This window comes from Dermacentor albipictus, chromosome 1 (assembly GCF_038994185.2).
Source record: "Dermacentor albipictus isolate Rhodes 1998 colony chromosome 1, USDA_Dalb.pri_finalv2, whole genome shotgun sequence".
NCBI classification, from domain to species: Eukaryota; Metazoa; Arthropoda; class Arachnida; order Ixodida; family Ixodidae; genus Dermacentor; species Dermacentor albipictus.
Window position 1 is genome coordinate 225,177,931 of NC_091821.1, and position 124,068 is coordinate 225,301,998.

At 48.5% G+C, this 124,068-nt stretch overlaps 1 protein-coding gene across 2 annotated transcripts; it reads left to right on the forward strand.

Annotated features, from left to right (window-relative positions):
• The first annotated feature begins 35,067 nt into the window (after positions 1-35,067).
• LOC135912074 (low-density lipoprotein receptor class A domain-containing protein 4-like) lies at positions 35,068-108,398 on the forward strand. 2 transcript variants are annotated; one of them, XM_065444457.1, is made up of 3 exons: positions 35,068-35,294; positions 104,157-104,332; positions 104,901-108,398. In XM_065444457.1, exons 1-3 carry the CDS (start codon positions 35,282-35,284, stop codon positions 105,258-105,260), a joined length of 549 nt encoding a protein of 182 aa, XP_065300529.1. In that variant the 5' UTR covers positions 35,068-35,281; the 3' UTR covers positions 105,261-108,398. The 2 variants fall into 2 exon arrangements, with proteins under 2 accessions (XP_065300529.1, XP_065300528.1); XM_065444456.1 differs by lacking the exon at positions 35,068-35,294 and adding an exon at positions 80,510-80,643.
• The last annotated feature ends 15,670 nt before the right edge of the window (positions 108,399-124,068 follow it).

Genomic DNA, 124,068 nt, shown 5'->3' on the forward strand with positions numbered 1-124,068 from the left:
GCCACTTTCGCCATCCTGTCCGGCCTTTCATTCCGAAGCCTCTGCAGTGCCTCAACTGCATGAAACTAGGACACGTGAGCAGCCTCTGTGAGAACGAAACAGTATGCCCCCGCTGTGCTGAGCCACACGCCGCGGATAAATGTGTAGCCACTGTCATGAAATGTTCAAACCGCCACGGATTTCATGAGGCTTCGCCAAAGGACTGCCCAAAAATTAAGAAAGAAATGGCTATCTCAAAAGAAATGGCGAGAGATCATTCCTCTCATCGAGTAGCCGCCACTAAAATCAGGAAGCTATGCTCCCGTTGACGACGTTCTTCAAGGAAATCTGTGCCGACGGTGACGCGTGTGTCCCGTCCACTGCCACCTCCTCTACTGCAACCTAGGCCACGCACATCAGAAAGGCCTACAAAGAACAAGGGGACTGAGAAGAATGTCGGCACCGAAGCCTAGCCTGCGTTGCCAAAGCGGCAACCACCTGCAGATTCACTGCACGCCGACGGAAGTAATCTACCCTGAGCATATCCTGCCGGTGGATTGACTGAATTGGATCGGTAAGTGGTTGTGATGGTGCGATCACTAACGAATACGATTTGCATGCTGCTGAACAAGCTGCAGACACCGATAGCTCAAAGCGTATTGCAAATACTGGACGCACTGAATCCAGTACTTGCAAGTCTATTATAAGTATCATGGCTCACCCAAACCTTTCTTTTCGCACTGAAGTTAGAAGTGCGACCATTTTTCAATGGAATGCCATAGGCTTGAAGTCCCGCATTTCGGATTTGCGCCAATTTGTCTTGAAAAACCGGTTTCCTATACTTGTTATTTGCGCGTCGGACGTACGTATCAACTCCTTACAGATTATCTGGTTACGAAGTTTTTGCTTCTTCCACATGCGAGGAATGAAGTAACGTTCTCATTTAAATCCGCACGGACTTGACCTATGTTTCGCATACGGTTAAGCCTCATGACTACAGCCAATACGTATGCCTCCGCGTCAGAAAGAACAAAGTTTCTTTCACTCTTATGGGTTGTTACATCTCCTCATCAAGGCAGTTTGACTGTGAAAGACTGACATATATATTACAGGAAACTGATGGCCCCTGGGTCCGCACTGGGAATTTCAATGCGCATCACTTGCTTTGGGGAATCACCATGATCAACTCAAGGGGAAATAATGTTGTGTCGCTGGCTACCTTTCTGACCTCTGCATCATGAACGACAGTAGCCGGATGTATCTGCGCGGTCGGTGTATAGCAGCTGCCTCGATTTGACCTTAGTGTCACGGAGCTTCATGTCATATGTCAAATGGTTTATCGACATCGAGACTCACGGGAGTGATCACATTCCCACCAGCCTAAATATTAATGGACTCACTCGGTCTTTCTCGCATAGTGTCTCAAAGAGCACTGACTGTACTATATTCACCTCGCTTATGGAAGAAGCGCGTCGGGGAGATTTCACCGGTAACGTCGACGACACCATTGTAGATGCAATGAAAGCTGCCAAGTGTTTATTATCAATCTCGTCAAACCATACGGATTTCGACATTGAACTTGAGACTTCGTGCGATTCGACGGCGTGCAGCGACGATACAGACGCACTAAATCAATTTATGATCTCAGAGACGCACGACGCATTCAAAAAAAAAAGAAAATTCCGCGTCACATAGGCAAACTAGAGAGTGAGCGATGGAAGAGATTCTGTGGGTCACTGGACCCTCGGAAGCCGCTTTCACATATCTGGAGGACAATCCGCAGTCTTCGTTCATCATCGCAAGAACGACACCCATTCGCAGCTTTGGCCCTCCATCTTGGCCAAACTGAGCTTGGTGTGGCAGAGGAATTCTGCGCGAAGGTCACTGGCGAGCCTGTCAACACCAACGTTGATGTGAGTTACCTCTCTGTGGCTCGGGTACCAGAAATGAACGTGTCCTTTTCCATGGAAGAACTCGAAGCTGCCCTGGGTATTTCCAAACGATCATCCTCTCCAGACCCTGACGGCGTCACCTTTGCTGCGCTGGGACACCGTAGGCAAGATGCACGAAGAGCGCTTCTGAGCAGTTTTGACAACTCATGGCATTGAGGTACAGTTCCCCTGCAATGGAAGTTAAGTCGGCTGGTACCTTTGCTAAAGCCGGGAAAATCTCCGCTGGATTTGGCAGCATATCGCCCTATCGCTCTGGCCAGCTTCATCGGAAAGGTGATGGAAAGGATGGTCCTTGCACGTCTAGAATAGTATCTCGAGCGTTACAATATATACCGTGCTTTCATGGCAGGCTTTCGTCTGGGTCGTTCCTCGAGTGATAGCGTCATTGGCCTGACAACATTTGTACAACAGGAGAAAAGCCGTAAGAACATATCAGTTGCGCTCTTTCTGGACGTGAAAGGCGCGTACGACAACGTTGCACATGACGCCGTCATCAACTACCTCGAGACTATTGGAATTGGCGCCCGCATGCTTCACTGGTTATCCGACTGTATAACTCGCCGGCCGTTTTTTGTACAAACAGAAGATGGCCCCACAGCTGAATATTACGCTTAATACGGCGTGCCTCAAGGATGAGTATTCATTGCGACGTTGTTCAATGTGACACTCATTGGACTAGCTGAAGTTTTACCTAAAACAATCTACCCCTCAATATACGCAGATGACATCTGCCTTTGGACGTCTGCGGTAACTCGCCTTCAGGTTCGCTCGCGATTGCAGCGGGCAGGAACTTTGACATCAGCGTACCTTCAAAGACAAGGCTTGACTGTATCGACCGAGAAATGTGCATTGATTGCATTCACACGTGAACCTATGACACCATACCCAGTCTCCATTAATAGACACACTATCACCTAAGGAAAGACCCATCGATTCTTGGGTGTAAAAATCGATCGAAATCTTTCCTGGAGTCCTCATTGCGCGTACCTGAAGAAAAAACTGTTGTCGATTGCTCAGGTACTGAGATTCATGTGCGGGAAAACATGGGGCACATCTGTACGCTCGATACTTCAGTTGCACAGAGCTCTATTCCTAGGCTATTTACACCATAGCCTTCCAGCGCTGTCCAGTACGTGCAAATCAAATATTCGCTCATTGGAGAGCTTACAGGGCCAACCATTGCGCACATGTTTAGGACTTCCTCGTTGTGCATCAACAGCTGCAAAAATCGTGCTCGCCAAAGACCATTCCATCCAAACATACGTTGCTGCGCATTGTCTCAGGACGCATTCCCGTCATCTTTCCCGCGTTCCTGATGATCACTTGGCCTTCTTGCCATCGCAGAGACCACGTGCAACGTTTTCTGAAGTTATACTCACCCATACAGATTGTCTTCCATTAGGATACATACCAGTAGCAAGGCATTCATTACCCTTGTAGTGTCTCCAACAGCCTCATGTGCGCCTAAGTATTCCGGGTGTAAAGAAGAAGGCTAATGACCCAACAATAGCTCTGAAACAGATGACGCTGCTATTAATCAATGAGGCATACGGAGACCGAATGCACATCTATACTGACCTCACCTACCACCTACCTACCACCTACCAGCTCTTCAGGTGCCGTTGTCATTCCGGCTACGAAAACCACAATCAAATACCAACTGTCCCACATGACAACATCAACGGCGGCAGAGCCTGCTGCCCTGCGTGCTGCTGTCATATATCTCCTGCAAGAGACACCTCAGAAATTGGTTATTTCTTGCGACTCTAAGGCAGCAATTCAGAGTCTGCATTTTGCCATATATCATAGGAATCATGAGCAGCTCACACATGAAATAAGAGAAGAACACCATCAAGCTATCGCTAAAGGGCACGCAATTATATTCCAGTGGCTACCTGGACATACCGGTATCGCTGGTAATGACCTCGCCGACGAAGCCGCCCGGTCTGCCCATCCGGATGCCCGACCAGTTTCAATCCCCTCATCAAGAACCGACGCTGCAAGAAAGCTTCATATTGTGGCTAAAGCTATGACCCACAAATACTGGTCTTTTCCCAACGTCCGGAAGTGTCGTCATAGGCTGGATCCATCATTAAAGCTACAAGTGCCATGAAAAATTTCCCGCTCTGAGGCGACAGTATTGGGCCGCCTCTGGCTCGGGGTGGCATTTACGAAGGCCTACTCGTTCCGCATTGGAATGGGGGATACACCCATGTGCGACTCTTGCGGAACCACAAAAACGATTGAACACATCCTATGTATCTGTTCCCAATACGACGTCGAGCGCGAAGTTCTCCGGACAGCACTGAACCAGATGGACTCTAGACCATTTTCCGTAATGAAGATCCTTGGACCCTGGCCGTTCGCGTCGATGGCACGGAACGTCACGAAAGCGCTCTTGAAATACCTCAAGTTGACAGGTCTTGGCAACCGTGTGTAGACTCGATGTGAACCTTCCACTGTGCGCGAAACTGTGCTCTCTCTCTCTCTTCGTCCCTATACCCCCTTTCCTCAGTGCAGGGTAGCAAACCAGACGTGCGTCTGGTTAAACTCCCTGCCTTTCTTGTCTTTTATTTCTCTCTCTCTCTCTCTCTCTCTCTGTATCTCTCTCTCCACACACATACACAACAGTTACACACTTACACTTTTTTCCCACTTTACACTCCTAATGCTAACGCGTAAAAATATACCGCGAGATCGCAGAGCTGGACGAGTATGCTGCTTTCTTCGTCTGGCCCTGTTTCTTGCCACTGTTCCCCGAAAACGTAAAACGAATGGTCCCTTCGCTTCACGCAGTCTCCAATAATAACGTAATGCCCAAGTGCTGACATTGCGTTGGTAAATTTCCTCGCCTGGACTAGATATCTCAAGCCAATGACAGATAAAAAGAAAGAAAATACATCGTTTACAAGAAAAAAGTAATACACTGGTTACACAAAAAGTTGTGATTGAATGAAAGTATGTGCTTTCTTACTGTACGCCATTGTCACTGAAGGAAGCGCGAAGTTACGACTTGCTTTTGTCATTTCTGTTTTCTAGAAAAAAAGAACGCAGAAAAAAAAAGAGGAAATGTTGACGCGACAGAACTGTAGCAATGGCAGATAGAGGGAGTAAGTAAGTGCAAAACGTATCTGGTCTCCGCTCTCAAAGTTTAGTCTCTACGCGCTTTGTACACATCAAGAAGGACTCAGTCAGAGTATTTTCCGTACATATACATATAGGTTGGTTCGGGCGGAAATCCCGATAAGGGGCACCGGAAAGTAATAACCCCAACAAAGCGTTCGGTTTTTGAGCGGGCGGCTATTTTCAACCCCATCGCAATAAGCGGCTGCCATCTCGTCTGGCTTCGTTTCATGCGTACTTTTAGCGAGGAGGGGAATAAACTCTATTCAGAAGGCCCCATAGTCTGTTGCAAAATATCCGGTGCAAAAGTTTACATCAGTGCTGTGCGTACTGTCGTGTAACGATAGAGTGTGTTTGAAAACCTTCCCTGTGCTTGGTTTTATGGAATCACCTTAGAGAAACAATTTTCTTTACGAACAAAGTTTCTCTTTTCTCTCTCTCTATCTTTTTTTTTACAAGTGTTGTTTATTATTGGTATCGGTTTTATCCTATACCGCCATTTACAAGGAAGACATGACGGAGCTTATGTGTGTTTTATTCACCGCAGCTCTGTTTGCCAATGTGAAAATAAATTGAATGAACGAGTGCTCTCTGTGCCGCTATTCGATGCCCCGATGCGAGAACCGTGTATAGGGAGCCGCGTAAACATATAATGCAGAGAAGGCAATCCTTCATACTAAACGAAATAATGTTTCTTTAGCAGCGCCCATACAGGGGACGTGTATGGTCACGCGAGCTTCAACCCTCTGTGCTCGTTCCAGTGCAAAAACACCTACATTTATCTGCGAAGCTGTGCTGTGCCTGTAGCCCCCTTGCGGCCGCTGTTTCCTAAACCATTCAAAGAAGTTCACTATAGTGATGTTAAAAATATTAAAAGAAGATTGTGATGATGGTCAATAAATTTTTCCGTTGTGAAATACAGCCATGGTACCGCATTTTCGTATAAATCCTATAATATCTGAAATACGGTAACTGGCACAATACTTGCGAGTTTGGAGTTGACAGAAAAACTGCGAGATATGGCCTTGATGTGCAGTGAGATTAGCAGTTTCTGTCGTTTTCCTCTTGTAGCTTTGTCCAGGTACCTTTCTTCGCAGTCGTGCGTCTTTCCACGGACACCATAGACCACCTTCAGTTTAGTTTAGTTTTGTGATGTCAAAGTTCATCATCATCATCATCAGCCTAGTTACGCCCATTGCAGGGCAAAGGCCTCTCCCAGTTACTGAAGATGAAAGGAAAAAATCCCTACCCAACTGAAAGTATAGCATGACGTTACTGAGAAAACCGATTTGGGCTTTCCATAAAGAAAACTTCGCAGCTGAAAAAAAAGAAAAAGAAAAATGGTCCCAGGTCCGGGGAACGAACCCGAGACCTTCGCCTTTCCAGGTCCACCGCTCTACCATCCCAGCTGAACAGGAGGTTAGGAGACAAGGTTTTCTCCCGTAATTTTTACGACAGTTTATGTGAAATGAAACGCTTACAGTTGGTTCCCTTTATTTACTCCATTCCGCGTATGCGGCCGCAACTGCGTAGAAATTTTCCGTGGGTGGAAATGTTACTCTCCGGCGACCAGCGTTTGCTCTTAAAAGATTTCACCATGGCTCCATCTCCTCGCAGTTGATTTCATCACCAACCGACTGTGTGTGTGTGTGTGTGTGTGTGTGTGTGTGTGTGTGTGTGTGTGTGTGTGTGTGTGTGTGTGTGCGTGTGCGTGTGCATGTGCGTGCGTTCGTGCGTGCGTGTGTGTGTGCGCGTTGCGTGCGTGCGTGCGTGCGTGTGTGTGTGTGTGTGTGTGTGTGTGTGTGTGTGCGTGTGTGTGTGTGTGTGCGTGTGTGTGGGCGTGTGCAAGGGCGCACTGCCACAGTCACTCTCATTCCCCTCCTTGTTTGACGAGAGTGTGTATACCAATGTAACCACCTCGGGACCAGTCGTGCGCCGCTTTTAGCAGTTAACCAATAATAAAGAACACTTAAGAATGAAAGGCCTTGTGAATTCGGCCGGGGTTCTTTTGCCGCCATGTCGCAGCTTACGCATTTTGTTCTTCACATGTTTTGTCAGAGGGATATTGGGGATGATGTGAGAATGCAGCAGCAGAGGGTCTCACCACACGCACACCTGAATTACATTGCTCTCCGCTGGCCTAGAAATATCTCAAGTCTTCAGGTTCCTTCGCCACAGATAGTCAGCGCACATTGGTCTCTGCTTTAGTGACTTGGACAGCGCACGCAATATACGTGCTACCATCCGTGAACATAGGGGTTTCATCCGAAGTCGCAGCTGGCTACGCACAGGCGCCGTTCCAGCTTTTCGTAATCGACCCCTGTGTTCCACTGTTTGGTGATAAGGCCCTCAACGGAGAATGCGCTTCGTGACTTGCACTGGAGAACGAGTGAAGAAGAGAGCGGAAAGGGACAAAGCAGGCCACGCTCTCCCGCTCGCTCGATCGTTTGTTCATTCGTCTCCTCGCTCGTCCGTTCCGGCTATTCGCCTGCATTGACAAACATCGCCTACGGTTTCTGCGCGCTCTTCTGGTTAATACTACGCTGCTTGACGGAAAAAAAAAATCATTTTCTAAATGCTGTTCGGTTAGCAGCAGATGTGTTTCGAGGCTATTGTGCTGATTTCTTTCTGCTTCTTCCGTTTCCTTCTTTTTTCTCCGTGCATATTTATTGCAGGTATGAATGCGCATGAGACCCTCTCACAATTCACAAAGAGGCGCCTCGCGATGCTTGCTTTGAGCAGACGAACAAACATGCTTGATATGAAAGTGCTGTTAGAGATCTCAAAATAGCGGTAAATACACAAGGACATATATAAGAACGACAACACACAGCGCTCGTTCTCATGTCTGTCCTTGTCTTTTTAGCGCTGCTGAGTGTTGTGTTAGTGCGTGTGCGGCAGTGCGCGTGTGTGCGTGGCGTGACCTGACGTCACATATATCGCGGTTTCGTGCCGCTATAAAAGGCAGCCTACGCTTGTGTTCTTTCTTTACCTTTTCTTACTACCGATAAACCTTGTTCTGGCACAAACCTGGACGTTCTTCCGCGCAGTCCTCTGAGGTCACAACACTCAGGATCCCGGCATGACAGAACAACTAGTCCGATACACCGTGGTGAAGTTTCACGATTTCCCAGTTAACTGGCAACTGGTCCTGGGATCCATGCCGAAGGGCTGACTGCGGGCATTATATATACATCCGACTCTGATTCGCAAAATGGGCTCATTTTCTCGATGGCTCTTTGTCGACGAACTGAAGCACTTCCAACAAAGCTCCTAGTTCTGCAGTTGCCGACGTCGTAACAAGCGAAGTCTTTAGCCGAATAGTTTTAGCGCCGGCGGAGACGGTGGATGTAGCCGGGTCGTCAAAGTAGACGTTGCAGAGCGCTCAACATGTAATTTACCACACCACATTAACGTAATATTTTGCAGCGCCGTAAATATTAAGCGCGTGTTGTTGCTACAAGCAGGAAATGAAAATGTTACAGGAATAATAGCCAAGAGACCTACGCAGGGTAAAATACCCTTATTTGCCCTTGACACGCCTTCTTGCCGCTGATAAATTTAAATGGGAATTCTGTGCAGTGGAGAAAAGAATTAATGCGGAACGACCTTCGTACATCTCCTAGGCACTTTACACTCCGTCCGAATGGCATGCACACTCAGTGCACCGCCTGTGAAGACAGAGTAACGAAAACGTCGTGTGGGGCGTCACTAAAAGCACCCTGGTGCTTTTAGTGACGCTTTTTCCGTAAGCTATTATGGATCTTACGGGGTCGTTTACCCCGTAATTGCTGCTTGAAACGGTGATATTTGAAAGTGTAGTGTTCAGTTCCTGAGAGCCGGCTGACGGAAATAATACCCGAAAAGGAAAATAGCCTTCTGAATGCTGCGCACTGTCTTTAACTTATCAAATTTTTCTTCCGCAGTGAATGTGCCTGCATGATTCCTGTGAACCAAGAAAGAAAGAAAAGAAAAAGAAAAAAGAACAGAAAAAGAAAAGAAAAGCAGCTTTGGTCATTTATCATTTCGGACGTGGATAGCTAGCTCCATTGGAGTACGTATGGTGCAGTAGATGTAGGACGGCTTGCTTCAAGGGACAGGTCGGCAAGTTGGATTTCTTTCTAACACCTGGAATTGAGAGGCGCATTTGCGCTTGCAGGGGACGTCACAGAGGACACGTGACCTCGCTGCAGGCGTGAAATCGGACGGAAAAGAGGAACGGTAGAAGACTAGAATTCTCTAAAATGTTTCTAGTCTGCTTTCAGGAAATGAAGCAAGGCGTTGAGACTGGAGCTGCGAAAGGTACCGAAGGAGTTCCAAGCGTGATAGTGGCGATATACGTACCGTTAGGATGATCCCTGGCGATTGCAATTGTTGCGGCTGTTGAGGCTCATAAGCAGGAGACCAAGACAGGTTCTAAGCGCCTGGGTTTAGTGTTCTCAAGCACTCTGAGATCTGACTTCTGGGTGCTTGACAGCAACCGAATGCTTTAGCACAAGAGGCCTATGAAGAGCGCTCTGCACAGTTGGAGCATTGAACACATTACCTTCCGCACAAGGAGATATTTCTTTGGGCTGAGCATGGATTGGCGAACCGCTGACCATTGTATCAGAATGGGCATCCCGTGGGGCGTGGTTTCCAGCCGCAGTTTCTTCAATCTCACAACCATCAGACTTGCCGAGGCTCTGCAGCAGACAGTCAACCTCTCTCTGTACGCTAATAACATATGCATATGGGCCTCAGCACTGACACGTTCGCAGGTGCGTGCATGAATCCAGAGAGCCGAAACCATGATATAAACGTACATGCGCACTCAGACCAGAAGTGCACGCTAGCGGCTTTTACGAATCTATGATTGGGTACCCTGTTTCAATAAACCACCAATTGATTTTGTAAACAAAACCTCTCCGAATCCTTGGTGTTATTTTCGACAGAGACCTTTCATAGAGCCTCCACATTTGTTTACTTGAAGAAGAAGCTTACCTTTGTAGCCCACATAGCTGAGTTTATCTGTGGTAGAATGTGGGGTACATTCGTGGCATCCATGCTTCAATTATGGAGAATGCTCTTCGTGTGTTTTCGATTATGGTAAAGCTAACCTAATTGTCCTTCAGACTAATAGGGCTAGGCCTTTTGCACTTGTTTGGGGCAACATCGGTGCACTTTGACCACCTCAATGATTTCCATCGTCAGACAAAGGCCACTACTAACACGATAGAATAGAATAGGGCCCCAGAACCAGGTCAAGCTACTTACTGTAGCTTCTTGTCTGGGATAGCTCCCAAATCATGGGAGACCAAAATCAGATTCAGGTTCTGAAAAGGCTGTGGACACGGTCCGGGTGCATATTTGCCATATATCCCGGATTCCTGCTCACTTTGCTGGTTTGCCAGGTGAGACTCCAGGCTGGATTTTCAATAGCAGTCGTGACTAACCTGACATGCAAGTTATTAAGCGTTTCAGCCTCGGCAAAATTAGTGTCCGGCGCGTGAAAACCTCCGGTATACCCCACAGCTGTAAGAATTGCGAGGAAGGCCAGCCCGTCCTCAGCACCATTCTAAACAGGTCACATTAGCGCTCTTACACGCATGGTATGCTTAAGGAATCTAGGTTTATACAGACGGTTCCTCATAAGAAGTTCTACGAGCGTCCTTTCTGTCCCAGCTTCATTGGTCGTCATCAAGTTGAGAACCTCACACGTCGCCGTTACATCGAATAAGTGTGTTACGTCAAGTATAAGCTAGGAGAATGCCAGCAAACTTTAGAGTAGGAAAAAATCGAGAGGCAGACATAGACAAAGAGACAGGAAGGTGGCACCAGCCACCTTCCTGTCTCTTTGTCTATGTCTGCCTCTCGATTTTTTCCTACTCTAAAGTTTGCTGGCATTCTCCTAGCATAACCATGTACCAACTAGCCCAACAAGCCACTCTCATGAAGTCAAGTATAAGGTCCATCTTGTGCAAGCTTTTCGTTGTTCAATACGAACTGTATTACTGTGGGGACATCACGGGGTGCGCAAAGAGCTGTCATGTTGCAGCGGCCACCTGTTGCACTGAGCGCCAGAGCTCCGAATAGTTATAACCAGGCGTTTATTCGGGATTGTGGTTTTGGGAGCGAGAGAGATAGAGAGCGAGAGAGAGGTTATTATGCAAGTCTTTACCTGTGCATTGTCACCAGCCGTATGTGTTTCCTCTTAATCGCCTATGTGTGTGATCATCATCATCGTGTGATGCGCTGTGTCTTTGACGGCTATATCGGTGAGAATAAGTAAGAATGTCAGCACTACTGCGTCAATTTATATATTGCGCTAGAAACGGCTATATGGGGTTAATTAATGTGAAAGGTAGTTATTCATTTTTAGGCGGAAACAGCGCTATAGACATGAACAAAGCTGAAGGCAACATGGTAAACGACACGCTGCGCTGTCTATTAGCTGATTTATTATTACGACAGATAAAGATTGAAATATGCTATAGCGAGCACTCAGAAGCATGAAATACATAAAGAACATAAATAAGAGGCAGGAGTCGGTCAGCCTTGGACAATGGTGGATGCGCGGTAAATGCATCTGGTTAGAAGATAAATGTGCCTTATCCTTGTCGATGGCAATACAGATGACACATTTCTCTTTCAATATTGATATTCTGCAGGCGCCGATTATTTCGAGTTCATTTGGTTGGCTGTTTGGTTGCTCACACTTTCAATTTTTCGAATTCAGGCCGGCAACCGCATTTCTTACAATTTAAGATGGCCACTGACTGGTTTTCTTACGTTGTAATCACATCGCAGGTGTGTGTGTGTGTGTGTGTGTGTGTGTGTGTGTGTGTGTGTGTGTGTGTGTGTGTGTGTGTGTGTGTGTGTGTGTGTGTGTGTGTGTGCGCGTGTGTGTGTGTGTGTGCGTGTTTGTGTGTGTGTTTGTGCGTGTGTGTGCGTGCGTGCGTGTGTGTGTGTGTGTGTGTGTGTGTGTGTGTGTGTGTGTGTGTGTTCATATAACGTATACATAACCATTCGCTTCAGAACAGTTGCATTATTCCATTCTTCACGTACGTAGACGTCAACTTCAAGTGCAGTTCAGACTGACAATTTCTTTGTCTGTCCTTATGTCCGTTGCCGCCGTTCCGGCATTTCACAATACCTCTTGCGCAAGAGAAAGGAGGAGAGGGGAGCGAGAATGTCTGGCTGTATATATATATATATATATATATATATATATATATATCAACCAAGAAACAAGTGCCAGCTACTGCCAGTTATAATGGAAACTCATTTGGGTTCGCGAATAATAATAACAAAGCTGCTTGTCAGGAAGGGAAGACTATTTCTCAACCGACCATTCATCTGCGGCATTCAGGTTATCTCAGGCAAACAGCATTCGCAACGATCAACGTTTTCCAGCTAGAGGTACAAGAACATAGAGAAAACGCGCCGTCAGGAGTCGCGCAATCGGCGAAAACAATTCGGAATCGAAATAAGGCAAAGTTTTCCAGACGGCGGGCAAGCGTTTCGACAGCGCGGATCTGTCTCCCATCGGAGGGCACCCGTGCTTTGTCGTATACAGAAAGCGACGAGAAAGCTGACTTCGTCTCAAGATGTGCCCAATGAGACTTTGCCAGGCGTGGTAGACTTCGCTGCGCGATGTTGTGTGCCCACGCAGCTTAAAACACTCCACTCTGTAGAATTTCTTTTGCGGCTCCCACCACCACTACTTGTTTCGAGAGGAAGGGGGCCGCTAACAACTCTCGTACGCAACGCCCCTGTCAAGTGCGGCGGGCCTGCGAAACGTTCGGAGTCGTCACCGAAGTTATTGGCTCTCCTAAGGGGCTTCTTTGCCTTGGCTGATCGCTAAACTTACAATCTGGGCTTGCAAGCTTCGTCTGATGGCGCACAGTCGTCGATCAGGGACTAAGCATGAGCACGGCGTCCTGTCCTGTTCCCAACTGCTGTCGGACTTGAATGCTTTGGCGTTTGAGACAAAACAGTGTTTTTCGGCAGCGACTGCCGGGTATTCTCCTGTGGACGTTTAATTAATGTTTCGTCACTGTAAAAATTTGCAGTGTCTGCAGAAATGTCGCCATATTTTCTAATGTGCTGAGCACTTATAAGCTGGGCAGCCGGCCATATCTGCAACACCGCCTAACATCAAGCTAGAACTCCACCACCACCACCACCACCACCACCATCATCATCATCATCATCATCATCATCATCATCATAGACCTATTTTATGTCCACTGCAGGACGAACGCCTCGCCCTGCGATCTCCAATTACCTCTGTACTAGAGCCCGCGAATTTCCTAATTTCATCGCTCCACCTAGTCTTCTGCCGTTCTCGACTGCGCTTCCCTAGAAATCCGCGGCAACGTAAATAAAATAAAAACTTATCGGCATTCAGTATGTTCGAGTCAATAACTTCCCGGCCGTGATTAGGGCGCTTTGCCAGTACTTACGACACCATTCAGTTGCTATAAACTGCGCGACACAGGACACAGAAAAATAGGTGCAGGACAGAGCACTGTTTAAAGCTACTATTTACACGATTTACCAGCCAGCTCAAATGAACACGTTGTTAACACCGCAGTTGCCCGCAAGAATAAATAAATAAATAAATACTATGTTAGAACCTCACTCTAACACGTCACAATATTACTTGAACGGGTCACATTCCTCCATGGACTATGGCCATCATTATGATGATGATAACAACGGCGATGATGATTATCGTTAATGGCATTCCTTTTGAATTGGAGTGATGAAAATAGTCACTCTGTGCGACTATACTGAAATCCAATATTCTCGTTAGTTTCACACTATCTTGTAAGGACAGTGTGAAGTAATCCTTGCATCTGACAACCTCGTCCTAATCTCTTCCATATTATTTTATTTTTGGAAACAAGACTGCAATAATCTGTTTCTAATATTCACCGCTGATCAGTTATTACTCCTATTAGCTTGGAACCTCATCGACTCTGGAAGGTGGACGTTCCGTCCAGTTGTTACTGACGTTCACCTTCGATTGCAATGTGCTGAGTCGTCTTCGCTCTTTCTTTTTTTTTCTTTTTTGCTGCAGACAAAGGCATCCGGATGTTGCGAGTGTTTGCTCCTGTATGTCCTTGTTCTCAGGCAACCACCTCGAGCCTCAAATAGCAAGGCTTCTTGTGTTGTACAATTTATCTGATTTCCAATTTCCTGGAACCCGCCGTGGTTGCTCAGTGCCTATGGTGTTAGGCTGCTGAGCACGAGGTCGCAGGATCAAATCCCGGCCACGGCGACCGCATTTCGGTGGGGGCGAAATGCGAAAACACCCGTGTACTTAGATTTAGGTGCACGTTAAAGAACCCCAGGTGGTGGAAATTTTCGGAGTCCCCCACTACGGCGTGCCTCAGAAAGTGGTTTTGGCACGTAAAACCCCATAATTCAATTTCCTGGCCTATTAAAGCTCGGTGGACATTTTTTTTTTATTTCCATCCTATACATCCAATTTACCATCTGTATTTCTCTTGCTCTATAACACCTGGTGTTCCGCAAGGCGCTGTCCTGGGCACCTTACTGCTCCTTATAGTCATAAATAAATAAATAAATAAATAAATAAATAAATAAATAAATAAATAAATAAATAAATAAATAAATAAATAAATAAATAAATAAATAAATAAATAAATAAATAAATAGTACAAGGCATTACGTTAGCGACGCCTCAGATACTAGAAAGAAAAGAAAAGTCAATTCACTTGAGGGGAAAACCGCGGGAAAACCGCGGGAAAACTGTCTATACGTTCGCCCAGTAGAACGCGCACTGCATTTGAGCGCCGAGTATGCGGCCCACAATCCCGTTTGCTGACTTGGCCCTTGAGGGCGGAACTTTTCATCTGCACTTCAAGTGTCACCTGTACCTCAATAATAAAATTAAATTAAATTATGGGGTTTTACGTGCCAAAACCACTTTCTGATTATGAGGCACGCCGTAGTGGAGGACTCCGGAAATTTCGACCACCTGGGGTTCTTTAACGTGCACCTAAATCTAAGCACACGGGTGTTTTCGCATTTCGCCTCCATCGAAATGCAGCCGCCGTGGCCGGGATTCGATCCCGCAACCTCGTGCTCAGCAGCCCAACACCATAGCCCCTGAGCAACCATGGCGGGTCGTACCTCAATAATAGTAGTCTGACCATTGTCACATCATTTTTCTGTCATACATTTACACAAAGAATGAGAAAAGCATGCGCGCTTAAGTATACGGACTTGATAAGCCTCGCAGCCCCGTCCTCTGAGCAAGCCGGTCTTCCCTGCAGTGCCGTAGCCCATTATCATAGCTGGTTACGCCGATAACAGACACCGTAACACAATCCTTACACGCCGCGTTGTTTCAGTGGCTACGCCGTTCTTCTGCTTAACGCAAGGTCTCGCGGGCTCCTTTCCGCACCACATTCCGACGGGAATGGAATGCAGAAACACTCGTGTACCGTGCTCTGGGTTGCACGTTACCAAGGATCCCAAGTGCTCGAAATTAATCCGCAGTTGACTACAACGGCGCCGCGACGCAGCTGGATAACTATGCTTTTCATTGTCATGCCTCTAGCCTCATTGCATATGCGAAAGTAATATTGTTTCTTATCTTTGCCTTTGCTAGAATAATTAAACGCCCCCGTGAAGTTAACTAGCAAACTTGTTGAGAAAGCATGCGTCCCCTCATCTTCATTGAAAGGCTTTACGAATAAGCGACCGCGTTGCACTGTGTTACAAGGAGCGTGCAGGCACTCGGCGGTTAGATCTCTTCGCTGTCGAAAACAGGCAAAAATAATTCTCAATTTCCCCAGCAGAGTTCTCCGCACTACGTTTTGTTCTCGAAGGGCATGCGGGGGAGGCGAATGAAGCTAACAAAGTGACATCGTTAAGGGGGCGCAGTTCTTCCGAAACTACAGCTCTCCGCTGCAATGATGCATAGAACGCTTAATCCAGTTAGTGCCTTGGCAGTCCTCAGAGTTTGTAAATTGGAACAATTTACGGAACAATTAGTAAGCTTCAAGTTAGTCAGAGTGCGGGAATAATTATTCGCCAAGGGAGGGTTGTCTGAATTGATCCAGATTACCAAAAAGGTGCGCGTGGATGAAGTGTTCTTTATTTTGCGTATTTGTTCTTCACAAAGAGCTTTTAATGAAGTTGGCCACTGAATCTCTTACATTTTCTATCAATATTTACCCACGGTGAGGTGTAGTACACTGGCTAACGTGTTTTAATGAGGGTGGTCTTCTTGGATGTATAGGCGGCACACGGGAGGCGGCAGTGTTGTGATGGGGATGTGGTTATGCAACAACGGAGCCGTGTTAACATTCTGGCACGAGCTAAGAATTCAGGTAAGGTGTAATTTGACCAGGATCATACATTCTCCTTTATTATGTTTTGTTGGCGGGTTCGCTTCTTCTTCATCATCGTCATCATTGTTCATTTCTGTATACTGCAAGATGATGGCCCTTTCCCAGCGTTATCCAACTGGCGCTTTCTGGAATCGGCGGGCTTCGACACCTATATGCCCCTGCACATGCCCTAATCTCAACCCACCACCGAGTCTTCCGCCCCCCTCGGCTAAGCTTTCGTTCCCTTGGACCCCACTTTGTTATTAACCAAAGGTTATCTTCCCTGCGCATCTCGTGAACTGCCCAATATCACTTTCTCCTGTTTATATTGCAGCACGCTGCTCGCAAGTAGGTTATTTTTCGTAATCCGCGAACGGCTCTGCAAAGCCTGAAGTCACTCCGCATGAAAGACCAGCTAATCCCTGACATTAACTGCTTACACGCAATGGCCATGCAGGTGAAGCCATTGTTGAGTTTCAGTGGTGGCCCGCCTACTGGGGCATAGCAGGCAACATCAGAGCTGACCGTGTGGTCCTAGTGGACACATTGACTCATCCAAGCTCGTTATGAAAACGTTTTCAAGAAGTGAGGCTGTGGCACTTGTGTCAGCCATTGCGCAGCATGTGGTGTGACGCAGAGCAGCAATACGAACCGCGCAGTTCTTCCGACCGGAAGTGCAACATCCGTATACGGCACGTCTTGATAGGCGTGATCGAACGTGCCTTCATCACATTCGCCCAGAATGTCGCTTACACAAGATATTGTTTATTTAAAATTCAGTTGTCCAGCACCTTACTGGGTGCCACCTGTGCTGTTGGCAAGGGCTTAGATAATTTAACTTGTATTTGCAGTCGCTGCACAACCTCAAGGCCTGTTTTTGAGGGGCGCTTCACACATGCAACACGACGCGCGCGACTTCTGCTACGACGTTCCTGGATCGTGGCAATGTCTGGAACCTCAACGGCGCCCACTAAAGCGATTATAGCGTTGCTTCGTAATAGAGGTCTCAGTGAGACACTGTAAATAAGGCTTGTGTTGATGCATTTGCATTAGCATACGTGTTAAAGTGTGTGCGCTTTGTTTTTGCTTTTTCATGTCGCTCCCTTCCTTTCATCCTTCACCATCTCACCTGGAGTAGCATGCCAGGCCTCTCCAGATATCATCAAACTATTTCCCTCTCTCTATCTTCATCCTGTTAATCTCTGCCGGTATATCAGCCACACCCCTAGCCTGTGCTCCAAAAGATACCACCGTTTTGCTGTCTCCTCCCATCATTCCTCACCGTCGACGTCGTCGTCCTCGTTTTCGCTGTTTCTTAAGCTCCTTCGTTATCCTCCATATTTCAGCCCCATTAGTACTGCTAGAATACATGGATTGTATTTTTTTTTCTTTCAAGTGTACCGGTAAGCTGCTGGTCATAAATTGGGAGTGCTTGCCATACGGCCTGCAAATCATTTTTATTTGTCTAGAAATTTCGTTCTATGATCCGGGCCCCCTGTGTCTGCTCGGCCTAAATAAATGTTTCAAGAGGCTCGCTTCAAGAGGCTCGCTACCAATAATAAGCACTTGCGTTCTGGCTTGGTTGTTGAACATTCCCTTATTTTTTCTGAGTAACGGGATCAGCCAGCTCAATGTGCATAATTCTTCCGAAGCGTGCGCCCCTTGTGGCGTATAGACCACCCTTTTAATCATACTTGTTGCATGTAGACGAGCCATAGTTGCTATACACGAACCATTGCCGAATCATAAACCATAGCCATACGCTTCACCTTCACCTGCCACCCTGAAAACGCTGTTAATAACGGAACCATTTTCTGACTGTCGCATGCAGTGGTGTTAAGTTACTGACCGCGCAAAGTTCCAGACACGTCTGTACACGACTTTGTAAACCAGCACCATCAGACCATCAGTCACCTTCTGTGCCACTGTTCTCGCTTCGATAATCAACTTGAGACTCTCCAGTGTGCCTTAAATAGACTGGATGACAGGCCATTTACGGAAGCGAAGTTCTTGGGAGCCTGGCCTCACAGCTCATTGGCCCAGAAAGCTGTTCGAGCGCTTTTTCGCTACCTGAAGGCAACAGACTTGAGTGCCCGACTATAGACATCCTACACTTAAGTTCTCTCTCTTTCTCTTTCACTCCCCATTCCCCTCCCCACGTGTAGGGTAGCAAACTGGACTCAGTCTGGTTAACCTCCCTGCCTTTCCGTCTTCCCTTCTCTCTCTCTCTCTCTCTCTCTCTGTAAACCAGCTCATGCTGTTTCAGTGACACAGACGGACAAAATCAGCGTAAGACTGCGCGTTGCGATGTTTTTCCGCTTCCGGTAAAATCGCGTCCTCACGCGGTCGCCTTCGCTGTATTGCAGCGATGATGATTTCTTTAGCGTCCCGAAGCTAAACTTGTAATATGCGACAATAGAAGGCTCCTGATTAATTCCGAACACGTGAGGTACGTTACCATCCACCGCATTCCAAACTCGACTGGGTTTGGAACACAGCGCTTTTCTGCTCGTTTGGACTCCGTTCTCTCACCTCAGAGTCGAGCTCAGATGAATACTCCTTGCACTGCGGCGTCAAAATAAACGAGCTGAATCTTTAATAATGTTTCGAGTTTTACTATGAGCAGACACGAGTTAAGCCTTATTTCAGGATACATTTTCTTAAGGCTAAATGAATGGCTCATTACATCATGTATATGAGGCCTGTGTATAATAGTTCATTTTTCTTTTTCTTTCTTCTGTAGAACTTTTCGAATAGTTTTTGAAAGGCGAGACGACCGTCGTGCTGACTTCAAGATTACCCTACCGCGGCGGGTTATGGCGTTGTGCTGCTGAGAACAAGGTTGCGCGTTCGAATCCTGGCTGTGGCGGTCTCATTCCCATCGGGCCAAGTGCAAAAAAAAAAAATGCTGGTCTACCGTGCTTTGGGTGGACGTTAAAGAACGCCACGCGGTCAGTATTAATGCAGGGGGAGCTGCGTTTATATTACATTAACAAAACATTTTTTTAGGATTTCCCTACGATTGCAGAATGCTGCTCGACTACGCTTTTATGCGAAGCATGAAAGCGCGCTTGCCAAGTGCAGACTATTGCATGCAGGAAGATTCGCAGCAATGTAGGCAACGTTTGAAATTAAAACGGAAAAGAAAATTATAGTACTAAATATACAATAATGGAAAAAAAAACTATCCATGGTAGATACACGCTGCGGTGCCTGAGCGACTGTAGCGTTCTGCTGCTGAAAGGGATGTTGCGAGTTCGATTCCCTACCGCGGCGTCGCATTTCGGTGAGGATGGAACGCAAGAACGCTCGTGTACCGCTGTTTTGGGCACACTGTAAACGACCGCAGGAGCATAAAACAAGATCGGAGCCCGGCGCTACGGGGTGGTACGGTTCACTTTGTGTGACGGGATTATGCGCGGAATGTGCAAAGCCTACTCTCCTCGGTCATCCGTTGAACCTCTCAACGCCAAGGAGTGGTTTCCATGCCATGGCCCTCTGTGTGCGTTACCCAACGAGGCCTACGTTCACCCCCTCTACACCTAGGAGTGGTTTCCCTCCGTGTTCCTCTGTGTGTGTCAACCTAGTTCGAGCTCCAAGCAGACGCTGTTGAAGGCCGCAAAACTCCATCCCCGTAACAACTGGTGGGAGCCTTTACAGGGGTCTTTCTCATAGCTGCTACGTTCTTCGGGACATTAACTGCTATCAATTCATGTTATTACAGATGAAACAGACGTTGCAACACTGGGCTTCAGATTTAATTGGCCTAGCAGTCTGAAAAAAAAAAATATTGGACACGATAAATATTTCAGCACGTGCGTGCGCCTTCGAAGGCACAAACATTGCCTCATGGAGAAGCAATTGCAAGTTCAGCTTGGTTCATTAGTGCGGAGTTGCCATCACTAATGAGGAAATACTTCAATGAAGATGGAAGTTTAAAGGTAAACAAGAACACCGACCAAGGCAGAATGAGACGTAAAAGCAAATCTGCCAGTGTATAATAATCCGCACGCGCCGGACTGCACTCGTACATTTTTACGCTGGCTGCTCACTACTTTTGTCTTTGAATTTAAAAAGAAAAGCTAATGAAACTGCCACTGAAACTACAGCTTCGTTGGAGAGGCAACTTGACTGTACACGGAAAAAGAAGCTTTCAGTTATTGTCTCAGTAACTGCTACTCGCAAGAAACTCTTTTACTACAGCTTCATCTTCATGCTTTACTTGTTACTTGCTACAATGATTCATCGTATGTGACTCAAGGCTTATAGCGCTCCATAGTTCCACATTTTAGAGCAGTGAAAACCCGCGAAGTTCTCCATATTGTCTGGAATTTGCAACAAACTTACTGACAGCAAAAGCACTAAGAATAGCTGAGGCTGTATTTATTATGATCATGTCGGTTATTTAGTGTGCATTGACCGTTTTATTGAGGGCGCCGCCATTTTGCGATCGCAGCGACGTCAATCGTGCGTCGCCATGCTGGTATGTGGGATCGCGCTGTAGGGTGCACGGCTAACGTGCTGTTGAAGACGAGTGGCAAGTTTTAGCGTTTTCCCGAGAGGTGTCAGCAAGTTGTTTGGATTGGAAAACTTGTTAGCGTGTCATCACTAAGCGTTTAGCTTCGATATTGCCGCAATATCGAACGGCGACGTGCCTAGAGGCGCTCCTGCAGCTCTCGATCCGCACGATCTTAATAGGAGGCGAGCGAAGCCTGAACATCGTCGATACGCAACGTATACATGTAACGCGTTAATATTGTATGTTTAGCCTTGAACTCTATTAAGGTATCACTGAGGCGACAACAATCAGAGATGTATCCACGTGTCATGCGGTGTGCAGCACCAGCCTACACCCCAATCCAGGTAACTACCAAGCTCCCAGGAAACACGTTTTGCTAGCTTTCGTGGTCCTAAAATTTTCGCGGTACGATTTTCTAAACATCTTTACCTGGCACCCAGGGAGCAAGCTCTACAGAATAAAGAACTTTAAAATAACCCGATCGAAAGGGCTCTTAACATGGATAAAATGAGCTGATGGTGTGAATATGATGATATGTAGTGTTTATTGGCGCAAGGGATGGTGTGAATATGCCAAGATCAACCAGACGCACGCGACACGTTGAAAGATTATGCGCACTCTTAGGTCTCGAATGGTGCCTGTGCGTGCAAGGGCACCTCGCCTACTCGAGAGAGCTGAAAGACGAACAACTACTCTTTGCAACAGCAATTTTATTTTCTGCAGTAATACAGCGCGCGATGAGCGGCGTCGACATCTTGCCGGCGAGATTCGGAAGCACGGGAGAGCCCGTGTGAACTAGGGCCGGCCGGTACACGGTACGCATGGCTTTGGGTACAGAATGGAAAAGAACACACCTTCATTTCTTAGTCGGCACGCACTGTTTTTATAATACGTCGTCGGTCAACTTCCGCAAGAACTTTGGTTGCCAAGCATGATAATATCAGAACACGTTTGAGCAGAATAAGTTTAATGTGCGTGCACGAAGAAATTGTTAGCTTCATCAGTTCGCAATAGTTAACCGACTCGAATACGCAACTTTCTTTTATATCCCAGTTTGATCATGGGTGCCCAGTTCCGAGTTCGTCGCCGAGCGCTCACTGGGAACAAAACCTTCCGAACATATACGCGATGGCATAAAGTCCTTTCTGTTTACGCTGGCGATACAAAGCGGACGCTTCTCTGCTGTCGCAGCGGCGGTGCCCACGAAGTCGCCGCGGCTGAAGATGCACTTCACGCTTGCTTCCTAAAGTTATTTTTGCAGCCGAATACAGCAGAGCGGTAGCCCGTCGAGCTCGAGTCATCTCACATAGCAGAAATCTCAGACAGTACCCGTTAGAATCACACTAATTCGCAATTAAACCGCTATCTTTCCGAGCTGTCACTGGAAGAAAATGGAATCCGCACATACCAGTGCGAGCAGGAGAGCGGCGCGGCGCGCTGATTCGAGGCTACGTTCCCCCTCGCCGGTAAAACGCTTTATACACTGGTTAATATCTGTTACGGAAAGGGATCGCATAATACAAAAAGTGAAAAACTGATGTGATTGAAACTGTGAACGGGAGAACCATAAACCACACAAACTAAGAGTACAAACAGTGTTTACAAAATGTGAAAAGCTGATGTGATTGAAACTATGAACGGGAGAACCATAAACCACACAAACTAAGAGTAAAAACAGTGTTTACAAACTGTGAAAAGCTGATGTGATTGAAACTATGAATGGGAGAGCCATAAACCACACAAACTAGGAGTACAAACAGTGTTTAAAAAATGTGGAAATGATTGTGCGCATTTTTCAATCCTGTCTGCGGAAAGCATAAAATCTGGGCCGCTGACTATTCCATTCTGGTTTGATTTCAATCCTATCTCCTGAGGCCAAACTTACGTAACCGTAGGCGCAGCGCAGGGGAAGCTACCCGCAATACTTTTTTTTTTTTTGACAACCCAATCAAACCCTTTCCTCGTTTACAGGACTTCCTTTTGTATGGTTTTATAGCTTTCACTTGACTGATTTCAAGACGCTTTGCTGCGTGCACACACAATGTTCCCTCTATCCCACTTTCCTCATTCTGTTCCCCCTTTCTGTTCCCACAGTGTAGAGTGGCAGATCGGACGCTCGTCTGGTTGACCTCCCTGCCTCTTCTCTCTTTGCTATATTTCTCTCTCTCACAGCGAATATCATTGCCTACCATTGCAGGTTTTCTTTATTTAACTGGCTGACGACAAGAGAGGAGCGCGCAGAGGTGGAGGGGGTTTCGGTGAGGCCCAAGCAGCGCAGTGAAAGCAGGTAAACGGGAAAGGATAGTGGTCCGAGGGGCGCTTACGTTACGCCGGCGCCACACAGGAGAGGCTAGTTCGGTTCGGTTAGTGGTGCCGGCGAGCTTTCGGTGGCTCCTAGATTATCGCGGTGAGTGTGACTGGGCACTAAAAACACCACCCCAAAACAGATCCGCAGCGAAGAATAGTTGTTAAAGTGACGTCGTCTGCGGGCGTTATATATAACGTAAAGCTATTCCAAACATTTTTATTCCATTTCTGAAATCAGCCCTCCGCGATTGGCCAAAAAATTTTCCAGCCACTACCACTTCGCTTGTCTGTCACGTGACGTCAGGAAAGCCGCGAAAACTCCTCATCTAATCTGACGTGACACTGATAATGCATGACTAGCATGACTTTCCGTTATTAGCCCTCCGCTGTTGGCGAAAATTTTTCGGGCTGCGCCCAGTTCGCCTGTCTGTCACGCAACGTCACAAAACCGTGAAAACTCATCGCGTCAAAGCGATATGCACGTGCTGAAGATGCATTAACATGCCGAACAAAACTGAAATTTTTTTCGGGTACATAGACGGGAGACTGCCCCGTGTCGAAATGAATAAAAGATGGCTGCCTGCCGATTGCTCTGGCACTGGCTACTTGGAGCTGCCAGGTAGAATGGATTTAGTTGCGTATAACAAACATCTTTGCGCGGCAGCATAACGTTGTCGAGCTCTTTCAGTACGTACAAGGCATCACTTTGCCAACTTTTCTTCGCTGAGGATCCGTTCGAAAATATTGACGTATATCAGGTATGTGAGTTGTTACAAAGTGACACATTAAAAAAAGCTCTGACACAGTAATTCATTCAACTAACAAGCACTAAACGAACAAATACATTATATAAACGCAAACTTGACGTCAGGAGATTGGAACAGTTTTACGTTATACAGCCCCTGAACGCCACAACCTGCAGCCTGACTCCATGGTGGGCTTTTGACGAGCAGGTCCTCAATAGACAATGCTACTGACCTCACAACGTTTGTCCAGCAACAAAAATGCCTCGAGAGCATATCAGTGGCGCTATTTCTTGGTGTGAAAGAGGCATACGATAATATCACACATGAAGCGAACCTCGAGTCGTTGGCGGCTGTCGAAATCAATGGTCGAATGTTTCAGGAGATGCGTAACTATTTCACGGGCAGGTCCATCTTTATGCAGACCAAATATTAACGTACTGCCAACTATTAAACATAAGGTGATGTCCCACAGTGCGGGCTATTGAGCCATACTCTATTTAACGTTACTCAGGTCGGCTTTCCTGAACATTTACCCAAGACAGTTCACTTGTCAATATACGCTGACGATATTTGTCATTGGCTTTTTGCGGTAATCCGTCTTCAATTGCGCGCAAGGATCCAGCGGGCAGCCAGCTTAACTTTTTAATATTTCCGCAAACAAGAACTTAATGCTTCGCCTAAAGATGCGCGTTAATTGCATTCATGCGCAAGCCCATCGAACCTTACCTTGTTTCTATCAAGGGCCTGGCTGTCTCAAACCAGAAGTCTCATTGCTTCTTATGTGTGATTATCGACAGAGACTTTCCAGACCTTTCACTGTATCTTCCTGAAGAGGAGAATAATTCGATTATTCACATATAATTATGTTTCTCCGCGGAAAACCTGGGGCACATCGGAACTGTCCATCCTGCAGCTGTACAGAACACTGTTTCTAGGCTTTTACAGTGCAGCTTGCCGGTTTTGGCGAATACATTCAAAATGAATGTTTGCACCCTCGAAGTTTGCACGGCAAAGCACTGCGCGCGTATCTTGGACCAACGCGATGCACCTTGGCTCATGCAACAATTATGATCGCTAGAGACGATCTGATTCCTACCTACGTCACAGTTGACAACCTCAGAGCGAACATTCGACATCTCTGTCAAGTCTCCAGCCACTATATTGCTGCTTTGCCGGCGCACAGACTTCAAGCCACATATTCAAACTTGTTGCGACTCATCAAGGCTGCCTTGCGTCGGGCTTTACACCCGCAGAAAGACCACTGTCACGCCTGTATTACCTATGACAGCCACAACTACGCCTCGCGATTCCGGGAATTACGAAGACCCGTCATTCAACAGTGGCTCTACGACAGTTCACATTGTTATTATTGAACGAGGCATATGGACAAAGAACGTACATTTATGCCGAATGATTCGTGTCCCCTGCCAGCTCCACAGGCGCTGTTGTCATCCCTGCCTTGCAAGTCAGAATGAAGTATAAAGTGACGACCAGTACCTCGACATAATTTACCCTCCTGCGTGCTGCCGTTAACTACATCGGGCAAGCACAACCTCGCAAGTGGGTAGTTTTTGTCACTCCAAGGCAGCCTTTCATCTGCCTTGGAGTCTGCGTTGGAGTCTTGCGTCCTTAGAATGCAAGACCCATGACCAACCAGTATTTGAGGCTCTCCATGTTCTCCATCAAGTTATCCACCAAACCTTCACGAAGGAACATGACATCATATTCCAATGGCTGCCGGGGATATGTGGCATCGTCGCTATCGACCATGCTGATGTTGCCGCGCGGTCAGTCCATGAAGGAACCTCGACATATTCCATACCCTTGTCAAGAACAGACACTGCGAGAGGTCTTCGTCTGCTTGTTCGCACCAAGACGCAAACTTCGTGGAACACTCCGATTGGCGCAAACTGTCGTCTCCATAGACTTGATCCTTCGTTGTAGCTCCAGATTCCATCGCACTTCCCCCACCGTGATGCAACTTTGCTGCGCCGCCTCTGGTTAGGGGTGGCTTTTACGAAAGCTTACTCATTCATTATTATGTCAGACACACCTACCCGTGACTCATGTAACTGTGAAGAGACGATCGAACGTATGTTGTGTTTTTCTGATTGTTATGACACCGAACGCAACGTTCTTCCAAGTGCGTTAAACCGGGTAGATAATAGACCATTCTCAGAGACACAGATCCTCGCACCATGTCTCCACGCGTTTTAGGCTGAAGAAGCGACGCGGGCATTGCTGCGGTTTCTGAAAGCGACTGGCCCGGCAGTGACCGATCGCAGGCGTGATGGACAACCGCGCGCGTTCGCATTGCTAGTACCTCCCTCCTTCCCTCCCTCTCCTTTCTCTCTTTTCATCCCTTAGCCCCCTTCAACCTGCGTAGGCTAGCAAATCGGACGTGTGTCTGGTTGGCCTCCCAGTCTTTCCTTCCATCTTTTCCTTTCTTTATATCATATCGAGCATCCACACTTAGAATCGGATGGCCAAGCACCTCTTCTGCTTCAGCTGAGGGCCACGACTTTCTTTAGCGAGGAACGAGATGGCAGCATTGATTAATGCCATCGTTAACGGTTCTGAAGTCGGAACTTCACTTGCGCGTCTGAGAGATTCCAGCACGTAGACATTCACCATTTGGCTCTCCATTTCAGAAATACAACTCCCTCTTCTGTTGCTATTCCAACTGGCTCAGTAAGATTTGTTTTAACGATTTCGTGGCTACCTTCAAGTGCCCACACGCATTTACTGCGCAGAGTGACGACCAAGACGCCATTGAAGCTTTCATTTGCCCTTCGACCTAAATCCGACTGGTTTTTCCCGTACCGCATGCAACCTAATCAAAAACTATGGCGCTGGCAGCCATTGACGTTGCACTCAAGTGCGTAAAGTAGGAGCTAACCGAACAAAAAAAAATTATTCTTACTGACTTTCGTGCTAACCTCAGCAGACTACGGGGAAGTGACGCTGACAGCGTAATTTTGCGTTGCATTAACGCCGTTCGCAGCAAGAATATATCTCGTGAGGTATACTTCACTGGTCAGTGGTCATCTTCGCTCAGGTATCACCGGAAATTAAGAGGCTTTATCGACCGGCCTCTATACTTGTGATCACAATAGCTGTCACTGCCCGGAGGCTCGGTGATTTGTTGATGGCACTTTTTTGACTCATCGCTATTTGCACGGGCAGCACCTCGGCCAACGTGTTACTGCTGGATCGTTTCCTTCCCGTGTTCGTGGCCGAGGCTTACCTCGTTGAGCTATACGGCACTCCTACTCAAGCTACGAGATTGTTGTGTACTGGCATCCGAGCGTTTCTACAAACAAGGACGTGAGGGCAGTCTATCGCATCCGTCCTGTGGGACATTTGAATATTTGGTATTGGAGTGTCCTGCTTTTCTTGCACATCGCATGCAACTCCTGAGAAACTATTGTCTTTAAAGGCGACACTACACCTGCAACGGGACTCGAGCTTGGAACTGTAGCACATTCTCGGCTCGTGGCAAAGCACCACCTGCGCATTGCATGCCACGAAAGCGCTGCTGATGTTCTTGCGGGCCACAAGCCTTAAGAAATGTTTGTAAATATCTGAATAATGTATATGTACGTGTGCATGACTGTAGGTTATGTTTATGTGTCTATCACTATGTATATAATAATCATCACCCAGCACGTGGAGTCGCATGTCAGGCGATCAGTCATGCTAACATCTCCCGCATATCATTAAAGCTTGTACACATCTCCCTCTCTGTTGTCTTCTTCCTTTTCCGGGTACTACCCTTGATGAATGCCTGCATCCTTTCTAGTATATAGCCGTGCGGGTCGACGCGCAACGTTCACTGCGTCCTCCTCTCTGTTCTAGAACCAACGGACTTGACTGTTTGTGGCGTTTTAGCTTTTTGTTTCCTAATTGTTTCTACGCTTATGCAGTATCTGCCGTGAGCGACGAGACCTCAAGCTATTTCTATCGCGCGCGTGTGTGTGTGTCCCTTGATTTTGTGCTACCTATAAACCTACTTAACTTGTAAAAAAAATAAATTCTGGGGTTTTACGTGCCAATAAAACCACCATCTGATTATGAGGCACGCCTTACTGGGGGACTCCGGCTTAATTTGGACCACCTGGTGTTCGTTAACGTGCACCTAAGCACACTAGAGTTTTTCTCTTGTTGTTATTTCTTTTGTTTTTTTTTCCATTTCCTCTCCATCGAAATGCTCCCGCCGCGGTTGAATTCACACCCGCGACTTCATGCTTTGCAGCGAAACGCCATAGCCGCTAATGAGAGACTTTGTATTGTTCTTCTTCCCAGTGCCATGTTTAGTTTAGCCTGTGACGTGGTTTATATTTATGCTCTCCGTGAGTCCATTGCTTCTATCTTCTCCTTTCTGTGTCTCTATCCCCTTGTTCCTGAAGAGCAGGCAGCCGTGTTGCCTTTTCCGGTGGCAGTTGGTAGCCTTTTGCCTTTTTGCCCTCCTTTCTGTCTGATTGGCATGCTTCTGTCTCTCCGAAATAATAATAATAATAATAATAATAATAATAATAATAATAATAATAATAATAATAATAATAATAATAGGAACTAAAAGGTATTCAAACGGCGCTCGATCTGACGAGACGGCTGTCAGCAATTAAGCGCAACGTAATTTTCTTGTGCTTCACGCCATGCTATAAAGAACCTTACTTGCTCTTGCCTTCCATTCCTGCTTTGGTCTAAGTGCCGGTAGTCGATTTCACGATGTTCCTTGTTGAAGTTGAAGCTGAATTTGAAATTTATTTGCATCATCACAATGCGGGAAGGCTCGAGCAAAAAGTGAACATCAATTCACTTGAGAAGCGCCCGAGCCCCCTATATACAAGCCGTACAAAAAGCGCGACAATTAACAAAGCATTTTAACAGTTTACCATTGCAGGTTAACCTCTAGTGTTATACAATGTAATGTAATACGAACAGCTTGACAGTAACTATAAATACATAAAAAATACTAACACCAGTGGAAAAAGAATACCGACATCATGGAATGAAGAACTCTCGTATGTTACGTATGCTGCACATTTCTACATGAATGTCCTGGAAAATTAGTTTGTACAACAGAACTGCAAGTGCATGACGCAACATTTGCCGCCCATGCTCAGTACGACAAAATGGCACGTGCCAACAGACAGACAGACAGACAGACAGACAGACAGACAGACAGACAGACAGACAGACAGACAGACAGACAGACAGACAGACAGACAGACAGACAGACGGACGGACGGACGGACGGACGGACGGACGGACGGACGGACGGACGGACGGACGGACAGACAGACAGACAGACAGACAGACAGACAGACAGACAGACAGACAGACAGACAGACAGACAGACAGACAGACAGACAGACAGACAGACAGACAGACGGACGGACGGACGGACGGACGGACGGACGGACGGACAGACAGACAGACAGACAGACAGACAGACAGACAGACAGACAGACAGACAGACAGACAGACAGACAGACAGACAGACAGACAGACAGACAGACAGACAGACAGACAGACAGACAGACAGACAGACAGACAGACACACGGACGGACGGACAGACAGACACACGGACGGACGGACGGACGGACGGACGGACGGACGGACGGACGGACGGACGGACGGACGGACGGACAGACAGACAGACAGACAGACAGACAGACAGACAGACAGACAGACAGACAGACAGACAGACAGACAGACAGACAGACAGACAGACAGACAGACACACGGACGGACGGACGGACGGACGGACGGACGGACAGACAGACAGACAGACAGACAGACAGACAGACAGACAGACAGACAGACAGACAGACAGACAGACAGACAGACAGACACACGGACGGACGGACAGACAGACACACGGACGGACGGACGGACGGACGGACGGACGGACGGACGGACGGACGGACGGACAGACAGACAGACAGACAGACAGACAGACAGACAGACAGACAGACAGACAGACAGACAGACAGACAGACAGACAGACAGACACACGGACGGACGGACAGACAGACACACGGACGGACGGACGGACGGACAGACAGACAGACAGACAGACAGACAGACAGACAGACAGACAGACAGACAGACAGACAGACAGACAGACAGACAGACACAGACAGACAGACAGAGAGAGAGAGAGAGAGAACTTTATTGAGATCTTGAGAAGCGCCGCCCTTACACAGCAGCACCGCGGGCCGCTCCCACGTGGGGACGGGGAGGCCTAGCCTCAGCGCCGCATCGTGGGCTCTCTGGACAGCACGGAGTTGTGGGAGAAGATCGGAACTCTTGATGGCAGAGCTCCACTCCTCCTCGGTGACTTGACTGGGCCCCCGTAACGAGGGACACCGCCAGAGCATGTGAGGGGCGCCAACGAGCCACTTCGCGGGTTGTTCGCCGACGACGAAATGCCCTAGCCATATACAGCTCCACCGTAATAAAATTTCTATTAAACTTTGCAACTGTACGCAATTGCAGTATTGCACACAATAGTTGAGCAAGTTTGAGTGTGTATTTGAGTAACTGCAGAGGTAATCAGAAAATTTCATTAAGTTACTGTGTCGAAATAATTAATTACATAACGTTTAAAGCAAAACTTAAATACAGTATTTTTTCCCCCCAACTGAATGATGCCACGTCTCACGCAAGCACACAAACGCACACATAGTTGACGCGCACGACAGTATTTTAGTGTGCCAGTCAATTACTTCATTTTAACTGATTGACTTTTAGCTTATAAAGACAGAACGCGTTTAATTACGATAATCATGCGGCTATGGAAGAATGGCGAGGCATATACGCGTATTACGTGCACGAAATAAGCTTTTCACAGCTCCTACCAGGGTAGCTGCTGTTTTACTTTTTCCCTCTTTTCTCTTTTCCCTCTCTCTATCCTTTCATTCTTTCTCTCTCTCTTCCTTTTTTCTTCTTTTTTTTTAGATCTTTGAGTACCATATTCAAGAAATTGGTTTCGCGTTTGGCTAGATTTAAAATCCCAGATTTTGGAGCTGCAAAAGATGCTAACAAAATTCACTCGATCAAATAATGCGATACGCTACTGGAACTTTCCTATAGCTTATGTGCCAGTAAAGAAGGAAACAAAAATCGGCTATAGGAAGCGCTGGTCGAGAGATTCATTAATTAACATGTCACCGTGCATCCGTGTCCTTTCAACCGTTTGCCGAGTATGCGGTGCGACCCTATAGGCGGGCTGGGCAAGGAATCGCCATGGGCTGCATTTGGAGTCGCGGTCCGTCTCGCAGAATTGATCTCCGTTTGGCCTCCGGTCTTCTGTCAGTCTGTTCGCGCCAGAGAGTGCACCGCGTATCGATTGATTCTGAAGCGTCTCGAGACACCTCGGGGGCTGGCCGACGCGCTGTGCTGGGGCAAGCGTGAAGGAACTGGCGCCAGACAGAAAAAAGAAGTGAGAACGAAAAGAAAGGAAAGATCGATAATCGAAGCAAAGCTGACTTAGCGCACTGTCCCAGTGCTTGACTGTTGGTCGGACTCACATTCCAGCCCCCCAAAAACATCGTAGATCTAATGGAGAGTGTCTGGTGAACGAGTTGTGAAACACGGCGGTCGGCTGCTCACAATGTATCAAATCCCACCTCAACGTTCGACAGACAATTACCCACCATGCACGTAACAGCATTATTTTTTCTTCTGCACTATTATTATTCCACTTCTGCATAGCCCCGCGCAGGTGTTCACGTTTGCGCAAGGATGAAAGATGCAACATTACACTGGAAGCATTGCGCAGAACGTAATTCGCTAGAGAGCCATAAATTATGCGAAATACAAGCGATTGAAATGGGCGGCTGGCACTATACTGGCGGTTTCCATCTTCAATTAAAAGAAAGAAACAAAAAGATGGGGAGGAGGGGAAGGGCTTACAATATTGAAGATACAGGTCTCTATGCGATTATGAGTTGGAGTTAGCACTCTTGTAAAGGCCTCCTAGGCGATAAATACGCCAAGGCGCGTTAGAAATCAACGTCTCCTCGGGAATGGATACTTCAAGGTTAAGATATTTTGTTTCAAGGAGAAATGATCATATCTGGAAAATTTACGAAAGAAAATGCTACACTTAGGTTTTTAAAATGTAATTTTCCCCTAATACAACTAATATGTGGAACGAACTACCCCAGGATGTTATTTCTTGTAAGTCTGAGACGCAATTTGGCAGTTCTTTTACGGATCTATAATGTGCAAAGCTCAGCGATTGAAACACAATACTCGGATAGCATGGCGGCCGGTGATTCTTGCACCACCGGTGAGCGCTGGGTGATCGCTGAGGGGGGCCCATTGCGTCACGATGCGTCGAAAAGACTCTCGTTTTCACATGACAGAAAAGTGCATCAGCTCAACGTCCGCAGCGTTCAACGGTGGCGCGAAAAGTGCCGGCCGCCATGCTGTCTGAGTATCGCGTTTCAATCGCTTAGCACTGTACATATACGTGTACCTATCGCATTGACATGAATTGTTTTGTTTTTAGTATTATTGATGCTGTTCTTTCTTACCTTTAATTTTGTATATTTCATTTTCGTTCTTTGCTGTAATGCCTTAATGGCGCTGCAAATATTGGAAAAAGAAAGAAAGAAAATAAAAAGATGAAGCTTCTCGCATGCTGAACTTATTCGTATGCTTTCCCGTCAGGTGCCACTGCAGTGCATAAACTACCGTGTTCCCACTCACAAAACTTAAGCTTTTCTTACGGAAGAGCTTTTCGTGATTAGCCGACTCTTAGCCACCCACCAATCATGATAGCTGTTGACGTGATAACGACATGATCGCCGCGGCATGGTCAAGCGCAACCCGCAGGTACGTAAGATAACTTTTGTAGATACGGGCCAAGGAGTGTTCGTGCACGAAAGCGGTTGGCAATATCAGGCACCGGTCAGGCCGTAACAGCGAACTTCCGTATTTACACAAAGCTCTTACGCTAGCATTGTTCGTAATAGTAAATTACAACCAATACGCGCTTACAACCAGTACGCGCTTTGTTCGTGCTTGTCTCCCTTAACAGGCCGTAACAGCGAACTTCCGTATTTACACAAAGCTCTTACGCTAGCATTGTTCGTAATAGTAAATTACAACCAATACGCGCTTACAACCAGGACGCGCTTTGTTCGTGCTTGTCTCCCTTAACAGGCCGTAACAGCGAACTTCCGTATTTACACAAAGCTCTTACGCTAGCATTGTTCGTAATAGTAAATTACAACCAATACGCGCTTACAACCAGTACGCGCTTTGTTCGTGCTTGTCTCAATTTCTTTCTATCTCCCCCTTCCACTCTGTTTCTCTTTTTATCCCTCTTAACCCTTCCCCCTGTGCAGGGTAGCCAACCGGAACTACCTCTGGTTAACCTCCCTGCCTTTCTCTGCATTATTTTCTCTCTCTCTATCTACAACCAATACTGACGCTGGACATACTATTAGCGAAGGCGGCTCGTCAATGGCAAATGGCATTCACGAACGAAAAGCTTTGCGAATTTGAGCAGAGGGCCTATGTTCACGAAACTTATCGGGTCTAATACACAAAGCTTTTCATTTGTGAATGACAGTTGCTATTGGCAGCCCGCCTCCGCTAATAATATGTCCAACATTACCATAGGTGGGGACCACCACTCGCGAACAGGTGCAGCGAGGAACATTTTTGTGAATACTCTTTCGTATGTGGCGATCGTCTCGTTATCACGCCGATCGCTATTATGCGTAGCAGGCGCCCGGATGGCGGTCAGTCAGGAAACGCTTTTACGCAAGAGAAGTTTTGCGGATACGGGCACAGGTTAATTTGAAGGAGTCGAACAATAAAAGAGAAATCTTAGGAACGAAAAGCCTTGTGAATACAGCCCCTGGAACTCAAAATGCCGCAAGTGGTTGTAAATGGGATCGAGCTGCAACTGCTTACCACAGATGATTCAGGGCTGCTTTCCTGTAGCGATGCTTTTTCCGAGGCTAATGTCTTTTCGCGCTTTTCGCTCTTCGCCAGTGGTTAGAGCAATGTTCCGTACGCGTTATCTACGGGACCAGCCGGCCGGGAGCGGTGGATGGTAAGACTGGCATAGAACCGAGCAGAAGGCATCACTATAAAATAGCGTCCCAAGGGGGTATTCTGTAAGGGCCCACTTAGGGGACTGACCATTTCGTCTGCTGGTGAAGTGCTGACTGACGCTGGAGTAGGAACGAGGAGGCAGATGTGCCCCAGGCAGTCGCTTTCTCACTCGTACTGCTCCAGCCAATCAGCCGCGGCCGAAATTGACAGTCCACCTGGTGGACACTTGCGGTATACCCCTCTCGCCCAGCAACGGCACCGTGAATGAATGCAGTATTTAACTTTGTTTTTATTAAGGGACTATTTTAGCAGCCATTGCGATACGTGCGTTTCACTTCTTTATGATTGGGCTCCTATCCAACACAGCAGCGCTTCGTAAGAGTAGGCGCTGCCCAGATGTGTTCACAAAAAGCTCTAGCAGTAGAATTCTATGTAGGAACAAATTCCAACCAATCCTGATGCCGGACACGTTATTAGAGAAGGTGGCCAGCCAATGGCAGAGAGCGCTTATGAGCGAAAAGTTTCGTGAATGCGGCCGCAACTCCTGGCGATCCGGGTTCTCGCGCTCTCTTTCACTCTGCGCCTTTGTCGTCATCTCGGATAGTGCGACGTGCCGGTTCGCACTCTGCTGCGCTAGAGCCGCTACAGCGGTCACGACCGGCGCCGCCGCGTGTCCTCGTGCGGCTCGGGGCCAGAGCGGTGGCGAAGCCGACCGTCGTAGACGACGTCCGCGCCAGCATTGCTTCACGCGGGGCCAGGATGGCCAGGAGGCGGCGGCGGCGGCGGCCGAAAAAGCAAAGCTCTTTCCGAGAATCGCCAGTTATCGGGGGGAGGGTGGCTGGGGGAAAGCGTGCGCCGCCAGTGGGCCCCACGTAAGCGGAGCGAGGAGGAGGCTGTAGCGGCAGCGGTAAACATTGGGCCAGCGAAATTGCGTTCGTCTGGCGACCTTGCGTCTGCGCGCCCGTCTGTGACGTCGGCGCCGGGTCACGTGGGCTATGACGTCGCCGGCGTTCAGAGGGCGTCACGCGCCGCCCTGGCAGCAGCGGGCAGCGGCTTGGCGGCTGCGCTGCTGCTGCTGCATTTGCGTGTCGAGTGTTAGCCCTGCTGGATGGCCTGCCGAGCGCCGAGCTCGGCTTAGCCTGGCCGCTCTGCTCTAGGCCCACCCGGATAATGCCCACAACGGCCGGCGCCGCCGGCCCCTCTGCGTTGCGGCTGACATGCTGGCGAGCTGTGAGTACTACACTGCTTTTAACGGTTGGCCGCATTGGGGGCGTGCGTTTTGCACCGCGCCAGCCCATCTGGGTAAAGCGCCCAAAGGCTTGCGACTTGGCCACCCGCACAGGGACGAGTCGCGATCCTTTTGGCCTTGCTAGCGCTTCTGCAGCTGCGATCTGCACGCTCCCGCGGTCTCCCCTAGAGCTCCGTCGGCTCGAGCCCTCTTTCGAGCCCGATCGAAGCGCTCTGGGACGCCTGCACAGTCGGCCGATTGAGTCGGCGCCTTCGCGTGCTGCATTGGGCAGCAGCCTGGGGTTCGCAGGGTCGAGGCCTAGGCGCCTGAGCGCTCCGGACAGCTCGCCGGCCCCCGTGCGCCGGCATCCGCTTCGCAAAAGCGGTCCCGCAGCCCAAATGGGGCCTCTCCCCGAGCGCCGGGTGCCGGCGACGATGCACGTTCGGGTAGGCCTTTTGTGTCGCACAGCGGTTCGCTCTTTTCTGGGAGGCTGTGCAGGCTGTGCACTGACTTACGAGGAGAGAAGGGAAAAAAAAAAGGGGGGGGGGGTACAGGCTCCGCGTCTTTGCCCTTGCCTCTCGCGATCACATGTGCCTCATCTTCTTGAGTGTGAAACTCTCCACGGCGACTATTGATGCCACCAAGTTTTTGAAGACCTCTAAAGTTAGCGGTCATCGTAGCTGCCTCTCGCCCTTCAACATATTTTCGGTTTTCGTGTAACCTCTAACGATGGATTACTTTAACCTGATGATTTCATTTAAATCATTATAACCACATAAATGTGTGCAGAGACGTGTACAAAAGAGCTGTGTGCCCGCTCATGGGCGACTAACTTCTGCACCAGGTCCCGTTCACGAACGTTCGGTATAGTTTGCATGCGTGCGAGCCAAGTGAATTGTGCATCTTGCGTAACTATATTTAGTTATATGCAGGCATATTTCAAGCGCGCAAAGCTTACGTACATACGTCATATGTAACGATACGTCAAGGCCTCCCGAGCGTGAAAAAAAACCTAACAATCAAGTTGTACCACTGCATGTACATAAATGCACACCAGGCGCATGCCCTTTTCATATTCCACACAATCTGTAAAGCACTGATGTTTGACACCTTCGACCTCAGTCAAGCCGTTGTGCAGGAATTGGCTATTAATGTCTACAACCCGTGTTTCAACTGGCTGAGCTGCACGGCGCAGAATATCCTTGCGAAAAGACGACATCCAGAATTTGTTTAGGTGGGGCTAATAATAATTAGCGTTTTCACCTTTGCTGATGAGTATGAGAACTAATTTGACGAGAAGCACATCAAAAAAAGAAAGGGAGAACGATAGAGTATAGGCGGCGTTCGCTGTTGCCAACTGAAATTGCCCTGTTGCCTGCGTCGGGTCGCTGATGCCAGCGGCGGCCTTATTCGGGTGGCACAGTATATATACGAGGTACATACAACACACTGTCACACACTGTGTTTCGTTCCAACGTGCGCCTGGACGCGGGTCGGGTAGCCTACTTAATATTATTACTTTCTTTTCGTTTGCTTTGCCCTTCTTTCTTGCTGCCGCATCCGCCCGTGGAAACATTTTCTGCGCCTCTCTGGGCTGGCGTGTAGCCCCTCCCCTCCTTTTCCTGGACTCGTCCGGAGAAAACTGGATTCGGCTTCCTCCTTCGCAGCCCGAGTGAAAGCGCTGCTGCTGCGCCGCCGCCGCTACGCCGACGAGTCGTCGCCGTCGTCTGCTGCTGTTGCTTCTTCGCGCGTAGCTTTTTCGAGCGCTCTGCCGCGGCTGCAGGCAGCAGGCTCGCTCAGCATCTCGGCGTCGTCTCTCCTCCGCCGCGAGACGTCGCATTTCCGTTTTTCTTTTATGTTTTTTTTTGCGTTTTTATTTTTTTCTTTGCGCCTTTTCCTTTTGCGGCATGTGCCTAGATCGAGCGTGCGACGGGTCGGCCTTCACATTCCCTGTGTTCTCTCTCTCCTTCCCTCCTTGACGTTGTGTCATCGATTCCAGTTTTAGAGGAAGTTGCTAGCCGGCAGGCGGTCAACAAAATGTCCCCGCCGCCGTCTCGCTTCCGTAAACACTGCCGGTGACCACTGCGCGGCTTTTGCTCATATTCATAATGACACGTTTGTCATTTTCTCCCTAAAAGAGGTGGCGTGTGTCTGTGATATGTTGGATCAATAAAGAACACTTGAGCCGGTTATGTATGTACTGTGTTGCATCTCGTTAAATGAGCGAATGTGCAGGTATCTCCTCAGAATGCTCGCTCATCGGTGGCATGCCATTTCTCCATCCATCAGATGAATCAATTGGTTATAATGCTGTAAAATGTTGAGCACGTTATCCTTGCTGTATAAAACATGCGCCTTTACTAAAACGCTTGGGGATTCCACGGCACACCGTTACCAGCACTTTCCATTTATACGCATGTAGTTTAGGGATGAGTGTAAGACCAGTTAGCAAGTAACGATGATGTGTGCCGTTGGCTATCTAATGTTTCTCACTGCTATACTGCAATAACGGCAAGATATAAAAGCTAGCAACTTATATACACTAAATGTCGTCCAGTTAAAGTTAGATCAACTATAAGAATGTATTTTGCTCCCCACGCTATCTATTATTTATTTAGTGTGTCTTGCATAGAATCTTAGTGCTGTACCTTTCCAACCGAGGCCTGACCATGGTCTTCTAAGCGCACCATTGCACAGCTAGCTGGCCTTGTCCAGTGCTGGTATGTAGAATGTGCGAACTGTCAAACTGAAGACAGCCTGGCGTATCTGAATCGTGTAAGGTTAGATATCAGTGTGCGTCCTACTGTGCGTGGTCTTCGAATGCTACTTAGGTATCGCAAAATGTAATCACATTTCGGCGAGCATCCCTATCCGTTGTTTGTTCTCCGCTATTTCGTTTATTATTATTATTATTATTATTACTATTATTATTATTATTATTATTAGTAGTAGTAGTAAAAAGAGCGTTCACGTCTGCTGAGGTAGATTGCGTCTACTTCATTTCTGTTCCCCTAATTAGTTATAGGGATATTAGAAGACTTTTGAACCATGCAGTGACGCTAGCTACTCCTAGTCTCGGGGAGGGGGGAGGAAAAAAAGGAAGCACTGAATAGTACTAAAGAATGTTGTAGTTGCCTTTCACAACAAGAAATATACGGTGGTCTGGTAACCATGGAGGGTTTACACAAACAAGTTATATCAAACAGTACTTTAAAGCGCTGCCATAATTCAGTCGGACACACTAGAGGGGCCGCCATGTCCACTGAGCGGAGTTTGAAGCTACGTTGCCAATAACTTTCCACTCCTGTTATCGCGGTAGTTTGATTGAGCCGTCCGTAATACCTGGCCAGTCCCATGCCTTCAACTTCAAGGTGTGTATTAATAAATATGGTGGGCATCTAGAACGCGAACTGAATGAATTGTAGCTACATACGAAGAGGACAGTTAGAACGACACCTCAATGTCCAGATCTGCTGTACTGCACAACAACCAGCACATGCGATCTTTGCTTGTCCTTTACCATTTGTTTGGTCTGTTTTGCTGACGTAATTTTTTTAGGATTTGCCTTTCACATCGTTTTCTCACGAATTCGTAACGTTGGCCTCGACCGCTTGAGGTCTCCGTAGAAGCTATACCGGAGGGATTTTGCTGCAAACCGTGGCATTTCAAGGTCACGTGATCACAGTGCTGTGGTCTCGGCAGCGCGAAGCGGCAGTGGCGATCAGGTCTTCAGTGGATTGGTCGTTGTTCAGTGCACTCTGTTCGCGTGGTCGTCAACACACGAGCGCAGGACAGTACATATGATGTGTGCTGGTCTAATTATTTTCGTATCACCGTTAGATAGAGAATTTGGCCGAAATGCGGTGCCGGGCGGCCTTGCAGTGTGTGTATGTCTGCGCTGTTCTTGTTTTCTTGTTAGGTGCGCGTTAAATGTGTAAGTTGGGGAAATCGAGGCAGTCGAAATTAACTCGGAGCTCCCCACTATATACGGCTTCTTCATAGGGTCCGTGTTGCCATGGTACGTTATACTCAATCAATCAACCAATCACGTCAGTTCTACCTCCGCAGTAGTGCGCAGCAAGTGGACGGACGTGGTTGTGACATGATTGTCACAGAATAGCGACAGAGCTGACACCATACCGCAAAAGTGATTTTTTTTTATGTCGAAAGGTAATCGATCAACCCTGTCTGCCACTTTTGTCTCAGCATCCTGTTACTCCCGGTATGTAAATTGGTTCGCTGAGTTCGACTGCGGTGCCCCCCTTCTATGTCGAACGTGCAAAATATACCTTCTTTCCCTGTTTTTTTCTTTAAGATGGGAGGCCACAAGCACACGCACACACACGCACACACGCACACCCACACGCGCGCGCGCGCAGAGAGACACAGAGACGAGACAGACAAACACACACAAAATGTTTAAGTCAGAAACCACGGTTGAAATAGCTTGTTTTTCCCCTAAATAGGCATGTCTTATTTAACTTAGCCAACTAGTTGTCGGCCCACATTCCACCCGCCGCTGCTTTACACGACAAAGGACCGTATACGCGCGAGCGCACCGCGATTCGATTGGTTTCAGTTGAATTCCCGCAGGCCTTGTGGAAGCGAAGTGAAAAAAAAAATATGGTTAATTTTTTGGTTTGTAATCTGTCATAAAATCTGTTAAAAGTGCTAGTCGCGCCAGCAATGATAAGTAACTATTGCATTGCTGAATTGAATAAAACTTTGGCATTTATGTAGCTAAATGTCGGACCTATGCAATTAACTAGGATAAATGTAATGTGATAAATGTTAAGGAAGTAACGTTTGAAAAACTAAGCAATGTGAAGAAAATGGCCATTTGGACCAAGTTTATTTGCAAAATGAGCTGTAAATGCAAAAATATTGTATTGCATCAGTTTCATTTGTCCTAGTTCGTTGCACACATCTCTGTGAGGAAAGTGTGTGCAAAACTCCATTTTAATCTACTCATTCAGAAAAAGTTATCAAAAGCTTGCGTGGCATGAGGTGGAGTAAAATCTTGATTTGAGAAAAACGTCAACAAATGTTTCAAACCATGTGAAAAAATGTCAAAAACAACACAGAGGCCATATAGCCCTTGTGGCCGATTGTATTGATTTCTAAACAATAACACATGCACAACTAAATACAAGAATGCCCGGTAATATTACACACAACATAAGATGAGAAAAGTATTTTGGATAATATTAATATACAAAGAATACTACTGATTTTCGAAACCAATGCAATGTGGTGTCATTTTCGCAATACGACAGTAGGGGTTGGAAAACTCGCTGTAATTCGCAAACTAAGGAGGATCGGAAGATAATTTCTTTTGCAACATGTTCGGGAATTTGGGCATACGGAAAATGTTTGAAAATAAAAATCACTCTTCTGCAAGAAAATTTGCTTTTGAATGTGGCCTCTCACCGTAAATGAAAAGGTAAATTATAGGGAGCGTGCTAACTCTATTCAGCGGCACCGTGCATTTTCATATTTCCGCGCACAAAAGGCAGGGACGCTCTGTCTGTTGAAATTTCACGATGATTCAAGACTCGTTAGGTTTTTTTTTCGCACGCGCAATTTGCCGTTGGCCGGCTGCCTTCGCCAATAATATGTCGAACATCACGATTGGCTCACATCTGTTACGAATAGTTACAGCGTAAGTACGTTTCTGTGAATGCGGGCCCAGGGTCGGTAGTAAGAAAACTTTTCGTTCGTAGATGCCATTTGCCATTGACCGGCCTACTTCGCGACTAATGTCTAGCATTAGGATTGGCTGGAACTCGCTGTTACGGATAGTCATAAACTAGGAGCTTTCTTCTTGTGCATACGGGCCTAGGGGGCCGAATGCACAAAACTCGTTCGTAAGTGCTCTTTGCCATTGGCCGGTAGCCTTCGCTAATACTATGTCCATCTTTAAGATAGGATGGAATTTTCTCTTACGAACAGTTTTACCGTAATGGGTTTTTATGAATATGGGCCCAGTAATTTAACCACGCATCAACTAGTATTTAACAGGATCATATTACAACTGAGCTTACCACACTGGGAGTTACTGGAAATGGGAGTCACTCCGCTTACATCCGCTGCTGAGCGCAAGGGTCGTGGCTTCGATTCCCTGCCGTGGTGATTGCGTTTCATTAGAAGCGGGATGAAAAAAAAAAGCGCTCGTGTTCAAGCACCACAGGTGGTCAGAATGAATGGGAAAGTATACTACCGGCGTCTGTTTGGGACATTAAACACAACTAATTAGTTACTGTTCTTCCCCTCCTTTTTCTAATAAGGAAAGCGTGGGAGCTATTATACATTGTCCACTTAAGCCTATAGCGACAATACTTTGGCCTTTCTTGCGCTATTACTCTTGCCTTGCGAGTGGCGAAGCAGTACGCAGTGTCGCTACTGGAGTGTTCGGGATTCTCTGAATGCGTGAGGATCCCTTAGCAAGAGGTTTAAGCATAATGGAGAAGTCTCGGCTCTAGTTATAGGGCAGCAGGCTGTCTGTTTTCTGCGTGTGCAAACTCATCCAGGTACTTCCGTCAAGAGCACGCGCAGCTCGGAAAGCACGTCCGCAGACTTCTCATTAGTGACTAAGACGCGGCTCGCAGAAGTCCGTGCCCTGGATCCAAACCTGGGCGTCCCGTTAGCGAATGGGGAATGAGCACCGGCTGTACGTGTATCACATAAAGATGAATGGAACGCCAAGTTCCTCATGGGTGTTCTCTCGTACGCCAATTTTGGGCCGCTGCCGTCGCGGAGGGAACAATGGACGAGCCCACCTTCGGGTTGCCGCCGCGAATTCCCTGAAGCGACTCGTAGCCCTCGCTGTGCTGCACGAAATCTGCTGAGCGCCCGAAGTGACAGCGGCCGGGGATGTGCCGTTGTGACTAGTACTTGCAAATATGAAGCTGCAAGCGCGTTCGTCGCCCGATAACATTTCGGGGATGAAGGGGAGGGGTGCGTTGCCACGCACGTAACACGTAAGGGCTTCCACTCCCCTCTCCTGTGCGCCCCCTCTCAGCTTATTCTGCGCTCAGTTTAGGAGCTGCGCACTTTCGTGGCGAGTCTCTTGCCAGCACGTGTCGGCAGCTCGAGCGTCTGTTATCCAATTCCGCACTTAACTCGAGAGGCCTCCGTGTGACGACAGTAGTGGGCATCTGTTCACTTGTTGCATTTTAAGCACCGAGCTCTCTTCAGTCTCGAACGCAGCACCGTTACCATCTGCAAACGATATTCGGGCGACTATGCGGGCTGTGAATAGCCTTTGGGAGGGTGCACGTTGTAATGGCGCTTTGCACCCAATGTGTGTTGAGATTTGGGCTTGTTGGGTACATCCTTACAATTTGTCAGAATACACGCTGATGAAGGGCAAAATAAATAAATAAATAAATAAATGAATAAATAAATAAATAAATAAATAAATAAATAAATAAATAAATAAATAAATAAATGCGCTACACCGAAAGACGTGACATCAGTTGTGGAGGAAAGTCTTTGTTAGCCGTCAGTTCGCTTTCACCGCTACAGGACACTGGTACTTTTTGATCCATGGAGAGGCTCGGCCTCTCTGTCCCGACGTGGGAGCGGCCCGCTGCGCGCTAGGGCGCGCCCTAAAGGACCCTAATAAAGTTTTTCATCCATCCATCCATCCATCTTGACGAATGACTGTTGCGTATTCAAGGTGGTTAATTTTTTCTTTATAGGTTATTTATTTATTTATTATTGTGCGCAGTTTTTTCAACGAGCGCTCACTGTTCTGCAACTACCGCGATCGGTACGCATTTGTGTGTTCTGATGCACACGCGCCATTAAATGCGCCCTCCGCGTAACCCGTTATTTGAATGCGCTCAAACCACTATGGGATCTTTCATGCACTTGATTTGCCTATCATATGCTAGTGCCTGATCTCGAGAAGCAGTCACAACTAGGAGCGCTTGGGAGTGCACATTAAATTCAAGCAACACACGTGAGACGCTACATCTGATTTCCGGATATTTCTTTTTCTTTTCTTTTTACAATGAACCTGTGATTCGTTTGGCTATCTGTATTCACGCCTTCTTCATGCCATTTTTTCGTATTACTGTACGGCGGTGGCCACGCGCTGTAAAGAAGAGAGAGAGAGATGGGGGGGAGGGGGGGGAAACAAGCAGTTCTATTTTGTTGGGTGTACTGACCGGTGAAAGGAACTTAGGTATGGCCATTGTCGTCGTTATCAAGTGTCGATACGAACCTGCCGCATTGCGTCTTTCGCAGTAAACTTCACGCTGCGGGCGACACCCGCCGAGCGGAAGCGCTCTACCCTTTGACAGTCTCTCATTGTCAAACCGTGAGGAACCTCGTTCACGAACGTATGGCGCTGGTATCGTGAACTTCACGTTGCCGCATGAATGCAATTCGGGGATATATGCGCCCCTATTCACGAAAATATCTTGCTCTAGAATTGTTCCTATGAAATTCCATATAATCCTGGTGCTGGACGTATTATTAGCGGAGGCGGCTGGCCAACGGCTAAGAGGACTTACTAACGGAACATTTTGTGGATACGGCACCTGCGCAACTCGTCGACGCACATCACAGACAGTGAACAGTTACCAGTATCGCTTCATTCGCTTGATTTCTTATACGACTCCGCCTCGGGCATTGTGGCTCGGCGCCGCCAGAGGCAAGAACTGTGCTGTACTTGAAAGGACCATGGCCCATGTTAATAATAATAAAAAAAAGGTTCTTACGCTAGAAACATCCTTCAAAGAAGATGTCCGTCATTTGTAATGATGGACATGTTATTAGCTAAGGGTGCTGGCAAATGGGAATGACAAATACGAAGAAAAAGTTATTAATTCGGCCCATGGGCCCGTATTCACAAAAACTTCTTAGACTAGAATTGTTCGTAAGAGAAAATATGAACCAATCCTGATGCTGGATCTATCATTAGCGAAGCCGACTGGCCCCTGGCAGAGAGCACTTACCAACGAAAAGCTTTGTGAATTAGAGAGATTCTAAAGGAAGGAGGTGAAAGTGGGATAAAGTGCAGCGCAGTAAGTGTCCCTCATGAGAGGACACCTCAACCGCGCTGAACAAGGGGGGAGGGAATGAAAGGGGTAGAGATAATGAGAGGGAGTCAACAGCATCAAAACGCCACGGACGCGAAAAGTGACATGGTTACAGGCGATCGGTAAAGCCGACGGCCTGAATTCGGCCCTTGGTGAGCATGGGCGGTGTTAGGGTAGGTGTTAGGGGGCTGGAGGGGGAGATTGGGTGAAGGAATAACTTCTCTCCCAGTAGATGAGTTGTCGGTGGAACAGTTGACTTCCGCCGATATTTTTTGTTTAGAGGCGTGGTATAATTCTCCATTTTTGTTGGGAGTGCAGGTTGGTAGTATTGGATATCATATTTTGTACTTCACATGTTATCAAAGTAGACGAAATATTTCAGATCTGGATGGTTAGTGTGTTCAAATCGAACCCGCGGGAGGTGAACTGCGCACTTTCGGAACGCAGACGAACAAATGGTCAACACTTGGTCAACAATGGTGGTGTAACTAACGCGTGGATATTCAGACCAATTATTAGTCTGCTGCCCAAACGGAGATGAGCTGGAGGTGCTTGGAGGCGAGTTGCAAGTGCAGACACAATGCCCCCTAAAGGCTCTCGCCTTCACCGTATACCACAATGCATCAGCTCAATGTCCCCAAGCGCCCGCCGGGTGGCGCAAAAAGCACCGACCACCATGCGTCCCGATTATCCTGATGCTGGTTGGCACTGTACGCCGTGACGCTTCCGAAGTGTATACAATCGGCAAGTCCCGAAATCTTCACTCATGCATTGCTGCGCTGAACGCGCCAGAGATTGTCGAGGAGGAAGGACAGTGTGTGTAGACTCCTCGGTGATGGGAGAGGGGCGATGGATGGGCAGGTTGCGGGTCGGCAGGCCCCTCAGAGCCCGCCCCTGCATGAGAAGGGGAAGGCATTCGCGGCATATACAGGAAGCAGGCAACATCGACGAAGACAGTTGGTCGCTATGAAATTTACATGTTGTGGTCACTGTTGTGTCGTCTGTGGTCATCTAATTAAGAAACGGAATGTAAAGGCAAAGTTGCCGGTTGTAGAGGTATATTGCCAATCGCGCCCAGACCGAACCTGGAGTCTGCCCCACTCGGGTCGGCGAAGGCCGTCTCCCGTCTCCCGTTCAACAGCCACTTAGTTCTTGCCTGCAACGTAATGATTGTTCATCAATTAAAGTTAAAAGCGGTCGGCTTATGGAGTCTGGTATTCGCTTCTCTAAGACGTCTCAGTCCTGTCAGCATTGCCAATTTCTCATTGCTCGTTCACCTTGGGGAGAGCGAGACCGAACATCAGGGCGTCCTTATACGTAATAATTGGCCGCAAAGGGCAATCTACAAGTTCATTCCGTTCTGTCATCTGCTTGCGACTTCACAATTTACGACGTTAAACCTGACATCATGTCAAGTAAATCAAACAGCTGGTCTGAAGCATCACCCTCATATATCTTGCTTTACGAGTTCATCGATTCCGCTTGTGCAGCTGCCACAGTACGTCATCGGAAAATGGCAGCATTCACGCTTCCAGTGAAATTAAGAGTAAAGAGGTACAGGTGGATTCTATTTATTCGATAGAAAGCGTGATGAAACCCTAACAAGAGTGCTCTATTAATGCAGCACGTTTTTACTATGTGAAAAGCTATCGGGGGTGTTTTCTTGCCGTTTGCGCCCACTTTTCGTGCACCCGCATTGTGAACTAAGGTTTTGACGGTGCACTTCCTTTGATGCAAATATACGGAGACACATCAAAGCTTTGAAGAATGCTGCAACAGATTTGCCGATCTCTCGGCTCAGGTGCGCTTTCCCACGCGGTGATGTCAAGCGCTCATGCTGTTCTGCGCGCCAGCCCAAACGGCCATAGACTAGGCACGATATCTACGAGTAGCTCGGCGTTTGAATCCCGGTAAATGCAACCATTATCTCAACTTACCTTCCTGCCGCTTTTATCCAAAAACACCAGATTCTATGTTCTGCAAAGTGCGATGGATGTCTAAGTTGCTGCTCAAAGGAATGCCACATTGAATATACTGCACACAACCTAACATCAAAAATATTACACAAGCTGGATGAAATTATGTGTGGCATGAATATTTATGCTCTTAAAGTGACACCAATGCCAATGCGGCTCATTGCGTTAGTTAAATTTTGCCCGTTTTTTTCCCGCTTTTTATAGCCAAAAATATTTTTAAATAATGTTTGTTTGTTTGTTTGCTTGTTTGTTTTATTCAGCCGTGGTACCTCTAGTTCCAACTCACGGAATGTTCATTCATGGCTCTATTTTCTTCTATTTTGCTGATAGAATGTTGTTTACTAATAAGGAAGAGGTAGTTTAATGTTTATTTTTCTGCATTTAGCGGATAAACTGCAAGGCCAGCGCGTCAGTGTGGCATCATTGATTTTAAAGTATTGTTGCTTGTATGGGTCGTTTCTTTGCAGAAAAAAAGTTAAGCAGACTTGCTAGCTTTAGTCTTTAGTTCTTACGGAATCCAATGTAACCTTTGTTTATCGATGGACTGTTCACTCGCCTGAGCAGACGTTAATGTACATGAAGTCACGGAAAGCCAATGCGGGAACTTCAACTTCGCCACCTGTCTTTCATTTTGCGTATTACTCACAGGCGCCACAACATCGCAACAAAATTATACCTCCAGCAACATCGGCATGCCGCAAGTGTTGCCAACAGCTTGCTAGTAACTTGCAGTAGCATGTGTCACATTGCTTTGCGATACCACACAAAAAAACATCAAATAGATCATCAAAACCTAACAAACACACGTAGACAAAAAAGCATTTGCAAGGATTCAAAAGAAAGAACAATCCTAATTGAAAAGAACTAGTATATAAAGAAGTACCAAAGAAAGGAACTAAAAGGAAAACAAATAAATATAATTGGGCTAATGCCTCTATGTTGTGAATAATTCACACTAGGTTATTGTCTCTTAGGAATGCTAGTTAAACAACCTTCAAAGCCGCTTGTAGTGCTGACGGTATTCTACGATCAAAGAAGTTTTCCTGTATTAAAGGGGCAGTCATGAAGTCTGCTCATTGCTGTTCTCGAAACACCTTAAGAAAAAATTAAATTCGGGAGTTTTATGTACCGAAACCACGATATAATTGTGAGGCATGCTTTAGCAGGGGACCCTGAATAATTTCGACCAGGTTCCTTAACGTCCACCTTAAGCCAAGTGCACGAGCGTTTTCGCATTTCGCCCCCATCGAAATGCGGCCGCGATCGAACCCGTGAACTCGAGGTCAGCGGCGTATGTCAGTGGGTCTTAAAGGGAAGAGTACAGCGCCGTAACAGCCTCTCGTGCGAGGGCACCTAACAGCGCTGTACGGGAATGTGCGAGGGATCAATAGTAAGAGAGAGGGATCAATAGTAAGTGGGGGAGATAGGAAAAAAAAAAAAACACCATAGCTGCTAAGCCACCGCGGCGGGTCTCGGAGCGCAGAAAGGAGGAACACTATCATTGGGTGAAGCGAGCACTGACGTCACTGCCGGAGCCCCCGAAATGCGCGGAAAGGGCCCCACGACGCCACCACGGAGACCTCCCACTGAGTCTATCCGGCGAGAAGGTCTTTGTCTTTTAAATGTTCTTCGTGCTTCCCTCTCCACGCCAGTTCTGTGTCTACGTTCACTCGGCGAAACACCGACTCCAAACTCGGAGGAAGCGGCCGGAGAAGCTAGGTCCACGTGCTACACCTGAGCGAGTCTAAAGCGATAGCGTTATCAGGACAATCAGGGTTGTACTGTCTGCCGGATCGGCTTGCTTTAAAAATCACAATAAACCTTATACGAGGACGCATGTCGTGCACTGTGGTGTAAGGGTCGACCCACCAAGTCACCACCTTTGATTACACACACTCCGGGTTCGACCATGTTTACTGCTGGACTGTCTCTGTGATCGGTGCGGTTTTTACCTCATCTCCGGTATCGGTCAAGTTCGTACCATTTTGCTATTACACTTTTCGTGTTCTGCTCGCTTTACTCGACGAGAAACCGACCGACGGACAGGCGGAAACCAGGGGGTGTAGGCAGAGAAGGCAAGAGAAAGCAAGCCATTTAGCGCATGAGATTGGCTGAAAGTATCGGAAGTGCGTTTACCGTCTAGGGACACTGCTATTGTGAGTTATAGCGTTCGACCGCCTTTGTTCTTGTTTACAGGTTGCAAGCCTTTATTAGTGCATGTGACAGGGTCAAAACCTGAGTAAACGTATGTTGGATGACACACGATCAATCGACTTACAGCAACAGCAATCGGCCTAAACAAAAAGAACATATTGGCAGCTCTGTCTGTGCCTTTGAAGTACGGGTACGGTCGTATGTGGCAACAAATAACAGCCCCCTCCTTTCCCTTTCTCGCCTGAATTTTCGCAATTTTCTACTTCAGAATGTTCTTGAGGCGTATAGTACGACTTGAATAAGAATTAACGCGGCAACTTTCCGTCAGGTGATGCTCAGTTGCGGTTTGAAAAATTCTGAGGGGGGCTGTTTGTTCTGCGCGCGCCTGTGCATGTTTGCCTACAGTCGTTGCTGATAGTGTGGTGCTGACAGGTAACCGTAGGTAAACATATACACGTTCCCGCGCTGCATGTCGTGCAAACCGCCAGCGCTTGTCGTTCGCCTACCGCTCCTTTTGTTGATACCGAGGTCGCGGTTGTTTAACGGCGGCTGCGCTTGTCCATTGAGCCCAAACGCAAAAGCTGCAGCGTGTACTGACGTTATAGGCGCGCTTGTAAAGCATACGACGTTGTCGAGGGAGCCCCTCAGGCAAACGTTTAGTCCCGCATCTTATGTCATGTTGCCTTGATAGAGGGTTAGTTAGTTACAGACAGACAGAGAGTTAGTTATTAGGATACTTTTTCAAACATTGTCGTCCACGTCTGCCCTATCGTAAAGTCATTGATACTGAAGGTCCAGTATGTTGTACGCGTACGTCTATTATGTAGAAACATTATAAAAGGCACCACGAGTTCACGAATTGATCTTGTTAGTAATGTTTGTACCGTGCCCTAAAGGACATCAGCATTTTTCTCAATGATGCAGCTCTTAAGCAAGCAGCTGTCCGTGCGTACACATTCATGGCCCCTCTGAATATAACTTGGGCCCTTAGTGCTTCGTGTTGGCGTTTTATCAAAGCCCTATTGTTCTGAATGGAGTACATATGTTATCTTTATCAGCAGGTTGCGTTGGAAAGGAAATTATCAGCGGCAACAATTAACCCCGTCTGGCTGACGCAGACGTCTAGCGAATTAAGGAAAAATATTTAAAAAAAGGAGGAAAAGGGGATGGGGGTGTAGCAACGCGATTATTTCTGGCACGCGTGAATGAGGCATGCCATGTCGTTCAAGTTCCAAGTTCTGCACAGAGCTTCTGAAGAGCGTTAGACACGGTACGAGTAGTGTAGTCGAGCCGCTTTATTCACTTACGGGAATATAAATATGAAAGCTAAAGCCGACATCCATCCACTTGAATGCGAAGGAAGCTTCAGCTGACTGTGGCTATGTGCCGCATTGAGGCCTATATGTATGCCAACTGGTTTCTTTCGTGCATCCCCCTCCGGCTTCCTAATTGCCGCACAACTCATCTGGACAATGAAGACATTGTGTTGACGCCTGCCAGTGGCGCCAGCTGCTAATTTCTACACGAGATAAGGAAAGGCAAATAATATCGGCGCCGCTCGGCAAATAACTTACCCGGTAAGTCATTCATAGGCGCAGGTAGAAACAATAATTCAGCTGGCAACTCGCTATTCCATGTAAACACTAGCACCCGCCGTGCCATATAGCTACACAGTGTTGAGAAACCAGACGTGGAGCTTGCGAGCAAAACGCTACGCCATGATTCAGTCACACCAGCACGCGAGGTATTGTTCCCGCCGCCCAATGTCGGATCCATTTAGCGCAGTGCGCGTGCTACCATTGAGCGTGTCAGCAGGGAGCAATTAGCTCCTCTTCAAGAGCAGCTGTAGTGTCGTGGCGCCTTCTCGGCTCTTTGTTTGACGATATCGGATTCCAAGAGCCAATGATAATGATGCGCTTCGCAAGCGACGCACTATCGGAGAGAACAGTTGCGTAGTCTTGCGCTGCATGAGCCGCCGCAGAGACAAAAATGGGTTTCGCATCATCCCGCCCGCTCTATTTGCAGCCGGCGACGCGGTCTGTTGTGTCGGTTTCGCTGGAGGGCGCTCCGTCGCTAGCGCTGAGATGGCTCTGTGACGTAATGCGCTTTCTCTGTCTAGGCCAATCTTGCCCGTCTCGAGACGTCTGCGGCCGGTCTTGCATAAGAATTAGTTCACGCTGCGGCGCGTCAGCTCGCTTTCTCAACGTTCAACAGTATGCTCATCTTGAGGATTGTCTGTCTTGTTATTTTTTTTTTTTATATGTAGAAGCATGAAAACTTGGACGTGTTCTGCGCTGCTGCTAACTCTTCACTTTAATCTGCTTCTTTAATGGAACCTTGAAGCCGTCTGCGCATAATGCAGTGATACCGCCTGGGAGCTTTTAGCGTGTCTGCCTATAGGCTAGCTATTCCGTTAAGTCCGCCCCTCTATTACTTCTACTTACTTGTACCGAGCTGCGTAGGAAGGATCTAACTTGACTCTCACTTAGAAGTTCGCCGGCGTCACGGAGGTAAGATTGCCTCATTCTTTGACACAGTGAAACTGGCTCTACAGGGTGTTTCAGCGAATGCTTTCAAAATTTTTTAAAGGCTGCTTGTGGCAGATAGCTCAATTAGATGGCTCGAAGCGGCGGACACTACTTGCACGAAAAATTGAAGTGCAAAATCTACTAATTAAAAAGAATTCACTAATTAACTTTTAGCTAATTATCTTATGACCCATATTGCAATTTACGAATTCTAGCAGTGGACTTCGCAAGGCGGATCCACTTGGAACGAATTCTCAGGACGACACCAATTTCGAGATATAAATTCCCGAACTTTGCAGAGAAATGCATTGGCGTTCCAGTTACTTGTGTGCTTCAGTGCATGAAACGACGTTTTGTTAACAAATTAACTGGAACTCCAATGGATTTCTCCGCGAAGTTCGGGAATTAGTATCTCGAAACTGGTGGCATATTTAAAATTCGTTCCAAGTGGATCCGCCTTGCGAACTTCACGGCTAGAATTTGTAAATTGCAATATGTGCCATAATGTCATTATTATTTCAGTCTCATGATCCGGATCTGCAGTCACTACCTGTCCTAAACAGATGGTAAGGGAATACATCTTTTTAGGACAGGTAGTGACTGCAGATCCGGATCATGAGACTGAAATAATCAGAAGAATAAGAATGGGCTGGGGTGCGTTTGGCAGGCATTCTCAGATCATGAACATCAGGTTACCACTATCCCTACAGGAAAAATGTATAACGGCTGTGTCTTACCAGTACTCAGGTACGGGGCAGAAACCTAGTCTTACGAAAAGGGTTCTACTTAAATTGAGGACGATGCAACGAGCTATGGAAAGAACAATTATGGGTGTAACATTAAGGGATAAGAAGAGAGCAGATTGGGTTAGGGAACAAACGCGAGTTAATGACATCTTAGTTGAAATCAAGAAAAAAAAATGGGCATGGGCAGGACATGCAATGAGGAGGGAAGATAACCGATGGTCATTAAGGGTTACGGAATGGATTCCAAGGGAAGGGAAGCGTAGCAGGGGGCGGCCGAAAGTTAGGTGGACGGATGAGATTAAGAAGTTTGCAGGGACGACATGGCCACAATTAGTACATGACCGGCGTATTTGGAGAAGTATGGGAGAGGCCTTTGCCCTGCAGTGGGCGTAACCGGACTGATGATGATGATGATGATGTTAGTTAAAAACTTAATTCGTAAATTTTTATTAGTCGAGTTTGCATCTCAATATTTTGTTCAAGTATACCTGCGACAGGCAACTCCAAACATTTTTGAAAGTGTTTGCTGAAACATCCTGTATATCACTACTGTGTTGGATGCGTTTATAAGTACTATGTTCTTGATGCAGATCCAAGTACGTTCCTTTATTTACTTATTTTTCGCAAGATGATGCGCAGGCTGAATTAAACACGGGACATTTCATGTCCGCCTCTCCTCCCCCCTCCTCTTATTTATTTATTTATTTATTTATTTATTTAGTTAGTTATTATAAATTTTTTGTCAAGAAACTTCTCGTGGCGATTAAAACGCCCAGGGTAGAAACAATAAGAGGCTTCAGAAAGCCTTTCCTGCTCGCACATTTTACGACGCCTAATGTTCTGAAAAATGCTCAGTGGCCATTATTTTATTGTCAGCCAAGAGAATAGGTTAGCTATAAATCGACGCTTGAGCATCTGCTGCAGGAGGCCTCTGTTCAAAAAGAAATTGTCGAAAAGATAGTTTAATGGCGTGAAATTAACCTCGTCATTTACCTGTCCTGACTTGCCCAATCTTTATATATATATATATATATATATATATAGAAATTAGCAAAGCGCACATGCGTATTCGCTATACGGGAAGTCTCTGGCCGCTGCGTTGTATAGCCGGGCGCCGTATTGATTTATGCGCAAATATTAAGGAAATGATCGGCCCTGCGAGGTTAAATCCACGTACTTAATATTGCCCGTCTATTTACGTGATTCTTTGAGAAAGTAGTTAGACAATACGTCTGAACGATGTTCATCTGCACTCCTGAAATATTCAATGATATATCGCCTAGCATAGTTGTTTTGACTGCTGGTAAGGGACGAGATCTAATTTCGACAATGATGGGCCATTTATTTGCTGACGATCGCATTATGCGCCTGCGCGATGGACGCGAGTCTGTATGACTAGTAATGTGGCATTGTTTTCTCGCGTTGCAAATAACGTAATAATTTTGCGTATATACTCTCCGACCTGCTGTCTCCCAGTATGCGCAATCAGCTGGACTGCGATGAGCGTCGGTTCCATATTGCGAACAGATTCCTTTTCACCGGGACGCAAGCGCTGCAGCCTTCTTTAACCGTGCAGCACGCTGGCTTTTGCTGCGCGCCGTGCCCTGCGATACCCGGGCTTCATCACAGGATTTCGCTGGCTTTTCCTGGGAGCCACCACTGCACACGCAGTAGTTAGCTCGATTTCATATGTTCCGTCAGACGCATCGTCGCTTTGATCTGTCCTGCGGCCATGTCCGCGAAGGTTTCTTCGCGACTGGAAATCTGTAGGCTTCATTGCATCTCAATCCTTTGATGGATTCGAGATAGATTGCTTAAATTAACTGGCTGACTTGTTATGGTTGACCTGCCATTTTCGTGATTTATGGAACAATTTTATGTGTAAGAGAACTGAATACGCTATTTAAGCCAGGACTCTTCAAAATTTTTCGTAATTATCCGCTTCGAAGCGCGTTCATTCCATTGAACCCACTTGTCACAATCGACCAGCTTGCTTATATGTAACCGAAACCTTGCAGCCTACTCTGAAGATCTCGAGTTTTGTGCCGCAAACCTGCGGCTAAGAAACGTTTATTTCTGGATGCCTCTCATTGGCTGGCCAGGATTGAGATATAATTTTATCAGCAACCGCACTTTGTGATGAGACAATCTGACATCGAAAGGCAGTTATTAGCCCCTGAGTCCCACACTTGCAGCGGCGCCTGTGCGTGTATCGCGGACCTAAGGAACCTAATGTAAGAAAAGAACGATTGTGGCACAGCAATATGCGTCTTTTTATTTCATCTTTTTTTTATGAAGCGTCAATAAGAAACAAGTAGTTTGTGTAAGAATTCACGGCGTCGTGCACGGTATTGCTCTGGTAAACTTGCATGTGTATACCGTACATTGAACTGATCACTAGCATTCACTGTGTGGCATTACGTCGTCACTTAATTTTTCCATCTTCCTTTCTCTATGTCCCCCTAACCCTCTATCCCAGTTGTATGTAGCACGCTATAGAGAGAAGCTTTTCCGGTCGACCTTTCCGCCTTTGTCAAATTTTCTTTCTCTCTCTTGCATGTTGGCTGTAAGCAAAATACGCAGGCGTCCGCACTTCCCATGTTGCTGGCCATACTTATGGTGCATTCTAGTATAGGAGTCATCTTTTCTCTGTCAATGTGTCCACACCGTGAAAACTTTTTTCTCTCTTACATGTCAATCAAGATGCATTGGTTACAACGGCGGTAACCTGCCCTGCTCTAAAGTTACTGTTCGTCGTGGCTTCGTTAGCCTTTCGTGTACGGACTACCTAAATGCATTCAAAGATTGTTACGATGATCATGAGTCAGTCAGATTGATCGAAGTTCACCGTTGAAGCCTAGACTAGAATTCTCAAGAGAGCGGGCGAAGCGCAAATAACCAAAGAAAGGAACGACAGTTGACAGGTTGTGACTGCCATTACGGAATTCGTGTTTTATGTTCGTACTTGTGAGTGTCTCGCGTTGTTTCTCCTTTCGAACTTTTTTTTTTTTGTTAAGATGAAGTGTGGTCGGTCGCTATTGGTAGGCACGAATTACGCATTTGGGCGCAGCAACGACAAGCGGCGCTTCTAATAGCGTTCAGTACTGTACGGGATGCCGATTACTGGTCTCCATTTATCAATCGCAAGTGTAATCGAAGGTGGGGGCCACATTTAGGGTGACAGACGCCTTTTTAGCGTCCTTTTCGTCACTCTGTAGTTGGCGTCATACAATGGGCGTCATGTCGGGACGAAGGGGGGGAGGAGGAGGAGCTCTTGCATTCCGCAATTTTCTATTTGCAGCTAGTAATTAGTAAGTGGTTATACCGTCATACAACAATTACTCCAGGATGAATAGAAGTTCAGGGGGGGAGAGGGAATATTGTCATAAGGACACACGATTTACTTACCACTATATATAATTCTATATCAACACGTCGAAGAAGGCGATGCAAAATGAGGGGTTAATCCTTTTCTCGTGGTCTTTTCTGAGGGGGTGCTGAATACAGAGTGTTTTTATAAGGGGTGCTTTCCTTGTCTGTTCTGAGGCCGTGTAGTTTTAACGAGACGCAGTGTCTGAAAACTTGGTTCGTTGTCTGTACTTATGACTGCGCCTGAGTCGTCTACACAAGCTTCGTTTAGTTGGCTACGCTGGAACAGTCACAGCAAGGTAACCACGTTTTAAGGTGGACGGGTCGAACTGTAACAAAATACGCTAGTTAAGGCCACCACGCTGTGCGCAAAGAGCCCACTGCTTGCACAGAACAAATTACGGGGACAGGATGTGGTCATCAATGATCTGTTTTCGCGCAGTCGTCCATAATCATGGACATCCTCGGCTGCACTAGCGCATAGACTGTTTTTTTTTTTTCGGCCGCTCTGTTTTGTCCGACGGTTTTTTGAGGTCTGCCTGCAGTGCCGTGCAGAAGGGCAGGGTGGAGCCAAGAATCGATGACTACAGGATGTGCCTGGATTCCAATCGGAGTCTCGCCTGACTGTCGTGTAGCCAGTCTGCATGCACCTCTGTCTGCAGTCCAGCTATGCCGCCACTTTCCGGCACGGGTTCTCCCTCGTTTCACCTCCGCTCACGCGACATTTCTTTTTTCTGGATTTCCCCCACGCGAATGCGCCAGTATTCGTGCCCATTTTCGCTTGCGTGCATTGACGCCTGTCAGCGACATACTGCGGTGTCACATGTGCTTGCCGCTGCATTGTTTGCCACTTGCAGATGCCTTCGCGGAGACGCTCGCGTCATTTTCCGCCCGCAATATGCTCCCCAGTTGGCGGGTTTGCAAGATTACCTCATCAGTGAATTGCCCGTGCCACGTTGTGTGATGTGCTCGAAAGTGGGTATTAACTTCAGCCACAGTGTCAGCGATTCCCTCAGCGTTTGAGTCGGAAGCTTATCGCTTACTCCCGTAGCGCTCAAATCAGATACGGGGATTTGTGACAAACTCGAATAACAAATTGTAGGCTTGTTCTTTTATTTTTTTTTTTTTGTAGATGTACGGTTGCTTGCTCCGCACGGGGCACTGGGTGCATGTTAAAGTACACCAGGTGGTCATAAAATCCGGAGTCCCCCACTGTGGTGTGCATCATAATCATATCGTGCTTTTGACACGTAAAACATCAGAATTTAAGTCAAGCGCTGTGAAGCGCAAAAATTTGCGAGTGCTGAGAATGCAGTCTTGTGGGAAAAAAAGTCATATAGAACTGGGGAACAGAATGGTTCTCCCTAAAGCACTGAGGGAAATCGAACGGCTGCAGCCGCTTTTGGTCTCGTAATTGTTGTTGCAAATACCGAACGTTGATTTCAACAAGTGTAAGAATTTGTCGTTCGAAACGAAGCAACGAGAGTATGAGATTCAGTGCGATGTTTCAAGCTGTTGCGCTTTGTCGAAACCATGTCGACAGACCAGAGCTGCCGCAGTGAGCGTTTTTGAAGAAGCGTGAGACGGTCTACTGGGCCACAAAAGAGACAAGGGCCTCGCAGCTGCGCTGATTAAATGTGTGAAGTGTACCGACAATTATTTCTATAAGGCCTGGTTTTACCCTGGACAACATACGGTCAAGGCGGGGTTCTAAGCGAGCTTTCCTATCTATCTATCTATCTATCTATCTATCTATCTATCTATCTATCTATCTATCTATCTATCTATCTATCTATCTATCTATCTATCTATCTATCTGTCTGTCTGTCTGTGTCTGTCTGTCTGTCTGTCTGTCTGTCTGTCTGTCTGTCTGTCTGTCTGTCTGTCTGTCTGTCTGTCTGTCTGTCTGTCTGTCTGTCTGTCTGTCTGTCTGTCTGTCTGTCTGTCTGTCTGTCTGTCTGTCTGTCTGTCTGTCTGTCTGTCTGTCTGTCTGTCTGTCTGTCTGTCTGTCTGTCTGTCTGTCTGTCTGTCTGTCTGTCTGTCTGTCTGTCTGTCTGTCTGTCTGTCTGTCTGTCTGTCTGTCTGTCTGTCTGTCTGTCTGTCTGTCTGTCTGTCTGTCTGTCTGTCTGTCTGTCTGTCTGTCTGTCTGTCTGTCTGTCTGTCTGTCTGTCTGTCTGTCTGTCTGTCTGTCTGTCTGTCTGTCTGTCTGTCTGTCTGTCTGTCTGTCTGTCTGTCTGTCTGTCTGTCTGTCTGTCTGTCTGTCTGTCTGTCTGTCTGTCTGTCTGTCTGTCTGTCTGTCTGTCTGTCTGTCTGTCTGTCTGTCTGTCTGTCTGTCTGTCTGTCTGTCTGTCTGTCTGTCTGTCTGTCTGTCTGTCTGTCTGTCTGTCTGTCTGTCTGTCTGTCTGTCTGTCTGTCTGTCTGTCTGTCTGTCTGTCTGTCTGTCTGTCTGTCTGTCTGTCTGTCTGTCTGTCTGTCTGTCTGTCTGTCTGTCTGTCTGTCTGTCTGTCTGTCTGTCTGTCTGTCTGTCTGTCTGTCTGTCTGTCTGTCTGTCTGTCTGTCTGTCTGTCTGTCTGTCTGTCTGTCTGTCTGTCTGTCTGTCTGTCTGTCTGTCTGTCTGTCTGTCTGTCTGTCTGTCTGTCTGTCTGTCTGTCTGTCTGTCTGTCTGTCTGTCTGTCTGTCTGTCTGTCTGTCTGTCTGTCTGTCTGTCTGTCTGTCTGTCTGTCTGTCTGTCTGTCTGTCTGTCTGTCTGTCTGTCTGTCTGTCTGTCTGTCTGTCTGTCTGTCTGTCTGTCTGTCTGTCTGTCTGTCTGTCTGTCTGTCTATCTAATCTCCTACTTTCCTTCACTCTTTCTTACTTTTCTTCACTCTTTCTTACTTTTCTTCACTCTTTCTTACTTTTCTTCACTCTCTCTTTCTCTCTTTATTTCTCTTTCTTTATTTATTCGGCATCTTCTCAAACAGAAATCAGCACTGAAAACACGATCAATCAAGTACCTACGCCACAGTAGTACAACAGGCTAAATCTTCTGAGAGAGCACACAACTTCGGCACCCAAAACTGTTTTCCGTCCTGCCAAGCCATTTACAGTTGGTAGTAGCTGCCGACTGCCGACAATCCCGCCACCGGCCATAGGGGGTTTGGGTTGTAGTCCCAATTCAGAGATAATCGGTTTCAACGATCTTATTTTCTTATTTCTTCTGGTATCGTTATATGGGGATTACATTCTATGTTCAGTTTGTCTTGAGCGGGTTGCCCTTATCCTGGAGAGATCTGTCCTTAGAACAGAATGTGCGTCATGAGCGAGGAGCCGAGATAAGCGACTTGTTGACCTTGGTTTAGCGAGCTATATTCGTCCCAACCTCCTTTCAAGTCGAGGTCTCCAGTCTGGCAGACAAGACTGGCGGCCTCTTTGTTTTCCAGTATCGACCGTGCAGTTGAATCTTCCATACGTTTCTTTCGCCCGTTGTGCCCCCTTATGCTTCTCGTGCTTACAGTCTTGCTTGTCTTCTCATCGTGTCTCCATATTTAATTACACCTTGTGTTTCTGTGCTGTTGCCAGCTTCAGCAGTCTATTAGGTCAGGGTCACAAAGAATTTAGGAAGGCTCGGCTCAGAGCTGTAATGAGTTCGCCCACATCAAAACAGAATCTCCTTCCGTCTCGTTATATTATTACTAAATTAGCCATAATTGCATCCTACAGCGTGGACCGATTTGGACCTGCCTGCAACTATTAACATGAGAAAGGGCGAGTTCTCTTTCATTTATTGTTTTTCTTATTTCGTGACCCGAGTTTTAGCGGAGTTAAGACTCTCACTCGGTGCCCCTGCTGTGTCAAGTCGTCTATGTCTGCACTTTGTGCACCGATGACATAGCCAGAAAATTCTTCCGCGTGCGATGGGGTTGACGTGGTTGACGTGGGAGTATGAACCTTTATTATAGAGATGACATTCGTGCCCGTCACCCCTGGCTGCGCCCCAGGTATGTACGAAAGTGGCGGCGTACGACTTGGTGTTCTGTGAAGTGCGCCTTACGCCGTCTAGAACAGAGACGGCGCGAGAAGAGCGGGTTGACTGGCCAGAAAAGCTTGCCCTGGCCTTCCGCTGCGCGCTGGGCTCGAGAAGCTGGGGAAGGGAGTGAAAAGTCTAGGGGTTGTGCAAAAGTGGTACAGCTAGCTCATCATACAGTGTGCGTGCGTGCGTGTGTGTGTGTGTGTGTGTGTGTGTGTGTGTATGTGCGTGCGTGCGTGCGTGTGTGTGTGTGCGTGCGTGTGTGTGTGTGTGCGTGTGTGCGTGTGCCTGTGTGTGTGCGCGCACCAAATTGTTTAAAGATTGTCTATGGCAGATAGCACAATTCTAACCCTTGATCTGAATTACTCATTGAGGCGGCCATTAGTTGTACGAGAATTCAGAATGTTCAATTGAATAATTAACGTAATTACGCTAATTAGTTTTTTAATAAAATACTCTACTCCACATATTTCGATCTACGAATTAGAGCCGCTGAGTTCGCACGGCGTAACAACTTGGAGCGAATTCTCTGAACAGCACCAGTTCTGATATATTAGTTTTCAAAGTGTCCGTCGAAATGCATGGTGTTCCAGTTACTTTTGAGCTTCAATACATAAAAGAGCGGGTTCTGATAAAAATAACTGGAACGCCAGTGCATGTCGTCGGACACTTTGAAAATTATCTCGGAACTGGTGCCGTCCAGAGAATTCGTTCCAAGTGGATACGCCGTGCGAACTCAGCGGCTATAATTCGTACCTTGAAATATGTGGCGTAAAGTAGTTAACTAAAAAATTAATTAGCGTAATTACGTCAATTATTCAAATGAACATTCTGATTTCCCGCAGATGTAATGGCCGCTAGATCGAGTAATTTAGATCAAGGATTACAACTGCCATAGGGAATCTTTAAACAATTTGGTGCAGATAAAAAAAAAAGCACCCTGTATATGCACGTGCCAGAAACAAGTCTCTATACAGCATAAGACGAAGATACAGAAAACACAAACCGCAGCAAAGGCGCTCTGGCGCTGTTTCGGCTTACAGGGAAGACGAAGCCAACCAGTGCCCTCACCGAGATATCGTCGCTACAAATTTATGCAGTGAACGCCGCGTTCTCCCAGCAGGGCGACATTGTTCTCAAGGCGTCCACCTCTGTCTGTGTCGCTCGCTGCCGCGACCCGCGCTCGCACGGCCTGCCCGAGCTCTGCTGAGCGGGCTTTTCGGCCGAGGTGGCGGTGCGGCTGTCGTCTCGCCGGTGACGCTGGTCGTTTTGTTGTCTCGGCCGCTGGGTCGGCCGTCTGTCAATACGCACCAGCGGGCGTTCGCCCGCGTGTGTGTCTCGTTTATCATCGCCGCTCCCAACAAAAGGAGGCGCGTACGCCGAACCGGAGATTCCTCCCCTCGTTATTTCCTCCTCCGCGGGTGTCACACCTGCGCGCATGGCCGGCGACGTCGTGCATCGACCCTGAGCGCGCGCTGCAGCTGCGGCCGTCCGCCGCCGCGACTGTGGCGACCCCAGCAGCAAGTGATGCGGCGGCACGCTCATTGTTCCCTTTAAGGCCGACGCGGCCCGCTGAGGCTTGTCGTCGTCCGAGCGTTCCATCTTCTTCCGTGCATCTATAGGAATATATAGTTTGGGGCCGGCCTCTCTTCGGCAGCCCAACAATGGGGCGTCGAAGACGGAGCGCCGGGTCGCCGCGGCGGCAGTCACTCCTGCTTTGGCGCGCGTAAGTCATCGCGGTCTCGCGCCTATAAAAACTCTCTCCGGCGGCGGTGCACCGCGTCGGGTCCTGCAGCGGTCGACCGTCCGCATTCGGCGCCAGAGGTGGTTTCTCGCGATGGCGTCACGCCTAGCAGCACTTTCGAGTCGTCCTTGCAGTTTGAGTACGCGCACTATCCCTTGTGTCGTGTTGAAGCAGGCCAAGAAGCGGAATGGAGGAAATCCAGAAAACGCGGTGCGAAAGCCTACTCGAAAAACGACTCGGTTCACCCCAATGCACCGTGGATAACCATGAGAATTAAAGGCCATTCCATTGCAGTGTATTTATCCGGTCAGACATGAAAGCAAAGCGGTAATGAACTGAAAGTACCCTTTCTTTTCGTTTTGTATCGGACAGACGCTAACTGCGTCGCGACAATAATGAAGCGACGTTCAACAAGCGTTCAACAAAAGGTTTCTTTGAACTCCTTTCAAGTCACCTCATTAGCAAATTTCGTCACACACTGCAGCCAAGTGCGTCGATTGCTGGTTTTAATCGGCCGGGCACTGAATAATTGCCTAGCGCGGAGCATGCATAATTCTGCTAGCTTTCTGCTAGCAGGCTTTGCTTTCTTCAGGCTTTGCTTAGGAGCCGCCGCTTTACTTATACTGCGTTCGAAGGAACTCGAAACTTCACTTGGGAACGAATTCATTCCTGTATATGCAGATTTTAAGTGCAGCAATGATACCTCTTTTTTTTTCATGGTGTTTATGGCAGGGTATAAATGATTGTTGCGGGAAGCATAAAAGACAAACAAACTAATGATAGCCTCCTTCAGTGGCGCGGTCACACCAAACACATGGAGCTCCATAAAAGCTCATGTTCATTTTTGGGACAGGCTGCTCAAGCAACGGTCAAGCTTTGCAGGAAACCTGAAATGGTGGTAAGGATAAACACCTTACCAAAGTAGAACACCACGCTGAACTAAACTAAGTCCACTGTGTATACATTATTCAGTTGGAGAATCATTTGGCTGAAATGTATCGCTTAGGAAATTATATAGGTTAGGCGTTTCGGCTCTGCATTCCTGTCGTACAAAGTCTGAATTCCAATAAGTTTCAGTTTATCATCCATTCAACAAGCAATGATTAGACACATGTAGTATGCAGACGTCGAGTCCCAAAGCAAAGAAATCAAATAATACATCGTCACAACTAGTTAAAAACCGCCACATGTCGCACGGAATGAAGGTTTAGATCAGTCTTTTTGATGAGTTCGTTGAAGTGCACATACCAAAACAAAATCGCATCTCTGCAGCTTGTAAACGAGTTTTCAGTAGTTTCGGGTACATCGCACAGGCTACTTACTATCCATGGATGACGGTGGATGGGTGGATGAGAGAAAGGGAAAGCAAAGAGGTGAAAGGCAGATATTGGCTTAAATGTCAGTTATGATAGCGCTGGCCCGGTGGCGTCGGTTTGGTCTCCGCCTTGAACGTGGACGGACCAAGACGAAGCGCACTTTCGGAAAGGTGGGCTGCGGCCGGCTCTCGGCGAAGGCTGATGTCTGCTCCAGTTCTATAGCTTTGAGGGCACAGATGAAAGCTTGACGCCCAAAGAAAACGTGCAAGTCTGGTTTAGGTTCACATTGATAGCTTAATTCAACAAGTGGACCAAGTTGCGGTTTGCATCAACAGGCCGTCCTATGCGCTGCTCAATTTCGGAGGCCCCGTTAGAAGCCGGCCGATTCGGTCGTTTGCCGCCCGAGTGGCGCTGTGATTATTTATTTTATTTCAATATAGCGCGATCCATTGATTTGGGCCAAGTAGGAGGGGCTCCAATAGTACACAGTAAAGTAAACGACGGAAGAACGAAATTTACCTACGCTTGAAGCTAAGGGGGCTTACAGCTTTGAATCAAGTAAGTAATAAATAAAAGCGGTGCAGGAGGCCTTTGCCCCTGCACGTTGAACTACCGAGGGGACTATACACGTATTCCCATATGTACTTATCGACAGCCTTAACACAGTGCACCTTTCCCATGCTCCACTCAATGACATTAAGATTCGTCAGCGATTGCACTTAGTGTTGCTTTGCGAGCACTATTCAACTAGTTACAGTTCGTCCTTCTCCTTCAGCCGTGCGGGGAGCCCGAATTCCCGGCGATTGCGCTGAGCTCGTATAGCGTTAAACGTCAATCTTCTCGCGCGGCGTTATGTAGTTTCCGAGTGCTTGTTCATTTCGTTTTATCTCTCTTCGCCAGGGCTGTTCGCTCGATTTCGGAGAAGGGTCGAGAGGCGACATGGCCCTAACACCCACACAACCCGAGTCACTGTCTGACAGCGTGATTTCGAAACTGGTGGTGCTGCGCTGCCTGTGCCTCCTTGCCGGCGTTGCCTAACCGGTGACATTAGGCGTTCGCACTGGGGGAGCCGCGATAAAGCAGTCAACAAAGGCAGCTGTGTCGCGACAGTGTGGAAAGACGCAATGGTATTTCATCGTTGATGCGTGCTGCCGGCTGGCTGGCGGCCGTCGCGTTTTGAAATCGCGCGGCGTGGCTGGCGGTCAGGATTGCTCTATTTTTGCCGCACTCGCGAATCATGTCGTCTGTGCGTTTTTTAAAAGTTATTTATTTGTCACTTGACGATGTTGCGTGTGTTGTAAAAATGAATATGTTGGAACTTCGTTCGACGCTGTGATTACATGCCAGAATAGTTCAGACCACGGAACGGTTCAGACGTACAAAAAATAATAATAAATAAGTTTTTTATTTTTTTTATTTTGCCATGGACGCTTTAGTTTAAAACGAATTTCGTCTAATTGCCTTTTCCATGGAAACTTATTATGCACCGACTTCGGCTGCGTCCGGACACGAAGTATCGCGGATTCGCTGCCAACTATAGTCCTCTTTGGTGAATGGTTGACTCGCTGGAGGCATCTCCATACTTTTCTCTACACGTGTGAATAAATTAATGCACCCTCTCTTCGTCAATCCAATCGCAAATGTACATGCATTACTCGCAGACAGTGTCTCTGTGCGCTTTTCCATTAGTCATAACTTACCGGGGACGCCAGCCTGCCGCGAGTGCGCATCCACATCCGCAACTGCAGCTTGTAATTTAAATGCTCGGTATATTCATATTTATCTCTGCTCGTCTAGTGCAATCCGGCCTTTGCTGTCGTAGATGCAGTCTCGCTGTCGGTCGTTGAACGTCTCACGTCCCACGTGATGGTCTGCTACCGTCATGGTATAGCGACTACGAGCAAATGCATCGTCGTACAGGAGTGCTCACTCTTCGCACAGCAGTGTTTCTTCGCCCGCTGCCGTGTACTGATGCTCGCGCGCGAGTCAGAGATAAGCGTTAATGATATGCTGGCGATGTTAGCCAGGCTGATCGCATGCCATGCTACTCCAGGTTGATTTGCATTAAAGTGTGCTTCTTTGCGTTGGGCGCTCCGTGTCAGAGCATAGTGGCACAGCCACTTCACATGGTGGTATTGTGAGATTATATTGAAATGTGGGAAAGGACTTGTGTTTAATGTTTACTTTTGTTCAATGGCGCGAGTTGCATAACTTTGTGGTTTCGAAGGTTCAAGTTATACGTTGCAACAACAAGTACACAGACGGGATTAACCGTTAGCGATACTAAAAAAAAAATTAAGAAAGAAAGCAGGTTCATAGCATCTCAAGAGGTGATCTCGCTTTTATCCAATTTCGTGATTGTTGCAGAATCAATCACGAAGTGAACCTCATATCATTACGTGCGCACTGACTCGAGATTCATTTGTTTCTCCAGTTGCAGCGAGCTTAGTCGTAGTTATCGCAATGCTCGCGATAGCGATGGCGTTTCCCCCTCCTTAATATACATTGTTTATTCCTTCCACCTTGGCACATGCTGATTGTTGTCGCCTTTTAACTTTGGCAACGTACCCCCGAGGACGCACACGCACATACATACATACATACATACATACATACATACATACATACATACATACATACATACATACATACATACATACATACATACATACATACATACATACATACATACATACATACATACATACATACATACATACATACATACATACTGTTTCCTTTCTTCTTTGCCTTCCATCATCTCTCTAAGCTTCAGAGATTTGGAATATTTGTCGCACCACAAATCACAATTGGGGAAGGAGCAGAATGAGAGTGAGGAGGGTGGATGTCTAGTGCCAACACTTCTGTTGGCTGCTTCATATTTTAAGGCCGCCGTATATGTCGTTAGATTGTCGGGTAGCAGAACGCATTGCTCTTAGCGCGTGTGGCAGCTTCGCTCAGCTAGTCTTCATTAAAATTGCCACACGTAAGGTATCCGTCGGTCCCCGAACGTCGAACTGGGCGTGAACATCTGCGTAGCGCGTCTCGCTTAGGTATGTTCTTCTCCAGTTTCACCAGTAAGCTGAGCTGCCGGAGCAAATAATTTCGTCCTCTGCCGAGAGTCGACTGTCTGCTATCCTTTAACACTGCTGTGTACCCTCGTATTGAGATTCTCTAGATGGTAGTTTGTCTTTGAGGGGATCCGATTTCTCCTGCTATTTTGCTTTGTGACCGCCCACTGATGCGAGCACGCGCAAAAAAAAAAAGAAAAGAAAAGAAAAGAAAAAAGCGAAATACAAGCGCCGACATTTACGGAGGGGGTGGTCACCGTGGCTTTCTTCACGTCTGGCGGCGCGGCCTGCCGGAGATTGGATCTGTTTCTATTTCGGGAGTAGCTAATTGCCGGCAGTGGGACGCCCGAAAGCGTGCACCGCACACAGGTGCGCTTCGACAGCCCCCTCTCTCGCTGAGCCTGAGCACCGCGGCGGCAAGCTCCACCTGCGCGCTGCGCGGCCGTAATCCCGCTGCTGAGGGAGGAGGGCAGACGCGCCCGCGTTTGTCGGCGCGCGCGCTCCTGTGACCTTCTTGGAAAACAAGGTGGCCAGCCCGGACGTAACTTAGTTGCGCTGATCGGCGGTGTCTCTCACGTATCTCGCTGGCTGCTGCTTGTTGCTGCCAGCGGCAGCTCGGCGGGCACCGATTTGGTTGCGTCCTTGCGTGCGCGAGCCGTTCCCCGCATTTTTTTTTTTTAACTCGCTGCAGCAACGCGCATAAAAGCGAACTCCGTCAATGCCGCGTTAGTCGGCGCCAAAAACTGTGCCGCGATAGGGTTGCCCCCCCCCCCCCCTTGCTCTCTCTGGATCATTGCCACGTTTGTCTGTCCTTCTTCTTGCTGGGCTGTGCATGGCATATGCGGGGGGAATCGCGTATGGTCTTTGCTACGTGCGGCTGCTCTACGTCGTGTTATTTAGTCGGCGCAACCATTAAAAGTAAATTGCGGGCCCACACTCTTCGCTTCCTCTTTCTTTGTCCTTGCAATCTCCCCTCCCGGCGCGGCTATCTGGGTAGTGAAATCAGACACGCATGTTAGCATGCGCTTTATGGCGCAATTCCAGACCACGTCCGGAATATTTGTGCCGCACGAAAACCGACCCTGAAACGCCGCCTCTGACGGCTTTCGTCTCACGGAACTGTCGCCACTGAAATAGGACGCGTTATTTGATCGCAGTGGTTTTGCGATCTCCTCGTGGTTTTCTATTATCATAAATGATCTCCGAAAGGGTGCCTATGGCTTGGAGTAGCTTTTACCAATGCGTACTCTTACTTCATCGGAATGGCCACAAGTCCATATTGTGAAATTTGCCGGTGCAAAGAGACGATAGCGCACCTTCTGTGTGGTTGTCGTCGTTTTAGTGCACAAAGACAGGTCCTCAGCACCACGCTCGACAGGATTGACAGCCGTCCCCTTACCGAAGGCAGAATTCTTGGACCCCGGTCCCTTCCCTGACGTCGGCAGGAACTGCTTTAAAAGAGCTAGTGTGCTTTTCAGAGGAAACAGGGTTCATTGAAAAACTATGGAACGTGCGAACGAATGCTTTCTTTTTATTATTTTTTAATCCTCTGGTGTTTTCTTATTCTTTTCTGCCCCTTACCCCATCCCCCTCTGCAGAGTAGCCAACCGGACACTTAATCTGGTCAAGCTCTCTGCCTTTCATCTCTTGTTCTCCTTCCTTCGTACGCGCAGATTTCGCACGCATTCAATATGTGCGCACTTTCGGCACTTTTGATTGTATAGTACGCTGTTAGTATTGACTTCAATCCCCGCAGGAGTCGGCATAAAAATGTAGTAACCACTGAGAAAAGCCAACGGTAGAAACCCCAAGCACGACGAAGAAAAAAAAAATGCAGATCCCACGAACTGTGGGAATCGAAGCATTCTGTGCTGCTTGCCTTGATTGACGATAATTAACGCCGATTCTTGTGGTGAATGCTTAAGTTGATCAGCGTTTAGTGCAATACTAGAGTCGTGAGTTGGTGTTAAACGTTACTTGCGTGAACCACTTGTATTTTGTCTACGTAGCACACAGAACAGACGCGTTTGCTTGAGGCGTTGTTGTGCACCATTGTTGAGAGCCTGCGAGAAGGCTAGCACTTTCATCGCCTCACGTGGAGCGACGCATCGCGACAATAGTCGCGACAATTACACTATGGGGCTCTGCGTGCCAATCCCGCACTCTGATTGTAAAGCACGCGTCATTTGGGGACTCCGTATTAATATTGATCGCCTGGGATTCTGTACCGTGCACTTAAATCTAAGTACACGAGCTTTTTTGCAATTCGCCTCCGTCGAAATGTGACTGCCGCGGTCGGTAGCGAACCCGCGACCTCAAGCAACGCCGTTGCCAGAAAACTACTGCGACGGGTGCAGAAGTGTTTATTTCATGGACGGCCGCTTTTGTAAGGTCGGCTAGACGCTGCGGTGGTTTAATGCAGGTTAGCGTCTACACTCGCTGCGTCAGTTCTCCGCTTGGTAAATTTGCGCAGGCTTGCTTTTTTTGAAATAGTAGAGACGTACCGTACCGTAAATTTATCCAGCATGTCCACAACGGCTGTCGTGTGTAATAGTAGTGTTTCCTTGCCTTCTTACGTCGCGTTCTCCCTCTACCCCCCCCATGTATGGTAGCTGCGAACGAAGAGTGGCAAGGCCGTTATTCACTCGTTTTGTGACTGCGTCGGTTCTACCTACTGATCTCCACTACAGGGTGCAATTTTAGTAGAGGTCACTATGTATATCATACCTCAGTAAACCACGCACTAGGTACTATAGGTGATTACCTGTCACCACCCCGTTTCAAAGAGGATGGCAATAAGTCATTATCATCATCAGTGGTCCTACCCACCTACTATCTTCCTCATCTCTGTCATTCTAACTCCCATCTGGACTGTTGTAGGTTAGTATAAAGGTAAGCGCTGCAGTTTCTGCAATGCTTTTTGCGGGTGTACACGGATAATTACAGCCGTCAACAGGGTACTGTGGAGACGCCCAGTGAGTTCGAGTGCATTGTGGGGATGCCATGGAAAGGTTCAAATGGGTTTCTCGCGTCGCCTTTCCTCTCTGCCGCGCTCCTGCCATGTATATACACAGTCTGAGTCACCTCCCGATTCGGCGTGCAAGACAGGAGAGCAGTGACAAAGTCGAAGAAAGAGGCAAAGAAAGCTTCGCTTTAAATAAGTAAATCGCGACAAGGACAAAAACGTCTATAAAGGACGTGTTCATGTTGTAGCTACGGAACTACACCTTCGCACGTCATCCTCAGTACTTATTTATTATGTCTGAAAGCCCTTTTTGCCAAGGAAGAAGCTGCAACGACTGTAACAAAATAACCAAAGTACATGTCATTCTAAAATTCACTAAGACTGTCAAGCTTTACCAGCCATGCTCTTTGTTATTGTGGCGTAAAACCACCGATGAGTACACTATACTCGCGGACAACTTTCTGTGGCTATGAAGGGAATGCTACGGGAGCGTGGCTGCTGCACATGTTACCGCGTCAAGTGGTCCGGCAGCATTGACCGTGCTTTTTGTTGCTCGGCACAGACGCTGAATTGACGCAGCTTCCACGTGCGATAGTTTTGCGTATGCTCAAACGCGGAAGGAGAAAGCCGCAAAGTAAGTGAACTTTTACACTCAGTGGTGTGTTCTGTCTTATTTAACTGTCGCTAATAACGTGCTTACGTTTTCTCTTCCCCATACTAACCTAACATGTATTAAAACACGGGACTTGTAGCGCTCTCACTTGTGCGCGCTTTGCCTCCGTAGATTTCCCTTCATAGCCACAGAAAGTTGTCCGCGAGTATAGTCGGATATCGGTCTGTGTTTTGCTGTTGCCTTTTCTCTTCTTTTTTTTTCATTTGTAAATTACCGGACGTATCTATCGCGAACGACATTCATGTAAACTACGCCATGTTTTCCGTCAGATGGACTCATGTTGAAGTTATATAGGTGTACACATAGATACATAAATGGCAGAAGTTACCCGCTGCGGTGGCTGTGGCATTCCGCTGTTGAGCCGGAAGTCGCATGTTCGATACCTTGGGACGGCTGCCGTATTCAGATGGGGTCAGAGCGCGAAAAAAAAAAAATCGTGCTTTTTGGGTGCATGTTAAAAATGCCAGATGGTCAAAATAATCCAAGGCCCACACTGCAGCGTCTCCCATAGCCCGTGGGATGTTGAACCTCATCAATAAATGAGTGGCCGCGATTGTGAGCGGATAAATTGTAGTCGCCTCATTTTATGGAAGGCTGGGGGTGGGAACAGTCTTTTTATGGAAGAGTGGTGGACAGACTGCCTGCCTCCGCCGTCTTTCTGCATTGCCTTGCTGCACGTACATAGCTCCTTGCGCGCTGTCCGTTCTTCTGTTCAACGTATCGAGACTAGCTGTAAAGATACTGCTTCAGGTTAGGCCGACACCTAAAGTACTGCCAGGTTTAATGTCATTCTGTTCAGCCGTTCGTGTGGGATGCACTTAAAAAAAATGTAAAACACGCACGCAGAAAAAAGGACGTTTTGATATCCACACAGTACAAAGCGAGATGCTTCAGTATTCATCTACATAGACACTTCAGGTGCACAAGTCCCCTTGTCGAAACGCTGGCTCTAGCGACCCTTGTTGGACCACTCTTGATCATTTCAACATCTTCCTGGGAGTCATTTGTCTTGTTTTGCTTAGAGATAAGCTGTCATTGGTTATATTCGCATCATTTTCAAGCGAGGATAATCATGTTAAGCGGAACAAGCAGAGATCTGTTTCAGAAGGCGAGTTGGCTAGGATTCCACCCTTAGGAATACATGCTGCGTGTGGCTTTTTCTCATTTCTTAATTTTTTTTTTCAATTTGTGTGAGTGTGTGGAACGGGGGCGGGTTTGGTTGTACTATCTGCGCCAAAAGTTTACTAGACGCGCGATCTTCAAGAGACCTGCATATTTCCGTAGATTGAGCAGGAAGCGCGAAACTCGGAACTACAGCCGACCTAGAACTACAACCGACCTACAGCCGACCTAGTACTTATATGCGGCAGGCATGGTGATGTGCTGTTATATTGACTGCAGGCACCAAATGTGGCGCAATTACGAATTTGCGCGGAAACCGCGCCCCGAAGACTTCTGGTGCCAGCTGTACATACTACGGGGATAAACTGTTGCAGACACGATCAGTTCAGCACTGCGCACAGCTAGCATACAGAGCAAAAATGGGAGAGCCTGCGTCAGGAAATGACACTCCTTCCTTTCTTGTTGGATCATCCAGTCGTCTGGAGCGTCGTCGCCCGTCGTTGCAGCTTTGATGTCTGCAAAATATGTGACCAGGCCAGTTGGTGATCCATGATGCAAATTCACAGCGCGGAAAACAAGGACGAAAAGAACGTAAACGAGGATACGCTCAGTTTTTAGGGCACTATGATGCTTCGTTCTGAATGTTCGCCTTCACCCCTTTCGGTATGTTGTCGGGTGTGCGTTTCAATCCATCCATTGTGGCCAATCCCCTTCGTGGGTACGAGCCATGTTGCAAGGCAACAACTAAAAATAAGATGTAGCGACGTATGTGACAGGGCTAGTTGGTGATCCACGATGCAAATTCTGTAGGCCCCTGATGCCTGCATGTTCCTTCTGCCGTCTATGTGATTTTCTGAGGGACTAGTTCATTTGTACGAAGGCCTTTCATAAGCACGTCCCGGAATATGAGATGCGCGCGCGCTTCGTTCCCTCCAGAATTTCGTAACGCGTTGCGCAAGGGCTCGCGCTCCCGGATCAGTTGAACACTGCTGGCCGCCGGCGCGTTCGTGTCGGATTACTGCAGCGGAGGGCGCGCGCTTCGGCGGAGCTGTTGTGGATTACACGGAAGCCCTAATTGTGTGACTGCCGAAGTTAATCGAACTCGCGACCGGCTCCCTGCGGCACATCTGCCAAGGCTATTACGGGCGTGTGTCGCGGCGCCAATGAGTTGACGTTCTGCGGTCACTGCGGGGCCGGCGCGACCGCTCGCGGGTCCGCAGACAGCGCGGTTTTTTGCCGAGGTGCGAAGAGGCCTGACCTTGCGTGACTTTAGTGCGGGCGCCCCGCGGCGCTAGCAACAAGTGCGACCATGACGACACCGGCGCGCAGAGCCGCAGACGCCGCCGTTGCGCAAAGGGCGCCGCCGTCTCGTGCCCCTCCGGCGGAATTTTTTGTTGTTGATGTTTTGTTTTTCTGCTCCCCGCTGTGCGGCGGGGGCGGCTTTTGTGCGCGCGTGCCACCGGGGTGAACGTGCCCCGGCGGCACGGGTGGCGCATGACTAACGGCCTTCGGAAGCCGGGGTCACGGCCAGATCGAAGCTGCGCCGCGCGATGCTCTCCCACCTGTCCTGCCCGTCTCGCGGCCTTCCGCCGCATGCTCTGATTTATCCCGGCGCTCTTGATGAGCCAGCTGTATGCCGCCCTCCTCCGCTGGTCGATGACACGGCGGGAGCCGGTCGCGCGGCGCAACCAGCCCAAGTGCCCGCCGGTTCCTGACCTCCTCCTAGACAGCTGTTTGTAAGCGCACGGGAGGAAATTCACCCGGCGGAATAGTTCCTGATAGAAGGTACTGCGCTCCAGTGCCCGTATGGGAAGCGTTCCTCCCGTGGCTTCAGGCCTAAAGGACGGAACGCCTATATCGGAGACTTGGTTGGCGCGGGCCTGCCCTTCCGACCCCAACAGCGAGCAACTATCGTATTAATCCATAATGGGGATCAGTAGGAGTGAGTACACGTGTATAGTGAGTTTTTCGCTGTTGTGTCAGAACATTGACTGCGATTGCATTAAAAGTCATTAATATCTTTGCAGGAAACTCATTACATCCTAGCAGACCGCATCTTTCTTCCTGCATTACTTCAGATAAGCGCGAAAAAAAAGACTAAAGATGGTCTTGTGCTATCCGTAACTTTCATTGCCCCACGTCTCTAGCAGTTGGTTAAATGCAGAAAATAAATCGCGCCTCACATGGTATAAATGTATTTGTAGAAGGCAGTTTCTTGTTATTCCATTTTCTGCCCATCACGCGGTCGTCGTTGCACACTGAATGTTCACAGTACAATGCATGATCACGCTGCCGTCGTCTGCGACTGCAGCCGCCGTGGAGCCAGCTCTTGAATACCGGCGGAGATGGCGTTTGCGACTCCAGGCTTCTTTCTGTAAGCGGCTTCTTTAACTAGGGGATCAGCGAAACACCGATGAAGCGGCAGTGGTCACATGAATGCAAGGGTATAGAATGAATGTGTTTTGACGTCGATAGTCTATGGCAGCCTACGTGCTTTGATGTCGAAAGCGCGCGCCTCTGATTACCGAATTGCGTGACCCCCTCCCCGCTTTTGCTCCTCCCCCTAAAAGCGCGTCCCTCCCACTCGCAGCGCGCAGCTTTTTGAGGGGGAGAGGGGCGCGTTCGTGACTAAGGCTTATCCGTGACTACTCGAGTGAGGCCACGCCGGCCTCTAATGCAGCCTTAATGAGCCTGATCCCGCGCTTCATTCTGACTTGAGTTGTGCTCGCTACAGTTAGCGATGAGGTAGTTAGCGCGCTGCGGCCCCCGGCGACTAGGCGAGGCAACGGTTTCTCAATTTTCCGGCGTACGAACCGCAGAGAAAAGGAGCTTGTCCGTGCATTCGCGCTCACGTTCGAGTATTTCTTTCGCGTATAAAACGATTTTAAAGCGGCGCGGTTGCCGCCATGTTTGGCTGTTAACGCTATGAAGCGCACACCATTCATCAATCAGCAAAATAGCCGCGCGAACGCGCTCGGCGTTGCATCGGCGCGTTAACCCACCGTCACCGTGTGCGAGGATGATAAAATGTTCATTAAAGGGATCATTCGGCCTTGTCGTATATAGGTTCCGCGATATTGAGTGTGTCGTGTTTTCTACTCCGTATATAGGGACCATATCCCTCATACTGTCCCTATTGTGGAGCAAAGCCCACAATATATCATTGCACCTGGGAGTGCCCACATCCTCCGGGCTACTCCCGTATTCCTTCACCTTCACCTTCCTCCTGGGAGACTGCGCTGACCAGCGCAGACTCGCAAGAGCAGCGACGGCTGATCCGGCGGGCACGCGGAGTGGCGCGGGCCAATGGGGCCCTGAACTAAGGGCTCCACCCTGCGAGGAAGTCGCCCAATCTGATGACAAATACATGTTTTCTCTCTCTCTCTCTCTCCTCCGTGCAACAGAACGAAAAGATATATTTCTTCGAGCGACAGAAGGTTACATCAGTGATTTTACCACATGCTTTCTTTCTTCGGTCAGAAACTGAACACCGCGTGGCTCGGCTTCCACATCTTCACGACGTCATGCGTAGATCGTTTCACCATGTGTGTTTCGCCACAATCTCAGAGGCAGGACAGATTGTGGTCTGAGTTGGCGTTGGCACATGCGATTGCATGTGGCCTGATAGAGCGTCGGGCTGCTGCGCTCCGAGGTTCGATCCCGGCCGTCATCGGACACGTAATTTAGTTTCCGTTTTCCTTTCCTTTAAGTGTGACCTATTCGGCAAGACAGCAGCAGCACCTAGCAGCCATGGTCAGGAAAGTCTGGTATGTTTCGTAAAGAAAGCTTCGCTGTAATATAAAGTTGGCCCTAGATTACAGTGTAGGCGTACTAAAGGATAGCTGCCGCGCTGTAGCCCAGTGGCTTTGACATTGCACTGCTGAGCACGAGGTATCGCGGGTTCGAAGCCGGCCGCATTCCTATGGGGTTGGAATGCGAAAGCGCTCGTGTGCCATGCATTGATTAAAGAACTCCAGATGGTGAAAATTAATCCAGAGTACCCCCACTACGGCGCGCCTCCTAATTAGATCGTGGTTTTGGCACAAAACCCCTCAATTTAATTTCGTTACTAGAAGATGCACGCTTAGATAGCCAGTAAATGCGGATTACGTGGCAAATGGCAAGTCCTCTAGCGTGGACCTCGGCTTAGGTCGAAGGTGTTTTGTGTCTGATGGGTTTGACGTCTCAAAGCAACACAAACACTATCTAATACAAGGTGTCCCAACTGTCATGCGCCAAGATTTAAAAATATGCGAATGCCACGTAGCTGGACAGAACCAAGGAAATGTTGTTTGCCGTCGCTGGGAGATATTCAGATTATTTTTTTCATTCCGCCTAATTACATAATTAGTCAATTGACTTTTCAAATATTATAATTAGATAAAAAGTGTCAATGAGAAAATTGTACAGCAACATGAAAAATTCCCGATACAGCTTTCTGTTGCGCAATATGTGTTTTTCTGAGTGTGAAAGAAGCCCGCGAGAACACGCAATATTGTCCCGCGAATGGCCGCTTAGGGCACCTTGCGTGTATTTGCGGGCTACTTTCACGCTCGGAAAAACACTTTTATGTACACTCTTAGGCAAAGTTACAAACTTTAGGGTCTATCTCTGCCGCACAACAATAACCGTCATCTGCCTTGATTGCGTTTCCTTTCTTGAAAACGCCTCGCCCGCTACTTTCCTGTCGGGAATGCTATGTCATGCTGATAACGCGCATGCCGCTCGTTACTGGGAAGTATCGGGCTCGCCGCGTTAAAGAAAGTGCGGACAAGACAGATGACGATTATTGTTGTGTGGCAAAAGGGTGTAGTTTTGCTTAAGAGTGTAGCACGTATTGAGCAACAGAAAGCTGTATCGGGAGTTTTGCAGCGAAGATGTTTACCTGACGGACCTGTATGAATGAGCCGTATGCGTGGTCTCGTGTATGTGTGTATGTGTGTGAGGGGGGGAGGGGGGGAGGCGTATCTAGGCTGGCTAACGTCCGTAAAGTGAGCAAAAAAGATGGCGGCGCTGCTTGTTCTCGTAGGGGGCGTGTCTGGGGGGCTGGCTAACGTCTGTAAACTGAACAAAAACGACTGCTGCGCGAGCGCTGAATAGAGAACATACGATTGTACGACGGAGAAGAAAGAAAGGACACGTGCTTTCACCGCGCGCTGCACCTGCGGAGTGGGGAAGTGCACCCGCGATAGCCGCTATTGCTGACTGCTCCTTCTGCTGAACGTCTGCCCTCAGTACAACGGCGCGGCAGTTATGGCGGGAAAACGCGGGGATGTGCGCCGCGGTAGCCGCCGCGGTGTGTAAGAACCGGATTATGCATTGCAGAGGTAGACCATTGCAACAGTTGCAACTCCAACAAAATTCGGAAAAATGGGAAGACCATGCATACAGCTCCGCTGGCTAATCCGCCACCCTATGCATGGTTCGACCCGAATTTTTTTCATGTTGCTCTACGATTTTCTCATTGACACTTTTCATCTACTTATAATATTTGGGGAGTTGGTTGATTAATTAAGACTAATTTTGTAATTAGGCGGAATGCAAAAAATTATCTGTCTCGAAGCGACGGCAAACATCATTACCTTGGATCTGTCCAGCAACGTGGCATTAGCATATATTTGAACCTTGGTGCATCATAGTTGGGACACCCTGTGTACGACAGACGGCGTAGTGGGCATGCACCCAAAAATTGATACACGAGCGTTTTTGCACTTCCCCCCGTCAAAACGCGGCGGAAGCTTTATAATGAAATTAAGGTTATTTGTGCACCAGAACTTAGCTCGGTCCAGATCTGTCGAACCGACGCCATCTTCTTTCAGCGAAGAACTCGCGAGTGACACTGACACTGATTTCCGTCGTCTATCTCTGCGAGACGTTTGTCCCGCATCCTTACCGCTGTTTTATCATCATCATCATTTATTGTCCCTTAAAGGCCCGCCCCTGTCGGGGTATTACATAAGGGGGGAGCGTGTGCAAGGTAGAAAAGAACAAAGGTCAAAAACATAACAAACACAGGGACATAAAAAGAAGCAGGGAACGCGATAGTTAACACGGTGCTTGCCTATATTGCCTTGAAGCCACAAGCGCCACACATGTCGGCGAAAGGTTAGGGCAGCAGGGCGAGTACACATTGGTTACAGGGAAGAAAAAAGAAAACTCAATACAGGAAAAGGGATAAACTTTCATGATCGCTCTTTTTCGGTCGCTATTGTAACGTTTGGTCGCAATTTCTCTACTCTTGCGCTTTTTTTTTTATCATTGTAGCCGGTGTCAAGAATGGCGAGCTGCGAAACAAGATTGCCACACAGTTACGACAGGGCGACACGACGCGCACCTCTCCCTCTCCGTCGCTGCAGCTGGGAGGCGTTCAAAGAAGCGGCCTTTGCGCTGGAATCCGCCGCCTTCCACCCGCCCCATCGACATTGTGACGGAACTAGTTCGGCGTGTGTGAACAATGATTCCGGAGTTCCCCAACGCGGAGCTGATTTGACACGCATGGACAAGCTGCCGTGGGGACAACGTATTTTGGTGCGTCTCACGCTTCGGCACCCCGCCAACGCCGTCGTCGGGCATCAGAGCGCGGTTGCCTTTGTGTCTGTAAACTGATCTGCAGAGCCGCGGCGAGTTGGTGATGAGTAAACGAACAGTCGCCGCGTCGTAGGACCGGCGGATCGAGTGTATAAAAACTGTGGTTGTGCGAATGCTGAGGACACTTCTCTTGAGTAGTCACGTTAGACTGAGTCACTTCTCTCATACAGTCATGTTGGACTGTTACTCTTTTTCTCAAGCAGTCATGTTAGACTGATTTAATTTCTGTAAATAAACCCCTTTTCCTCGTTCTCGATGAGAAACAGTTCTTCACTTCATCAACGATCTCAGCGTAAATAAGTTGGACGACGGCATGGGCCAGCTACCTTCGAATTCATGCCGTACTCCAATCTTGGCAAAGGACCACGGACGATGGGATTGAGCCCCCAATCCTGACACCGGCCATTATCGCCGACACAGCGTCGAGGGAATGATACGCATCAACTCGGTCTCGTACACCGTTACTTGTTGCACAAGAGCAATACTATTGCCCTTAAGTGAAAAATGTTTGTGCTGTTAATTTCGTTCAACGAAAAGCAATGTATTTACCTTTATGTCCAGCAAAGCATTCGGACTAATATGTAGTCGGTTTTTACCGCGTGTGTGAAGGCCACCGAAAAAATAAAATCAAACATTCTTTTGCTATCATACAATTGCACTGTGTCGTTAGTTTTTTCGTCCAATAGATCGTGTAGTTCTTGCGCTTATCTAGAATTATGCGAAGTTATGAGAGACCTTAATTTTGTCATTTCCTCATGGTCTCGGAAGTTGGTGCCGTGTGCCTGTACACTGCGATGGGCCCAGCACAAGTGTCTGTTTCATCTTCAACAGAACAAATATCTTGGAGAGACTGTTATTGAATATTGAGGATTGTTCATCTCGCACGACACAGAGAAAAAAAAATGTGTAGTATGTATTCCGACAATGGTCCTCTATACTATAGCACAGTGGTCTCTGTGAGGCTGTCATTATATCCACTTTACTTTAGTGCACTGAACGAACATTAGAAAACGGTATACACGACTCTAAAACCTGATCGGGTGTTTGCCCGTGTCTGCGAGGGTACGGCAATTCGAGAGGGTTAACTTTTTTACGTTGCAGATAAAGGAGGGGCTAATGGAAGGGGAAGAGGGCATCAAGAAAGCGAGGTATTCTTGGCGGCTGTTGCCTGCGCTCGACTAGTCTGTCGTCAGTAACCAGACTTGTAGGGCCATTGTCATCGCACAGGACCGGCGAAATGGGATCGACGGCGCAACAACCGGAGGAAAGTGGACAAAGGAGTGCTCGCTCCATGTGAGCCAACAAGTGTAGTGCGTTCCGCCTGGTTCCGTTGCACGGCGGTGCATTGTGCGAGACACTTCGTGGGCGGACGCGCCGGCGCTGTCCTTCGGTCCGTTCTCCGATTACGCGACGCGAAGGGAGAGGGGCCAGCCGTCTGGCCCTGTCTGCGTCGTCGAGGGCGCGACAGTGTCGCTCCGAGTCCGACCGGTGCGAAGCGACGTGTCGCGACGCACGTAACCGAGTGCCGCTGCTGCTGCTGCTGCTCGGACGCTCTTGTGCTGCGACAGCCCCAGTGCGTGTGTCGCCGTCGGGTTCGTCATCGTATATATTCCTCCCCCCCCCCCCCCCCGAACACTGCGGCCAGTTCTGCCTTTGACGAATAAAGTTGTCTTCTCTCCCCCTTTCTTCCTTCCCGCCGATGTCGGCGCTTTGTCCTGCTTCTCCGTGCTATCATCACCATCTCATCTATAGTCATCTCGCCGATGTGGCAAACGTGCACGCTGCGATACGCCGAACCTGCCAAATTCTGGGGTGGTGTTCTTGCCTTTCCAGAGTTGCAAACGACTGAAGATTCGCCACTCGTTGGTTTCCTCGCCGTAAAAACGTGACGGGGCTGCGGCGTACCGGCGCCGTGTCCGCGTGCTTTGGTACGCGGTTATGAATGCGGCTCTTCTCGCATTCGTCGCTGACGTTCGAGAGATGTGGCGGCGTTTCTAAGCCATTGTGCAAGACGCACGGGCCGGTCGACTGCCGCCGACTTTCAAGGTCAGCCGGCCACGATGACGCGCCAGGCGGGCGGATAGGAATGCCCATGTGAACAGTTCCGATCGCACGCCGGCGCCGAGTCTGCAAGCGCGACCTGGCGTGGCAGCAGCCGGGCGCGGTCTCGGGGATTCCATCTTGGACGCGACATGTCGTGCCCCCCTCCCTTCCACGCGCGGCCAGACGGCCGGTCCTTTTTGACGCACGATTCGATCGATCGACTTGTCTGGCGAATGCACGCCGCGCGGCGCCGGTCCTCCGAATCCCCTTTGTTGTCGCGTGCCGCAATAAACGGCCGTGGCACAGCGCGCACTTTTGGACTGATCGAGCAGGAAACGGATACAGACGCTGGCGTGGCAGCAGGTGTATAGCTTCCTCCCTTTCGAAACGCGGAAGCGCTGAGTCGGCGGCTTCCTCGTCCCGCGCGTAAACAGGCGCCGCACGTGCGCGCGGACGTGCTCGCCGGCCCATATGGCCGCCGCCACAAGCTTCGCTTCCTGGTCTGACCACGCACTTTTTTGCGTCGCTCCTGAGCCATGACGTTTGTTTGCTGCGCGCGCATTGGCCGCCTGCCAAGCGATCTCCGTGGCGCCGACGACGCGCTTCCAGCCTCTCGGCGCCCGTCTGCACGGTTCACTCGGCTAAGGCCATTTCTGGCCGCCCCCGAGGCCGGCCGATAGTGAACCCTGCATGCAGAGCGGTCTACAGTCACCACAACCGCTCTTGTCCTTAGGGGGCTCTAATCTACAGCGAGCTCAGGAAAATCGGGAATTATCCAGGGCTCATTCAGTTCGCGCCGGTCGATGGCGCGAACGACGGTTCTAGCCGGCCCACGAAACTGGCAGCAGCTTAGTTAAATCGCTCACGCCAAAGCAATGAAACCGCATAGAGCTGCCGTCGCTCACCTGCGCCAGAACTCGTGGTCGAAGGGCGTACCCTGCAGACTTTGTCGGCGTCCTATTTTGCAGTAAACGAGTGGGGCCGAAACTGTCGCTTTGTCCAACTTACTGCGATTTTCTGGCCAACATCACCGAAATATGAGTCGCTGTTTCTTGCTTGTCTCCAGTATCAGTTTTGTCTGCAGTTACTTGTACATCTCTTCTTAGGTACGGTGTTTCTTGGATCATTGTCGGATTCCTTAATTGATGCTGATTCTCAGCAGGGGGCCCCTTTGTTTCCTCGTTATTACTTTCGTCAAGTACATTCGGAAGCGTGCGCAGCCGCCACTGAAGCTGTGCCGACGCATCCTAAGCACAGGAGCGTTCGTGCCGTATGGCCAGCGTAAGTTTGGCCTGCACATGCTGGCGCTGTTCCGTGCCTGAAGCCTTGAGTTTTCATTTCCCGTGGAAACAAAAACGCGGGCGCTGTCCTTCGCCCGGCTCCCAGTGTGCCAAGGAGCTGCGAAGGCGGTTTTATGGCCCCGTGTGTGTCTGCAAGCATCTCCTCGAGACGCCCTGACTACGAAAAAAATGTGGTGTGGTCGCTGCTGCTCGTTGCGCGCCACTTTGGTCTAAAGAGAGAGGCACTCGCTTATCGTGTCCCTGAGATTGGTGACGCAACGTGTCCGGCTGGTTCGCGAGTAGTGAGAGACGCAGTCTGCGGCGGCGCTGACCTTGGTCGCAAACCGTGGGCGGCGCCTTGGCAGACCGCGCGCTGCCAGGTTATCCTCGCGTTTCCTCCTCATGTTTTTTGTTGTCGGCGCATATTTGGCCCCGCGATAAGGGTTCCGCATCAGCTAATTTATGTTGCAACGGCCCTCGTGGAGCAGCGCCAGCGCGCACCCCTTTGGCCCGCGGCGTGTATTTGCATGCCCCCCCCCCTTTCCGTCCGACGATTCTTCTCTCCCCCCTTTCTCTCCCGGTCCGTTATTGGTTTCTGCACTCGTCGGCACACATCTTTAATGCATGCTGCCTGCAGACTGTACGCTCGCTCGCTCCTGGGTGAGCCGCCTGCAAGAGCCCTCAGCGCGACATTTCTCCCTGCCGCCGCCGCCGCCGCAGGTATGCCTTTGGGCGCAATCTGCCGCCCGCTTGCTTCGTGTCCTGCGCCAGTGATGTTGACCGCGGTTCTCCCTGTTCCGTCTATCTCGGTCACTTTGCTCGTACCCACACCTTTCTCCGAGACATACCTTCTTGCATCAAAGTAACCCTCGGAGCACACCGCGCGCGAATACCGCGGGAATAAACGGTTCACGGCAGGCGCGCTATCTTATCGGAATAACAGGGCAAGTTGTCTCGCGCTAGGACAGGGCGGCGGCGCTCCGTTTCCGCAGTCTTGCAACAGTTTCTTGGCGAGACCCTCCCCCTCTCGTCTGATTAGGTGCGACGGCAGTGAATACGTGGCGAGAGGAGTTCACCTGACGAAGAATGCAGGGCGCGTGTCTCCCTTTGAAGAATCCTGGGGCGGATCTCTTGCACTACGTGAGCAGCGGCACGCACCATGGGTCGTTTCATTCCACTGCATAGAACCGCGGCGCCGCGAGAGAGGGATGCGCGCGCCGGTATTGCGCGCACAGTCGCCCTTGTTGTCACAACGATCGCGTCTTTCCTGCGTCGGTCGCGAATGACAAGACGGCCGCTGCCTGTCTGGCATGCGAGTGATCGATCGGGCAGACGCGGAGAAACATTAATTACCGCGCGTCGTTCCGGCCCGGCGTCGAGCTGCGCGGAACGGCTGCGCGTCCCCATCGACCAATCAATAGAGTCTGTTGATAAGGTCGCCTGCTCGGCTTGTTTTTGTTTCGTCGAATACTTTCAGTCTAATGACCTCTCTTTCTCTCCGTGCATCCCTCTACGTTTGGGTGCGAATTAGTTGGTTTTGGAGTTTTTGTTCGCGCCGATGTGTTTGCTTATTCTTCGTCCTTTTGTCTTCTTTCTTTTCTCACGTTCACTCGCACGTATCTGAATCGAGTATCCAATGTCTCGATGAGCGAGATTACAGAAATAAAGTGTATTAGATGAGTAAATTCGGAGCAAACTGTCGCCACGTCATGCGACTACGCAAGATCGTGTCCAGCCTTCACTTTACTGGGCGACCGGCTTCCTGAGATATGTAATGAAGTTCGAGTAAGAGAAATGTTTTCAATACAGGCATGCATAACTATTTTACCTCGAGAAATGAAACTGGAAACACTGTTGCATTTATTTCAAGCTTTAGGGTCTCGTCTTCGGTGACCTACAAAGTTAAACCGTAATATTCGCGAGTTGGTTCTATACAGCGTGCCACAAAATAGTGCTGGCGGTGCTGCGATGATTTCTAGGTATGTAATCGAAGCTTTCTCGATTTGGTGCAAGTTATGCCTACGCCTGATAAAAAGAAACAGTATCTTTGCTGTTCCGGTGCTCTTCGTGCTTCCTTTAACGCGAGTTGAGATGTGCAACGACGTGGCAAACTGGGAACTTGATGTCGAAATCGGTCCCACGGAAGTCCTCGACGTTGCCTTTTCTTATCAATTAGCGGGTCATTCGTGATGGTCTGCTTGTCAGGGTCAGGTTCCGGTAGAGTGGTCTTCACGGTAGTCATTGCTTCCACGGAGCGCGGCGGCTTTTGTCGCCTCGTTGTTGAACTCTCCGTAGGTGCCGTGTATCGCGGGTGCTCCCGTGCCTTGGTTTGCCGCCAGAGTGCGGGTGCAGCTCTGCGTTGGCGAAGGTGATCGGGTCCTCCGACTTCGCAACTTACGAACGCAACAAGTGTTTTCACCGATGCATTTTTAAATGTTTTTGTAGTCTCGCGTTTAGCACATTGGTCGAAAAAACTTCACTTAGCTGTGAAAATGCTGCTGCGCTCCCCCGGAGTGCGCTGTTGGAGTCCTTAGTCCAGCAGCCCTGGCCATCCGCTGCGCTCTACTAATCAGCTGTTGCTAATTAGTGCTGATTAGACCTAATTAATTAATAATGGCGAACACATTATATGGCTCATGAGGCGGGTAATCCGGCGTAAGCGGCATTGGTGTGACCACACGATGATCCAAAAAGTCAAGGGATAAAATGCAAAGTCTGACGGCAGCCCGTCTGGCCGGGAAAATACATATTGAAGCGTGTAAATATACACCAGCCAAGATAACTGAAAATTTAATGGCGTCTCGGCTCCCCATACGGGAGCCCTGTTCACAATAACATCCATAACACAAAGGCTCCCGTATGGGGAGCCGAAACTCTATTAAATTTCCAGTTATCTTGGCCGGTGTATGGAATAGAACACGCACAAGAGTGTCACAAAAAGAACCGAGATGCAGCGAAACATGCGTGTGTATGCACCGCCAAAACACGCGAGCATCCGCGGACAGTGCTTCGCCGCCTCGTCCGCGCCGTGCTGACCGAGCAAAGTGCGACGGCAGCGCCAATGCGAGGATTGGTGGTGGGTCCACGCAGCCACAGGAGTTCCGAAACTGAACCTAGTCTCGTAGTGTCGGTCGCCTCGACGTTGGGCCCCTTAGTTTGCGTGTCACACGGTTGGGTCCAGTCGAGTCCAGGCGGGCGCTCGCCTCGCCCGTAAGCTTTGGCTGCGCTGATTTAGTCGCCAGCTCCCTGGTGCTGAGAAAGCGACGATGCAGCGTGAAGGGCATTTCATAGCTGCACGCTCGCTGGTGAAGCATTAATCGTCGAGAAGGGATGCCGGGTATGCCAAATACAATGCCAAATACCAATCGTAACAGCGCTAGCAGACTGAAGGCCCCATACATTCGCAAACAGCGCCGAGAAAACGTTGAGGAAGTAAACCATCAGTGAATCACTATGTAAGAAAATTAAATCGATTATACTCCATTATTTTCCGCGGTCAGATGCAACGTAGTTATCCCTTTATCCCTTTATTGATCGTATTAGCGAGACATGAAGCCGTCGCTGCTGACGCTGCTCAGTGGTAGTGTCGATCCCGCCCTACATTCATATTATTTTCTCGCTTACGACAACTGTTTCATTCAAATGTTAAGCTTGTACACTTTCGAACTCTGGTGTATCACTTTCGCTTGACGTTATATTTGCACGTAGTGCCTCTTTAATGAATTCTGACCTGCACTGGGTGCAATATGTGTAAGGGGTGCTCATGTTGTCTACGTTTGTCAGTATACCAGTTTTTTTTTGTTTTTGTTATGCGGGATACTTTTTTGTTTCTGAGAACCTGTCATATATAGGCAGATTGCTTACATGAGCAGCCTCAGCCTGCGCACCAGCACAGAATGGAACCAGCTCCTTCGTCACTGCTATCACCTACAGTACCAACTTTTAAAAAGTGTACTGACCCCATATTGTATTCCGACTCCTCTCTGATGCCATAAGGGTCTTGTGAGTATCAACAATAAATAGATAAATAAATAAATAAATAAATAAATAGTTATTGCTAACATTATGGTACATTTGTAATTGCAAAATTGAAGTAGCGAATTGTCTGCTATAACTAGCCTATAACTATAATAATCCTATAACTAGCCCGAATTTCGAGATGTGCGACCTTAATATGTGCTACGAATACATGGGCGTAACAGCTACATTTCCAAAAGGCGTTCCTCTATCAGTTAGGGACAATATTAACTTAAACGCCGAGACAATATTTTAGCATATTTTCGGGGCGAATATCTCGAAAGTGGTGCTAGTCTGTGGATTTCTGCTAAGTAGACGTGACTTCATTACTCTTCGGCTTCAATTTCGCTTTTCCAACAAGTGTCCTAAAGTTAGTAATTAGAAAGTTAGTTTGCATATTTTTATTTTCGAAAATATTGTTCTTGCTGCTAATGTCCGCCTACGTAGCCTATCTCCAAGAAATGGCGGGGGCTTAGATACAACAGTTCCTTTTAAAAGTATTGTCCCGCATAAAGATAAGCACCTGGTATAATACTGCTGATCGCTTTTCGTGCCTCGGTATACTAGAGCGCCGTTAATATCGTACTACGCAATTTACAGTGCGTGGAGGAGAAGCAACCGATCCCTAGGCAAGAAAAGTCTCTTGCAAGCCCAACAGATTAGCGAAACTGCGCATCGCCTCTTATTGATGTGGAGTGCATGGCGGAACGTTGTTTTAAATCAGCGTTCTTGGTCCAGGAGTTTCGAATTCTGAAAACGAAATTTAGTCGTTGTGGACTCATGTTCATTAAGCTTTCGAGCTTAACAATAGCGATATTGGTCCAAGTGGCGTTGATTCGTATTTTATGCTATGATGACAAGACCGGCCCGGCAGCCACTGCGAACTGTTCTTACCCGCAGAAATCGGAGACGTTTGCATAAACCCGACAGATGCGATTCGAGTTAGGTTGTCTGCCTGAAATTTCCTTGTTGCGCTCATATAAAACGTTAGCGGTTTTGGCTGAGTCAACCCTTCTGCAGCGGTGGTTAACCCGCTAGGCCTTCCCTATAGGCGAGGTGCATGTAAAGATCAGGTCAGCGGTGGCGTATGCTCTCCTGCCTCAGCTCAACGCTACGGCCTGCCTGAAGCGACTTCACCTAAACATCGTCAGGACAGCCAGACTTCATAAAAAATGTCAGCTTCATAAAACACTCTATGAAAGCTCTGCTTTTTACTCGCACATGGCGCATTTTCCGCCCCGGGTGCTGGTCGCAATGGCCGCTTGGCATCCGCATGCAGTGTGCCACGTTGAGCAAACCACGGGCGTAGATATCCATGAGGGAGCATCTTTGTTTGAACTAAGTAGTGTTTCACTCGCACTCGCTCCTCTTTCGAGTTGATGCGCTCGTTCTTGGACCGGTATCCGGCGGTTTACTTTAGTGATCCTCGCATGATATACTGCGCAGACAGTGGCTTGAGAAACGCGCGGGAACCGCCAAATCGCCCCCAGTCTCGGTCGCTTCTTTGCAGGCGGCGCAAACCGGTGGCTTTGGGAGACTTGTCCTCGGGGTAATATTTACCCTGCGACGCGCCAAGAACACACATTGGTCCGCCTGCAACGGACGTGCGGGCAACCTCGCGGCCAGGTCAACAGCGCCCGACGGCGGCGGCGGCGGGCACCCCTACTGACCCCTCTCACTCGACCCGCCAGTGCGTCTCGCGGCAGTAAAACCCAGCCCCGCCGGGTTCTCCTCGCTAACTTGGCGGCGACGCCGAAGAGAATGAAAATAGACAAAATAGCGGCCTCCGTCGCGTGACTTGCATGTGGCAAGGGATGTTGACAAGCGTATTGACGCCTTATCTTATCGGCTCTTTCCCGCCGGGCGTTTCGCCGGCCGATGCGTTTTACTCGGGATGCTTGCTCGGGACGCTTGCCCGCCGCCTGTCTTCCGACGTCGTGGACTATTCCACCGCGCACGTATAGGAGGCTGTCGCGATACGCAATAAATCGCACTCGTTAGATTCGAACGCTTGGGACAGTGTCCCCCCCGTCCATTCTCTATCTCTCCTCGTTCCGCTGGCAGCGATATTTCCATTAAATCACGGCATCGTCCGTGGCCGGAACTTTTGTCTTGGCCCCGCACGTGATTTGAATTTGCCGGCGCAAGGCATCGGGTTAGCCCTTGCTGCAGCGATGGTGGGCTACGGTGCCCATTTCAGGCGCGCCTTCCTTTTGTTCTCTTTCCGAGACGCTGATTGCGAGATCCGCGCGGCGTTCGGCGAAGCCTGGCGATATCCAGCGGCCTTCCGCGACGGCAGCTACTAATGTGCATTCTCGCTTACGTCGGTGACCTTGCCGCTCAGACGAGACAGCGTGTAGACAGCCAGCCAGGCAGGCAGCTGCTAGGAAGCCTGTCGACGCGCAGGCAGCTTTCTCGCTGCGCCGACAGGTCTGCTGGCGGGTTGGAAAAGCGTCGCGCGCAAAGCCGGCGCGCGTGTCTGCGTACATATATGAGCGAGCACTTCCGTGTTGCGCGCCGGGACGTGCGTGCTCACTGGCTGTCACTAAGTCGACGTGACGTAAGAGGCGCTCTCTATTCGAGGGATGCGGCTGCGTGGGCGAGGTGCTTTAGATATTTGTCTCCAGCAAACGGACGCGGATCCGCGCCGCGGTCTGTCCCTGGCACAGTTTCACCAACCGAACGAGGAAGCGACGGAATACGGAAGAAGGCGTGCCAGCGCAGCTTCTGGGCCACGCTTCGCCGCGTCTCGAGGTGTGTGCCTCGGCCGCATCCCGACTCTGCTTTCGCCTGGCAACAACCGCCTGCGATACTGCTCGCGCCACCGACTGCCTCTAGCTTGATTCGTTTCGGCGACTCGCTAAACTATAGTACACTATACGCTAAACTATCGCTGCGAGATCGAGCGATGTTGCCGCCTGGCGGTCCGTGGCGGAACTATGTTTAGTGTGGGTTGCTCCTCGCCTCGTATATGCGTATATTAGTATAGTGTACACACGTGGGTTTACGCCGTGCATATGTTTCGAATACTGTTCCGCAGTTGTAGCGCTTGTCAAATAGCTTGTCTTTCTTTTTTTCACCATGGTCGTAAGCATTGGGTCTTGCGCTGTCTGTGTGCGCTGTTATACATTTAATATTTAGGATTCCGCTGAAATTGAATGAGGCAGCGTGAAGGAAGTTTAAACGACCATATAATTTACCTGTACACGTGTAATCTTAGCCGTGCAATTGCGTGGCTATCATCTTGTAGTTGCGCGGCCAACCTTAGCGCCTGCTGGAGCAGTTCTACTGAGCTTGGAATGTGGTTGTGGGGCCACTGTAGATAATGTCGTAGCGGTTATGGAACCTACGTTACTTGAATTGTTTACGCGAACCAGCCGCAGTGGCTCTGTGGGTGTGGTATTGCGCTGCTAAGCATTAGTTCGCTAGTTCCATTCCCGGCTGCCGATACCGCATTCCGATAACGGCAGAATGCAAAAATGCTCGTGCACCGTGATTTGGGTGCACGTTAAAAAACTCCAGGTGGTCAGAATTAATTCGGAGCCGTCCACTACGGCGTCCTTCAACCCACTGTGCCGTTTTCGTGAAACTCCCCAAGGTTTCTTTTTTTTTTTTGCTAGAAAGCGATTTAATAATCTTACATAGTAAAGATGCACGGCTGACGTCATCATTCAATTAACTCTGTCTTCATCGTCCGTGCCGGTTACTTTTAGGTATAATAAATGAAGAGTAATATGATGAGCAACACTGGCATTCCATGTACGCATCCCTTCCTAACACTGAGCTGCGTGCTGTCATTAATTTCGCTGAACGTGTCGCTGGCTCAAAGCTGAAGGTCGCGGCCCATTGTGAACTTCTTAATTAATGGAGCCTACTTATTTTGAACGTTACCACAGTTTATTGAAACAAGAAAGCGTTCGCGTATGAGCTTGCGCATAACCACCAAAGCGAGGTTTCTGTTACAAGGGACGCGATCGGAGGTCGTTATTTAGAGCACGCATTCAGTTTCGCCAGCACAACTGGCCTAGGCCGCGCCGACTTCGCCCGGCTAACTTCGTCAGCCGGGTGAAGTCTGAAACTGAACGGGTGAAACTGGGTGAAACTGAACGCGCGCACCGAACAACGGTCTCCGATCGCACCCAAGGCTTTGTTTCATCACGTTACTGTGATAACAATGCCTTCGCTCCTGAAATTCATGGGTGATGCAGCCTCACTGTCCTGTTAGCGCGATCTCGCTTCGAGAGACATATATTTCTAAAATGAAGTCATCGACCATGTTTTTTTCTGCATTTCGCAGCGCAGTAAAAAGATTGCGGGCCGGTCCATTCATACGGTGGCGGATCAGCCAGCGAAGCTGTCCGTCGCAAACCGAGCAACTATGGCCGAACTCCGCGTCCAGAAACATTGTCTTGAATTTGGAATGCGCCCCAGGTGAAACTCGAAGGAGGTGGCAACTAACGCTTCTGCCGCTTGGACGCAGATTAGAACGGATGTAGGTTGACGCTTACGAGCGGCCTCCACTGCGTGATCTTCATCGGTAGTTTGCGCTCGACGCCGACGATTAGACTCGCATCTGCTCTCGCTGACGTTTTCGGAGGTCCGCTTTCTCAGGGGCACGTTGTCGTTGGTTATAGTCGCGTTTCTGCCGTGGACGCCTCTCTTCGTACTCTGCTTGTTCTTCGGCTGTGGGCACAATGCGTGGTCTTCCCACTTTTCCCATTTTTGTTCGAGTTGCAACTGTTGCAATGATCTACCTCTGCAATGCATAATCCGGTTCTTGCACAGCGCGACGGCTACCGCGGCGCACATCCTCGTGTTTTCCCGCCACAGCTGCCGCGCCGTTGTATTGAGTGCAGACGCAGCCGGCAGCAACAGCGGCCAGCGAGAGTTCACCCCCCTACTGCGCAGGTGCGGTGCGCGATGAAATCGCGTGTCATTTCTTTCTTTCTTCTCCGCCGTACTGTCGTTCGTTCTTTTTTTGTTCGCTTTACAGGCGTTAACCAGCCCAGATAATCCCCCTACGAGACCGCGCAGCGCCGCCATCTTTTTTGTTCACTTTACGGACGTTAGCCAGCCCAGATACGCAGCCCCCTACGCGACCACGCATACGGCTCATTCATACAGGTCCGTCATGTAAACAGCTTCGCCGTAAAAGGCAGTGTGTACGAGCAGTAGAGTGCGAATAAACAATACTTCGGCAGTGCAAGATTAGCAGAAAATGTGTTCTTAAATAAGCGACGCAGCAACAGTGTTAAATGGTTGGGCATTAATTCACGGAACCATAAAACATCACGCAGAAGAGGGGAAAAAGAAAGGATCAACCAAGTGTCGACGCTAAAGATCGGTGTTCAAGTGAGTCGATCATTAAATGCTGCTTATATATCTCTATTCTGTATATTTATTGTTCATTATACACTCATTTCATATCTTATTCGCATCGTATTTTATGCGCACTTACGTCGATCTTGACTTCTTTAGCGTTGACATTTGGTTGGCACGTTTTTTGACCAAGAAACAAGGTGGGCCGATCCTGTGCAGTCAGTAGGTGCAATGTGGTTGATTTTAGACTATATTGGCGCTAATTACTGCCGCACCGTTAATTTTACTTAGCGACAAATTCTCGCTTCTTGTTGGCAAAGCCGAAGCCGCCTTCCAGACACCATTGACTCGAGCGAGCCCTGCTTAGCCAAGGCTAACTCGCTCCATTTCCCAATAGTGTGCCGTACGGTGGCTTTGCCTCAACGTGCCTATATGGACGGCGGTGCACGCTTTACAGGGTATAGTGCGGTGTGGTTAATTTTCGATTATATTAACACCAATTATGCCTGTACCGTTAACTTTACTTACTCTACGACTAATTCCCGTTTTGTATCTCGTTGAGGCCTACATTTTGATACCATTTGCTATGACGCTTGGAGGCACGAAAGGACCTTCTTTTTTTCTGGGAAAGGTTACAAGATACCCCGATATGCCAAACCTGTGTAAAGCCAATTAAGACAACCTTGTCCTAGAAAAAAAATTGCTTGCTGAAAACGACACCACGCCCACCTGCACGAAGACAGAAATCGAGCGAAATGAGGAAAGGCGCCTCACGTCAGAGGCAGAGTACGAACACTACAGATGAAAACGAGTCTCGTAGCTAAACAATTCTAGTTCATCTGTATGAGCCTCGCACCAACTTTCAGCTCGACCTTTTGGAAAGACTAAGCTGCTGGAACTTGCTCAGCAGCACAGAGCGATCACTGTTGAAAGTCGATCGTTGTGACAGCAAGTGTATCTGCAAGCAAGGCAGGCCCGCCGCGGTGGCTAAGTGGATATGGCGTTCTGCTGCCGAGCACGAGGTCGCTGGCTCAATTCCCTGCCACGGTGACTGCACTTACTTGGGGTCATGCTAAAAAACTCCAGATGGTGCAAGGCAAAACCGGAGTTCTACACTGAGGTGTCTTGCATAGCCCGAGTGTGCCTTTTGGGTCGTTTAACCCCATGAATAAATCAAGCCGGGCACGAAGGGCTAGCGCACGTCTATGCTGGTGCTGTCGACGTGCCCCATGAACGCACACGATGCGTAACTTCAGCAGACGGGGCTTTTCGTGGCTGGTTAAAACAGTGCGAGAGATTAGTGTAGGGAACGATCCCGTGACGCCACGTTCATTCAGATCTGAGAGTTAATTCTAGGTGTCAACGCATAAGCAGCCGGGCATCGTCGAATTTGCCTGAGGTACCGCCAGTCAAGATTATATGCTGGAGTCAGTATTTCGTGAACGCGGAATGATGCAAGCAGAACACGCTCATAAAAATCCATGACAGTGTGATAAGAGATTGTATCGTTTAATGCGAGGCCTATGTTGCCTAAGATATTGCGCTTCTTTCACGTATAATAGGGAGATTCTGCAACTTTTAAATGGTTCCTCAACCACCGCTCGGGCTTATCAAAAAAAAAAAAAAGTCTGCGGATAGCGTATGCTGCTGTGACCATCTCAGCCAAGTTTTGCAGTCGTGCGCTTTGCGTGGAGTTCTCAAGCGGAGCGCGAAGTCACCTTTATCTCAAACCCTCTTCTCTGGACGCTTTATTTAGTAAAATAGCAGATGCCCATACGCGGCCGCTATTGGCCAATAGCTCACATTAATCAAGAAGGGTGTATGAACCTGTGAGCTTCTTCCAACTGTTACTGTATATATTTATTGACACAGTTTAATAAACAGGGTGAAGTAAGCGAAAATCTGCTTTCAAATTTCGATAATAATTACGCACTTCTAGAAGAAGCAGACTATTGTCTACTCACGCTCGGCCGTGAGCACCGCATAGAAATTAAATTTTGACCACCCTGCTTATCGGTGTCATATCCGTCGGGTCTCACTAATTTCGACTAGTTTTGGACACCCAATTAGCCTATAACCACGCGAAACTTAAGGTCAGATCACACGTACGCTTGCCAGCGCGCGCTCAGTCGTGGCCGCTTCTGGTTAGACGCCTTGGTAGGCTACGGTTCGTAGCCTACCAAAGCGCTTCAAAATGCGCAAGTTTGATGTGGCTACTATCCGTCGGTCAAGCTGGTGCAGGAAATACCCGACACGAACCATGCAGGCACTCAAGCTGTTCAAGCCCTGTCGTGAACAAAGCAAACGCTGCGCATACGCACTGCAGTTGCATGTAACTCGGTCTGCTGCGTAGCGTGGCTACCCCGCCGCCGCGGTGCGTCCGCTGGCTGAGCGCACCGCGGATAGCCGAGGGCAGCCGCGTTGGGGGCGTCGTAGACGCCAAAATCGGAAATAGTGGCGTCTCCATGAGCATGCAAAATCAAGTATAAACTGCGCGCCACGGGGATGTTCGCTAGGCGGAGCGTTCTGGGCATGACCTGCTTTGGCGTAGCCTTCGCAGTGCAAGTCATTGTAAAAGGAACGGAAGCACCGCTAACGCGGTTTGATTAATAACTCCGCTTCTGCTGAACGCATTGAAGTACTTCTTGCGGTAACGTATTTCTGAAATAGTCTAATTTAACTTCAAATGCATTTCTCGACTTCGGTAAAAGGTGGTTCAGGGCCCCTTTAATACAAAAACGTGACGTTGGAGGACAGTATATTGGCAGTCAGTGCAGTCGGAGCGCGTAGTAACTGGGCGGCCGAAATTGGGCACGGCGAAGCCCGATGGTGTACATTTTGGCTCGTTCATACCGGGATATTTGGCGCTTGTAGTGAGGCGCACGAAATCTGCCACCGACACGCCGCGTGGTTCATATTGCTTGGCCGTCACACTGCCAGAGTTGCTGCCAGCTTTCCAAATACTGCGAAAACAGGAGCCGCGTTTATATGAATGCAACAGTAGCGTATCGCATTTCCTAGCGCATGACAGTGTTTAATTGTGGCGCTTACCCCTTCGTCCGAAACAAGCCGGAACTTGTTTTCGGCGAGTGCGTCTCGCCCTTATCTAGCGGAGAGCACACGCCGGCGCCAGTCTCACTTTTCGTCCCCCCTCGATGCGATACGCCAGTGTTTGCATGCACTGCATGAGTCGACTTACGCGCTACCCTCTCATGGGGCATTAGTGCGATTCAATTTCCTGGCGCATTGCCGTCGTATGCATGGATGCGATGCTCTAGAATGCGATGCGCCACCTGTCGCCTTCATGTGCGTTCTGCCGAGCACGCTTTGACACGTCCAATCGGTGTTTTCCCTCTCCACCTCTCTCTCTCTCTCCTTTTCCTCTTTTCCCTGCTCGCATCGAGTTTGCGCGCTTTTATTTTTCACATCAGTTCGTCATTCACAACATTATACTTGTGCTAGGTGTGGTGCTATATACGTGCAGAGCCGGGTAATTTCTCGCAAAATCTGTTAACATACCCGCTGTTGCTGCAGTCGACACAGACACTTGAGACGACTGCGAGATGCCGAACGCGGTCGGCTCCATTCGGAGATTGCCGCAAGGGTTGACTCGGTTGCTCGCTCGGGTTCTGATAGGTCCGCGGCGTGAAATTTTGGCGGCAGCGGCGGCAGTAATCGGTCTGGAGCCGACAGGCGCGGAGAGGGTCGTTTCGACGGAATTCGCCACATCCGAATTGGATTCCGCGCCGCTCTAAACTCCAATTGTCCCCGTGTGAACGAGCGTTAAGCCGTACGACAGTATGCGGCGTTCTCGATCCCATGGGGGAATAGTCATTGTGCTTCGTTCAAGGCCCGCCACTATTTGAACCCATCAACGCGATCCGTTGAGCTGGCGGCCAAGGAATGGCTGCACACCCGCGAAGCTGTCGTGGCTGTGTAATGTACGTATACTGTAGGACGCGGTGATCGGCGACGAAGCAGCTAAGCTCAGTAAATGGCTCGAATATATGTTCACCGGGATTTGTTTGTTCGTTTTGGCTTGCTTTCTTTAAATTATCTTCCCTTTATTTAAAAAAAATTTTTTTTAAGGAACACTTGTGTGTCCGGGCCGAAAGCTTGGGTAAACAGTGCGTTTAGCCATGTATTGCTGACTGCTAGTTGTCTTTTTTTTTTCTTTGTACAGTGCAGGACCAGTCGCTCAAGGGAACGCTGGTTGTAGGAAGCATAGAGTTTCATACAATTACTAGAGGGAACCGTGGCGCTAGTGCCTACGGTAGCTGCAAGCGGGCCAGTTCAGCGAGCATGGGAATGATGGGCAGTACCTGTATTCGCCTAAACTTGGTCCTTCTGGTTTTAAATGGCTTCGTGACTTTGCAAGGTGGTCATTTTTTTAAACGGAGTACTGCGTCATAAATAATTAAACATTATTAAAATTATCCGACAGCAGGAACACAGGACCTCTAGCGCAGAAGCCTGATATTGAAACCATTACGTCACTGACGCATGGACAAGCGGAACCACTGCAGTTAGCAGCGTATATGCGTGCTTGCAGAGTGTTATTACCTTTTGCACTTATACGTATAACTTGCTTTCAAATTTAGGCCCAGATAAAGCGTGATAAGTGAAGCCACAAGAACGTCTTAAGCTCCAAGCACGAATATCAGACAAATCCGTGTTCTACCCATCATTCCCATGGTGGCTGAGCGATCGCAGCGCCAGAGTTCCCTCTAGTAATTGTAGGAAACTCTTATGGTACGAAGAGCATATATAATGATACGAGCATATATATATATATATATATATATATATATATATATATATATATATATATGGTACAAAGACCTCCGCAGACTTGCTCTCATCGTGGACTATCCCGCATTCTGACTAGCCTTTACAGCGCTATCCTTCTGGGAGAACATTAGCGGTATTGTCTCCCTTTCTATCTCCCCCTTCTACTCTTTTTCTCTTTTTATCCCTCTTAACCCTTTCCCCTGCGCAGGGTAGCCAACCGGAACTACCTCTGGTTAACCTCCCTGCCTTTCTCTGCATTATTTTCTCTCTCTCTCTCTCTTAGCGGTATTACTGCTATTGATTTTTTTTAATTTTATTTTATTCATATTTATTTATTTTTTTTTAATCCTGTACGTAGCCGGTGTTGGTGGATTTTCGCCCAGGTTTGATGCTGGGTAATTTTAGCGCAATGTTAAAAATGGTGCTAACACGAAGCGCGTCAGTTGTCGATATCGTTTTCTTTTGTTCCTCCTCTTCGTTCTTTTTTCTTTTTCAGGCTATACAGATTTTTTTAGAACAAGGCTATGAGCGTAGCGCATCGAATTTCAGCGTTGTGCTCGGGCACTCGGGCAAAATCGAAACCGAACACGCTGTCGTGTCAGACCTAAACGCCGCGTGATGAAAAGCGCGACGAAGTTTGAGGCTGAACGCCGTGAATTTTCACAGTAGATGATGATACGGCATGTTTTGTCTGGCAAGTATCTACCGATACGTGCCGTATTAGTATTTGCCGAGATATTCCATCATTCAAACTTCGTCGAACACTTCTCCATAGGGCGTCTGCAGTAGCGGCGGGGCGGGCTCGGTTGGGATTGGATTTAACGTTGAGATTTGATAATGAATATCTCGAATTATATGCGATCTTCAAGATGTTTCCGAAACGAGAGTGCGTTAAAATGTGCCTGTCTCCAAGTTTTCCATTTAAGCAACTGCCCCCGATGCACCGAAATAAAAATGTTGATTAAAGAATGTTTGTTAATTAAGTCTTCTGAAACTCACGTTAATGACAAGTTATTTCCCCCTCGCCGACGAATTCCTCTTCAAGAACGCCGTGTTCGCTACAGCCATAGCGTTTTTATTTTTAAAAAAAATCTGTATAATCTAGAAAAGAAAAAAGGAAAAGTCGGTATCCTTCCATGGTAGCATGTGACCGTGAGAGGAGCACACGTTGAGCTTCAGTGGAACGTTTTAGCAAAGGCTCCCAAGGGTGGCAACGTGCGCGGTCTCCAGGACAGCTGCGCGCACACAGATGGTCTGTTGCCAACGCAGGTCTGGGTAGAGGGTCGCGCGCTCGTCGCGGTATACGCTGTGGTGTCGCCAACAAACGCACGCCCTGCTTGCGTCCTGAAAACGAGGATATCCTTCAGTAAAAGTGCCTGTGGGAGCGGGATCGACTTCTCTCGCAGCAGAGCTTGCGTCTCCCCCGTGAAACTGTAGCCGTGGAAAAAAACGCTCCCCCAAGATCGCTTTCTGCACGGGTAGCTGCTGTTGGAGGCAGCTGACGAAGTGCGAACGCTGATAATGATGTGCAGACCCGCGCGGAGTGCGCGAAGAAACGAGAGGGTCTCGCTCAGAATAAAGGTCATGTGAGGCCTTCAAGGTGCGCGGCGTGAACAATTATATCTCGCTGTTCGGCTCCCATACGCATGTGCCTCGCCGTGCGTATATAAGCGATATGGGGCCCGACGTATAATCACCCCCCCCCCCCCCACACTTCCTAAGTTGCGCGATGTTTTGCGTAACATTAAGGAGAAGATCCATTCGTTAGTTCTCCAAGACGGGCTAGCGTATGGTGCCGAACATGGGGTAGGCTGTAGTTTGTCTCGGGCGTTAATGAACGGACTCGCAATTACATAGCACTGGTGTATTTCCGATGAGTCGAGCAGCGCTGTTTGTGCGCCCGGTCCTACGACATATCATTTATCGCGGGATAGGAAAGCATAACATGCACATACATGACACTCGCTGCTGCTGTCTGTCTGTTTACGGTCTGAGAAACGCCTGACGTACAGAAGTACAGGTTCCGTACCGTGCTCCACCCGAAACGAGGGGAGGTTCACGCATCTGCGCAACCTTGCAGGCGCTCCTTGCATAATAAATTATAATAAATAGTGTGGATTTTACGCGCCAAAACGGCGATCTGATTATGAGGCACGCGTAGTGCGGGACTCCGGAATAATTTGGACCACCTGGAGTTCTTTAGCGTGCACCTAAATCTAAGTACACGGGCGTTTTCGCATTTCGCGCCCGTGCTCCTAGCATGTTCACTCGGTCAGTTCTGGCGACGAAGTTATCAGAGACTTTGTCTAACGATCCCGTTTCATTTTCCATTCTTTTCGCTCTTCGCGTCATTGAGTCGGACGCCACCGCGCAGCCGTTGTCACTGGGATCAGCCACTCGGCGCGACGCATAAGAATGGCAAAGAATGAGATAAACTTTAACTTGCGTTATAAAGTCCATTCCCAAATTCAGGCTATGATGAAAATCTATTGCCTGAGCTTTGGGGGCATCGCTCTGCGTGTCATTCCCTTTTCCGCTGAACAGAACTGGTGATTCTGGACATGCTATTCAATTGACGATATATAAGTGAAGTTGTATGGCGTGACATGCTTAGAGGCGTGCTCCCGCTTGATCGTGGCTTCATATCTCGCTTAGCCATCTTAAAGCGTGCATCTTCTTGTGTACTGTACACAAAAATTGTGGGCGTCATCGCGTTGCACAAAATCTGTCGGATCGGAGTGAACTTTATTTATTTTATTTATACATACAGCAGGGCCTCTTGCGCCCTTGTAGAAGTGGATGCAAACGAAGACAGAAGAGAAACATGCAATTGAACATACACTTGGCTAAACTTTATTGAGATCGATTAGGGCGGAAAACAAACAAGGCAGTGAAAATATCTTACTTCGTACAATATCATCATCAGAAGTATAGCCAACATACAAAATGACCGTACATTGACAATTTTCTGCAGATATTTTTGCATCACATTCATTCACGCAAAAGATCATGATCTCTGGTAGTGAGCTCTAAATAAATATGGCATGAGTAAATACGGAAAATTGGTGCACAATAACGTGGTTGACATGCTGCCTTATGGTTTTATGATGTGTTATGGGAACGCATGGGAATGGCTCCTTTTTGGAATATTATCTTACTTAGTCCATGTCTACGTCAGATTAGCACACATATTACAGTCCGTAGCGCATATGAGGCTCGGTCTTTACTTTTAAGAGGAAGCTTTAGCTCGGGCTCAACAACAAACACATTCAAACACATTTAAAGCGCAAAAACGGTTCGGAATAAAAAAAAACGCACTGTTGTAATTGTGCTTTTGGTGCACGTTACGGCAACCCCTATACGACGTCTCCTAACTAGACCTGAACTTTGGGCAAAATGTCCGTTTTTCCTTACGTAGTTATCGGGCGTACTTAACATGTAAGCATGAACTATGGATCTAGAAACATTTTAGTGCACTGTTATGGTGGCCTAAGAAAGTCATTTTTTCCTGTTTTGTTGTAGCCTTAGTTTTTTTTTTTCTAATGTTGTAACACGTTGGGGAATTAACTTGGCTGAAAGCAGCCGATTTTTACCACAAACACTTTGCTAGTTTAAAGGCTGTTGAGAGTTTTGGAGCAGGCGAGATCATCGTTGTGAAAAGGGCTCAAGCCGTACTTGTGTGCTCGCTCCACGTTCTTAAGCCGTCGTCATCGAGAAACTTGAATACTCGGGCGAAACTCTGACGAGGAATGCGGGGCTCATTTTGGATGTTCACGAGAGGTTCGCCACCATCCCCAATGAACCTGTTGCTGATAGTTAGTTCGAAAGTTCCATCTGTCTGGGGCAAAAATCCCGGGTGTTTGGTAATGAAAGAACTGTCAAAGGTTTTGACCGGTGAACCTTTCGCAGTTGCGGGGTGCATGGGATCTGAAGTACAAATATGCGCCGCCTACTTCGGTTGATGTTGAGCATTCTTTTTTCTGATTAAAATTCGATACTCAGTGAAAAAGGTGCAACATAATATCCGAAAATCTTGAGTGGTGCTTGTTTGCCACTGCTCTCACAACTTTTCTCGTTATTTCTAGTCGCACTACATTTCAAATAAACCTTGTAACCTACGCAAATCGCCTCATTCCGTTTTATCAAGCGAACAAAATAAGTTTCACCGAACGGAGGTATAGTGGGCTGTGTTGCTTAGAAAATCATAATTTGTTCTCAGATCCACAGCGGGAGTTCTTAATTATTCAGCCTACACATGGCCTTAAGGACAGTATTTGGCGCCAGTACTGTATGCTTTCATTGTCAGCCGGGTCTCTCATAGGCGCCTAAAACAGGGTTATTTTAGTGCGTAAAAATCTGGTCTCTATCATAACCCACTATGCAGTTTATAGGCGTTAATACCGTGCACTAGGTGCGGGTTAATGAAAAGCCCAAGTTGGTCAAAATCAATCTGGCGTTCCCCGCTACGGCGTGCCTCAGAATCATATCGTGGTTTAGGCACGTACAACCACAGTGTGTGGGTGAGTGAGTGAGGAAAACTGTATTTCGAATCGGAACGATGCGCGTCCGGCGAGTTAGTGGGCTGGGGCACCCGCCGAGGTTACGGCCAAGAGTATGATTAATTTCCTTAACCCCACAATTTAATAACTGCTATACGGGGTGAGTCTTCTAATAGCTTAGATAAAACGTGAATTAAAGGGCTAGGGACGTTACGTTAAACATAGACTAAAGCGAAATGGTTTAGTGAGCTCCAAGCGTGAGCAGCGGTCTTATATCGTGCACAAATTAAGAGCTCTTTGAACGCTGCTGATGTCCAACCCGCAGGAAAATCAAGTTTCACGCAGTTGTATAGCCATACGAGACTAACGGGCAGTGAGGCCAGGGTAGTCATAAAGGTAACTGATTTAAATTGAAACGTAAAAATTATAATTGCGGTAAGCTCATATTCCAATTGATGGAGGAAATGAGAAATGAAAGGGGAAGAACCACTGGTCACGGTCATGAGTCACTATCCGCGACTGGCCGATCGAGGCACTATGCGTATATTCGCGGGCCTCTTTCACGCTCGGAAAAACACTTGTATGTAGCACTTATTGAGCAACAGAAAGCTGTATCGGGACGTTTTCATGATGCTCTACAATTTTCTCACTGACACTTTTCATTCCATTATAATGAGTTTATTACTCAATTAAGACTAATTATTTAATTAGGCGGAATGCAAATAAATCTGAATATCTTCACGCGACGGGAAACAACGTTAGCTTGGTTCTGTCCATGGACAGAACCAAGCTCAAAAATCATTGCAGACTTGCTGCAGAAATTCTGCATACCCCGAGTCACCCGGGATGCAGAATATCTGAAGACAGGTGACAGATTTTCTGTCACCCCCTGTCACCTCCCAGCGCCCAATTGGTACACCCTTTCTGCAGAAAGTCTGCTCAGTCTGTGTAGCTGCAGGATACAGCATTTCTGCAGAAAGTCTGTCGAAATTGTGGTCACAGAATTGCAGCATTTAGGCAGACATTAGAGAGAATTTCTGTAGCCCCACTATGGGGAACTGGCATGCATGCATGCAATAAAATAACAGACGCAATAGTATTCTTTGCACATTTAATTTGTCTCCGATTTCTTCCGGGCTGCTTGGTTGGGACCAAGAATATCGCTTCCAAGGAATGAAGTAGTGAGTACCGACATCTCGTGTGAGTGGCAGTGACCGTCTTGCACACACCTTGTCGCAGCATGCAAATCTGATGCTTTGACGCGCTGTTCAGCCTGCAGAAGTGCCGCAGGCTCCCAAGTGGTGTAGATTCTTCTGGCTCACAAAATCGTGACATCCCTAAACAAGAAGAAATGTTCAGTTTACTGTAAACCCTGCTGAAACTGTAAACTTGTGACATTGTGAAAAGTCTCGTACAAACAGCTACATGAAGCTGCATGGTTGCACAAATACCCAATGATTACATCGCAGGCAGTTAACATGTAAATGGAACTGGAGCAAACATGAAACTACTATAAAAAACTTCACACAAACGCACGTCTGTACTAAGTCAAATGCGAATTGCAGAAGCAGAAAACTCCCTAACACATGATAAGCGTTCGAAAACCTAATTTCTTTATGCGGTGCAACAAAGCCCTGCCCCAAAGGACGGTGCATTGAAAAAGAACAGACTCCCTCTTTTTCAGGTGAGAAAACAATTTTTTCCATTAAAAAGAAATACTGTTGTTGAAATCTCGGAACCCTTTACAAATACACGAAAACCATGACACTCAACGCAAGAAATACAGCCTGTCTGAAGACACTATATAAATAAAAGAACTTGCATACAAACTAAAATCTGGCCATGCGTCGTACACAGCAATCGGGTGCCATCTCGCGCAGCCGTTAGCTGTGAAGACGACAAATCGACGTACCTCTAGAAATGGCTATACGATCTCTCGCTGAAAAATTACGCACAGAAATAGTAATTTTCCCTGCTTGAATTTTTGCGCCTATTCAAATCAGTCCCCGGCGCAAGGAAACTTCACAGCAGACAGCAAATAATCGATAGGTTTTGGCAACATCACGTTTTAGGGCAATTTTCATCAAACTGTTCGCTAAATGCGCCCTGCGACAAGAACGAACATTCGAAAATCACGATCATTTTTGTCACGTTACTAATCATCTTGTTATCCGTACAGAAATGCGCACTTCACGGACTACAAGAATGCGCGCACGCGCCGGACTTACCTTTCTAGGCGTGCTCGGTAAACGCGTCTCCGTGACAGCTGCTGCCGCATCGCACAGATACCGCAGGACGGACAGTCGGTGTACGGTGCCTCCGGCACCAGCAGCGTAGAATTGCAGATGAACTACAGCACGTGATAGCACAACTTTAAAAAAATTCTTCCGCGCACTGTTATGGAATGCGAGCGCAGCGAGAGTGCCATCGGCTTTTCATAAGCCGGGAACAAAGAAAGAGCGAACGGGTCATAACTACGATAATTGGCATCGGCACACCACACGAAAAACACTGAGAGCTACGTTATGCAGTCACAGGGGTTTTGGATCATTAAAGGGACCCTGAAACGATTTTGGCGATTTTCTACAAACGTACTGAGTCGTTAGAGTAGGTCCTTCTGATCATTAATTGATGCATCTAAGTGCTCTGCGTAAAGCGTGTAATTTATTATAAGGTTTTAAAAATACACATCGCTGCCGATCGTAGCACACTGCTCGGCGGAATTTTAAGCCGCCCCTACCCATATGATGCAAATAACCCATATGACGTCACGTGGGCGAGCTATCTGATTGGCTGACCAGGGCGCGTGGTCGATAATTTTTCCAACTGTATGGTAAACAAATAATCTTCGTAATAGTTGGAATGTTAGTTCATTTGTTTTTATAAAAAGAAAGTAACATAAAGAGAATGCACAAGAACAATTTTTCAGTACACTTAAGCACTTCCGGCACACAGCAAGTGTCGTCTGCTTGTGTTACAACGTACTCCATTTTGACGAGAGCTCCGCGGTCAGAGTCGGTCTCAGTCTTTTCGCGAGCACTATGATTCGACTTTGTTGCCTTGTGGACTGCAAACCTAGCGACTGGCAATATGTCAAGCTGCGACATCGTGTCCCTCTGCAAGGCAGTATACAAGCGAACTGGCTGCTGCGCACTGCCGGTATCCGATCGGCGCCAGGATTTGCGTGTTTGTGGCCGTCACTTTACAGCGGAAGATTACTAACGCAATAGCGTTTCGCAAGTCCGGTATTAGGGCAAACACAAGCGCAAGGGGACAGGGTCTGGCCGCTTGACTGCGCCGGGATGAGCCATGAGATGAGCAGAAAGGTAAATGTGAATGGTCTGCACGGTGCAGCCACCTGGTGGCACAGAGCTCAACCATACACAGTAGCAGCAACGAAGTGTATTCTTCTTTGCTGCTGGTGTGTATTTTTCGCAGGAGTGTAATCATCAACACGTTGATTTATAAATGTTTAAAATGCTTTACACTTGGTTAGAGCAATATTAGCGCTTTGTTTGACTGGTTAAGCGCTGCGCCAGCAAGTGTCTGGACCGTGCAGACCGATCAGGCTGCTCACGTACGTCTAGGTTAAAGTTCCTTCATCAGCTTGAGTTTATGCCTCCAGTCATTTGCCGAAATGACCAGCTTGCCTGTTTTTAGCGGAATACCGGACACGTTCGGCGCTACGACAGAATCCTCGCAACGCACGCTGCTTCGATAGCTCTCGGTCGACGGCCAAGCGGCTTGCCGAGAGGTCTCGCGCGGGAGGGGTTGTGCTCTTAAACAACCGGAAGTGAACGATGTGACGTCGCACCGTGACGCTGAACCAGTGAAGGCGGAGCTTAGCGCCGCTCGCTCGGCGAGCGAGTTGAGGAGAAAAAGCATAGCTAGGGAGGAGGGTAACTTCTAATCACTTGCAGCTCCATTAATACGTAACGCTTCACTTAAATTGTGGTGCGAATGTTCTACTTAAGCTGTACCCTACGCGCCTACAAAATTTGTCCGAACCGTTACAGGGGCCCTTTAATACACACAAAAATCGCCACAATTCCTCTCGGCACGGCATGTACACTACTTCATCGTCAATGCGGCGTGCACGTGTGCACGCCGTGACATGTCGGTGACCAGGTGAAGACGGGAAAATAATCTCACCCGTAATTTTACCGGTGCTAGCGGCAAGCGCCTCCTGGGGGCCGGCGCCGAAAGCAACCACGCCTTCGGTGGTCGGATCGATGGTGTCGGCGTCGCGCGGTAGATATGTCCTTAAATTCAGGCTGCCGTTCGAGCCATAGTACAACTGCTGCATTTAATGTACGTTATGTAACCATTACCTTACTTCAATTAGTATTCAATAGATTTATATAACTGCCATTATCAGACTGTTCTTGTAGCAATCAGTGACAGTTTTCAAAATGTTAAAATGGCAAAACAGAGCGCAATGATAAAATGTGTCATGGTTCAGGATGCGCACACGCGTGTCTGTGTGTGTTTGTGTGTGTGCTTGTGTGCGTGTGTGATTCGTGGGTGGCTGAAAGGTGAAGCCGATGTAACTGTTATAAAATGTGTCATGTAGAATATATATATATATATATATATATATATATATATATATATATATATATATATATATTGAGCATGCATATTACATGCAAGTCTACCTACTTGCCGTCCACACAGTGTCTGCAGACAATCTGTAGACTAGCTCTACATGGAGGTGACTGGTGGGTGACTCATGGGTGACTGAAAGGTCAGACCTATTGAACCGTAATTATACGATGTGTCATGGTTCAGAATATGTATATATATGCGTTTATATATAGATATACATCTACACACACACACACTCACTGGGCACGCATATTACAGCTAAGTCTATTTGCAGTCCGCACGGTGTCAGCAGACATTCTGCAGACTAGGTCTACGTGGAGGTGACTGGCGGGTGACTCAAGGGTGACTGAAAGGTTAGACCTATTGAACCGTAATTATAAAATGTGTCATGGTTCAGAATATGTATATATATATGCGTTTATATATAGATATACATCTACACACACACTCGCTGGGCACGCATATTACAGACAAGTCTACTTGCAGTCCGCACGGTGTCTGCAGACATTCTGCAGACTAGGTCTACGTGGAGGTGACTGGTGGGCGACTCATGGGTGACTGAAAGGTCAAAACGATTCAACCGTAATTATAAAATATGTCATGGTTCAGAATATGTATGTATATATAGATACATATATATATATATATATTTACACACACACTCACTGGGCACGTATATTACAGACAAGTCTACTTGCAGTCCGCACGGTGTCTGCAGACATTCTGCAGACTTAGTCTACAGAAAGGTCGAGTCTACAGATAGGTGACAGGGGTGACTTATAGGTGACTCATGAGTGACTGAAAGGTCAAACCGATTTTTGTAAGGGCAGCTACGTGGCCTTTGCATATTTTTAATGTCTTGAGGCTGGGTTGAAAGGCGCTTTGACTCTTGAGGCTGCGTTCACGCCGTGTTGAGTACGCCAACGACAGCGCCGTTGTCCTCTTGTCCTCGTTTATGCTTGTGCTGCCGTGTCCTCACACTGGTTTTCTTTCGTGCAGCGTCCTGGGGCCAGGTGGTGAGCGGCCTGTTCAACTCGGTGTTCAGCCTGGGGCTGGTCGCCTGCATCGTGAGCCACTACAGGATGGGCGCCCGGTCGTGGAGTGAGCGGCGCAGTCGGCCGGCGCCCCACGACCCGCAGCCCTACCAGCACGTGCTCCTTCCGCCCGTGCAGTCGGTACGCGATCTGCTTCTTTATATTGACGGCCGGCCGTATTGTGCCCATTCGATAGTTTTTGGAAAAAGTGGGTGCAAACGGCTTGCGTCAGCTCGAGGAAGCTTTTTAGTGGGCCAAAAAAGTACCGTCAGTGGCACTGGGCATGCGCGGAAGCCACCTTTTGGTCCTTGAAATGACAGCTTTCAACAGTGAACAACGCATGTTCTGCAACTGGTGTACACTTCGACCATGAGTTCGCGTGTTATTGCGTCTAACCTACGCTATTACTCCTCTCTGTCTCTCTCTCTCTCTACTTGCGTCTATTGTTGCAACATTTATTACGAAAAAGGCAGCTTTCTGCCAGAGAGCCCCGTCCAGTCGGGCACCAGTGCTTGCGGATTTCTATACGGCCACCGATGTCCTCGTCTTTGTTGAGGAAGCCACGTCTACTATTGGATTTCAAAAAGCCCATGGCTAGTCTCCACATTGGGGTTTATCGCTCTTGATTTGGAGACCAAGGCTCGCGAGCTTGCTCTGGTCCACGACGATTCCGGGGCCGCGCGCTGACCTCAGGCGGCGTCTTGTGCAGGCGCTGTACTCGTCGGCGAGCGCGGCGGAGCGCCAGCGGGCCGCCCTGGCCGCGGCGCGCGACGCCCAAGTGCGCGCGGCGTCGGTGCGCGCCGACCTGGCGCTCGAGCTGCCGCCGACGGTGGCGCTGCCCGAGGAGCACCCGCTGGCCGGCAGCGTGCGGCTTCGCGACGCCGACCAGGAGCAGGAGCTGTACGGCGCGTGCGTGCGCGCGCCGCCCAACCGGACGGTGCGCGATGGGAGCCCGCCGTGCGGCGGCGGCCGGCTGCGGCGCGTCGTCGTGCGCTCCAACTCGGTGACCCCCTGCAACCGGACTGCGCGCTGGCATAGCCCGGACTGCCAGCGGCCCGGGGGCGTTTGACCCCGCGCCCCGCGCTATCTGTCTTTCAATGGGCCATGTGATACGCTTCAGTGCCTGCCCCCCCTCGGGCCGCCGCGGCCCGCCCCCCTCTTTGTACAAACACGCCGGAGGGAAGAAGAACAAAGTAAACGTGACGAAGGCATTGCCAGCGCCTGCCCAGGGGACTGACCCTGGGGTCCGCATCCATGGTACAAATGTCTTCACAATTAACTCTCAAGCATTCCTAGTCATGTTGTTGCTTCTGCTGCGAATAGTGCAAGTCTTAGACGAAACCAAATGGGCAAGAGGACCGCTGCTGATGGGACTCTTCTTCGCAAGTGTGTGCGCAGGTTTCTCGCCCGCTGGTGCCCAGAGCCAATTGCGTCGAGTGTCTTACTTGCATCAAGAAGCCTGTGTACAAAGGCCCACTCATTCTTTAGCGCAATTGGATGCACGTGCTAGTAAAACACACAACTTTTAACCCAACATTTTTCGTTTGTCTTTCACATGTATGTTCAGTAACTTAGGGACAAAAAATAATAAACTCAGTAGTGTACAAATTTTTTAGAATGCACACATATACTCATGCCTTAAGTATTGTTTACAAGATTGGCCGTAAATATGTGTTTTACCCATAAAGGAGACATACAGCTGTCGCCACTGATGTTATAAACAAATTAAGTACCGACAAGCTTAGCCAACTTTGTTGTAACCCTTGGAAAAGCTCAAACAGGGCCATTGGACTTTTGAGCAATAGTTTCAACCGTTGCTATTATTTTGTGTGTTCATTTCTTGTGCTGTACTGTGTCCAGAGCAGTTAGTGCTTATAGTTTTGTTTTGAAACAGCCTTGAAGAATATCAGCACGAATTATGATGCTGTTTGCTGATGCGCTACCAGTTGAGTTTGCCAGCAACTGACTCATTGAAGGAAAACTGTTAGTCACTAGGGTGATGGCCTCCCCTGCGATAGAGCATTTGTGAAGATATTTTTCCATGATCATTCGCGCTTGGTTCCTGCAAAGCTCAGTAGGAAAGAGTGGACAGACTGAGGGGCAGTTGTTGCGCATGCAACAGATGTGTATATATTGTCCAATGCCTATTACTTGTAGAGTTCACCATGTCATCATGACTGTCTATATTCATCATTAAAAATAACTACTGCTGTACTTGTTCATGAAATTCATAACTCCAAGCACATTATTGAGTGGCTGCAAAGTATTCCCTCATTTCAGCAGTCTGTGCTACCGTCTTGGTTAAAGATATATTTCTCATTTATGGTTCCCATGCTGAGTTGTACAGACATGAAATTGCAATCCCTGGCCTTGTGGGCTACGGTTCTCGCTGAGAGGTGCAGAAAGAATTGTGGCTCGTGCAGCTACTGTGGCCCGCTGCTCTAGTGGCTGGCTGTCTCTTAAAAAGCTCTGTCTGGAGAAAAGTTGTCGTAGTCGTTGCAAAGGCAGAATAAAAGACTGCATGAATCCCAGTGTTTGGGTTGAGTTAAACCAGTGATTGTTGTCGAGGTTAGTTGGGGCTCTATGCAAGTCGCTCCCAGCTTGCAGAATGGACATCTTCTATGGATAGCACTTCTGTCTGCTCGGATGCCAATGCAAAACTCGATTTTCGTGCACCGTAGACAGACCACTTGTGAGGAAAAATAAACTGCCTTCTGCAGATCGTGTTCCTAACAAAACGAGCGTGGTATATTTTGTAGCATATGTGTGTATTCTACAGACTATGCCCGCATCCGTAAATTACGATGCCTGTTCTTGTAGCAACAGATGTAGCAAAATGAAGCATGATTGACAGCACACTGAGGACTTCTGCTGGACTAATTGATGCTGCTGGTGCAGTGGCTGCTATGCAACATTTTGTTTTCTTGTTGACGCCACTATGTGTTCAAATTAGGGTGGCAACTGTGTTTCGTTGTGCTGACACAGTTTTGAAATGCAAAACATGAACTTTGCTTTTCATACCTCACTAGTCATACGTGTCAACTTAGGTGTATACTGTGGTGTCGTGGCACAATAAAACTGGGCATGGGAGTCAGGATTATGGTTCGGTTCCCCAGCGCTGCCCTGTCAGAACAGCTGCGCGTTTGCGACACGCGACCCATTCGACAAGGCAGCCAATGAAGCGACCCCGGGCATTTTCTTCTTTTTTTTTATGCCCGCTCTGGTAGCACCGCGCTGATCTGATTTTATATCCCCGTCTAAATCTTCGAGTTGTAAGCAAGAACTTAACTAATGTAGATGTATCTGCATACACCGATTTCAGAAATCGTGAGTTGCGTTTACGTCTTGGTCATCAATTCGAAGCGTTTAAACGCACTGGGATAACGAAGGAAATTTTCATCAGGTACAGCTGGGTGTAGTCGGCTTGCCCAGGGATGGGTAGGGCTATATATATTTTTCCGATGCCAATGGTAAATCACTTCTGGTAAACGGAAAGCAGGGTTCAAGATCTCCATCCGTTTACTATGAGTGACTTTTGAAGACGGTGTGTTTACTGCACAGAAGTCTCTCGTCTGTCAAAGGCCAGACGCTTCCTCGAACGGGCATAATCCTGTCGACCATTTGCTTGAGGTGTGCGCGAAAACACGGTACAGTCGCCAGCGCATTGTCGCATTGAATAAGGTTCAGGTATTTCAGTGCGAACATTTTCACTGCATCAGTGAAAGTATTTCTGCGCTGTCAGTCCTTAACAGATTGCCGAATTCGTCGCTACAGCGACCGCGCTGTCGTCTTGTGTCATGCACTATACTTTCCCTGGATAAAGATTCGTGAAGGGCATCGAAAATGGGACCCGTTAAGAAAAACCTTCAAAATTCCCGAAAGTAGTCGTTGTATATTCCTGTTTTTATTGTTTTGCTTTTTTTGGTAGGCCGAACCGCTGTTCTGAGCGATGCGGAGCGGGCGAGTTAGTAGCTTGAGACTGTGTCCTGACGATCCGCAGTCTGTCGCCGCGTCTGTTGTGGAGGTCGAAAAGCAAGGTTGCAGGGACACATTGCCGGACGCACGTGAACACTAGCCCTTGCGGCTGGTGCTTCAAAGAGCGCGCGCGAAGAGGTGCTTGTACAACTGTGTGACTGATGTATCCCTTGCATAAGGGACCTGCAGTTGGTTTAAATAAACGGATAAACATACGGCTTTTTTTTTCGAAGATACAAGTGTTCCGAAAGCTTTCGTCGAAGGTGTCGAAAACTTGCTGACAGCGCTCCTCCATTGGCGCGCCTTGGACTCAAAACGTGGTGAGTGGGGGACTGTGCTCATTAATAAGTGTTGGGACATCACTGCAGCGCACTTCGACCAACGCTGAACATGGACGCATGCAGGGGGTCACCTATACTGTGCTTGCTGGTGTTGCATTAGCATTTCCAGTAATGCAGTTTTTTTTTTTCTAGTAGTAGCGGGTTTTTCGAAGCAAATTCGTACTGCAGTGACCATTCGCATGAAATGCAACTGACACGTCCGTGACGGCCAACCAGGCGACCACAAAACATGTATTATTTAGGTTTCTGGCACACCTTGACATTGCCACTGTCTGTTTACGCCTGTGAAGTGGAAATATGCCTGAGCTCATTGACAACTGGCCTAAATTTGCATCCGAGAGCGGTTGCACGAGTAATAGCAGAGCAATGTAGTAGAGTACTGCGGACGGTCCTCTGCTGCCGCTAAGGCTTCGTGACCCCGCCAGCTACCTTTGAACTGCAACCGCAAGTGGTGTTGACTTATCTGGTGAACTCAATTGATCTGTATCAAGCAGTTCAGACCCAGCTAGTATAGCTCTTTGGCCTGAACCTAATCAAAGAGCGAGGCGTTGCACCTCATTTCGCCTTTCTTTTTGAAGGTTCGGACCGGAAGAGAGATGTACTTTATACGCATGCTGAGTAAACACGTTACGGCAACGTGCAATGGCCGAAAGTAATTGTGCCAAGATCAGTAATCTGGCGGTACTTGAGTGCAGTTAGGCAGAAGTGTTCACATTGTCTAAGGAGCCACTCAACATGGCGCTTATACCGCAAGAGTTTCTTCCCCCTCTTTTTTTTTCTCACCACTGCCCACAACATGTAATTTTTTTTTCTTTAAATATTTGCTTAAATGTGCCTAGCGCATAGTTGCCGAAACTGGACATACAAGTCGATGCACACTTGTCTGTTTGGAAATGGCCGGTAAGCGCAGTGGTGGGAGTCTGTTGATGCATTGAAAGTTGTCCTCGTGCAACGTCGCCACACGCGAAAGAAAAAAGCTTCAAAAAAATATACATATGCACCTGAAACTTTATACTGTGCTGTCTGTGTGCGAGGCACGAACTAATGTTATAGGGTCATGCATAGCCGAAGTCTATATTCATCTATGAAACCCTAAAGTGAAATGTTTTCGTTAAAGCTCATAAGGCTAAAAACACCTTTTCCGCCATTTCCATTTCAAGGCGATTAGCATTCTTAGGATATTTCACGGACTTTCTATGATGTTTCTGTGTCTAACCGTTTTCCCGCCAACTTGGGTCACTGGGTAGCAGTGGCGTAGCCAGAAATTTATTTCGGGGGTAGAGGAACCTGCTTGATCGGCAGCAGAGAGGGTGATGGGGGCCCTGGGCGGGCCCCATATAAACGTAAATTTTGGGGCGGGAGGAAGGCGCTTGTTCGGTGTGCCGCCCCCTAGCTACGCCACTGTTAGGTATAGTTCAAGGTCGAATGGATAGAGCATCATGACTGCTGTGCTGAGGGAACCATGTTCGAAACCAATCGTTGGACCAACTTGGGTCACTGAGTATGCGACAGTGGGTACGTGCCGTTGTTCAATGAACCCATTTCACTGCATAACATGTTTACCGCTAAAGAAATACGAGGACGAAGAAAGAAAATATGAAAAGTGGCATGGGGGTAATTTGCAACTATTCAGGTCAAATATGCAGAAATGTATTGGCAAAGATTGCACATGCGCAGCACGCAACGATGAGGTCGCATATCAGGCAGCCTAACGGGACAAGCACTTGTTGAAGAAGCTAATCTCTATATCGAACAACTTAATGGAGGTGTCGCTGATGCAGTCTGCACCCGTTCTTATACGATATGCTTCCAGTTCAAGGGGATAGTGTTCCTTGCTATCTTCGTCTCCTGGAAACGCGGTTCACATGCGCGGCCGTTGCAGTGCGCGGGCAAGTGCGCCAGGTCGGCTTTCCTCGACTTTTTGCTCGTATTCTCTGACTCTTCCATTCAGGCAGTGGCATGTCTGCCCTATGTAGGACTTGTCGAATGTCGGGAGGATTTGGTATACCACTCCTATAGAACGTTTGGCGTACGGTTTGGCAGGGTTTATTCCGCAACCTTGCCTATCTGTAGGCTTCTTGGAGGTGCGTGGGCAGACATGTGCCAGCTTTACAAGGGCCGAGAATACAAAGAGGACGCCGTACCTGTCTGCCGCTTTTAGGTTGTGGGTAGCCTTGTGAACATATGGCATCACTACAAGTCTTGAAGGTCGAAGTGGTCCTCCTCACCTTTGCTGTGCACCTTGATCCTTTAACCTGTAGGAAGGCCTCCGCCACTGACGTTACGAGTCAGAGAACCCTGCCGTCTTGAGACGGGACACCTGATTATCAAATGCAACCTGCATCCCGTGAATACACGACTTTCGGAGAGCCGACGCAATCAAAGCATAGCGATGCCCCGTTTGTTTTCTCACCTTCGAGTGAGAAGAGTCATATGGCAACAACCCCCGAGGAAAATACTGCCAGTGCACGTGCTTTGGTAAAGTAAATGCTTAGGTCTAAAAACCGCGGCATGTTCTCACTTCAAGGGAACTAATGGAAGCATATCATACAAAAAAAGGCAGGCGCAGACTGCCCCATCTCTAAAAGTTGTTCGATACAGAGCTCCTTTAAAACTAAAACTAAATTTAAATCCTTTAAAATATCTCCTGTGCTGGGCGTAATCGAACACGCGCCACATATGTTCAGACAAACGCGCGCATTTAGCGACGGCGTCGACGCACCGAACATTTTTATCACGTTTCCTGGTGTATAAAGGGTGCTTGGTTGCCTCATGGTTAACTCCCTCATGTTTAAGAGGTAAGAGAAACGCTGGTGGGTAACATTGAAGTTATCTACTTTGAATACCTTTTCTGGCAAGTAAAAGTTATAACTACGACAAACGACACGTAATGTCATAAGAGGAAGCTCTAACTCGGGACCTCTGATCTAAATACATGGGAAAGGAGAAATCGTTCTCCTCGGGAACCACTGCACGAAATTTGGTTAGGTTTGTTGCATTAAAAAAAAAAACGTTAAAATATAGTGACTTCTGGATGCTATATTATGGGACGTCAATTTTTTAATAAAAATGGGCAAACATCGCAAATTTTTTTGAAAACGAGACTGTTTACAACTCTGTAAGTCGGGATATCGCAATACTGTAAATTGCACCTAACAGTACATCTAAAGTACATACAATTGATATATCATGCATGGCTCTCAAGTAGAGTACTAATTTTTTCAGTAGAACTATAGCAAAATTCTTGCAAACATAACAATTCGCGTAAAGTATAAATTGACATATCGCTCTAATGGATGCAGTTTACGAAACTGCGGTATCTGTTCCATGCGCAGAGCTACGAATGTGTAAACTTCATGCATCTATTCTTATTTTTTTAACTTACCACTTCTTCAGAATTACTTTTAAAATATCTAGGTCCTAAATCGAAATTCTGCTCCAAACAGTCACTAGAATTTAACTTTCTCTCTCAAATTCGGCAAACTTTATTAAAATCGGCCGAGTGTATTTCTCAGAAAAGCGTTTCTGCGCTTAAATGTATTTGAATAGGCGGGATCGGCGTCGGGTCCAAGCTAAAGCTTCCTCTCAAATAAACCTTCAGGGCTATCGCTTGTCATATTCTCTTGTCAGATATTTCCGTGCGCAGGAGGTTGTCAGAATTGTTGCTCAGTTTCCAACCATGCCTTTTCTCATTGCGCGTCTTGTTAAAGCTAGCTGTCGTGCGCTATAAAATTTTTTTGTCGCCTTACACTCTAAAAACAGTTTGCACCCTTTGGGGTGTGTATTTGTCCCACAACAATAATCGTCATCTGCCTTGCTTGCGTTTCCTTTCTTGAAAACTCGGCGCTCGCTACTTTCCTGTCGAGAATGCTGCGTCACACTGATAACGCGCATGCCGTTCGTGACTGGGAAGTACCGGGCTCGCAGCGTTAAAGAAAGGAAACGCGGGAAAGACAGATGACGATTATTGTTGTGGGACAAATATACACCCCAAAGGGTGCAACTGTTTTTAGAGTGTTAGCGGTAGGGGTGTAACCCAGGTGACAAACCAACACCCTTAAGGGTGTACAGCTTCTTTTTTCGCGACCGTGGTTGCGGCCTGGCTGTTCCCTTGCCAAATAGGCCAACCAATCGCAGCGGAGTACGCGCGCCGCTGGGTTACTTGCAAAAACCATCAGATGGCGCTCGCTTCCGCGGAGACGCCGGTCGTGCGGGAAAAAAAATAAGAGAACCAGAAAGCTCACCGTCGCGTATCCGCGGCTGCACGGTAACGAGGAAGTAAACGCGTCTTGCGGATCGAATGGATTCGAATCACGCTACGTACGTGTGCACATGCTGCATCTGAAACCATATAATGCGTTCAAGGCATCCATCGTTCTTGCTAGTAGTCGGCAACACCGCTTAACAAAAGGCTCAGCATAATGTGTGTGCGTGTGTGTGCGTGCGTGTGTGTGTGCGTGCGTGTGTGTGTGAAGCAGACCCAACTCATTGGGTCTGCTTCATTTTTTAGAGTGTGGAGCACAGCGTGTCCAGAGCAAAGCGCGTGAGAGGAGCCCGGCTGCGCACATGACGAGTTTCGGCGATGTTAATACGGTGTGTTGCTACAATGCTTCAGCGCTAATCGCATTAACGTCGACATTCATTGTGAGATAGGTTTTGCTGGAATACTATTTTCGCATCATTTCCGGCAATGAAAGAACGCTACAGAGTGCGTCACAGGGGCTGGCATTAACGGTGGCACGGCGCAGTGGTGGCATTGAAAAAAAGCAATATGCGCTTTGTGAATACGAAGGAAAGAGGAAAAATTGAAAATAGTTGCCGTTTTAGGACTGTGCCATGACGGGGCGATTAAACTGAACCGCAGACAAGCAAGCATCAGCGTGGAAATCTTGGAGAAAGCCTTCTTGAAAGGGAACAGTGGGGCTGTCGCATAGATGCCTCATAATAGTATTTCTACTGGCTTTCGCGAGAAAACTAAAACTAAAGGCTTCTCACTTAAAAATCCGACTGGAAGGACTTGTCAGCGCAAGCTCAAGTCTATTGCATATGATGCCGCCAAGGTACGTGCGCTCCCTCGTGAATCGTCGCTTGAAGTGACCTCTGAGTTTACTGCGGGGCGAAATTGTGGCGTCTTTCATGCACGCACCCTGCGAATGGCAGATGTTGCCTACAGGATTTCAGTGCACGCATTCACGTCTCTCTTCGCCCCCCCCCCCCCCCGCTTTCTTTTTTCTATTTAGTGGCAGAAGCATGGAGTGACTCTCTTGTTTCTTGCGCAGCACTTCCGGTTCACCTCCTGAGACGACCGGGGACGAAATTCAAAATGAATCAGAAAAAAAGTATAGAAAAAAATAGTTCAGTATAAAATTCATGAGTTTCATCATAAACATATCAGAGCACAAGTTTAGTTACGAGTTACTGAAGTGTCTGGAATAATTAGAATTATTTAGAAATCACTGATTACCGTACATCAAAGCACAGAATCGTATACTTTAGAGACACGCCACGTGGGCGCGACCTTGGTGAAATTCCTGGAAAGCCGGAAGTACAAAGCGGAAGTAATTTCATCACTAATGACGTCACACACAAGAAGATGTCACGATATTTACCGGCTAATGAATGGAAAACAGTTGCCTGGCATAGATTGAACATCTGTCTAGCAGAGCGGATGTGACGTCACTTCCTCCTCTCTCGCTTCTGTTCCGGCGCTCACCTGCTCGCTCGCTTGCTCACAACAGTTACGCGCGCGCGCTCTGACGTCAGCACCGGAGAGGGGCGTAAAGTGCGCTTCGTGCGCCGCTCCCTAGGGGGCTACGTCGCTCCAAATGGCTAGAGTTACTGTATGTGCTACCGCAGGTAGTAGCATATACAGTAACTCTACAAATGGCGCGCGCTGCGCTTCCTCCTCGCCCTCCCTCGCTCCTCGCCCGCATATCGTGCCAGGGGAAAGACGTTCGCTCGCTTAACCTAACGAACACCAACACCGAGGTGCAAGTGCCACTAAGAGAAACCTAAGTCGGAGATTAGTGTTGCCTACAATTTTTCTTTTTGCGCGATTAGACACATTACCCATACACGTCTTCACACGTGACGAACTAATAATGCAAGCACTATGCATAACTACTATGACGACTTGAATTTTTGCGTTATTTTGCATCTCGGAGGCACACATCACACAAGAGGCCTCACGAGCTAGCGTAAAGATTCTGTACAACTTGCTATCAGAAACAAAAACTCCTTGCAGGGACGACGTTAACTAAATTCAAGATTTTTGGATGTAGGCGCGTCGCCGGCTCGATTTAAAGTGACAGACAACCGTTCCGAACATGAATCGAGATAACCCTGCTGATACTAAGATTGCCTATCGTATTGGCTGAAACTAGCCATGTTTTTTTCTTATCAAACGTTGGTTGATATTTTTAATTCACTAAAAGTCGCAACAAATGACCTTTGGCACCCCACGCGGCAAAAAAATGAAGTTGCATAAGAGGTCTATCACGTGACCTTTTAGTGTATGCGGTTCCTGGTCTTTTTATTGGTATTGAAATGCAATACACTTTTTACGGTTAAAACTATAACTTACAATGTGCAGAGAGGCCTTCGTTTGTAGTTAGCAGAAAAGTGGCGCTGCCTTCGCCTTACTTTCTTATGGGTTGGCTTGGCTCGTCTATCAACAGAATAACGACAACGTGGGCTAGCCATACAAGACGTATGCAAGTACTTGGGGGAAAACGCTGTACAAATATAAAAAAGTCTGTATAATAACTGAAACTTGTTGTACCAGCTTTTTTATTTTCAAATGTAGTTGTAAAGGTCAAAATGTCGGTGGTTAACCTCAATTTTACTCACTCTTTTGAAAGCAGAACGATGGGCGGCTTTCACAATTTGCGAGGCGGGCTATCGGTATCGCTCTCACTTATCAGTGTTGCTAAAGGACGGACTTTTACTTTCTTAGAGGCTGCTCAGATCGAAAAATTCTGCTTGCAATATGTCCACGCGCTTTTGGAAGTAACCGCTACAGGTGTAAACACTATCGAGGGTGAGCTTTGCGTTTAGCCGTAAAGAACTAGGCCCTTAAAACTTGGTTGTCAGTCCCTTTAATAACTATTCATTACGCTATTATGAGGCGCCTATAGGACAGCCCCGCTGTCCCACTCCTAGAAGGTTCGCTCCAAGATTGCGTCTGTGTAAGCGTTAGATCTGAAACGAAACTCGCAGCAACAATAGCAAGAGATCTGATGCATGTTCTCCTGGCTCCTTGCGATCTCACCTCGAAATGCCGGACATATTTGTAGCTTGACCAACCTTTACCTGGGAAAAACATAGTGACGCTATCTCTGGCTCTGCATAAGAAGCTACGGGGTGGTGATTCTGCACTTGTATTGGAACGTCAAGTAGTCCGGACCGGTTTTGTACAGCTTTTACTTTCCATATCCCCGTTTATAGCGTCACTGTGGCCGAAGCTTTGAGCAAAAACTAGTTTTGCTTGTTTCGCATTGTAACACTATTATACGAAGTAAAGCTTGTAGTTATATCGGCAGTGCAAATTGGAGTAATACTGGCTGTACATCGCTTGCGACAAACGCGGTGCTCTAATCACCCTGTGGAACTTTGTCGTCGAAGCCGGCCTGCAAGGTCAATAATGTGTAGGAACTTGCCCTTTTTCTCACTAAGGCCTCAGTACATCCTGTGCGCTCATTTACTTACTAACTAAACAAACGTTGTGTCACATGCACAAAGACACGTCAGCAAAGAGTTCAATCGATGACCACGAGCGATCGCGGTCACAACGCTGGCCTGATGATGAGCGCCGGTAATGGGGAGGGCGCGTGCTTGCTCCAAAGTGAACGTTCCTTGCGGCCGCTTCATCTCAACTGTGCCACGCCTCCTAAGCTAGGCAGGTCACGTGTCCAACAGCGCGCATGAAGCCGCCAGCCTTCCCAGCTTGCCCTCGCATGCTCGCTCTTCGCCCTGGCACCCGCAGCAGATGACATGACCTCTGGCGGGGCGCGCGCCGTCGCGCCCGTGAATAGACGACGGCGACGGTGTAATTCCGCCTCGAGTGTCCGTATGATCGCTATCGCAATAAAACTTACACATTTGAAGTCCGTCTTTTACGGACCGGATGTTTACATGGCGACGAGTCCTACCTGGCTGGCGTGTGAGAGACCGAAAGCCCGTTGCGCTATTCATTTGGCGTGCGCGTATTTGCACAGCCCGATAATGATAGTGACTTCTTAGGCGGGAAGTGATCGAATGCCGCCATACACGCATGAGAGCCTTCATTCTGCGTGCCTTATCGGAACGCTGGCAAATCACCGGCCTTTTTCCTGCGGTTGCGCCGCAGAGTACTCCGCTACATGCAAACAAGGGATAGTCATCCCACGAGGCCTCTGGATTGTGATTTTTGGCCCCATGGGATTCCACCTACCGAATCAGACTGACGTATATATTGCCGAAACTCGTATGGCCGAAATTTGAAATAATAAATTCACTTCATCATATCCGACTTGCTAGCGGAAATATATTTGTTACATGTTACAATTAAATTAAATTAATCATTATTAAATTCGAACTGGGTCACCAACTGCAGCGAGCGAGGCGATCCCGTTATACTTAGTGGCACGGGAGGGCCCCCCTTCTTTCTTTCTTTTTTTTTTGCCCCACTTTAACGTATGTATACGAGGCGATTTGCAAACACCCCTGCGTATGCGCGCGTTGTTGTTGTTAAAAACTTTATTTAAACAGAGGTGTTCGGGCCACGTAGGCCCCTGGGCCCCCGCACGACCGTAGTCCACTCAAGTGTTTATGTTCCGTAGGTCCATAACACTGGCAGCCCGGCTGGTCGCGATGGTCTGCGTTGCCGGGTCCTCAGAGCGGAGCACGGTCTCCCAGTCCTCCCACGATGTCAGGTGCTCCAGGCCCCGCGGGGGAGGGTCCGCTGGGCAAAGCGAGAGGATGTGGATGGCGGATGCGAACGGTTCAGGACAGAGGGCGCAGGCGGGCGTGGGGAAAGAGGGATGGTAATGGGATAGGGTGACAGGGGAGGGGAGTGTGTGGGTCTGGGGTCGCCTCCACAGTGTCGCATGCCTGTTGTCTAGGGATGGGTGAGGTGGGGGGTAGATCTGACGTGCGGCCCTGTAAGCCTGCGTCAGATCGCTGAAAGAGTGCATGCGCTCCTTCGTGAATCCCGGATCGGAGGCCACCTGAGCCCGGTTAATAGAACCTCGGGCTAAAAGGTTGGCAGCCTCGTTTCCGGGATTCCCGGAGTGCGCAGGCACCCATATCAGCTCCACATGGCGGGGTGGAGGTGCAACGGGCGAGTCCAGTATGCAAAAAGCAGGAACATGGACTCGGCCTCGTGCAAAATTTAGTATAGCTGTTTTTGAATCTGTTATTATGTACCGCGCTTCCGTATGGGTGATGGCAATGGCAATCGCAGCTTCCTCTGCAGCTTCTGGGGAAGTGTGTGGGGGGAGGGGTAGTGTGATGAGTGGGGAGAGGGAGGAGTCCACCACGGCGGCAACCGCTTGCTCTCCCATGCATGCGGCGTCCACCCATACGGCGTCTGGTTCGGGGCCGTAATAGCGATGGAGCGCCTTAGCTCGAGCTCGGCGGCGCGCCTCGTGGTGTTGTGGATGCATGTTCCTCGGGAGCGGCTTAATAAGCAGCTCCCGGTGGATGTGGCGTGGGGTGGCGAGTTGTGTAGGGTCGTTGGCCGGTATCCGGATCCCGAGGGAGTCCAGGATGTGCCGCCCAGTGGATGTTCGTGTCAGGCGAATGTATTGCGCCTGTCGGTGGGTTTCTACAAGTTCCCCGATAGTGTTGTGGAGGCCCAGGCCGAGTAGTCTGTCTGTGGGTGTATTAATGGGTAGTTTTAATGCTACTTTGTACGCCTTGCGTATTAATGCATCTAGGGCATTAGTATCGTGTCGGGATAAGTGTAAATATGGGGTTGTGTAAAGCACACGGCTGAGGACGAAGGCATGGATGAGGCGACATAGGTCGCGCTCCTTCATGCCTCTGTGGTGGGCTGAAACCCGGCGAATGAGGTGCGAAATCGCACCTGCAATCTGCTTGAGTTTCTTCAGGGTGGTGGTGTTTTTACCATCACTCTGGATATGGAGTCCCAGTACTCGGAGGGTTTCAACCTCCGGCACTGGGCGTCCGTCCAGCTCGATCGTGATTGGGGAGCATGGGGAGCAGCGATTACGAGGTCTGATTAGTAGCAGTTCGGATTTTTCTGGGGAGCAAGAAAGACCGATACTGGCAGCATAATTTTGGGTCAAGGTGGCTGCAGATTGGAGAGTGTCCTCTATGCCGCCGTCACTGCCGTGGGTAGTCCACAGCGTGATGTCGTCGGCATAGAGGGTGTGTTTGAGATGGGGTATGGTTGCCAATTGTCGGGCCAGGGGGATTAGGGTGATATTAAATAGAAAGGGGGACAGAACGGACCCTTGCGGGGTGCCAACACTCCGTAAAGTAAAAGGGAGGGAGGTGAGTGGGCCGAAGTGTATCTGAGCCGTGCGGTCGGTCAGGAATGCCTGAATGTAGGTGTACGTACGTGCACCCACATTCAGTGGCGAGAGGGCAGTCATGATCGCATGGTGTTCTACGCGATCAAAGGCTTTGGAGAGGTCCAAAGCCAAGACTGCCTTTGTGTGACCCGGGATAAGGGGGTCGAAAATGTCGTGCTTAAGTTGTAGCATGGCATCCTGCGCGGATAAATGGGGGCGGAAGCCCACCATGCTGTGAGGGTAAAGGTCGTTTTCCGCCATGTGTTGTGTGAGTCTCGATAATACTACATGCTCGAAAAGCTTTCCGAGGCATGAGGTTAGCGAGATCGGGCGAAGGTTTTGGAGTGTAAGTGGTTTGTTGGGTTTGGGTATGAAAATAACCTTCGCATGACGCCAGGACTGGGGGAGGGTGCCCTCCCTCCAACACTGGTTGAAGTAGTCCGTAATCTGTGTGATGGATTGATCATCCAGATTACGAAGTATAGATTTGGTTACCTGGTCGGCGCCAGGTGCGGAGCTGGTACGGAGAGTGAGGAGGGCCGCTCTGACTTCCGTCTCCGTTATGTCCGTGTCGAGTGTGGGGTTGGGCTGCCCTGTGTAGGGAGGTAAGCGAGTCGGTGTGCCTGGGGAGGTGTAGGTTTTTTGAAGTGCATCTACAAGGCTGTCAGGGTTGTCCATGTGTGCGTGGACGAGTCTTGTTACATGGTGTTGTGTTGCTGTTTTTGTCTGCGTCGGATCTATAAGGTGGCGGAGGAGTTGCCAGGCCCGCTTGGTGGACAGGTTCCCAGCAATGCCGTCGCATATCTGGCCCCAGTTGGACCGGCAGAGCTCCTCAGAATGTTGTTGGATTTGGGCTTGCAGCGCGGCCAGCCGCTTTTTAAGTGTCCTGTTTAGCTTATTCCTCTTCCACCGTTCTAGGAGGCTGTGATAGGCCTCCCAGAGGTGGGCCAGTCGGGTGTCTAATGTAGGGGTTTCTGCAGGGGTTTCAATGAGTTTTGTGTTGCATTGGACGTCATCCTGGAGTGATTTCACCCAGGTGTCGATATCGGAAATAGGGGTGTCAGAGCGGGCCGCCCGAGTGGTGCGGAGAGAGTCCCAGTTTATGAGTTTGTGTGTCATGTAAGTGTGACGGGGTTGTTTGTATGGGACAGTGACCTGTATAATGTAATGATCGCTGCCTAGTGCGTATTGTGTTCTGGTCCAGGTGACGCCTCGGAGGGAGTGGGTCAGCACCAGGTCCGGGCTGGTGTCCATGCTGACGCTATTTCCGATCCGAGTGGGCGTCAGGAAGTTGTTGTGTACGGTGAGGTGGAGGCTTTGGAGGAGCAGCCAGAGCCTGCGACCTCGGTGTGTTGTTGTTTTGTATCCCCAGTCTGTATGTTGACTGTTGAAGTCTCCGCCGACTAACAGGGGGTGCTTTCCTGCCAGCCGGTGCACCGATCGAAGTAGGGACTCTAGAGACGCCATCGGGTGTGATGGGAGGTGATAAATGTTGACAATAAATATGGATGGTAACGTGTGTTTATGGTGTATGATTTCAGTGATCACGCAGGGCGTCTCTGAAGCGATATGGTGTACCCTGTGAGTGATGCTACGGTGTATGAGTGTGGACGCCCTGGGTTTGTCTGTGGCGTCCGAATGTACCGAGGTGTAGCTGGGAAGGGTTGCGCAATGTGCAGCGTCTTGGAGTAAAAGTATTTGGGGCTGAGGAGTGAGTGTGGGAAGTAAAAGCTGCAGAGGTGCACGCTTGCCCCGGAAGCCACGGCAATTCCAAGTTAGAATTTGTAGGTAATTATTTCCCCGCGCCGCCATACTGGAGCGTGGGGGGGCGGAGAGGGGGGGTTAGTTGCGTGTCCATTGGAATGTGTTGGACAGGAGGGGTGAATTGTGTAGGCTGAAGGGTGGGTTGCGAGGGTATGGAAGGACGCATTTGTGTGAAGTGGTGTTCTATGTTTTCGAGCATCTTGTTAAGCATAACATCCATGCGGTGCTCTAATTTCTCCGTGAGGGTTTCTACGAGGTGAGTGAGTTTAGACTCGAGGCGTGTTTCGAGTTCTTGCAGTTTACGATCGAATTTAGCCTCAAGCGCTCCGAGTTTGGCATCTATGTCTGTCATCTGAGGGGGTGGTATTTCCTGTGTGGTTCGCTGTTTTTTCGTGGGAGGTGTGCTGGGAGATTCCGTCTCGGGGGGTGGAGTGGAGTTAGGGAGGCCTGATTGTGTCGGGGGTTGGGTATGGACGAGGGAAGCAAGGCGACTTACCTCTTCCTTGAGGGCCTGGAGCTCCCGTTCCTGTTGCAGCGCTTCGGCAGTCTTGGTGAGCGGGGGGGGTATGTCTTCCGGCGACCAGGTCGGCCCATGTGAGATGTCGAGCGTCCGAAGGGCGAGAAGCTGGGCTGCCGGAGCGTCGACGCGGGCTGGGACTGGATCGATGGTGTTGTCGATGTTCTGTCTTGTTTTGAGTGGATCGCGGCTGGCGTGTAGTAGGACTTCGATTTGCTTTGCATCCACTTGTTCCGGTCATGTGTCCTCCACCGCAGAGAATGCATTGTGGAGCGCAGGTTGGGGGGTCCACTCTTTCATGAGTTTCGCCACATCTTGGGCATCGGTGGGAGCGGGGCAGGGTACATACATCTGCTCGATGTCCTGGTTTTCTGCAGTTCGCACAGGCGTCGATGTGTCCCCGGTAGACCGTGCATAGGTGGACACCGCCGCCGTAGATGATTTTCCTTGGAACTGGTCCGTAGGCGAAGGTGATAAGGATTGAGCGTGTTTTCCCCATACGTCGGGCATCAATGATGGGGACTTCGGAATTTCGGGCCTCAAGGTCTGCGATGACCTCGCTGGGGGTTTCATCCCAAAATGCGTTCGTGATCACTCCGCGCACCGCCCCGGCTGGTGGGGCGATGTAGGCTGTGATAGCATATTTTCGGTCGCGTAGTGTAATTTCCTTGAGATCGACGAGTTTGAGGGCGGTCTCTTGGCACGTGGTGGCGATGGTGCACGTGTTGTTGGTGGGATGTACTCGGATCTGGATGTCTTGTTGGCCTTGTAGCTGCGCTGCTTGCATGATTGTGGCGAGTAGCGAGCGCGGTGGGATGTCGAGAAGCGCGAGCCCTCCCTGCGATCGGTAGACAATTTTGTAAGCGTCGGCAGGCAACGGCGCGAGTTGGCGACCTTTGAACGCTGCTGCTCTCGCAGCGCGCAGCTGTTCTTGGCGAGGCTGGAACGTGGGCGGCGATGGCGTCGTGGCGTTTGCGTTTTGTGGCGTCCCCATGCTGGATCCTAGGCATGCGGGAGACGATTTGGAGGCTCCGGTCGTGTTCCGGCGGGACGCGTGCATGGACAGGACATGCTTCCAGTCCCGGGGGTTGTATTCGGACGGGTTCAAGTCCTCTGCAGACACTGTGACCTGCATGCTGGAGTCTGGGAAGTGGCCGCGCGAGCCTAGTACGGCGGCTGCGCCGCTGCCAGAAAGGAAGGCTGACGGCTCAGCCGGAGAGCGTCGGATCTCCAAAGATGTGGGGTCCTCGGGAAGTTCTCACCTTGCTGCGTTGATTGAGGTAGGCAGTGGAGCTCCACAGCGCGTTCGCTGACCACTGAACAGGTCTGCGTGCCTGGTGTAGTCGTGCGCACTCGAGATAGCGACCGGTAGTTTTCGCCGTCGCGGCGGCCGAGCGTCTCGCCGGAGCTGGGGAGCCGGAGTCGCCGGGGTTTCGAGGCGAGCCGTGCCGCTCGCGGTGCCTCGGGGGCCCCCGGCTTGGGGCGGCGGTTGGGGCCGAAGTACGTGCCGTGGAGCGGTGTTTAGGCACGTCTGACCTCGACAAGCGCGTGTCTGGATCTCCTCTATGCGCGCGCTCTCGCCGCGTTGTCCGCGCGGCGGTGCAAGCTGACCACGTCGCATACAAAGCACTCTACACAGACCACCAGATTATAAACACCCAACTATATGGGTTGGTGTTCAAAGCGAGATGTTATTGGCGTTCTGCCATGTTTCTACGAACTTCATAAAGCTCGTCGCTCTCTTCTAGTTGCCACCGTCAGTGCGTTCTAATAATAAAGAAAGCTGTCGAATATACATACGCTTTCTTTCTTTCTTCCTTTCTTTCTTTCCTTCTTTCTTTCTTTCTTTCTTTCTTTCTTTCTTTCTTTCTTTCTTTCTTTTCCTTTAGTGCGATCTTTAAGCTGTCCAGAGCATAGGTATACATTTCTTTTTTAAAACCTAAACCGTCTGAAACATTGATAAAAAAATGTTTTATGTTGTGCAAACACCGCTGCAATATCAACATGCAGAAGCTCTGAGGTTCACATTGAAAGAGTTCCTTTATCAGCAGGGCCATGAGTTATAGCTATATACGCTGTGAAGGTATACCATTATGTGTATGTGTGGCTCGCAGTGTGTTAATAACCACGTGATGAGTTTCTGGTTAGTTAACATTATAATAATAATAATAATAATAATAATAATAATAATAATAATAATAATAATAATAATAATAATGATGTCTTTATTTGTGTCCCGTAACAGTACACGACACGGGAGACCTGCAGTAAAAGCTGTCATGAATGACAGCTTGACAGAGCCGTAGGTCCCCCATACAAGGGGCAGTTACAAACGACAAAAAAGACATAATACATTGTCACAATTGAAATTACACATTCCGAGCGTACAATGTAACGTACACAAAAAATAAGGCAAGATAGAAATACAAATTGCAAGTTCACTCATACAATAAAACATCACAGTCAACTACGGGGTAGGCACAAAAGAAATAACATAAATGCAGTTTCACTTATCCGCAAGAAATAATAACAAGAAATAACTAAGAATGTGTGCAGTGAATCTGTCGTAATTCACGTTTAGATAGTTTAAGTAGGTCAGTCCCGGATTTTTTGCAGTTGTTTAATAGAGTTGGAAGTGTGAAGGATAATTTTTCCATTGTGTAATTGGTTCTAGGAGTTGGTACAATCCACTCCTCTTTATGACGGGTAGTGTAAAACACAGTGCCCTTTTTCAGTAATGACAATTCATGCAGGTATTTAAGA

What these genes read in the sequence shown, in the direction of transcription:
- LOC135912074 (XM_065444456.1), top strand. Translation starts at nt 80,544, where the DNA reads ATGCATGCTGCCTGCAGACTGTACGCTCGCTCGCTCCTGGGTGAGCCG. An exon ending in TGCCGCCGCCGCCGCCGCAG is followed by an intron (nt 80,644 to 104,156) that starts GTATGCCTTTGG and finishes TCTTTCGTGCAG; the next exon opens with CGTCCTGGGGCCAGGTGGTG. An exon ending in TCCTTCCGCCCGTGCAGTCG is followed by an intron (nt 104,333 to 104,900) that starts GTACGCGATCTG and finishes CGTCTTGTGCAG; the next exon opens with GCGCTGTACTCGTCGGCGAG.